We start from the raw sequence: 111872 nt of genomic DNA on the forward strand, positions 1-111872 counted from the left end.
AAAGGAGAGAATACCTCTGGGCAGAGAGGCAGAAAACATTTACCAACTTCCTTGAATACATTACAAGATATTAATATTAACGAAAGTCCAAGTTATAAAAGGGAAATAACTTCCTAAAAATTTGTTTTCAGAATGATCCTCTTTATTTAACAAATGCACAAAGTCATGATAAGCAAGTATTCTAAGTTTCATGGTAATAACGTTTGAAAAGTTTGAATAATCAGCGACATTAAAGTTCAAGACACAACGACGATGAAGACAACTACACCAAAGCCAACATAACAGCTAAACATTTTCTTTGAAATAGAATATAAAATAGATAATGTTTAAATATAACTTTATTATACTATAGAAAATTACAAACTCTTACCTTTAATTCTCTCCCCTTTGTTTCAATGGGTAAAAGAATAGAAGCTATCGCCGCTAAAAGGGCCATAACTCCATAGGTGGTTATTGCCAAATATGCAGATACTTTTAACATTACCTGAAATAGCAGATATACTTAGGTTTATTAACATACTGAGGGTTGACCGCAAAACTGCAGTAACTTATATGAAATAAAGAAGAACTTACAACAGTTTGCTTGTCAACTCTTGATACAACACATATCTCTGTAATTCTCTATAATTCAATATCATTCTAACAAAACTTGTGGATGATTTAATACACAAAGAAAGGTCAAGATCATTTATGTGTCAAGGTCAAGTTTATGCTGGTCTACTTGAAGACATTGTCAAAAGGGTTGTTATGTCCAAGTAAGAAGTCAATTAATTAAGAAATAAACAAATAATGACCAATGTTAAATTTTGTGGACAGCAACAGCAATTATCACCTCAACTCAGCAGTGCACACAAATGCAATATACAACTTATGAGTATATTTCTTTATAATCTTTTTTAAACTTTTCTGTATTAAGTGGTCTAGTTAATCTATGTAGAATATTCAATTCTTATATTTTTATGATTTGTTACTTTAGGTTTTTAGTGGAGTTCCTTTAAATAGAATGGTTTCCTTCCATGAACCAGTCCAAAGTGCCTTGTGGAACTCAATCAAACAGTATCGAGGAGCAAGAGATTTGAAGTTTTTTATATATAACTTAGAGCTGCTAGAACTCCTGGCAGTATATTTGGTATAGAAGTATGATAACATTAATGTGTATTTAATGTATATTTACCTGAGCAACAAATGGAGTTACTATTGCACCTACTCTAGCCATGCCACTACAGGAACCTAGACCTATTGCCCTCATAGATGTTGGATAAACCTGAAAATTGTCATTTTGTTTAGCATTTTAATACAAAATAAATATGATAATATGAAACGGTGGTTGTGTTGGTAGTTTTTCTTCTAGATTATCGAAGTAAAAGCCACAATGAATTAACAAGAGCACAGTTCAGCTCAAAGACACATTAAAACTCACTTTGTGACAATAAAAAAATGACTTACTTCTGGTGTATAGACATAGGCTGCTTGGAAAGCCCCAGATATCAAGGCTCTTGCAACAAACAGGAAAAATGTCAGCACAGGTCTGTAATATAATAATATCAATACAATGACAATACAAGATTATTTTAAGAAATAATATTTATATAATTTATTATTGCAAATATATAATTGGCAAATTTGATAAATCAATATCTCAATATCTTCTGCTATATAACAAGAGGACCATGATTGCCCTAGATCGCTCACCTGACTTATCAAACTCATCCAAACAATTACCTAGACAAGCATTCCGACCAAGTCTCCAATAACAGGTGAGTCCAAAATGTGACCACTACCCAGTGTTAACAAGGATTATCCATATTTGAGCAGTGCCGACCTAGTTTTTTACCCAGGTGACACATATTCAAACTTGACCTAGAAATCATCAAAACAAAACTTTCAGACCAATTTCCAGGACACTTGGATCAAAACAGTAGCAACTAGAGTGTTAACAAGATTTTTCTAATTTTTAGCTCCGGTGACCTAGTTTCACATGCGATTTCGAACTCATCCAAGCAATTACCTAGACAAGGCATCCTGACCAAGTTTGATGATAATTGAGTCGAAAAATGTGACCCACTAGAATGTTAACAAGGTTTTTCCATATTTGGGCGCAGTGTGACCTAGTTTTTCATTCCAAAAGATGACCCATGTTCGATCTTGACAACAAACTTTCAGACCAATTAACAGAATATTTGGATCACACCAGTAGCCACTAGAGTGTTAACAAGATTTTTCTATTTTTAGCTCCTGTGACCTACTTTTTCATCTGAGATGACCCATGTTCGAACTCATCCGAGCTAACACCTAGACAAGCATCTTGATCAAGTTTGATGATGATTGATGCAAAAATGTGACCGCTAGAGTGTTAACAAGGTTTTTCTATTTTTAGCTCCGGTGACCTACTTTTTCATCCGAGATGACCCATATTCAAACTCATCCGAGCTATCACCTAGACAAACATCTTGACAAAGTTTGATGATGACTGATGCAAAAATGTGACAGCTAGAGTGTTAACAAGGTTTTTTCTATTTTTAGCTCCGGTGACCTACTTTTTCATCCGAGATGACCCATGTTCGAACTCATCCGAGCTATCACCTAGACAAGCATCTTGACCAAGTTTGATGATGATTGATGCAAAAATGTGACCGCTAGAGTGTTAACAAGGTTTTTTCTATTTTTAGCTCCGGTGACCTACTTTTTTCATCCGAGATGACCCATGTTAGAACTCATCCAAAGCTATCAACTAGACAAGCATCCTGACCAAGTTTGATAATGATTGATGCAAAAATGTGACCGCTAGAGTGTTAACAAGGTTTTTCTATTTATAGCTCCGGTGACCTAGTTTTTCATCCAAGATGACCCATATTCAAAGTCATCCGAGCTCTTATCTAAACAAGCATCTTGACAAAGTTTGATGATGATTGGGGCAAAAATGTGACCACTAGAGTGTTCACAAGGTTTTTCTATTTTTAGCTCCTGTGACCTAGTTTTTCATCAGAGATGACCTATGTTCGAACTCATCCAAGCAATTGACTACACAAGCAATCTGACCAAGTTTGATGAAGATTGGTTTCAAAAATGTGACCACTAGAGTGTTCACAGGTTTTCTATTTATAGCTCCTGTGACCTACTTTTCATCCGAGATGACCCATGTTCGAAACTCATCCGAGCTATCACCTAGACAAACATCCTGACCAAGTTTGATGATGATTGGGTCAAAAATGTGACCTCTAGAGTGTTCACAAGGTTTTTCTATTTTTAGCTCTTGTGACCTAGTTTTTCATCAGAGATGAGCCATGTTCGAACTCATCCGAGCTTTCAACTAGATAAGCATCCTGACCAAGTTTGATGATTGAGGCAAAAATGCGACCGCTAGAGTGTTCACATGCAATTGTGGACGTACGACGGACGGACGGACGACGGACATTCACCGATCCTAAAAGCTCACCCTGAGCAAACTCAGGTGAGCTAAAAATATATTATGCTTATTTATTTTCACATATATTTAACCATATATTTTCCTTTTTTTTTAATTTATCAGTTTTGGAACAGTAGCACCAGAATTACTATGAAGGTTAAAAAAAATATATTCACATATTTTTTATGGCGGTAAATATGTGTAAAAGTGTTTGTTATAAAACTGACAACTATTACCTATTTGTGCTGATTTCAACAAATATTTGATTTCATTTCAGTGGTCTATCCATACTTTCCTGGATAACTAAACAGTAATCACCAACTTCTCTTTAAGTTACTGAATCAGATTTTGTTTGTTTGTTTGATTGGGTTTTACGACACACCCACACATTATAGGTCATATGGCGATGTTCCAGCTTTACTGGTGGAGAAAGACCTCAGGTGCCCTTTCGTGCATTATTTCAGGCACGAACAGGCACCCGTGTAGAACCAACCCGTTAGCTAGTTGGATAACTTCCTCACTTAGAAAATCCAAAGTCCCTGTCGGGATTCGAACCCACAGCAGTGAGGGGCCAGTGGTCTGAAGTCAAGGATCTTAACCACTCTGCCACATAGGCCCCACTTTTCTGATTTGAGACAAATGACCGTTAGACTCAATGTGTGAGATCATTTGTCACAGAGAAATTTTGCTGCACTTACTCAGGATCAAACTAGCAACCCCTGATAACAAATCAGAATGATGCTTTTCCTACTGAGCTAAGCAAACAGATATCCTTTCCTAGTTGCAACTTTGGAAATACATTTTTTATCACTTTAGGGGAAGTTAAAAAGCAAATACTGGGTGGATTCTCCCTAAAAATTCACTGGTTATATTTTCCTATGGTGGTAAAATAGAAAAGAACTAATTTTATTAAAAATTCCAGGAGAGACAGACAATGATGAACTATCCCTCTTCCATTTAAAAAAAAAAGAGGTAAACCTGGAAAATAAGTGTTGAATATAGTATGCATAAACAAAGGAAAGAAAGCTGAACCAGCCCAGTATTACATTAGAAAGCACACCAGTTACTTCTCACCTGAGAGAAAAATATTCTTACCTTGTTGTACATATATTTGCTAGAAGAACAAAAACAGCGAAGAAGAAAAACTCTACAGCCATGGTAAACTTTCTGCCTATCCTTTCAATGATAAACACAGTTAGAAATAAACCTGAAAATAATAATTGTCAAAATTCTAATCCCAAAAAATGTTCATATTATGTTAAGAGATCGGGAATTGTACATGTAAATGTATACAATCACTACAATAGCTTCAATAATCCTGGCAGGAAAATTGAAATTCTAGCATGCAATTGGGAGCCATATATACATGTATATAACACTGTTAAAGAAGATGTGCAAGTAAAGAGTTGTTTATTTTACCTACCTACCTACATACATACATACCATACATAGATACATACATACATATTCTCATCACCCCTATAAATAAGAGCACCACATGCAAAGGCAACCACTATCAATAACCAATATTGACCAAAATTCTAAGTTAAACAGGGGCTCAACTCCAAAAATAGAGCTTTCAGAATTATGCCTCTTGTCTAACCACTGCATCTTGTGATGACAAGCAAGTATTCTAAGTTTCATGTTGATAACTTATAAAATCTTGGAATAATGGACTACATTAAAAGTTTTTGCTTAATGACAACAACAATTACGCAGCAATCGTAATAGCTAGAATATTCTTCAAAACAGATCACCTAAAAAGTAACGGAATGCAAGATTACCATACCTGGAAATTCTGCTAGTGTTGTCCAGGTAAGATCTATATAATCATCTCTGGTTAATGTTTTACAGTGAACATAACAGCCAGGATCTGAGGGACTCTTATCCTTGGTAACACCTGAAACAAGGAACATCGCAATGCGATGCAACCAGGTTTTCAGCAAAATATTTCACAGAAGCTTTGTCATGAAGGGGCATTTGTTTTTAATTGAACTTTTAGGAGGAATTATGGCTTTTTTAATATTCCTCAAACAAAAATGATTGAGAAATTTTATGTTGTCTATTCGCCTTTTTTCCCCAAATGTTTTAGAAAGGTAAACAGTACTTTATTTTTGCTTAATTTTTACATTTTTGCGTCTCTTGTCATTTTCTTTTGTCAACAATATTGGCGTGTGGTGTTTTGTGCGATATCAAGAAAAGTATGTTCACAATTTTAAAAAAATACTTGAATGATGTCTTGGAAGAAACATGGGAATTTAGTGAGCGCCAGGGCACTTGATGACAAAGCTTCTGTGAAAGTTTGGTCAAAATCCATTGAGAAATGTAGGAGAAGTTGCGCACTGTAGAAATTGTTCACTATATATTCTGTATAAGGAAAAAATATACAAAGGGCCATAATTCTGTCAAATATTATCCAATCACAAAACCCCGACAATATGTGCCAGGCACTTGAAAACAAAGCTTCTAAGAAAGTTTGGTCAAAATCCGTTGAGAAATGTAGGAGGAGTTGAGCACAGAAGAAATTGTTCTCTATATATTCTGTATAAGGAAAAAATATACAAAGGGCCATAATTCGGTCAAATATTATCCAATCACAAAACCCCAACAATATGTGCCAGGCACTTGATAACAAAGCTTCTAAGAAAGTTTGGTCAAAATCCGTTGAGAAATGTAGGAGGAGTTGCGCACAGAAGAAATTGTTCACTATATATTCTATATAAGGAAAAAAAACAAATGGCCATAATTAGGTCAAATATATACCAATCGCAAAACCCTGGCAATATGTGTCAGGGCACTTGATGACAAAGCTTCTGAGAAAGTTTGGTCAAAATCCGATGAGAAATGTAGGAGGAGTTGCGCACAGAAGAAATTGTTCACTATATATTTTATATAAGGAAAAAAAAACAAAGGGCCATAATTAGGTCAAATATTATCTAATCGCAAAACCCCGACAATATGCGCCAGGGCACTTGATGACAAAGCTTCTGTGAAAGTTTGGTCAAAATCCGTTGAGAAATGTAGGAGGAGTTGAGCACAGAAGAAATTGTTCACTATATATTCTATATAAGGAAAAAAAACAAATGGCCATAATTAGGTCAAATATATACCAATCGCAAAACCCTGGCAATATGTGTCAGGGCACTTGATGACAAAGCTTCTGAGAAAGTTTGGTCAAAATCCGTTGAGAAATGTAGGAGGAGTTGCGCACAGAAGAAATTGTTCACTATATATTTTATATAAGGAAAAAAAAACAAAGGGCCATAATTAGGTCAAATATTATCTAATCGCAAAACCCCGACAATATGCGCCAGGGCACTTGATGACAAAGCTTCTGTGAAAGTTTGGTCAAAATCCGTTGAGAAATGTAGGAGGAGTTGAGCACAGAAGAAATTGTTCACTATATATTCTATATAAGGAAAAAAAACAAAGGGCTATAATTAGGTCAAATATATACCAATCGCAAAACCCTGGCAATATGTGTCAGGGCACTTGATGACAAAGCTTCTGAGAAAGTTTGGTCAAAATCCGTTGAGAAATGTAGGAGGAGTTGCGCACAGAAGAAATTGTTCACTATATATTTTATATAAGGAAAAAAAACAAAGGGCCATAATTAGGTCAAATATTATCTAATCGCAAAACCCCGACAATATGCGCCAGGGCACTTGATGACAAAGCTTCTGTGAAAGTTTGGTCAAAATCCGTTGAGAAATGTAGGAGGAGTTGCGCACAGAAGAAATTGTTTACGCCCGCCCGTCCGCCCGCCCGCCCGCCGACATACCTCAATCTAATAACCAGTTTTTTCCTTCGGAAAACCTGGTTAAAAATTAAGTTAACAACAAATAACAACAATCAATATTGGTAACACAGTAGTGAGATGCTCCATGTTGTTACTTTGACATAGCCTTATGAGGAAATGTGCAAAAAAATAATTGTTTTGCCTCCTTGATATTGACCAAGAAACCTGACTGGTTCATTGGGTTATAGGCCACACTGTCACAGTCATATGGCAACATTACAGCAGCTTTATTTGTGGAGGTGCCCTTCCATGCATTATTTCAGGCACAAACGGGCACCTAAGTAGAATCACCAAGCTAGCTGAATAGCTTCAACTCATGAAAGAATCCATAGTCGCGGTCAGGATTCGAACCCACAGCGGTGAAGTTAAGAAACCGGACACCCTACAGAAAAGTAAAATGGCATCGAAGGAATCAACATAACATTACTATCTAGATATCAGTCAATAAATGAAGATGTTAAGAGCAAAAGTACTATTAAGTATGACTGAAAGATTGGAGGAAAAATAGGTAACTACCATAAGACCTCTGCAAAATAACACCTTTTAGGAGACAAAAATGTTTGTTGCTGCCGAGAAGGTGTTGCTCTCAAGAGCTTAAATTCATTGAGAAGTCTTATTTTAGGAATTGCTGACAGGGTGTTGCTTCAGAGAGAATAAATTTGTTAAAATAAGAATTGATACTATTGTAGAGAAGTTATTGCTCTGTAAAGGTTGCAATGTACTTATTCTACCTAAACATTAAGATGAGCATAGGAAAAATACTCCTTTATCTAGGGTGTTAAAAAATCTAAGAATGAGTGGATTTTTAAAAAGAAACAAAAGAAAGTCAAGTCTGGCACTGAAAACCTTTTTTTTCTTTCTCCTAATACAAAACATCCTCTTTTTATTACATTCAACATTGGAATATATTAATCAGTCTAGTTCTAACAATGAAAATTATTTTCACAAATAACAGGCAACAGACACAATACAAAGTTTTCTGCAATAATTATAGTAGGTTAAAAAACACTTCCAAAATGTTGGAGGTAATGCAAATAGAACAGCTAGCAGTCATACCATACAAAATATGTTACATGGACTTGCCCAGGTTTTAATATGGACAAAACCATTCATTAATATTAGGGAAAATTCTTACTATGAATGGGCTGCAAAGGGCACAATGCAGACTATGATTAGATGGCAAGAATTTGCCCGCTGATTTTGGTCTGCACTGGTTGCATGGATATAAAATCAGTTGCTGACAATAGACTGAGGTTTTTTTATGAAAATAGGAGCATAAAAATAGGAGCATAAAAATAGGAGCACAAGGAGCATAAAAATAGGAGCTTAAAAATAGGAGCATAAGGAGCATAAAGATAGGAGCATAAAATAGGTTACCATGACAACCATCTGGTGTTTCAAAGAGCTCAGTTGTCATCAACACTATACCATAGTAAGCAAATGCTGATACCAACCTGAAAAATATGAAAATATATATATATATGTTAAAATCACAAAATTATTGATAGTAATCTAAAAGAAAATCAATACACTTTTACAACGTCATTTAAACTATATGCCTCCAAATGAGACAAATATTTCAAGAAAATCCACTGTGATAAAAATGTAAAGTAGAGAACTTAAGGAATGCATTAAAATTTGCAATTCAATTACTGATTTACATGTTATATGAAATAAATGACTGACTTTGCAGTATTTATCACCATATTTCTACTGCGTTACTAATATAGTAAGGGCCATTTTTGCACATTTCAACCTTTATTTGATAATTTATGTGGACTAAAAGTGGTGTATGCAATGTGTAAATTACTTTCTTTGTTCACTTGACATTTTTTTTACATTTTATTACATTTTCAAAATTTTCTTGAAAATTAGCTGGAATCTGTAGGCATGCTGCTTTAAACTAAGATGATAAGGAAACTATGAAAAGGATAAAAATTTGTAACAGAAATCTTAGTGGTTACACAAAATCACTGTAGCATGTCTTACAAGCCTCTACAATCAAATGTGTTCCTCACTGTACCCTCGTCTTGCAATTAAAAGCACTATGATTTATTTTGGAAGCCTATACTTTTCTTTTTAAAACAGGCGGTAGACTTGTTACTCCCCTTAATTACATTGAAACAAGAGCACTGCCCAATATTTTATTTGATAACGAGAATGAAAAATTTCAAATATGTTACAGTTGAAAATAAAACCTGACCCATTTTTTTCATTTGCATTAGTTCTCTGCTCCATACAGATCATTAAATGTTTTGCGGTATTGACATTAGGTTAACTGTGTTTCAAATAAAAAGGAACAACATATATGCAAAAGAAAGGAATATTATAACCTACCATATTGCCCATAAAATAATGGTGGTGCGAAACAACTCGGGAATAAACAGATCTTTAACACTACCTCTTTTTACTCCCTGAAAAATAAACAGAAGATTTTGATGTTTTATATGCCTTTCTGAATATATTACAACATTCAGTTATGTACATGTACTAAATGTATTATAATATATGTACATTCAATAGAAAAAGGGGCATAACTGGAAGGATTTTTTTTATAATTTCTCAATAAACAACTACAGAAAAAACAAAATCTGTTCCTCAGAATTTCAGCAAATTTTGCTCTGTGACAGGGAATAAATTAATAAATGCAAATATATGCAAATGAGGTGTTGCTTTCTGCAGTTTATCTGCTCATAAAAATAACCTCAAAGAGCAAGACTCACTATCAGGGCAGCTTGCTTTGAAGTTTGGTAAGTCCACTGTAATTTCAACAAATACCTCAAATTATGGCCACCGGACAGGATTAAGTCTGTTCCGGCAGCACAGATGTGCAGGATTATCATTATACCCATAGTATATGCGAGACCCAATCTTCCAAGTTTATTCCTGCTAACATTCAGAGTTCTAAACATCATCAGACATTTAACATGTTTAATAGAAATAATACCAAATAATTGTATAAAAATAACAATTACTACCTTTATTGAAGGTTCTACAAGTGTTCCTAACGGCATGGGTTTTCCGTTTTCCCTGGCTATACGCTCTAACGTAGCTAATGCACGAGTTCTGTTTCCACGTGTCATATCAAATCTGGCACTCTCAGGTAGCCACTGTAACATATACGGCATCATTCACAACTTTAACAAACCAAAAGTCAAAAAATCTTTGTAATATTTAATGGAAATCTTGTCACTGCAATGGTATTGAACAGTTCAAATGGTATAGCAGATATAAACTAAGAAAGACTTGGAACATTGTGATATTTCTAAGATATTGTGATACTAAATTGTGATATTTCTAAGATATTGTGATACTAAATTGTGATATTTCTAAGATATTGTGATACAAAATTGTGATATTTCTAAGATATTGTGATACAAAATTGTGATATTTCTAAGATATTGTGATACTAAATTGTGATATTTCTAAGATATTGTGATACTAAATTGTGACATTTCTAAGAAATTGTGTCAATATCATGATGTTTCTAAGATATTGTGATACTGTATTGTGATATTTCTAAGAAATTGTGATACTAAATTGTGATATTTCTAAGAAATTGTGTCAATATCATGATGTTTCTAAGATATTGTGATACTATATTGTGATATTTCTAAGATATTGTGATACTAAATTGTGATATTTCTAAGATATTGTGATACTAAATTGTGATATTTCTAAGATATTGTGATACTAAATTGTGACATTTCTAAGAAATTGTGTCAATATCATGATGTTTCTAAGATATTGTGATACTAAATTGTGATATTTCTAAGAAATTGTGATACTAAATTGTGATATTTCTAAGAAATTGTGTCAATATCATGTTTCTAAGATATTGTGATACTATATTGTGATATTTCTAAGATATTGTGATACTATATTGTGATATTTCTAAGATATTGTGATACTAAATTGTGATATTTCTAAGATATTGTGATACTATATTGTGATATTTCTAAGATATTGTGATACTATATTGTGATATTTCTAAGATATTGTGATACTAAATTGTGATATTTCTAAGAAATTGTGTCAATATCATGTTTCTAAGATATTGTGATACTATATTGTGATATTTCTAAGATATTGTGATACTGTATTGTGATATTTCTAAGATATGGTGATAGTATCGTGATACTGTACCGTGATACTGTACCGTCATATTTCTATGATATTGTGATAATATTGTGATACATTTTCAGCAGCAATACCCAACTCTTATACTTACAAAACAGCAGCAGGAGAAGAAGAGAAGTGGTATAGCCGAGAGACCCAACAACCAGCGCCATCCTAAAGTTGGCATCACCACTAGCGCCAGTAATACCTCAAAACATGCTCCTATAGCCCAGAATATCTGTAACAAATAAACCGCAAAGAATTTTTAACAAATCTTTATATTTTAACTGATAGAAGACAGGTTCCTTTACGTTTTCACTATTTTGCTACGTACAAGATGGATGTACCTATCCCATACACAGTATCATTTATTTGCCATCCAGACCTTTATAGTCAAACCTGTGTTAAAGATAGAGCTGTCATTGATTCAGTGCTAAGCATATGAATTATATACCACTATCGGATGACAAATATCAACGATATATCGATAATTACCCATAATTACTTATCTGTCATTCACTTTCATACCTTTTTTAAGTTAAAATACATTTTCTGTTCAGTGTCTTGTTTATACATGCCCATTGCATGATTTTCTTTCCTGACCATATTTTTTTCATTGCTATGAAATATTTTTATTATGTAACAACAGCTTAGTGTTAGACATGGAAACCTGCTACTGTATGTTTTGGGTGAAATTATATATGTCTAGAAATGTGTATCGATTATTGATCAATAGAAAAATATCAAAGACACATCAATATTGTTTCTATCGATGACAGCTCTAGTTAAAGATCAACCTGTACAATATCATCAAGTCCATTCTTCAAAAAAACCTTCACAGAATAAAGTCCACTTGTCTATAAAACCCATGTTTGGTCTCTCCATTGGATAACATTTCTCACCGGTTTGACAGTACAGTGCACACCAGTAAGATATTAAAAGATTTATTATGTTTATTGATTTTTATAAAACCTTTGGTATGAGCATGGAAAAATATCATTCTATCTTAATTTCCTTCATTTTTTTCTTTGTGAAAAGGCTAGTTTTTCTTCTTACTTTCCTTCATTATCTTCCGGAAAAGGCTAGCTTTTCTATAAATGTATCTGATAAATAGCAATCAATCTTGATATAACATATTCCTGTAGTTCTAGAAATGTCCTAGGCTAATACACTGTAATTACACAATTACATTTCTGGCATGGAAATTAATAAGCATCTATGGCAATAACTACATTTCCATGCTAAACAATACAATATACATGTACTGTCAATCCTTCTAACATTGGCAAATATAGTTGGCAAATATCATAGCAAATCGGTTATTTCCGAAACGTTATTTTTTCAAGAAGTTGAGCATAAGATTATTTACAATCATTCATCCCTTTATCCCTATGTTCTTAATGCCGGCAATAAGCAGTTATAAAATATTGAATACCAAAGAATGTGAAAAATAACGTCTATGAAATGGCTGATTTCTTACGATATTTGCTGATGTTTTAATTTTTTGGTGGGAAAGCATTACTGCAAGACTACCTTAAATACATTGTACCTGAAAAAATCTTACCTCTACTAATATAACACAGGTTGCTCTGGATGCAGTTGGCAAAAACTCTGAATACAAAGTCACTCTGAAAATATAATATAAAGTGATTTAAATAGTTGCTTAATTCTCTTAACGCAAGCCAGCAATATCTACTTGCTTATGCTACCAATGTAAAGATAGGTCAGTCTGGTTTTTGCTACTGAAACCTCTTATTAGGTAACAATTAATAGTTCCTATCTCAAAAGTGAGCAATCCATTATACTTGTTTGCTTTGTTTCAATTGGGTTATACGTCACACCGACACATTATAGGTCATATGGCAACGTTCCAGCTTTACTGGTGGAGGAAGACCTCAGATGCCCTTCCGTGCATTATTTCAGGCACGAACGGGCACCTGAGTAAAACCAATGACATTCTGTTAGCTAGCAGGATAGCTTCCTCACATGAAAGAATCCAAAGTCCAGTCGGGATTTGAACCCACAGCGGTAAGGGGCAAGTGGTTTGAAGTCAACGACCTTAACCACTCAGCCACGGACTCCCCTAATCCATTATACAAATCAAACATTTAACCCTTACTCTCCTGAATTTTTTAACTGGAGTTGCCCACTTTTCATTTTTGGGACAGTCTACTATCAACTATGGGGTAGTCAAGATAAAAATTCAAGTAAGCCAGTCATCACTGTAAAGGGCCTAGTCTGACTGCATGTAAGTACAGGCTGGCCTGGATCAACACTGGTGGCAAAAGGCTAACCACTTTCAGTTCCAGCAAGTTATTGGTTAAATATTCATGTAGATATTTCAAAGCAAGATCGTTACATAATAGCAGCGGAATTAATGGTTGTGTTAGATAATTTTTGTAACAACTTTATTACATAAATATTATAGTATACCTAAATAGGCAAAAAATGGTACAATCCCAAACTTTAACAGAGAATTATGGGTACGACTATAAAGATATACTTACGATTGTGGAGCTCCACCTATTCCAAAGCCAACTAGACCTCGTAAAATTAGTAACCAGATAAAGTTTGGTGCAAATGCACTGGCGAAACCAAAGTAACAAGTGAACACGGAACACAAAATTAACTCCTGAAATATAAATTTCATTATAACTATTTCATACTATACAGATTTAAAGTTAGGAATATAACTTCAATGCTGTTACGAGGGGAGGGTGGGAGTAAGGGGTGTGTGAAAAGGACTATAGGCAATCAGTTTTAAATCAGAGGGGTAAAATTAAAGATGTGATCATATGTTATGTACGTAGATTTAAAGCTAGGAATAAAAATTCAATGCTGTATAAAGAGGGGAGGGTGGGGGTGAGAGCAGGCCAGGAGGGCAAGGCCATCAATTTTAAATTGGTGGGGGAGGGGTAAAAAATAAACAAGATTTTACCATAGGTATAAAATAAAGAAATTAATAAAAGGCCATTGAATTTTACCAGTAAGGCATACATATGGCACCATGAGACCTAATAAGGGCACTTCATGCAATGCCAGCCTGTTTCATGCATTACAAGGCCTAATTGTAGCACTTTGAGGCTTAACTCTGGCAATACAAGGCTCTACTTTGGCAGTCCCTGTAATGTACCAAATTAAAATGCCAACAATTTTTCTTGATTGTACAGTAAATTCAGCTTTACATGATACTGAGGGAACTGCCGAATTTATACATGTATTATCAAAATTCGGACACTGTTATAATACGGATAATGCTTATTGCTATATCATTTGAAAACAGGAAATGGAAGCGCTTGATAGATATAGGGAAAACGTTGTTTTGAATAGAGTAAGTGTAGAAGGACTGAGTCGGGACAGCGGCAACAGCATGGTCATAAAGCTTATATTGTTATATGCTATATCTTATTAAGTGAAGTTTACTGTAGTAAGAAAAAGCACGTAAAATCTTTTAATATGATTTTGTTAAATTTTCTGAGAAATTATCTCCTTCAAATATGCATACAGTGTGTATATGCAAACTCAATTACTGATCAAAATTTTTGTTTAGAAGAGGAAAAACTTACAGATTTTCTACCATATTTATCACACAGACTCCCCCATATACTAGAGCTGCACATCATTCCACAGAACACAATCTGTAAAATCAGTAAGTTAATGACTCAAATATTTGCCATGAAACACTTCATCTATTGTAATATATACTTGAATAGATTCCATGTAATACCGTTTTTGTTTTGTTATAATGCATCACATGCTCATAGGCAATATTGACTTTCCATTGCACACACCTTATAATGCTGGTAGTTGAAACAAAATCACTATACTGGTTTAAACCAGGACATTTTACATTATTTTGTTCATTAACCGATTCTGCTTCAAAATTTCAAAACTTCATTTTTTTTTTCTTCATTCATATTCAAATCATTCAGCTAATAAAACAAGCTTTTCAAGCTTATAACAACAAAAGAATACCGGTACATTGTGTTCTTGAATAAAAGTTTAGACATGGAAGATTTTAGTTTATCATTTAAATACATGTATTTTAGACATGGTAGACTTAAGTTATTTAAATACATGTATTTTGTAATCAATAACAATGTCACTTTGCATAGCACAATTTCAACTTTCCTGAAAATGTTTCAACCTTCTACCCACACTAATTTTAGAATATCTGCTCAAAGTTAATAGCACATAATTAAAAGTTAATTGACCCTGAAAACATCTATAATCTAATAAACATGTTTCTGAGGAAATACTCTGGAATAAAATTGACTTGAATGTGATGTAACATCCCCAGACTGAACTTCCGTCATATTATGATGTCTCGTGTAACACAGTACTGTTATATGCATGATCAAACAACTTGCACATATTTGCTTTCATAGGAGATAGAAATAGGTTAGAGCGCCAGACTTGTAATCTTGACATTGTGGGTTCCATTCCCTGGATGACCAACTAAAATACTGATAAGTCTTTCAGATGAGACTTGAGGTCCCGTGTATGAATGCTTAAACACTTGATATGTTAAAGAACCAGAAGAAGCTTCTGGAATTGGGTCATCTTTCTGTATCTGTACCTTGCCATATCCTCCAAAATCTAAAATGACTAATACTCTTCTGGAGGACTGGCCCTTATGAGCAACCGGTGGCTAGTATAAATACACCCAAATACACACAATGATATAGAATTCTTGTATTTGACTCTTTCAGTTCTAGTCTCCACTAAACTGGACCAACAAGTATAACACATGAGTAAACTTCAGTTAGGACATTTAAAAAAATGCCAAAACAGAAAATTTACAATACACCTGTTCAGTACTTTTAGAGCAATTACCAATTATTCTTGTTTACTTGTTACTGAGGAATGATCCTATATTAAAACACTCACTGTGAACCTGTCTTTTCTTGAGCTAAAAACAGAAGAGTTGATTATCTTAAAAAACATTATGCAGTACAAATTATACATGGGTAGTTAATACCCAAGTAAGATATATAGTTCATAGTTACCGTGGTAATAAGGGCTTGTTTCCACTCATTTATCTGCCAGTCACAATGCAGTGCTGGTGACAATATTGAAAGTATCATCATCTCCATAGCATCTGCCATCTGTAAATATAAAACAGTGCAACTGCCATTTATGTATATAAATAAAGTAACTGCCATCTGTAAATATAAACATAGCAACAATAATCTAAGAATATGAACTGCATCTACCATTTGAAAATATATCATCTGTGACTACAATCTGTAAATACAAATATATCATCTGTGACTGTCAGCTGTAAATGCAAACATATAGTATGTGCTTGCCATCTGTAAAAACAAACATATAGTTTGTGGCTGTCACATATAATGTGACTGCCATCTGTAACTACAAACATATCATCTGTGACTGCCACCTGTTAACACAAACATATCACCTGTGACTGTCATCTGTAAATACTTACAGACATACTCAAATGGACTAAGGGGCCATTTCTATTGTTATTTTCATTTGTTTAATAGAGGGCCATGGCCCCTTATTCTATTGTTACGGAATGAACTTCATTGTTCTCTTTTGTTCTGTTTACAATTACATGGCCCCTTACTTCTCTAAAATAGCAGGGACAGATAGACAGTGAAGGCAAAAACAATATGTCTTCCAAAAATTTTGGGAGACATAATGATGTTATACAGTAAAAACTCTGAAAACTGGACCCTCTGAAAACCGGAATCCTCTAAAAACCGGACCATTTTAAAAGTCCCGTATTTTCTCCCTATAAAAAAATTATGTTCATTGAAAAAAAATCCTCTGAATACCGGAACCTCTGAATTCCAAAAACCGGACAATTTTCTATGGTTTCTAATGCTAAACATGCATAAAAAATCCTCTGAAAACCGGACAGCAATTTAAAGTGTCAACTTTCTGTGTACTTTAATGTAGATCTTAACACAATCTCAACAGGTGACATGTTCAAATACCAGGTAATGGTCATCTCCTTTTATATATGCAGGTGTGAAAACACTTGTCAGTGTATGTTAATGTCTTATTGTCAATTAAATTATAGCTCTTTCATCATATTTGTGTCTTTCCTCCTATAGATATGATTTTTCAAAAATGTTTTTAATGTGTTATGTTTTCTTTTAAATATAAAATGTCTAAAAGAGTTGGGAATCTTTTTTTAAATGATTCCTGTTTTGCTTTAAATTTTGATCTTGAAGTAATCTTTGTTTTGATATCAATTATATGCAAAAATTGTAATACTTAAAAAATTCCTTTAATTACATATTTCAAAGCTAATGAAAAAGATATTATGATATATTTCAGACAATATGGTGTTTTAATTTCTGATTTTCTGAATTATATTCATTTTGCATAAAAAATCACTTAAAACATTTATTGCAAAAAGAAATTATAATGTAACTTAAACCAAAGGGTTAAAAAGTAAATACAAAATGATTGAACAAAGTCATTGTTCAAACGGAAGACGGACAAAACCCCACCAGTTAAAACCCCACCACTCAAAATTTTATAGAGTGGACAAAACCCCACCACTTAATTTTAAAGAGTGGACAAAACCCCACCACTAAATTTCATTGAGTGGACAAAACCCCACCACTTATTGGGCAAGATTTGATGAATTATAATATATATAATATACACATATTTTTCACATTTTATTTTTTAATTTCAAATAACATTTGTGTAATATAAGAATGAACAATATTATTAACAATGCATGTACATCTTGCATGTGCAATATGCAAAAAAGGTGTTACAAACTGTACACAAAAAAACTTAATCCTAATCCCTGAAGAACAGAACAGATTATTTATTGATGTTTTGATTGCAAAAAAGGTGTTACAAACTGTAACTCCTTATTGATGAGTTGTTCACACATTATTTAGAGTTTCTGCTTATGCACAATTGTTTGTTTTTTAACATGTTTACAAGAAAGTTTAGTCCACTCTATAAAACTGATGTGGTGGGGTTTTGTCCACTCTGTAAAATTTAGTGGTGGGGTTTTGTCCACTCTATGAAATGTAGTGGTGGGGTTTTGTCCACTCTATAAAATTTTGAGTGGTGGGGTTTTAACTGGTGGGGTTTTGTCCTACATTCTGTTCAAACACATCAAAATTATCAATGAATATACAAAACCTCTGAAAACCGGAATCCTCTGAAAACCAGACTTTTGGTCAAGTCCGGACAGGGTCCGGTTTTTAGAGTTTTTACTGTAGTTCTTAAAAATGCATTTCATTACTAGCAAACAAATCTTTGAAAGATGTTCAAAACTTGCAGTCAGATTTTTACCATCTTACTAAATGAATAGATGGCATTTACTTCATTTTACTTTACATAATAGACTTCAATGATAAAGTATGAAAATAGGTTATTTTTTCACAATAAACATAATGCAGTCAGTAATATATAAATCAAACTTTGATGACAAAATTGATTTACATTATAAATGTCCAATTAAACAAGGTCTTACCCATGCAACTCCAGTCAGTACGGACAGTTTGACCTGGAACTTGCCAAATCCTATGTTGTCTATAGCCTGCTGTATAGTAAATGTATCTGAAATTAGAAACAATTCATTACATCAAACATATATCCTTGATATATTAATTCATTCCATTGTTTTTCTCACTTAATTTGGAAAAACCCTCAGCCTCTTGATTTTGGGAAAAGTTATTGTTAAAATTGCTCATTTGGGTGCTGTAAGTTTAAATTTTTGGAAAAACTGCATGATTTTTAAGAACATTTCCATTGGGAAGAGGCCTTTGTTGTTGAAGGTGAAAAATCTCTGTCATTCAAGTAATCATGCATATATATATATAATACATATAAGCTAACACTGAATAAAATATGATTGTTCTTTATATAGAGTGGGCACTTATTTTCATGTTTTTGTCAAACTGTTAAAATTTAACTGCATGTACATTTAACATGTGAGAAATATTATATCTGTTACAAAAAGAGAGCACAAACATAATACAAGCTGACTACCAACAGTTTTCAGTTTTATTAGAAATTTTGGTACAATATGATTTCCTAATCCTCAATGTTGGACTTTTACCATTATCATGTTCTAGTATGATATAAGAAACTGCATACAGTACTTCAGACTTTATGGCTTTATAGTGACCTCAGGTTAGCCCCAATCATTGAAAGAACCTCTGAGCCTTCAGCTTTGGTCTGGTAAATATTTAGGGGCCATCTGATTGGTCACTATAATTCTGTAAGGCCTGTCGTGCTAGATTTAAAGTTATAAAGGTTAAGAGATAAAACAAGAAATATAGTTTTCTGAGTTTGAGTTTACGAATTATAAGAAAACTATTTTCCCTTGTGTGTAATTGAGTCACGGGTAGATGATTTCGCACTGCATGGTAAATATTTCGACAAAATTGAAACAATCATTATCTACAATTCTTCAAAGTTAGGAGTTTAAAGATTAAAATAGCTTTAAAATCAGCTCTATAAAACCACCTGTCACATGCTATTAAACTACCTGTCATCTATATTCACAGTTACCCATTAGTTTCCTTTGAATAGAGAATTTCTAAACAAACTTACAGCATATAGTGAAGTAACTAAAGGACATTTCAACCTTAATTAACAAACCACCTGTCATGAATGCCCACATTGACCATATCTGATTTGTCGTTTCTTTTTTTTTTTCTTAAAAGAGAAGTTTTTTCCCTATTCAAGCTTAGCTGTTCCGTACATACATATATATATTTTACACATACTACATTTATTTGATTTACTTTACAATTAATAAAGCAATAGCGTTTCGCTTGTGATTCATTAGTCAATGAATAGATGTAAATGACAAATAGATTTGGGAGGCTGTCACCAGCCGGAATGTTTTCACACTTGTATAAACATCAATAAAATATCCACTACAATAGTTTATTGATTATACGTTACAGCTATCAGTAAATCTTGTACAAATTAATTCCTTTCGCAGATTACTAGCAGAAATTTTTACTTGTCAGCAAAATATCTGCAATCAACAGCAATATTAGTTAATTCTAGACAACTTTTTTTTTAAATGCACATGTCGGCTTAGTTTTCTTAAATGGACTTGTCCACCTGTCACTTTAGAAACTGTTCATTATCAGTTTTGGGGGTATCAGAATTGCTACTTCAGGAATTGTTCATTATCAATTTTGGGAATATCACAATGAAATGCCACTTTTGGAACTGTCCATTATCAAATGCTACTTTAGGAACTGTCCAATATCAATTTTGGGGAGATCACAATGAAATGCTACTTCAGGAACTGTCCATTATCAATTTTGGGGATATCACAATGAAATGCCACTTTAGGAACTGTCAATTATCAATTTGGGGGATATCACAATGAAATGCCACTTTAGGAACTGTCCATTATCAATTTTGGGGATATCACCATGAAATGCCACTTTAGGAACTGTCCATTATCAATTTTGGGGATATCACAATGAAATGCCACTTGAGGAACTGTCCATTATCAATTTTGGGGATATCACCATGGAATGCCACTTTAGGTATTATCCATTATCAATTTTGGGGATATCACCATGAAATGCCACTTTAGGAACTGTCCATTATCAATTTTGGAGATATCACCATGAAATGCCACTTTAGGAACCTATCCATTATCAATTTTGGGTAGATCACCATGAAATGCCACTTTAGGAATTGTCCATTTTCAATTTGGGGATATAACCATGAAATGCCACTTTAGGAATTGTCCATTATCAATTTTGGGGATATCACCATGAAATGGCACTTTAAGAACTGTCCATTTTCAACTTGGGGATAACACCATGAAATGCCACTTTAGGAACTGTCCATTATCAATTTGGGGATATCATCATGAAAATTCAGACTGCATGTGCTGGTCTTAGCGCTGTTATTGATAGCAAAGACTTCTCACCTGTTGGTTCCTAGCAGGCAAAGATTGTGATTAATTTGTTCTGTGAAGAAAATAAACAAGGTTTTTTTTTAATTTTAACCCAAGATTCAGATAAAAATTATTAAACCGGAAGAGAAAAATACTTACAGTAGTGTTCTATTTGTCAACATAAATTGTTATCACAAACTTTAACAATTTGAAGGGATATATATACCAAGATAAGAAATGTAGGCAATCAGTCACAAGGCTCAGGGGACACTGGATTGTTATCACTTGCCCCTCACTCTTGTGAGTTTGAATCTTCTTGCGAATGAATATCTAATGAGAAATGTAGGCCTCTCAGGTAATCAGTCACACAGGTCTGGTGACACTGGATTGCTATTGCTTGCAATAAACTTGTGAGTTTGAATCTTCCTGGGGTGGGGGGGGGATGAATATCTGATGGGAAATGTAGGCCTCTCTGGCAGTCAGTCACAAGGCTTAAGGGCCACTGGATTGTTATCACTCTTGTGAGTTTGAATCTTCCTGGAGACAAACAATATTCTGCTAGCTTATGTTTGGTACATAGTTCCACTTAGAGGATGCTTTTAATCATGCAAAGATTTATACAATGTGGGTGTGAGGGGTGGGGGAGGGGGGGTGAGGGGTGTTTGGCACACCTGAGATATTCCTCTATCAGTAAGACTGGAAATTGAAGTGCCTTTTATACCCTGATAGTAACATATTAAATTTGGGGCTTGTTATCTATTCCCTGACCATAGTTTCAACCATATTTTCATCTTCTTTTATTTCTGATATTCCGCATTTGTCGGGTTCTGGATTAACAAATATTGGTTTTTGCGAATATATTAACAATTTGACATATTGATTGCCAATAACAGTGCACGCGCTAATGAATTAAAGTCTTCATTAGCATGTTGAAATCATTTACGAACTTTAGTGTTACCATGGGGTTCTCCATTCAAAATCCTATTATAATTTTCTAGACAATATTTGTTCAGATTTACAATAATACTGTTAAAAGGTTAATGAATATTTTTAGGAAAATATACATACATGTACTTATAAAATGCGGCTTTTAAGCATAGAAAGCTACCGTATATACTTTTGTATTTATTGCCTGTATTTTACCAAATTATTGTTTGAATTTTGAAGAAGAATATTTCCGAACTACCTTTATGAAAGAAATATGATTGTATTTATAATTTCCCAAAAGTAAATAGCTCATGCATGAAATCATTGCTAAACAGTAAAAACCCTTAATTAAACTAGCAGAATAATATTTTGTTTTCGGAACAATCATTCTTATTTTATAGATTTGAATCTGCCAAAACAATTTGCAAATAAATGATTATCAAATCATAAACGATTATCTTTTTATATTATCTTTTGCAAAAATTCAATTTTAAGTCTACCATTTCAGGCTTTATAACATCAGAGGAGTTCTTTTAAATTAAAGACAGCATACTAATCCATCCCTTAGTGTCCAACTTTATTTGTCATCCAATGAAAACGCTGTATTTCTTAAAAAAATGTGTGCGTTAATTTTCATAGAAGAACAAAAGTCGATACTATATTGAAATACGTTCATAGTCGACATCTATTTTTCATAGTACCTCATAGAACCGCATAGTGACGTAATAAAGTAAATAAAAATGAGGCCAAATAAAGCTTGACACTAAATATGTAAGTATTCATCCGTAGCTGTTCTACAGAAATTAGAAACAGTCCCCTGTCGCTATTGCTCCCGTCGAAGTTTCTAATTTCTGTAGAACAGCACGGATGAACACAACTTTACCAATGCCGACTATGATAAAAAAAACAAAACAACATATAGAGGATATTTGTTTAGTTTAGTGTAAGATCGGAATATATTTCACCGAGTGAGCACCAAAAGGTATATTTCACGAGTGGCGCAGCCACGAGTGAAATATGAACTTTTAGTGTTCACAAGGTGAAATATATTTCGATCTTACGCTGAAATAAACAAATTTTCTTTTTATTATATGCAAATAAACATTTTAAAAAGACATTAAATCTAATACTGAATGAAAAGCGCGCCAAATAATAATACAACGTGACGTCATTTACGACGTCACGTCATTAAGTTGGTACCCAGTACTGTGCACGCTGGTTTTTCACTGAAACAACGTAAGGGGCTTAAATTCAAAACAGTGAAATTATCAAAGTGGTAATTTCACTGTTTCAAACAGTGAAATTACCAGTTTTATATCACTGATATATTTCTATAAACCACCGAAAAGCATGTAATAAAAGCTGTTATCTCTTATCTTTTCTATATAGAAGAAATCATTTAAGATAATAACGTCTCATAACACATGATGAATACAAATTCACACAAAAATATCATCATTCTATATTTGATGTTGATGAACTATAAGGAGATGGGTGACATTATAGAAATGCCTTTAATACACTTGTTACTATATATAGTAACAAAATTGCCTATGATTTCAACTGATTATGAGTGTCACGTGACCTATTATGAGTTTGCGGCCCGGGGCCGAGAACTAGTTATCAGCCCGCAGAACATGTGCACGTGCACAAACTAAAACAATGACGTCACTTTTAACGTCATCAAACAGTTAACTGTAAAAGTGAAAGTAGGCTGTCAGCACGAATCGCTTTATTTTTATTATGAGACCTTAAGCGTATTTAGTACAAACACATTTTTGTTACTATTGAAATTTGAAGAAATAATACGACAAAATTCATTCCGAAAAAAAAAGAAAATAAAACTTGCTTCTTGGTTCTACTGCTTTGAACACACAAACAGAAAACATCTCTGTACTGTACAGAACAGTAGAAGCTTTTAAGAGTAGACAAGAATTTCAACGAAAGAACTTCAAAGTCTATTTGTTTTGAATATGTTTTTGTTGTTTTTTTAAATGCTACTATTAAATCTACCAAGTGTATTAAAGACTTTAATACACGTCAGCGTAGGGCCGGAAGGTGATAATCGGCCCTGAATGAATAATGGCCCTCGGGCTAAAGCCCTCGGGTCCATTATTCATTTTGCGGGCCGATTATCACCTTCCGGCCCTCTCCTGCCGTGTATTAACCTCTTAATAAAACCAAGAAATAAATGTAGTTTATTGATTCTCGAATCCTGTCAAACATCTTATATCAGAGTATTTCCTTGCGACACTTGATGCGGGGAATAAATCAGCTTCCATCAATTTAGAGGCGAGAGAAATTCTTCTATCTGACAAAACAGGGCCGCGTCTGATGACAAAATAATTCTAGACATTATGGTTATTGCTAACGACGGCTGTTCATATATAATTCAAGTCAATGGTTCTTAAATGACAATAGATTTTTGTAAATGATGTACAAAAGTCATGTTATTAGTTTGAAGTTGACGTAATTATCCCAAAACAGGCAAAATAAAATTAATCAAAAAGTAATCCAAATTCTTTTTAAAACCTTCAAAGTCCAAATATAGGACATCATGATGCCCCAACATTCCACTTGTTGCCAGGCTCAGAGGCTAAGATCCGACAACAATTTTGGCAGATGGACAGCCGGACAAAGGCAAATCTATATGCATTCTCCTATTAGGGGCATAAAGATTTCAATTATTTACCCGAACTTTAACCCCATAAGTTGGCTGTGTATTATAAACAGCAGGGATTTTTTTTTTGCTTATTTTATAGCGGATATTTGGCCATATTCCCAATTGAAAATAGTATATCATTTTCCCAATCAACAGCAAAAAATTCCCAATTGAAAGTTACAAAATAAAAATATTGAATAACAAATTCTAAAATCTTTGAAAATAAGGGGTTCTTCAATGTTATGGTGCTTAAGTGTTTGAAGATGCTATCCTAGACAGTGATTCTTTGCATTTATTTAACCACTGCAAAATTTAAGTCATGAATTTTTTCCCAATTTCAAGCAAAGCATCGCTGAAATTCCCAATTCCATGTGTATGGGTCATGTTCCCAAAATCCTGGAAAAAACCCTGCATAGTCATATCTTATTTTAAATTTCCATGTCGGCTTAGTTTTCTTAAATGGACTTGTCAAGCTGTCACTTTCAGTACAGTCCTTTATCAATTTTGAGGACATCACAATGAAATGCCACTTTAGGAACAGTCCATTATCAATTTTGGGGATATCACAATGAAATGCAACTTTAGGAACTGTCCATTACCAATTTGGGGATATCACAATGAAATGCCACTTTAGGAGCTGTCCATTATCAATTTTGGGGATATCACAATAAAATGCCACTGGAGGAACTGTCCAATATCAATTTTGGGGACATCACAATGAAATGCTACTTTAGGAACTGTCCATTTTCAATTTTGGGGATATCACAATGAAATGCCACTTTAGGAACTGTCCATTATCAATTTTGGGGATATCACCATGAAAATTTAAAGTCAGGAAGCCAACAGTATGGAGCCTGGTCAGTCTGACTGCATGGATGTGCAGGTCTTGTAGCAAAGGCTAATCACCTTTTGGTTCCTAAGCAACATAAAGTAGCAGGCAAAGATTGCGATTTACCTATTCTGCGAAGAATTAATGTTCTATTTGTAAACATAAGTTGTTATCACAAACTTTATCAATTTGAAAAGATATTAACAGAGATGAGAAATGTCAGTCACAAGGGTCTGGTGACACTGGATTGCTGTTCCCTGTGATAAACTCGTGAGTTTGAATCTTTCTGGGGGAGAAAAGATACAAATGTATTCTGGTTCAACTTGGAGGATGCTTTTAACCATCATGCCTTAAGTTTTATACACTATTAGGTGCGCACCCGAGATATTCCTCTATCAGTAAGACCGGAAATTGAAGTGCCTGTTATATTACAGTTATATCGAAAAAGGTTTTCATTTTTATCTGAGGCAAAAGATGTGCTGACTAATACAACTGATTTCGCCAAGGGTCAAAGAGGGTTATTTTAATCTACAAGATGAAAATACAACCGATTTTTGTTCGTTTGTTTTAAACGGTTTTACGTCACACCGACACAGCACAGATCATATGGCGAGGTTCCAACTTTACTGGTGGAGGAAGACCTTAGGTGCCCTTCTGTGCATTATTTAAGGCACGAACGGGCACCTGAGTAAAACCACCGACATTCCTAAGCTAGCTGGATAGCTTCCTCACATGAAGGAATCCAAAGTCCCTGTCAATTTGGAACCCACAGCAGTGTCGGGCAAGTGGTTTCAGATCGTATAGTGAGTGGACATCTTATACTGTCAAAGCTTATTTTTACTTTTGGTTTATGTCTTTCATTTAATTCTTGGTCTCAATACAAAACCTCACAGAATTCCATTAAATAACATTTGTGTGCCTTTTGTCGATCTTTCAGTCTACATTAAAGAGATTTAAATTTCTTAAAGCTTAGAGTTTGTTTTTATAACCTGTAAAGTAAAAATATTTCAGAAAGTTATCTTTAAAGTATTTCAAACAATAAAGTAAAGAATCCAGCCTCAAACAAATTAAGTAAACCAAAATATCCTGGCTAATTAAATATTTCTAAAATACTTATATCTACATATATCTACATGTACATTAATTTAGTAATAGAAAGAGCATTAAAACATGAGGCTATCTGATTTGCATAGCTCCTGAGTTATGCCCCCTAGTATAGATCAGAGTGTATGCAAAAATAAACACACGTTCCCAGTTGTCACCATATGAAACCCCTGGAAAAAGTTACCAATGAACGATAATCTGAATGCGACATCTCTATTGTAATTCCTTATTCTGTTCAGTGTTGTCACAAAAGTAAACCCCAGAAAAAATAAGCCAATCAATGGGCATGCTCTGAAGTGTGGGTAACTAATACCTGCACTCTAGTTAATGAACTGTGCATGTATGTGTATACGATTTAACTCTGACACATTTTCAAAAGTGTCTAAGGTCCTCAAACTATGATACAATACATATCTGTAGTCTATTCTATATATGAGCCGCGTCTTGACAAAACCAACAAAATGGGTTTGCGACCAGCAAGGATCCAGACCAGCCTGCCAATCCGCGCAGTCTGATCAGGATCCATGCTATTCGCTATCAGTTTCTCTACTTGTTATACGGTTTGTAAGCGAACAGCATGGATCCTGATCAGACTGAGCGGATGCGCAGGCTGGTCTAGATCCATGCTGGTTGCAAATGCATTATGTTGGTTTTGTCATGGCGCGGCTCATATATAAGTGATTCTGTCAATACTTGAACAGTTGTCCGTAGTGAATCACCAAGTACACTTGATGAAATGAATAAAAGAAACATATTGCTAGAAGAGACAGCTGTTTTAGGACCTAATCTAATTTGTATATTCTCTAAATACTTGTACACTTTGTATGATTTTTGTGTCGCCTCTAGGGAGTAGTGGCGACATATAGGGATCACTTCTCCGTCGTCTGTCTGTACGTCTGTCTGTCTGTCCGTCCGTCCGTCCGTCACAAAACTTGTCCGGACTACTCCTCATAAACTACTGGTGCAATTTCATCCAAACTTTACAGGAATGATCAGTACCAAGTCTAGTTGTGCATATTGTCAGCATTTTCCGGTTCAATGATTTTTGTCAGAGTTATGGCCCTTTAATAATTTTTAATTTTAAAGTTTGTCCGGACTACTTCTCTTATACCACTAATGCAATTTCAATGAAACTTTACAGGATTGATCTGTAGCTCAAGTCCTTGCGCATATTGCACGGGTTTTCCGGTTGAATGATTTTTGGCCGAGTTATGGCCCTTTGACAAAAAGGTTTCTTTTTCTGTGTGTTGCCAGATACACAAAAGCTTGTCCGGACTACTCCTCATAAACTACTGGTGCAATTTCATCCAAACTTTACAGGAATGATCAGTTTCAAGTCTAGTTGTGCATATTGTCAGCATTTTCCGGTTCAATGATTTTTGTTTGAGTTATGGCCCTTTAATAATTTTTATTTTTAAAGTTTGTCCGGACTACTTCTCTTATACCACTAATGCAATTTCAATGAAACTTTACAGGATTGATCTGTAGCTCAAGTCCTTGCGCATATTGCACGGGTTTTCCGGTTGAATGATTTTTGGCCGAGTTATGGCCCTTTGATAAAAATGTGTTTTTTTCTGTGTGTTGCCAGATACACAAAAGTTTGTCCGGACTACTCCTCATAAACTACTGGTGCAATTTTATCCAAACTTTACAGGAATGATCAGTACCAAGTCTAGTTGTGCACTGTCCGTCTGTCTGTCCGTCTGTCACAAAATTTGTCCAAACATGAAATTGGCCATCATGAGGCGACACATGTGATTACTGATCGCTCTTGTTTATTATAAAAACCATTCAACAGATTATAGAAATTACGTATAACATGTACATTGTATGATTGTACAACATCGTACATGTTTGTGAAATTGAGAGAAATCAAAACATTGATTTTACCAGCTGAAAATACAATGTAATGAAGCGATAAACAACAGTTTAAATTAAACCTTTAATCTCTGTATCACTTAGCCATTAACATGCTAAAATAACTTAAATGTACTCATCTATCTTTCAATATGGGCAAAACCATTCATGTATGATTTTTAAGGAATTTTCTCTGTATCACTAACTGACGTAGCCATTACCATGCAAAATATCTTAAATGTTCTAATCCATCTTTCAATATGGAACAAACGTTATACCATTCTTGATTTTCGGGAAATTTTCAAAAATGTACTGACAGAAAAAGTCACTGAAAAGTGAACAGTGCAGACTACAAATTGACACCACATTACAGATGTGCCTACTCGGGTCCGTCTGCACTGATCACATGGGTAGAATTAGTTGCCATCAGCAAATTTAACATTTCCGAGAATCAAAATACTTAATTAGAACTGAATTTGATATTGGTCACACTGCACTGAAGCACTTTGGTTTGACTGCTTAATAGAAGTATTTTGGTAAGATTGCATGTTTAGACACTTTGGTCAGACTCAGTCAAAGTAGTTTGGTTAGACTGGAAGAAAGTAGTTTTGTGCAGATTTTAATGGTGGAGTAATTTTGTTACATTATATAGAAAGAATTTGTGAATATTGGAAGGAAGAAATTTGGTCACACCAGATGAAAGCAGTTTGATTTTCTTGAATGGACACATTTTGCTCAGGTGTTACTGATTTAAAGTAGTTTGGTCTCATTTTATACAGTATTGGTCATGGCAGCACAGGTCATATGGCGACTTTCACAGATTACTGGTAGTGGAACCACCAGACATTCAGTAAGCTAGACTAAAATTAAGGCAACATCTTTTTTAAAAAGACTACCTATTATATAATGAGGTTAATAAAGGTTATCATATTTTACTGATCTTCTTTTTTTTTTATAGCATGTTTACATATTGTGTATATATAGTCAAACCTGTGATCAAAGGCCACACAAGGGAGAGGCAAGTCACTGCTTTTATAGACAGCAAGGTCTTTATTTGGAGATTACTAATTAAGGGTTATCAAAAAGAAGACTTTATCTGCAGAGTTATATTTATTCAGAGGTGGACTTTAACCCTTTCCCCCATGAGCATATTGTGGAAAATGGCCGTTTTCACTGAAAAGCCTCCTGTTACAAGTTCAAACTGCTATGAAACTATGAAAAATGCTTCAATACTAATCAAACTTGGCACAAATGTTGACTGGACCATTGCCTTTGTAACGACATGCTCAGTCTTAAATTTCCTGTTACCATGGCAACGAGGGGGCATCTCAAAATTGCCCAAAATCACTATTTTGCCTCGATTTTTTCAATCAAAATTGATTTCAAAGTGCTGCAACTTCTCAAGGGATTGAGATAGAGTCAAAGGCTTTTCAGCGTTGGTTACACGTTACATTATGATCGACCTGGGGTCATTTTTAGCCTCTCACAAGTCCAAAATTTTCTTGGCGATGAGGGGGACTCCGCCCCCCCTTCAAACCCCCCTAACAGAAGGGGGCACATCCCCCTTCTGGCAACCCCCTGATGTATCTTTTGGATGGGGGGCGGCGCCGAAAAAGTGCTCAATTTTTTTAGCAACATTTCTCAAACGAAAACATGTGTTTGGGGCCCAAATAGGACATTTTTTCACTCTTTGAGGCCTAAAAAGGGGGGGGGGGTCGAATGTGCGTTGTTTCGCGTATATATGGGGTAAAGGGTTAAATAGTTCATGTTAACTTTTATTAACTTACCATGCCTACAGACTATGAATGTCCCTTATGTATATAACTGGGATCAATAATCATGATTGGTGTAAGAGTAAACAATACTATCAGATATAATTGATATTCATAGGAAAGAAACTGATCGGTTGCAAAAGATAAGGAATTTAGATGGGAAATAACACATAGGTTTCATTTCCTGTGTACATGTACATGTGACAAATATATTAGTCAATATAAACCACTGGAATAATTGTTATAACACAGCACCAACAATTGTGACCCAAGTTACCCAACCCCTGGGGAAGGGTGCCCGGCATTAGGAAGGAAATTACCAGCAGAATTTTTCACCATGGTGCATAACTCTATGATCTGGTAGTTTGAGTCAGTCGTAATCAGTTGATAACTAATCTGATACATATATTCATTTACCAATCACAACCTCACTTGATTTTTAAAAATTTTAAATTACCTTAATTTTACCACTTAAAAATACCATTTAGTTCAACCCAGAGCTACATGTATTCTCAAACAGGTGAGAAAAACTATGGTAGTAGGTACAAATATCATAACATATGCAATGTATTTCATCAATTGTCTCTTGATGTTTGTTTTTCTGGTATTTGTACCAATTTCAACACATTTTATGTCATAATTACCTCTGCAGTTAATTGGTCCACCTATAATCAGCTTTCCTGGATAACTAACCAGTAATCAACAAATTTTCTTCAGGTGAATGTGTCAGAATGACTATTTTACTAATCCATCATGATTTTTGAAATCGGCGGCAAAAAGCAATTAACCATTAGTGTCAATGTCTGAGAAATTTGGCATGCCCTTGCTCCAGCCACCCACCCTTTTTACAAATTCAATGCTCTCCCTATTGAGTTAACTAAGATACCTTATTTATATATTGTTTTTGACAAACTGATAAGTGTATAGATTAAATATATATTATATTATTTCATATTTAGAAAAACATGTTACCATGACTTTCTCTAACTCATGAACACTGTTTGCATGTGGAAAAAAATAAAGATACTATAAAATATTTACCTTCGGCAGGCTCTGCTTGAGGTGCTGACACGGCTGGTTCTGGGTTTGACTCCCCGATACCGGCATACTGTCTCATGGTTGGTTCCGTTATGTCCATCTCAACCCTGTCCAAATCCTCGTAACTCTCAGATTTACGAAACTTTGCAATCCGAGAAAACATCTTCAAATCCTGTCCACTATTTACCCTATTTACCTCAACTTAATATTGACATTAATTCAAGCAAAATGGTACTTTCCGCAGTAAAACAAAATCTCCTCTGAAATCTTCCACCATATGTGCCTTCATTTGTATGTTAAACAAACGATTGCTTTTAAAAAAGCAGTACAATACCCTGATTAGAATCAATTATCAAGCAACTTGTTATGTCTGTTATGTGAAATATGTCCTACTATTAAACCAATATTATCAATCAAACATCTCTAATAACCCATCGAAAAGTTCATTGCTAGCACGAATTGGCCCCATAGTTTTTCCAATACATGTACATGATGACTGCAGTTCTCTGGTCATATATTGAATGCTGAATTACACTTCGCTATGAAAGAAACCTCCGTCTAATACAACGTGTTATAGACATATCTCTGTCACTCATCCAGTAAGATCCGGTATTCCTGTAAAAGAAAAGACAGAAATTCTAAGGTTTTTTACCATTAACAGTAACTCTGCATCAGACATTTCATTTAAATTCTTATTCATTCTGCAATTTTCTCAATCCCTAGGGCTTCCGGTATTTAGCTTTCAAGTTGAATAATTTAAGTGACTTAACCCAGCCGTTTATTCTATATTTTCACAATAGATGTTATCCGGAATTCAGCAAATGTGGGTTTTTTCAAGCTTATTCCCTGGAACAAACAAATTTTTTACAGTTAGAGCTCATGGTGCACTATTGGTCACAATAGATTTGTCAACCTACAGCGCTAATTTTTGGAGCTGTAATCATTGAAGTTTGTTTGTACCCCCAGATTAGCTCCGAAAAACCTTAAATATTTTTAATTTTTAAATATCAAAATCAGCGCTATTTTCTCAAAGTGATCAGCATATAATGCTTTAAATCCATCATTACAACTGTAGTACAGTATGCTATAGGTTACGGATCTGAAGCAACTGCATAGAAAAAGTGTATTTAGAGGTCTGAAAGTTGGGTGTCATATTAGTGCAGTAAATTATTAACTAAGAAGAATTAGGCATTTCCTAGCTTGCATACAAACCAGACCAGATTGTTATAATCTACTGTGTCAGTTATTGGAATCAATAATCAGGGTAACAGAACACTGAGATGAATAAATTGGGACAAGTAATATTTAAAGCTACCTGTGGTAGAACTTTTTTAAAAACGATAATCTAGTCTAACACAACAGTCAGCTATTCTAATACAACAAATAGCTATTCAATTTCTAACATAACAGTAAACTTAATGTTCACTGTTCTAAAACAAAACTTAACACATGCCTTTGTAAAATCCATGACCCGCAAAACACTTTAATCACCAGGTCATTCCTCCCTTGCTATTCTTACAATGATGTTACCTATTCTCTTGTACAATAGTTAGCTATTCTATCACAAACAATCAACCAGAAATGACTATCAAAATCAATACATACAAATAAAAGGTCGCCTCAAGCCACAAACTTTATCATTTTCTCATCATATAAACTTTTTACAGTAAGCTATATCTTTATACATAATATACTTTTTACTGAAACAATTTGTTCACAGCATGAAAGTGGTGTTTTTCTCTTCAATCATAAATGGGAAAAGGCCTTAGCCATTTGATTTTGGAAAAAATTATCACCAGAATTGCTGGCTTTAAGTTATAGTACATGTACAAAACTGACATTAGTTGAATTTTTGGAAAAACTTCATGATTTCAAAGAAAATTCCTACTGGGCAAGAAACCTTTTATTAGTGTCATTTATATACTGGTAAGGTGAAAAAACTCTAACATGTCAACAGAGATTTCTTTTGTTTTTGTTTGACAAAGGCTTTTTTCCCAATCAACAAATTTTTGAATAATCCTACAATGACATTTTAAATTCCCAACAGTTGTCAAGATTACCCAAAACCACAGCAAATAGCTCTATTTTATAGCATATTATGACTATTATGAAAAATACCATTATGGACAAATTAATCTATCATATGAAATCAAAATATTTTTTATAAGTTTTTAAAGGAACTAAGTTGTTTTTTTTAATTTGTGTACCAAATGTCAAAATGTTATAATGTAGGTCTCAACCAATGAGTCGAGTGTAAAATTTCAAGTTATTAAATACTTAGCATGTCAGAATAACACTTTAAATTTTGCTTAACAATCTGAAAATGATTAGATGATTTTATTGCTTTTCACTCAGTCAGTTGCACAAAACAAAATGATTTTAAATCTAAATTTGAGTATATCACTTTAATACTATTTACGTATTTTTATGTACCCTAGTTAATCTATTCTATGCAATAATTTCAAAATTTATGTTTTTAGTACTTGAACGTCAGTGGAGCTTCATTCAAATCTTTTCAATATTTTTAAGGTTGCAATGAAAAAGAAATCCATTTCAAAAGGCATGTGTTAACTAAAAGGTATTAACTAGAACTGGTCCTGGTGCATACAATGTAGGCCTACTGCTTTGTCAACAGGATATACAATAAAGATTCATGTTGATACATTACACAGATTTAAAGATATTCTCAAGACTTCAAATAATACTTTTTCCAGTTATGTTCCTAACAAAAATTAATTTTTTTTTTTTTTTTAACACTGTCTAATAGACATCTGTATCACTGTTGATCCATTTTAATTCATGTACCAGCTTTATTTATAGCATAAATATTTGTTTCTACATGTTATCATAGTTTTGCCACTAAACGCCATAACGTTTTTCGCGCGTTTAACGCGTGTTCCGTTATGACGTCGCTTCAGGTAATTTTATTATGTTTTGCACTGATGAAGGCATATAGCCGAAACGTTTGCAATTAAATCAAATTAATAAATGTTCGTGTTTGTGTGGCTTGTCTGATTATTTTAACAAAAATTAAGTAATTGTATAATTAGACACTGCAAGAACTCTAAAAATCAATTATGCTAAAAGGGAATTAAGTAACAGAAAGAGCATGGAAACAAGAGGCTATCTGATTTGTACGAGAGGGCGTAGCCAAAGAGTATAAATCAGATTGCCGAGTGTTTTAATGTTCTTTTTTTGTTATATCATAGTCAAACAATAAAACACGTTCCCTGTTGTCACAATATGAATCCCCAGAAAAAAAGTAACCAATGAACAAGCATCTGAATATAATATTTCAATCGCTTTCCCTTTTTCTGCCCTCACAATAAGTTAAACCCCAGCAAAAAAAAGCCAATCAATGGGCATGCTCTGGAGTGCTGATAACTAATACCTGCACTCCAGTTAACCTTTTCCCTTATATAAGCGTGTTTCGACGGCTTTTTGCCCCCCCCCCCTTTTTGAGGCCTCAAACAGTGAAAAAATGCCCTATTTAGGCCCCAAACACTGTCTTTTGTTTGAGAAATGTTGTTAAAAAAAGTGACAATTTTTTCGGCGCCGTCCCCCATCCAAATATTACATCAGGGGGTTGCCAGAAGGGGGATGTGCCCCCTTCTGTTTGGGGGGTTTGAAGGGGGGCGGAGTCCCCCTCATCGCCAAGAAAATTTTGGACTAGTGAGAGGCTTAAAATGACCCCAGGTCGATCATAAGGTAACGTGTAACCAACGCTGAAAAGCCTTTGACTCTATCTCAATCCCTTGAGAAGTTGCAGCACTTTGAAATAAATTTTGATGGAACAAATCGAGGCAAAAAAGTGATTTTTGGCAATTTTGAGATGTCCCCTCGTTGCCATGGTAACAGGAAATTTAAGACTGAGCATAACGTTACAAAGGCAATGGTCCAGTCAACATTTGTGCCAAGTTTGATTAGTATTGAAGCATTTTTCATAGTTTCATAGCAGTTTGAACTTGTAACAGGAGGCTTTTCAGTGAAAATGGCCATTTTTCACAATATGCTCATGGGGGAAAGGGTTAACTGAAAAAATATAAATGTTACAAAACAACCATTTTTTACCAAAATTAGGTAAAAGACCATATGTTAACATGGAAAAACAAGATTTTGGGTGATTCCAAGGTTTTTCGTCATTTTTTGTTAACCTTTTCCCTTATATAAGCGTGTTTCGACGGCTTTTTGCCCCCCCCCCCTTTTTGAGGCCTCAAACAGTGAAAAAATGCCCTATTTAGGCCCCAAACACTGTCTTTTGTTTGAGAAATGTTGTTAAAAAAAGTGACAATTTTTTCGGCGCCGTCCCCCATCCAAATATTACATCAGGGGGTTGCCAGAAGGGGATGTGCCCCCTTCTGTTTGGGGGTTTGAAGGGGGCGGAGTCCCCCTCATCGCCAAGAAAAATTTTGGACTAGTGAGAGGCTTAAAATGACCCCAGGTCGATCATAAGGTAACGTGTAACCAACGCTGAAAAGCCTTTGACTCTATCTCAATCCCTTGAGAAGTTGCAGCACTTTGAAATAAATTTTGATGGAACAAATCGAGGCAAAAAAGTGATTTTGGCAATTTTGAGATGTCCCCTCGTTGCCATGGTAACAGGAAATTTAAGACTGAGCATAACGTTACAAAGGCAATGGTCCAGTCAACATTTGTGCCAAGTTTGATTAGTATTGAAGCATTTTTCATAGTTTCATAGCAGTTTGAACTTGTAACAGGAGGCTTTTCAGTGAAAATGGCCATTTTTCACAATATGCTCATGGGGGAAAGGGTTAACTAAAAAAATTATAAATGTTACAAAACAACAATTTTTCACCAAAATTAGGTAAAAGACCACATGTTAACATGGAAAAACTAGATTTTGGGTGATTCCAAGGTTTTTCATCATTTTTTGTTAACCTTTTCCCTTATATAAGCGTGTTTCGACGGCTTTTTGCCCCCCCCCCCTTTTTGAGGCCTCAAACAGTGAAAAAATGCCCTATTTAGGCCCCAAACACTGTCTTTTGTTTGAGAAATGTTGTTAAAAAAAGTGACAATTTTTTCGGCGCCGTCCCCCATCCAAATATTACATCAGGGGGTTGCCAGAAGGGGGATGTGCCCCCTTCTGTTTGGGGGTTTGAAGGGGGCGGAGTCCCCCTCATCGCCAAGAAAATTTTGGACTAGTGAGAGGCTTAAAAATGACCCCAGGTCGATCATAAGGTAACGTGTAACCAACGCTGAAAAGCCTTTGACTCTATCTCAATCCCTTGAGAAGTTGCAGCACTTTGAAATAAATTTTGATGGAACAAATCGAGGCAAAAAAGTGATTTTTGGCAATTTTGAGATGTCCCCTCGTTGCCATGGTAACAGGAAATTTAAGACTGAGCATAACGTTACAAAGGCAATGGTCCAGTCAACATTTGTGCCAAGTTTGATTAGTATTGAAGCATTTTTCATAGTTTCATAGCAGTTTGAACTTGTAACAGGAGGCTTTTCAGTGAAAATGGCCATTTTTCACAATATGCTCATGGGGGAAAGGGTTAATGCACTGGATATAATGTATATCATGAAAAAATCAACAAAGGGCCATAATTCTGTTAAATTTGGTCGCAGCGAAAAATTCCTTCCTTTACTACATCTACACATTAAGGTTGTTCATCCCTGTAAGTTTAAACAAAATCTGCCATCCGGTTTAAGAGGAGTTGCGTTCACAAAATTTCTACATAGTATCTAGTGAAAAAATCAACAAAGGGCCATAATTCTGTTAAATTTGGCCGCAGCAAAAATTTCTTCCTATACTGCCATCTACACATTAAGGTTGTTCATCCCTGTAAGTTTAAGCAAAATCTGCCATCCGGTTTAAGAGGAGTTGCGTTCACAAAATTTCTACATAGTATCTAGTGAAAAAATCAACAAAGGGCCATAATTCTGTTAAATTTGGTCACAGCGAAAATTCCTTCCTTTACTGCCATTTACACATTAAGGTTGTCCATCCCTGTAAGTTTAAGCAAAATCTGCCATCCGGTTTAAGAGGAGTTGCGTTCACAAGATTTCGGGATGTATGGATGGACGGACGGACAATTGCAACGCTATATGCTCCCACATTGTGGGGGCATAAAAATAAGAAAGTATATGAACAAGAATCCATACATGTGACAAATGAAATGGGCCAAATCTGGATTTTCAGCTGGATTTTGAGGCTCAAAACTGGATTTTTTTATCGACTTGAATTTCAATGCGTGTTTGGCACATTTGGTTCAAAGAATCTATATTACCCTCAATATCCTTTAATGATTATACTTTTTATGATTTTTTTTGTTGATCAATATTAATTTATTTCACCAAAAAAATAAATAAATAGATAAATAAATAAGTGTAGTCATACAGGCTCTTTCTAAAACAGTGACACTTTCACATTTCATTATTTTCAGTTTGAAGAATTATATTTCTTTTCAGTCTTTCAATAATTAAACACAAGCTATTTGAAAATGTGCAACAACTATTCATGAACATAAGACTATGACAGTTAAATAACGTAACATAAGTAGAAGACTCAAAATAAATGCAAGAATCATTCCGTTAATTAAATCCACATTTTTGCCTCGATGATTGTGTAATTCCTAAACAAAACAAAAAATTACCCACTCACTAAAAATAGGTTAATTAGACATCTTAAACAGGTTTTGAATGATCCCCTTTAAATAATTCTGCTCACCTTTTATCTTTATCAGTGCGGCACTAATCAAAGAAAATCAAAGGTTGAGCCGAATTCATACACGTAAATTTACAGGGTAGTGTAGTGTTGATGACGTAGCGTGTAATACCTAAAAAGAGGTCAATTGACTGACACACGACACGTGATAAGTTAAGCACGTGAGAATAACTTTGGGTATTGGAACTGTTTATTACGTCACCTTGCTGTCAATTAGGGACTCAACATTTAATCCGCTATAATTTAGGATATGGACAGATAACAATCAATGCCCGGAGGCACGGTTTACATTTTAGATACAGGTGCTGTGTTTGATTTTTTTTATGTTGATTTTTTTTTAAATATCGGGAATTCAAGTTGTAATATCGGGAATCGGGATCAGTGTTGAAATATCGGGATTTTTTTAAATCCCACCGGGATGTCACATGTATGAGAATCAGTTTGGTATAAATTTAAAATATGTCCCCAACATGACTTGTCATACCAATTTACAGTCCTGAAATCAAGAACAAATGTTAATAGTCACAATATTTTGTTTGTTCTTATCTGAAAAAATGTATGCTGGCATGTCATTCATTTATAATACTTGCTGTCTGATGAATATGAAAAACTTAAAAGTAATAGCTTATTTGCCATTAAAGACATTTGAACAGTTTCCTGGGATAGTGTAGTTTTAAATATTATATATTTTCAAAGACAAAGTATGATTACATAAACTATTGCAGAGAATTTTCTTAAACTTTGCATAACTACAGACAATGGTAACTGAAACACACTGATAAAAAAATAGATCTCACCAGCCTGTTTGTAGATCTAGTTATCTGCCCTGAAGGTAAAATATTTGGTTATTTTTTATCCTTTTCATGAGCAGACAACTCAAAATCATATCAAAATAAAAAATATCTTTTTACTTGCCCAACAAAAAACAAAACAAGCATTTGTGTTTAGTATTTTGGCTAACAATTTGGCTTGTAAAAGGTTCCTACAGATAGCCACTGTAACATTTTGAGTTTGTATGGAAGTTCTGTATCTAAAAGGGGAATCAGAATATTCTCCCTGGGCCTTATCATTTCCTCCCCTAATATATCTCCCCCCTTATTGTTCATGCCCTATTTGCGTTATTGCAAATTATAAATCGAATAATTGCACACTATTCCACAACTTCTTTAATATATATTTTCAAAAAATTGACATGTTATTTATTAGGCCTACTAAAGTCAATTAAAATTATAATTCCATGTTTTCATTTTCATGACATGTGACATCAACTTACTTGTCCATTATTCAACGGTTAGATATATTTGTACAATTTTATCCAGATTGGTGTGTCCGGATTCTATGACATATTTGATAAATTTATGCATATCATTAACATAATCGATATCAAAGTATACCTTTCAAAATGAATTTTGCCTTGAAGTGTGATACGTGAAAATAAAATTTCTCTCGAATAAAACAGCAAGTTCCTCAAAAATGTCCTGTAACTTCCTTCCTATTTACCGACAAATCTGTCAAAAATTTGACAGGTACGCGACCACTAAATATTATTGTTCAATAGACCCTATAAACTTTTTTTTAAAATGACAAATGAATGATAACGTTTAAAATTCTTATACAGTAGGCCTAACAGATTTTCACCCGTACAAGATTATATTTTAATGTGCAGTATTTATCAATATTATATAATAAAATATTTATAAATATAATTTTCAAAATAATATTGAAACTAATTAAATATAATAAAATTAATTATTAATTAATAATAAATTAAATAAGAAATTAATTATTAAAAATGAAATGAATTATTTCCTCTAGAAATATTGTAAAAGACTGATGAAACCCAAAGTATTGAATGAGTGTATGAGCCTCTGGCGAGCATATATAATATTATTTTATTCAACGACTTCAATAAATTCAGTAATGAACTTAAACACGAATTTAATATTTTATTTATCACATACCAAAATAAAGACCGTTTAAAGTGAAAAAAAAGTATTTTTTTCATTTACGCGCGCATTTTCATTTTGTTTGTACTGGGACATACGATATCCCAGGTTTGTACATGTTTATTACATATTTTGCAGTAGATTACTGAATTATAACGGTTAATTATATTCTGATAATTTCACAGTAATGATTACCAAATATACTTTCACAGTAGCCGAACTATATTTAGCGTAAAAATAAAATAATTATCATTAATGAATGTTTTTTTTTCCAGCGGAAATGTAGTCAAACATAATAAAAAATGTACGTGATAACTGTAGTTCGTAAATATTTACGAACGTTGTGCTGAAAAACATCTAAAATCAAAAAATAATCATGGAATTATATTTTGCTTCAACATTGTGACGTCATTATTTGATGGCGTCATGAAGATAAGAGCATGAAGTTTCGCGGCAAAAATCAGTAAAATGGTGTAAAAATCGTTAAAAAATCATGAAATAAACAGAAAATTTGTTTGTTTTACATGTAAGATCGAAAAATATTTCACTCGTGAACCCCAGCTATTATATTTTCACTCGTGGCTACGCCACTCGTGGAAAATATTGCATCTGGTGTTCACTCGGTGAAATATTTTTCGATCTTACACTGAAACAAACAAATATCATCTAAATATTTTTAACGCAAATGACGTCACGTCAAAATATATGCACGGCCTTTTACGGAGTCACAAAGTCGGCACGGGTATGTAATAAAACAATGTATCTTGATCCATGGCATGCATTTGAAGAATGAACGAACAGGTGTATAAAATTGAATTGTATATACAAGTCACAAACGGGACCAATGACCAAGTGACTAAACATCTTGATTCAAAAAGATGGTCCCTCCGAAGCAATAATAGCAACACAATAACATGAAATTTGAAGATTCGGTTTGATTGAGTTTGTATATATATAGAGGATAATCATGATAATGAAAAAGTGCAACATACCTCTGCTGCTTGAGTGGTTCGTACAGTGTTGGAATCTATCTATCTTCCGTTAATGTCAAACCCCTCGCGGGGACGTAGATATGTCTGCGCATCAAATATCGCAAGAAAGTTAAAAAGAGTTGTTTAAAAGAGGATAAAAGAATATTAAATCAATGGTCCCGAAGGACAAAAATATATAACAACATAATTTAAGGTGTCTCCACAAGAAGTTTATTTGGGGGCGTAGTTTTTTTTCAAATACCCTAGCTGTCCAAACCCAGCGATATAGATCTATAGTTCTATGCATATCCGAGAAAGGTATCCCTTAATATATGTATATACCGAGAAAATTTTGAAATCTGAGGTTGAAAATGAATCCCCAACTTTCTAATGCTTTTATCGCAGTTATCCGTGTATAAAGTATTGCTTTGTATCTAGGTATTGTGATAGTTTTATGCCAAACAACAGTGAGGATAATGTGTTTTATTGCGTGTAAAGGCGTTTCCTATTTATCTACTTTTCCAATCAAGTGCGCGCACGTGCATTTACAAATGCGTGTCATGCCAACGCGCGCGCCTGATCACATAATTATTTAATGATACACGTGAAATAATTGCACACAGATTAACCGGTCCCACACTGTGTTGTGACTTTATCACATGCATGGTGATGTTTACCTAGGTATTGTATTTTATACTGTACACAATCATATTCTACACTAGGTTCATAAATACGAGCAGTGCAGTACTAATTTTTATTTATAGGATAACAGATTTAAATAAATTGTTTAAATAAACTGTTCACAAAGAGTGCGACCTAATTATTATCGACTGAGCCAAATTGCAATATAGTATACATTTATATGGCATTGCCAACAAGCTTGCCAAAATGAATATAAATAGAAAGGTAATTCCAGGAGCTAGCCCCTTTTAAAGCTCCAAAAATAAATTTTACTATTTCTTCCATTGAATGGCTTTTTTTAAAAACAAAGGTTATAAAGGGAGATAATCATTTACACCATAACAAACTGCACTAAGTATTTCGTTCACAAAAAATCGTTAAACTTAAAAGGTTAATAAGTGGAACGAAAATGATTGACAGTTTGAGTGGCGGATAGAATACCGTTTGAATTTGCGATTAGCAAGGATGACATCTAATAAAGATGATTTAGTATTAAATGGCATTCATAATCCAAACATAAGTCATGTGTTACACCCGCTGACAATTCGTCATTTAGCCAGAGAATGGTTAAAAGAAGACACTCCAAATTTTGACTATGGTGGATTTGTTGTTGGTGAAAAGGAAGAAACGGCTGTTTTATTGATGAAGAGTGCTGGAGTACTAGCTGGCAGACCATTTTTTGACGCTATATTTAAAGAACTTGATTGTACTGTTATGTGGGAAAATGTACTTGAAGGATCTTTCAATGAGCCAATCAAAACTGTAGCAACAGTTTCAGGAAAAGTTCGTCAGATTTTGTTAGGGGAAAGAGTGGCTTTGAATATTATAACTAGAGCCAGTGGTATAGCCTCAGCTGCACACAGGCTACGTAAAATGGTTCAGAAGTTAGGCTGGACTGGTCAAGTTGCAGGAACTCGTAAGACTACTCCAGGATTTAGACTTGTAGAAAAGTATGCACTTTTAGTGGGTGGTGTATCGACACATAGATATGACCTGTCATCAATGATTATGTTAAAAGACAATCATATATGGACAGCAGGAAGTATAACACAGGTAATAGATACATTCTAAGTGTATGAGCCACGCCATGGCAAAACTGACATAGTGCGTTTGCGACCAGCATGGATCCAGACCAGTCAGTGCATCCACGCAGTCTTATCAGGATCCATGCTGTTTGCTTACAAACCATATTACAAGTAAAGAAACTGATAGCAAACATCATGGATCCTGATCAGACTGCCTGTATGCGCAGGCTGGTCTGGATCCATGCTGGTTGCTAATGCATTGTGTTGGTTTTGTCATGGCGCGGCTCATATGTATCATCGGGCATATGAATTAATTCCCACTAGAAATTTAAATTTTCTCATACCCCAGTCTCGTACCCAATAATATTATCTTCAAATTCTTTCTTTCCTAGAGCTATCTGCTACTGGAATAGCCTCCCAGGTCATATCCTATTTAGTCGCATCCTTAATATTTTCTCAGAAAGGTTGCGCTGTACTATGATTTTTTAATATAAATACATGTAACTGCACTAGAATCTGTCCGTCTGTCTGTCTGTCTGTCTGTCCGTCCGTCACAAAACTTGTCCGGACTACCCCTCATAAACTACTGGTGCAATTTCATCCAAACTTTACAGGAATGATCAGTATCAAGTCTAGTTGTGCATATTGTCAGCATTTTCCGGTTCAATGATTTTTGTCAGAGTTATGGCCCTTTAATAATTTTTAATTTTAAAGTTTGTCCGGACTACTTCTCTTATACCACTAATGCAATTTCAATGAAACTTTACAGGATTGATCTGTAGCTCAAGTCCTTGCGCATATTGCACGGGTTTTCCGGTTGAATGATTTTTGGCTGAGTTATGGCCCTTTTATAAAAAGGTGTTTTTTTCTGTGTGTTGCCAGATACGCAAAAGCTTGTCCGGACTACTCCTCATATGCTACTGGTGCAATTTTATCCAAACTTTACATGATTGATCAGTACCAAGTCTAGTTGTGCACTGTCCGTCTGTCTGTCCGTCTGTCACAAAATTTGTCCCAACATGAAATTGGCCATTATGAGGCGACACATGTGATTACTGATCACTCTTGTATCTTTTAACTAATGGACCTATGTTTTATAATATTTTAAAACCAGTCATAATCTACATTGATTGTCCGAGAATATCAAGTAGAGTGTACTAAATTTGACCCTGTCATTAAGTCAACGCCATTTCTTTAAAATTTTATGTCCAAATGTCACAGTAATTGATAGATGTCTTAAGAAAGCTAACACTTGTGTATCTTTTAAGATATCAGTGTAAATTTTTAAGTATCTGCAAAATTTCTTCTTTAAAAAATGATCTCATTGGGTCCAACAGACTATTTTAAATAAACATAATACATGGTAGGTTAAATTTGATTTCTTGAAAAGAAAATGGCCACATTTATCTTTGCATTTACAGAATCCACATATCTTGAGATCTAATATAAACTAGTAAATCTACAAATGTATTATGTGTCATTGAATTTTATCATGCCATTATACCATGTGAGGGTGTTTAAGCAATGGGTTACACCTAAGTTTGCAAAAATTGATATAAATAAATGATCAGATCAGATAAAGAAGTATTTGTTACTATCATCATGATTATAGGTCACTTCAAATTTAGTATGTTGTATTTCATTATTTTGTGATATTCAGATTTTAGATTGATGTTCAAGCAAAATTAACAGTTTTTTACTACCATGTATTGTTACATTTTGTGTACAGTGAAACCTCTAAAGAGTGACCCCTGTATAGCAATAACCTCTAAAAAACTATTAAGAAGTCACAATATATTCAACTTCCATGTAGCAAAACCTCTCAACAAAACCCAAAAGCAATGTCTCCCAAAGAGTGTTGCTTTGTAAAGGTTGGACTGTACCTTTTTTTAATATCATTAAATATGTGCGTTTTAATTTTGAAAAGTTCTAGATCTAAAAATATATGACATTGAACTGAGACAGAAAGAAATCAAAATAGCGAAAAAAGTGTCTTTTTTCAAGAATCAAAAGCATGGTTTCATGCATTATTTAATTTAAGGTAGATTATTATGCAATGAGGTTTCTACATGTACTAGTGCTACAAATGTATCATTTTGTTTTTTTTATGGAGATATTTAAGTTAGCAATTTGTAACTGAGAATTATAGGTGGCAATTTGCCATGAAGAGGTTGGCAATTTGTTGGAGGGGGGGGGGCAGTTTGTTTATAGCAGTTGGCAACTTGTTTTAGGAGAAGTTGACAAGTTGCCATGTAGAAGTTGGAAATTTGTGGAAGGAATTGGCAATTTATTGGGGGAAAGTAGGCAGTTTGCAATGAAGAAGTTGCCAAATTCTTTGGGGAGAAGTTTGCAATTTGTCCCCTTGGTAATTTGTTTTGAGAAGTTGGCAGTTTACGCAGATGAAGTTGGCAATTTGTTGTGTGAAGTTAGCAATTTGTTGACAGAAAACAAAAATTTGTCAGGGGACAAGATGGAAACTTAATGAGGAAGAAGTTGGCAATTTGTTAGGGAAAAGTTTGCAATTTGCCACAGATAAGTTTGCAATTTGCCATGCAGAAGTTGGCAATTTGTGGGAGGAGTTGGCAATTTGTTAGGAGAAGTTGGCAGTTTAGTGGAAAAGTTCAATGTTGGGGAGGAGGGGGGGGGGAGAAGTTGATAATTTGTTGGAAGGAGATGGCAATTTGTTTGGGGAGAAGTTGGCAATTTGTTGGGTGATTATTATTAAGCAATTGGTTGAGTGGGCAAGCTTTTGGGGGAGGAGAAATTGGCAATTTATTAGAGGAGAAGGTGGCAATTTGCCAGGGGACAAGTTGGCAATTTGTTGGGACAGGAAGTTGGCAATTTGTTGAGGGGAAGTTGTTAGGTCTTCAATGTGAAGTTGACAGTTTGTTAGAGAATTGGCAATTGGTTGGGGACAAGTTAGCTATTTTTATAATTTTAATGTCTTGTTATAAAAATCATCTGGAAAAAGGCATACAAAATTTTAAGAAAGAGAAATATTCATTAAGTTAGTAGCAGGTTTAGAAGTGTGTATTAAAATGCAAGTCAGTATGTTATTCAAATGATATAAATACTTTTAATGATAGATATTTTAATATATTCAAAAGTATATAAACATTTTTCTCTAAGTAAAATGATGTATCTTATTCAGCTATTTAACAAAAAGAGCTTATAAATCTTATTTCTAAAGCTCACATTAACTAGATCAGAAAGTTTCTTACATTTTGTTATATATTAAAGGAGCATACCTCAAAATCTGTGTTATTTTTTCTTCTTTTTTTTTAAAACTTAAAGGTATACATATGCTCATCTTTGAGTAAAATACTTTTTATCATAGAAAAATATTGAAAACTAGGAAATTTTCACTAAATACATGACTGTATAATATTATCTAATTTTAATAAAAGGAAATACAAACTTTGTATGGGAAGCTTGTTACATTTCCTATAATGGGTTAAGTAAAGACGGTCCTCTCTTTAAAAAAAAAAAGATTATTAATGACTATATATTTATAGTGTGTCCACCTATAGTGTGTAGAGTTTAAAACATAACCAATTGTCTTTGTGTGAAGTCAAAACATGTTTATTATATATTTAAAAAGAGACTGATTAGCAATCAAGAATATTTTTAAGTTTAAAATATTAGCATAGTATATGTTTAAAAAAAAATCTTATTACACAAAAAAAAAAATTCTAATGAATTAAAATTGTTACGAAATGTACAGATTAGGACTGGTGGTTTAACTAAATAGACTCTGCCAGATGTTTTTTTAATATGAAGGGCCTGGGAATATTTTTTCAAGACTAATGTGTTCCATTAAAATTTTGATGTAGGTCTGGATTGATAAGTTTTTCATGTGCAAAATTTTAGATCATTCTCTCACTCTATTTTCCCAGAATAATTATTTTTATTGCATACAAAATGACCAAAAATGAAGTGTTGCAAAGATTTTTACTCAAATGGGGCTTATAATCTTGCAAAACAAAAAAAAACCCCTGAGTATATTTCTTAATCATCTTTTGCAGATTTTTCCATTTTAAGTGCAATATTTGATCTATGCAAGATTTTCAAAGTTTGTTTTTAGTTGTTTTTTTTTTACCTCAATGGAGCTTCTTTTTTTACCATTTTAGTAACAGGTAAAACTCTTAGTGATGAAACTTGTAAATTATCTCATATTTTGTGTCATACATTTAAAGTTTTACCTTGATAGTGAAACTTAAATTTTAAATTATTTATAAATTATTCTTGATTTTTAAATTTTTTGTTTAACTCATCATGAGACGGTCCCCTTTAAAACATTTTATTGATCTATACAGAAATTTCAGATATTTAGCATTCATTTCATGGAGGTCAAATTTATATTGATCTGTAGTAATAAATTGAAAATCTTTAATCTCTTAAGAAATAATGTCAATTTGCTATCCAGAATATTTTATCATATCTTATTACCAATATTAAAGATAAGTCGTCCTAAGATTAAATGGTTTACAATTTTTTACATTTATCTGTTATTTATGATAGTTTTTTTTGTGTCTAATTTATGCTTAAATATTTTATATCTGATCAAGGGTAATTCATTTATTTATGCTGAAAAAAAAAGTATGACATTAAATTTTGTATTGAGCATGCAATGAAGAATTTTGAGACTTAAAATTGATTTAAGAAAATCATTATAATTTTGAGAAAGCAATTCTAGTTTAAACTTTAAAATTAAGGGAAGACAGTTACTTGAGCCTGAAAAAATTCATAGAGGGACACCCAATTAACTACCTCCACCATTAAACCTGGAAAATGAATCACCTTATGATTTAAATTTAATTAAATCCCTGTACAAAGGGCATGTATATTAAATAATGTGTTTAGCCTATACATAATTTTACTAACAACTATGATTTTCATAAATTCCATAGAGTCAGTTTCAGGCAAATGGTGAAACTTTTAACTGTTACTTACTATTACATGTATTATGGGCCTTACATCTTTAAGTATGCATTGATACTGTTTTGAATACATGTATTGGTATAATTAAATGAAATGTGGTTTTGCTACGGATATAGAACTTGAGTTGCTTTGAACTTGAAAACTTTCTTATTAAAGCTGCTTGCCACCTCTGGTGAGCCAAAATATTTCAAGCAAATAAAACTTGAAAAAAATAAGAAAGGTTTTGGTAAAGATTCAATCAGTAATTTACATGCTTTGTGCAATAAAAACTTGTTTTGCAATATTTATCACCAAATTCTTTTGTGTGACTAACCCAGTAGGGGCTATTTTTGCATATTTTGACTTCTTTTTGGTAATTCACATGTTATTTCACTTCTTCAATATATTTTCAAAATTCTTGTGAAATGATTACCATGAATCTGAAGGCGTGCAGCTTTAATTGTTTACATGTGAAGTGGACAAAGAAAGCAATTTAAACATTGCAATTGGTACTTAAAATGTGTTAATTACTTTCTTTGTTCACTTTGAAATATTTTGCTTTTAAAATATATTTTCAAAATTTTCATGAAAATTAGCATGAATCTGGAGGCATGCTGCTTTAATTGTTTACATGTTGTATACAATCAATGTCATGTGTCCGGTGCAAAAATTTCGATAGTGTAAAAGTTCTACAATAACACTAAATTTATCTTTATCATGACTGTAGTATGTCTAGCATTTTGTTTTCACTGTTTGGCAGTTTGTTTTCACAGTTCTTTCTTAAAAATTTTCAGGCAGTGAAAGATGCCCACGTTGTTGGAGGGTTTTCAACAAAGATAGAGGTTGAATGCCGCAGTATAGAGGATGCGGAGGAGGCTGCCAGTGCTGGTTGCGATGTCATCATGCTCGATAATTTCTCTCCTGAGGTAAATAATGCATGTGGCCTTTTGAAACGTTCAACAGGGCCAGCTTTTATTGAAACAATGAATTATTTTTATCACATACCCGTGCTACTTTTGCAAGAAATGGTATTGCATGTCTGTGCATATGTTTTGACTTGACATTATTTGCGTTATGCAAACACAGTGTATAAACAAATAAATAGTAGCATTATACTATAGGCGTGTCAATGAAAAATGATTCTTTTTCACTTTAAACAGTTTTATTTTGGGTAATTATGATGAATAGAATATTATATTCATGCAAGTTCATTACTAAATTTATTGAACTCCTTGTATTAAATAATATGATGCTCACATAGGCTCGCATAATGTAACTTTATTCAACTCGTTCAATAAATTTAGTATTGAACTTACAATCATTCAATATTTTCTATATCTGCATTGATATTTAAGTTAATTGATATTGTGTATAAAATGTTAGATGATTATTTCTGTGAATTTTACAAGTATCTGGGTAACCTTTATGTAACAATTATTTATGTTTAATGTTATTTCTTTAAGGCTATACCAAAGGCAGCTGCTATGTTAAAAGAGAAGTTTCCTAAGCTTATAGTAGAGGTTAGCGGTGGAATAACCGAGGACAACATTGCGCAATATTGTGATAAGAATGTGGACATAATATCACTGAGTCGGTTAACACAAGGCTACGATACTCTAGACTTCTCACTTAAAGTGAGAAAAGAAGGAATTGACCCAAGAAATCTGCCCGTGAAATTGTGATGAAATATAATGAAGTTGAATTATGATAATGTTAAGAATAACTTAGAAGAACAAAATTTTACAGAAAATTTTTACAGAAAATTTTGTCTATGCTACATGTACATGATTTTAACTCACATGACTACAAAGTGCTTAAAGATGATAGCAAAATCCCCATCTTAAAGATACATTTTTGTCCATGATACCTAATCTTTCAGATTTGTCATCCAGCATATACATGTCTATATTTCTCCACTTCAGCGGAGTTCTTGTTTAAAAATTTTCTTTGAAACCACTATGCCTAGACCTTAGCTTGTTCAGATTTGGAAATAGTGTGTAGACCACTTCAAAAGCTATATGTCATGCCTTAACAGTAACAAACCCCCATCCCCACCCACAAGGTATTTTGACAAAAACATTTTGTCTCAGAAAATTATAATGTTCAGATTTGTAATATTATCTTGTGGTCTTCTACAAGCAAGTGGCAAATTAACTTTATGAAAGTAGCAGTCATTTTGTTATAAATATTACTTCTTGATTTTTTTCTAACAATTCAATTGATATGTACGTATTTAATAGAGCCTCTGAATTGCTATCTCTAGGGATTTTTTTTTTGGTATAAAATAAGTGTTTGAATATTGACGTTCTCATTTTCTCTCTTATAGGAAAGGGATTTGTTAATCCAAAATTGACTTGTGAATAAGAGGAATACTGGATATGGTTGGGTTGATTATTAGAGATGCAATATATTTTAATTCAATATTACAAGATATTATATACATGTAGATTACTTTGTATATTAATTACTGTTTATTTGTTGAAAAGTAGGATAGTGTTATAAAATTGTTTAACCATGAAAAGCAGAAACAAATAATTTGAAGGTTTGTAGTTTAACAAATGAATATTCACACATCAGATGAAACTTTAAATGTATTCTGCTAAATATGGCAGACTTTACCATTCTGATCACCAAACTTATACCTTAACTAATGGAGTTTTAGAGAGATTTTTCTTATTTTAAGAAATTGTAATGGTAATTTATGTCATTCTTTAAATCTCAATGTCTTAAGTGCTATGTACCATATGCATTTATATTTTGTTAGTTTTGATAAAATTTTTAGCTTAACCTTTTCAAAGCAAAAAAAAGAGCTTTGCTACAGTCATGTTGTCATTGACTTTGCCGTTGCTTATGCTGTTGTCGTTCAAAATCTTTAATTTGGGTCAGATTTCCTCCATACTTGATGATCTGTACAAGATTTTCAAGTTGACTAGACTAAACTTGTCCTTCCCTCATAAATGACCTTGACATTCAAGGTCAATTTTTAAAATTTTGTTTGATTTTTTGATACTTAGGAAAATGCAACTAACCTTGACCTTCATGTAGAAATGACCTTTAAGGTCAAGTTATAGAATTTGCTGTTTTTTTTCCCTTTAAGTGGCTATAACTTTGTTATAAATAAATTGATTGTCTCAACAACCTTTAGAAACAATCCTTTACAAAAAACTGAACTTGACCTTAAAGGTCAAATTACTGTAATATCACATTTTTTTTGCTATGGATTGACTTCATAATTGAACACAATGATTGGAAGGACAAGACCTTCAAGATGATTTGATGTAACTTAACCTTGACCTTTATTTTGCCTTGACATTTAAGGTCAAATAATTGAATTTATTTAGGGATTTCATTTGAACTTGGATGAAACAACACTTGTGACTAAACCAACATAATAGAAAAATAACTCAAATATGACACTGACCTTAAAATGACCTTGACCATCAAAGTCAAATAATTACTTCTGCTAAAATTGTTACAATTTTGATATTTGTTGACGAATTTGATTCAGACAAAACAACACTTGAGCCAAACATTATGTTGAATAATTCAAATTTGGGCTGGACATTTTTAAAAAGTGACCTTGACCATTAAGGTCAAGTTATATGAAGTTACTTATGTTTTTTTTTTAAAAAAACTCTTTACTACAATGTTTTTGCCTTTGGAAATAAGAAAAAGTCAAGCATGGCCTTGGCTCTGCGGTGGTACTTGCTATTTTATATTATGAGATCAAAGTACTATAAATACTGAAGTTTTTATTATCAAAAAGATATGTCCTATTAAAATATGTTCTTTTCTGCAATATTCCTTTCTATCCTTACAGTTAATGATTTCTTTTGTACCATATATAGCAATATTGTTAGAAATTTTGTTGTACCGTAGTGTAGATGTTTTTTTTAAATATATCTAAACTTATTTGTTAGAAAGGTCTCAGTCATAGTATGTCAATATGAAGATATGATAGTGAATAAAAAAAGATGCTTTAAATTACTATTATTACTTTGTTTGTCATTAACATTCAAGCTAAATGTTCAAACTGAGATAGAACTACTGAACAAAATAATGTACATGTACTATGTATAAATTCAATTGGGAACCAAGGAAGTTGCCCATTCTAGGCATACATTTGTATAAAATTGAAAAATATCGCAATTTCAATGCAACTGTTAATATGTGTTAGTGGTAAATGCAAGTTACTGCCCCATTTAGGTAGCCTGGGTTCCAGTCTGTCAATTTATTTATGTTCTTCTGTTCTCCAAATTGACACTATCAAAAACACAAACGAAAACGAAATAGCATGTATGTTGTGAATAAGAAAAATGTTTCAACGCCTGAATCTCAGGCTAGTCCCAAGGCCATCACTGGCTCAAACAGAATTCAACATAAAGCATAAAACAAGGTGTAATTGAGAATCACAGATTGTCGGTGGTAAATAGCATAGCATAGTAAAAGCACAGGAGCTGTTTCACATTCAGCTGATATATTGCGACATGACTGAAGTGCCATTATTCCCATCAAATGGTATATAGTGAATGAACAGGTGAACATCAAAATAAGTTTATATTTGCCACAATTCCTTTCAATTCTATAATTAACTTTGTATGAATGATAATAAACATAACGCTTACTACGAGCAAAGGCAACCATGTGATATCCCGGCAGATTAAAAACAAATAAAACAATATTTTGTAATTTTAATCTTTATCTGTATCCCCTTACAATTTTTATGTTTTTGAAATATACAGGCAAGGATGTATCTCTGTATACAACATTTTTTGTTGCATGTAAGGTGCTATTGAAAATGTGAATTCTTTATAGCGACTTTCCTGTTTTACTGGTGGAGGAAGACCTTAAGTACATGTAGATGTCCATACATGCAAAATTCAGGAGATATGAAATAATTAATCTGAAATAATGTGAGTTTTTCATTTATCCAATGCTAGCTCATATAGTTAATATTCATCATTTCTTAAATAAATGGACAAAATATCCAACAACATATTTTAATTTCCAAATCATGTTATTTTATGTCATGTTGCCATGGTAACAGAGTTGTTAAAACTCATGACAGTTGTAAGTTCAAGGTCACTGAATTCCACAGGTAAAGTTCTCAGGCTGAAATATTCCGCTCCCCATGTGTTAACACCCAGAGTTAGTATCAGAACAGATAAAATGTTCATTATACAACCAGCACGGATCTGAAACATACATCAATATAAATTCTAATAAGATAAAAATGAAGAAATACAACACGTCAACACCAGTGCAGGTTCAGTAATTAAATAATCTGCCAGTTTCAGTTGTAACGAACTTTCATCAGGAAGAATATAAATTTTAGTATAACTGCTTTTCCACCTTTAGAAAACATTATAATAAAAGACTCTCACATCTTTATTCTTTGCAATTCAAGAATGTTACATGTATTTCACAAAACAAAAATCTCATTAATAACATTTATTTGTCCTTTTCATTTGACCTTGAGTCAGTAAATTAACAAAACAGTGGAGTAAGGGAGTATTTGTGTCCTTGTAACACATTCCTAATTTTAACTAAATTTTACCATTTCTTATTCATAATTTTCTAGCCAGAGATATGGAAAATAATGGATGCAACGCCTTACTGGAAAAATTTTTAATTTTTAAATCATAAATATATAGTTGTATAAAAATAAAGTAAAAATTGTACCATTTCTGACATAGAAAAGTATCCAAGAACATAAACCATGGCATTGGGTGGTGTTGCTACTGGTAACATGAAAGCATACAAGGTTGCCACTGCCGTAGGTATCATCAAGTATAAAGGGTTTACACCTATGCCAAGAGCCTTGAAAAAACGAAACAGATTTCATTAAACATATTTTATCTGAAATACATTTTTAAATGTATGTTTCCTATGTATGTAACTGCTGATTTATCAATTCTATAAATAAATGTATAGTCATGTTCTCACAAAATCAGACTGAAGTGTCAGTGTTCAATTATTGACTTGTATACTATTGTTTTTAAATGAACAGGTCTCCATGTGGACAGAAATATCAGAAGGGCAAACATGTGTAATTTTTGCAATGTGTAAATTACTTTCTGAATTCATTTGACAATGTTTTACTTTGAAATGCATTTTCAATATTTTCCTGAAAATTAGCATGAATCTGGAGACACTGCTTTGTGTGTCAGTAGTGTGCCACTTTAACTTTTTAAAATGTGTTGAATAAAATTACCAGCTGAGCAATGATTGGTAAGACGAGAGTGCAGGTGGCCGTGTTCGTGACAACCTCAGTGATAAATGATGTCAGCAAAGCTACCAACAGACTGGTTACCCACACTGGTAAATCCTGGAATACAGTCAGGGCCTCTCGTATAGATTCTGATAAACCAGATTCCTGAAATACAGAAACTTCTTTATGTCATTGTATAGAACTGCTTACTACAGTGAAACCTGTTTAAAGATCTGCCTCAAAGTAAAGACCATCATGTAAATAAAGACCACTCTTTGATAAACCAGATTCCTGAAATACAAAACTTTTTTATGTCACTGTATAGAACTTCCTACTACAGTCATACCTGTGAAAAAATCCATCTCTAAATACAGACCATCCTGTGAATAAAGACCACTTTTTGATAAACCTTCATTAGACTGAAAATACAATACAGTAAACTCCAAATAAAGACCACTTGTCTATCAAGGCCATGTTTGGTCACTCATTTAGATGGCCTTTATTCACAGGTTTGATTGTAATTACAGTAATAGGTAAGAAAATATGTCAGAGACCGGGTATATAAATTTAAAAGTAATGTTTAAAATTAATTATTTTCAGTTTTCATGAAATAAAAATTGTGCAGGAATTGTGACTTGATTATGAAGACGTTTGACAGGTTATATGATGAGTTATATGACCATGTATATATGACTGCTTGTTATATGACCTTCATCTACTAGATTGGTAATATAAGCAAACACCAATCATCTATACATGACAATATTACTTGTCAAAAATCTTAATATCTAATTTTATAATAATGCATGTTTGTAACATCGCTTTTCATTGGTTAATCATGATGTTTATATAGATTTATATACACAGCTGCTGTTAATTTATGAAGAAATCTCACTTTTTTCTCTTAAAAAAAGAATTTATTGCTTGCTGTATTGTTAATTCATTATAAATATTTCTGGCAGTATAAAAACAATTGTTTGAAATATAACCCATGCTTAACGCTTTGGGTTATATTTCCAAACAACCATTTATTTATGGCCATATAAGTTAAACCTGTCAAAAATCTTTATAACTAATAATCATTATGATGATGAAAATTATTTTTGAAGCACCTGCAATTTTTCATAATTATGTTTTTCTTCTTACTTTCTTACTTATGATGTAGTTTTGAACAGCCCTGTTTTTGCTAATTAAGACATTTTCTACAGTAAATTATCTTCAAAATGCTTATGTAATATACTTATGTGACCTATGACCAAAGTTCATGTTGTTAGAGATGGTAGTAGCACTTGCCAGATAATGTATAATGGTTCATCCAAAATTGCCTGCATATTTATATGAACAATGTATATATTCAATAATCAATATATATTTACAAATAACTTTCAAATAACAAATATTTAAAAAAAAAAAGTATATAGAAGTAATAGTGTTCTATTAACATTATGTTAACATTTTGGTCTAAATAACTGAACAGAAAATTGCTAACTGTTCCACTAGGCTTAATTACCTTACAGCCCTGAGCCAGAGCAAATCCACCTCCGAAAAGAAGAAACAAGCCCCAGGGGACTTTATCATGTACTACTCTCCAGGTAAGAAGTGGTTTTACTGACAATGGTCGATTTTCTGTAACACAAAAAAAAATAAAAACAAAGAACATGGAAACAAAGAAAAATTTACAAATGCAGATTGGTCCAAATGAATTCATAATATCCCTGACAAGCAAGCAAAAAGAATAATTTGACAAAATTAAAATCCTTTGTGCCTTTTCTCATTATTTGAGCTATATATTCCTTTAGTGCTTTAAAATAATTTTTTGTCCAATAGGATTGCAGTATTTCATATAATTTGTATCATATTCATTTGGTAAATCGGGAAACCATTAATCAGACTAGGACTAGTTAATCCACTAAAAAATCATTTCAAATACTAAACTGGTTAGTGTTCATTAGTAAGCATTTACCAAATTAAAGCCATTCTTGACCAGTTAATTTTGTAAATGCTTACGAATAAACACTAACACATACTAAATTAATTATTCATACTAGTAAATTTAGTAATAAGTTTGATTTCATGTAGAATTTACAGTGTCACTGTGATATTACCACCAACCCCGAAAAGTAAGGTCTTAAGTAAAGTAAAGTCCAAGTAAAGTAAAGTTTAAGTAAAGTGAGTAATATTAATAATAATACCCCAGTCACTTAACCAAACCAAACAAACACATCACTTACTTGATTTGAAAAAAGCAGGTAGATTTGCAGGAATTAGAAACAAAAGTGCTGACACAAGAGTTGGTGCTGCAGAATCTGTCACATATCTGCAAGACAGAAATATTAGTCATTCAATATACCTCCAACACACTCAATATACCTCCAACACACTCAATATACCTCAAACACTATAATACTGGGAGAGTATTCATAAAAATTCCATGGCAGATGCAAATGGTTGGTTAGTCTAGCCACTTAAGTTGTTGGGTTTATTATTGTCCTGCATACCCTGTCCCACTGTTTTTTAGATTTATCAAATGCACAACAATGTATTTTAGAACACATATAAACAAATTCTTCAAAAACTCTAGCTTTAATCAACTATTCTGCGTCATGCAGATATTTTTGTAATGTTGTAAAACTTAAAGAAGTTGAATGAAGCGCTGAATATGAAAATAACAACAAGATCAACAAAAAAATTATAATTATGTCAAAAGTCAAGCCGAGACTGTATTGTATTCTTATTTGTATGGCTTAAGAGTTTAAACCAAAGCATCAATGGTGAGAAAGGCAAGGGATTGAGTAAGATGGTATTCAGACTTGATACATAAAGCCAGTCATTTTTTTTTGGCATGAAAATTTATGTACTTAATCTTTTACGACATCAATCTTTGGTGCAGCTGTTCAGATTTTCCAGGTAGCAATGAGTACTTTTTACATGGTTAAGTAGTATCTGTTGTACTAAAAGAAACCTGCCATGGCCTACAAGAAGTATCTGCTGTACTAAAAGAAACCTGCCAGGGCCTACAAGTAGTATCCCTGGGCCACAATAACTCTAACAGCAACAGTTAACATTTGGGGATAATAATTGACCTTTTATACATGTGCAGTCCGACCACATATAAATATAACATATAATATAATACATGATACAAATATAACTCAACTGGACAGTGAAAAAAAAGAGCATATGTCACGTTAACCTTTGAATGAAGTGTATCAATTCAAAGCTGGGCAAATTCATGTAACAAAATCAGCAAGTTAAGTATTAAACAGACTTGTTTAAGAAGATGACACATACTTCTTTTTAAAGAGATTTCCCCAGCCGCCAGCACCACCTAGGTCACGTGACACCCACAAGGTGACTAATATAACAAACAACACTATCACCATCACCTCTGGAAACCTAGAATACCAAAAAATAAAATAATAATAATGATAATAAGATATAACTATAATGCAGTTTTATGCTATCAAATATTTGCAAGAGATCACATATAACTACATGTATACTGAAGTTTTAAGCTATCAAATATTTGCAAGAGATCACATATAACTACATGTATACTGAAGTCTTAAGCTATCAAATATTTGCAAGAGATCACATATAACTACATGTATACTGAAGTTTTAAGCTATCAAATATTTGCAAGAGATCACATATAACTACATGTATACTGAAGTTTTAAGCTATCAAATATTTGCAAGAGATCACATATAACTACATGTATACTGAAGTTTTAAGCTATCAAATATTTGCATGTACTCTGTAGTTTTAAGCTATCAAATATTTGCAAGAGATCACATATAACTACATGTATACTGAAGTCTTAAGCTATCAAATATTTGCATGTACTCTGTAGTTTTATGCTTTCAAATATTTGCAAGAGATCACATATAACTACATGTATACTGAAGTTTTAAGCTATCAAATATTTGCAAGAGATCACATATAACTACATGTATACTGAAGTCTTCAGCTATCAAATATTTGCATGTACTCTGTAGTTTTAAGCTATCAAATATTTGCAAGAGATCACATATAACTACATGTATACTGAAGTTTTAAGCTATCAAATATTTGCAAGAGATCACATATAACTACATGTATACTGAAGTTTTAAGCTATCAAATATTTGCAAAATATATGCAAGATTTATTCATGTTAGTAGAGTCCTTTTAATTAAATTCTGATGATGGTTACATGTACATCATTACCTTTTTAAAGGCCTTTCAAAAAAGAAACATAAGATTTATAATACAATTTGAAGTTATTGGTAAAATCATTGAAATATTTTTGACTTACGTGACAGGGCCGAGAGCCTTGTATTCTTTTTTGACAAAATCTCTGATTCCCTCAGAATTACCTTTCTTCTTCTTAAAGCAACTGTAATGATTATATATAAGTATATATTTCTTATGATGGAACATAGGTGGAGTCAATTCCCGTCTTTAGACAGGTATGTTATATAGACAAGTTCACAATGGCAAAAAATTAACTGTTTTTTTTTTTTCCATAAAAAATTCCCATGAGCATTTAAATTCCTAATACAATGTAATACGGCCATTTTATTTCCTTATATCACATCTGATTTTATGACTAAAAAAAATCCCAATTTGGCAGACCCTGACCCTTTGCTGACTTTATTGTGCAGGATAAATAATCAAAACTTAAATAAAACTGAATTACACGGAACAGGCATCAATCAAAACTTGAATTATCAAACCCTTTGTTAAAACAGTCTCATCCTGTGGGGCAGCCAGACCCCCAATGCAAGTTGACACCAAAAGAACGCCACTGCATTAATAGTCACAACTAAATACATACCCAGCTATTTTAAAAACAAAACCACTTCATTGACTTCATTGACTTGGAACTTCAGAAACAAATAGAAGAGTAAAACTTTGCTCATTCCCCCACCTCTACAGTGAGTGCCCCCGGGTGGAGGGACTGGGTTGCTATTGAATAGTGCAAAATGATTTAAACTGTGACAATTATGAATATATTACTGCTCATCCAAATTAGTATCTTATAATATCATCACCTTAGTGCAGTAACAGGTTAACTCCTATTTAATTACATAAGGAGTTAACACATTACTGCACTAAGGTGACAATATTATAGTCATGAAAACGTGATCAGATTACAAATACAATGTATATTATCAATTTGGTTATTATACTTTATCCATACAAATTCACATACCTACAACCTCTGAAGTATAATGTAAGCCATAAAAATAGTGCAAAAAAGATAAGTAGAGATACTGGAAAGCCAAGAACCAACCAGGTACCAAATGATATAGGTGATGTCAAACCTCGCTCATGGAAAATTCTGTAAGTAAAATAAAATTATAAATTACAGAATTTGTACAAAAATACAGTGCATTCAATTTATTATGGAATTTTTCTTATTTTATGTGCTCTGTAAAAAAAGTCGATACACATATATGCCCAACTTTCGTATGGTTTTTACATATTTCCAATTTTAATTATAACTTATTTCGATAAAATAAAGCCTATTTTTAATTAGAAAGTACATTGTGTATTTTGAATGAAACAGGAATTAAATTCAATTTCCAGAAAGGTGTAATAAAATAAGCTAATATCTATAAATGTATATCAAATAAAATACATTAATTAAAAATATGATACCCCCCCCTCCTTAACGAACAAAAAAACGCCAAAAAACACCAATCCCCAAACCCCCCAAAAAACAAACAAACCAAACCAAATAACTTCAAATATTGGCTAATACATTCAGGTTCATCAGGAATCTTAAAACCTACCAGTACCGTCCATGAACAGGCTCAATCAAACCAAGCCTGCAACATTTTCAATTTTGCCATGTTGGGCTTTCTTTAGGGATTCTGTATTTATCTATTTTATTAATTGAAATAGCCTTGCTAAGGTATGAAAGTATTTTTTAAACACTCACTCATCAGCCAAACCTTTCAGTATAATGTTAGAAGCACATCCAGTGATTGTTGTAGTTCCACCAATATTGGCAGCATATGCTATACTAATGGTCATGGCCTTGGCAAGTTGTATATGCTCTTTTGATGGTGCACTTTTTGTTTGCAATGAAGTCATATGACCTTCTTCTTGTCTCATGCTGAAAAAGAAATTTTATACCTTGAAAACCCTAAATTTATGTAATGAATTTGCCAAGGTTTGAATTTAGGACAGCCCTGAGTTTAAGGGGTTTATCTATCAGAATACAAAACTTGAGATATCGACAATACCAAGCGCGGTCAGACTGCACACTGACTTATAGTGGCAAGGTGACTCTACTCAGGTGCTTGTTTGTGTCTGAAATAACCCACAGAAGGGCACAAAGGTCTTCCTTCACCAGTAAAGCTGGACAGTCGCCATGTGACCTAAACTGTGTAATTGCGATGTAAAGGAATAATGCGGTGATTGCAGATGATGCTGATTTTGGTCTGTACTGGTTACACTGGTAGAATCAGTTGCCCCTAGCAGGCAAATAATGACAAATATCTAAAATCATGGAACAGGTACATGAAAAGATACTTTTTTAACTATTACATGTAATAACTTAAATACCTATCCACAGCAATTTCTGTATCCAAATCTGTCTCACAAGGGTCTAACTGCTTCAGGTTGACATTTGTTAGCTCTTCTTCTTCACAACCTATGAAATATATAATCAAAGTGCTGAAGGCACTGCAGTTGGGACGTATGAAGGATCAAATAACTATTTTTTCTATTTCGGGGCAGATAATTCAATGAGTGAAGGGTGTTGCCGGTTGATAAATATAAAGTGCACAATTCAGTAAATGAACAGTAGATGATACAATTATTCTATGACACACATGTTAAATATAATATTTAGGTTACATGTATGTGTAGGTCCATCATAAACCGTTATTGGCCTTTTTTGACAAGAGCAACAAGTGAAATTAGAGCTACCAGAGGAAACTGCAAGCTTGACTATTTTAACACATGACATTATAAAGCGAGACAAAGCTATGAAAAAATAATCAATTGTGATATATATCAAATTTTCTGTATCAGTATCAAGTAAACACTCAAATGGTCAATATTTTTTGCATCACATTATATGAATGTGACCATGTCATTAGAACTTATAATGGCCTTTGTTTACTGCAATTCTCATGCTAATCTCTTTCACTGTATAACGTTTATAAAGTTTCAATCAAATTCCTTCAATATTTTAATCCTCTCTCTGAACAGTATCATGAAATATATACGGAGATAATTCAAAAACTAAGTAATGTAGAATTTTGGTTATTTGACACAAGACTTCTGCTCACTAGTCTCTACAACTGTATTTAGTTTGAGTGTGATATCATTGAAAAGATTTACTCCAGACAACCATTATTTTAAAAGTTGTTGAACATGTATTTTAAGAGATGATAATTGTAAAATTAAGCTAGAAACTAGAACTCCGCAAGTCGGATGTGTCGCCTTGTGAACAATCTAGTTTAGGAGAAATGGCCAGGACAAAAATGAAATATGAAAAATAACAAAGGGCAATAACTAAAAAAATAATAAGTGCAGAGCAACAGTTTCTGAACACTGCACTTCTTATCAATAAGATCTATCATTCTATGATGGTTCAAGTCCATAGCTTTCATACTTGAGGAGAAATGACCAGGACAAAAATAAAGAAAGAAAATCAACAAAGGGCAATAACTCAAAAAATAAGAAATGCAGAGTACCAGTTCTTGTGCACTGCACTTCTTCTTAATGAGATCTATCATCCTATGAGGTTTCAAGTCCATAGCTTTTATACTTAAGGAGAAATGGCCCGGACAAAATTAAAGTATGAAAATAAACAAAGGGCAATAACTCAAAAAATAAGAAATGCAGTAAGAAGTACTGGTTCTTGTGCACTGCACTTCTTCTTAATGAGACCTATCATCCTATGAAGTTTCAAGTCCATGGCTTTTATTCATTAGAAGAAATGGCCTGGACAAAAATAAAGTATGAAAATTAACAAAGGGCAATAACTCAAAAATTAGGAAGTACAGAGTACTGGTTCTTGTGCACTGCACTTCTTCTTAATGAGATCTATCATCCTATGAAGTATCAAGTCCATAGCTTTTTTAGTTGAAGAGAAATGGCCCGGACAAAATTAAAGTATGAAAATTAACAAAGGGCAATAACTCAAAAAATAAGAACTGCAGAGTACCGGTCCTTGTGCACTGCACTTCGGGTTATTAAAAGAAGCATGCATACCAAGTTTGAAGTCAATCAGACTTATAGTGACTGAGTTATGCTCCGGGACACCGACAACGACACCGACAAAAGTAACCCCTATATGTCACCTTTTCAAGGCGACACAAAAATTAGGGTTATTTGAAAAAACACTTTCTTTCACTTGATTATTTTCGCTGTGTAAAAGTTTAATCAAATTTCATCAACTCTTTTTCCAGTATTTCTCTGGACAAGCATAATTAAGTACATGTATAATAAAGGTAGATAATTAAATAAGAGGGCCATGATGGCTCTGAGGTTGCTCACCTGTATATACCCCCCCCCACCCTGCAGGGCCAGTTTTAACCCAAGGGCTTTTATTTGAACAAACTTGGAAGACATCCATAAGAAGATGATTCATGCTAAACATCAAAGCTCTAGCTTATTGGGTTTTTTTAAAGAAGATTTTTTAAGTTTTTACTAACACATACTGTTAAAAACAATGACAACCCTGGAGCAGGGCCAGTTTTGACCCCAGGGCTTTTATTTGAACAAACTTTGTAGACACTCACTAGAAGATGTTTCAACTTATAATATAAACTCTAGCTATTTGGGTTCTTTAAAAAAGATTTTTGAAGTTCTTACTATATGCATATAGGGAAAATCAATGATCCCCTTGGGCAGGGCCAATTTTGACCCCGGGGCTTTTATTTGAACAAACTTGGTAGACACTCATTAGAAGATGTTCATGCTAAATATCTTAGCTCTAGCTCTTTGGGTTCTTTAAAAGAAGATTTTTTAAGTTTTTACTATTTGCATTTAAAGAAAATTAATGACCCCCTAGGGCAGGACCAATTTTGACCCCAGGGCTTTTATTTTAACAATCTTTGTAAACACTCACTAGAAGATATTTCATGCTAAAATATCTTAGCTCTAGCTCTTTTAGTTCCTTAAAAGAAGATTTTTTTAAGTTTTTACTATATGCATTTAAAGAAAATTAATGACCCCCTGGGGCAGGACCAATTTTGACCCCGGGCCTTTTATTTGAACAAACTTGGTAAACACTCATTAGATGATGTTTCATGCTTAATATCTTAGCTCTAGCTCTTTGGGTTCTTTAAAAGAAGATTTTATAAAGTTTTTACTATATGCACATAGGTAAAATCAATGACCCCTGGGGTGGGGCCAATTTTGACCCCAGGGCTTTTATTTAAACAAACTTGGTAGACACTCACTAAAGGATGTTTCAAGCCAAATATCTAAGCTCTAGCTCTTAGGTTTTTTTTAAAGATGATATTTAAAGTTTTTTTCTTTCGGTTCCCATGGCAACCGGAGTTCAGCATGGAATTAAATTCTTTGCACAATTTTTAAAGGTGACAGCCAAAGGAACATTCTTGTGAAGTTTGGATGAAATTAGCTTAGTGGTTTATGAGGAGATGTCATTTAAAGTAAAAGTTTACGGCCGGACGAAAAGGGATCACAAAAGCTCGACCTGTCACTTTGTGACAGGTGAGCTAAAAACTAAGGAATGGAGTTATGGTTCTTTGACACATTGGAAAATTCGAGTCGTTCAAGTTGATGTAGATTCAGTGATAGTTTGGAATAAGCATTTTTAACTTAAGGGATATAATTAAAACATGAAGCAAGGTAGAGTTATGTTTCTTGAACATTGCACTTCCTCTTAAAAGTCTCTATCACTTTGTGAAGTTTACATAAAATCCCTTCAATACATATCTAGTTATATTCATATTTCGGACAAGAGTGTGAAGGACAAATGTCTTCCTAAGTTCAGACTATGTTTTTTTTCCTTTATCAACTAAAATCTCAAAAACACCATTAAAAACATATTTTCCTCACATGAGCAACCTTTTTCCCCAAAAGTACAAGTCTGTATGGAATGAACACAGATATTTATCCATAATATTACTTGAGTCCATACCGACAGATGGTTAAGACCGCAACTATATTCTCTCCCTTTCAGGAGCATAAATTATAATAACATGCTAAATCTCTGTATAGTTCTATATCAGATACCAGTATGATGAACCTTACTTTTGTACCATTTAAGTTATAGCAAAATTCAGCTTTCATTGACATACAGAAATGGGTCAGCCTTTAGTCCCCTCTTAATGAAAATATAAGGGGACTTATAACAACAATTTATTCTCATAGTTTCAATTCTCAGGTTTATTACTTATCATTACACCAGGCAAGCTAAGATACATGATAAAACCACAGGCACTATATACCACATTTACCCATATACGCTCATAATACTATATATAAAGAATAAAGGTCCCTAACGAGAGAAAAATATCATGCAAAACAAACAAGAACTGTTCGGTAAAAATACACCAGATCACTATTTTATTTTTGTGGTTGTCTCTAGGAATAATGTATCCTATCATAAACACTTTCTTCATCGAAATCCTACAAAATGCTCCAAAATACGAGCAAGTTTCCAAATTTCACTGAAATGTCATTGCATGTCGTTTTCGACGTCCAAGCGATGCGTGTAAACAAAGGTGAATTCTGGTCAATTTCTACAAAATCAACGAATAACTGTTAAGATTTCGACATACTTTCTTTAAGGCAACTTGTATACAGTCAAACTGCGATGTCTTTACTTCACAACTGTCCGACGATAACACTAACAAGCTAAAAAATTAAAAATAATTGACAGCTCCGTTCCAGAAAGTAACCATTTCCTACATTACCGCACTGAATATAAGGTAAAGTAATGATTGGTTAAGCGGGAAATCCGAGTTTTAACATTTTCCTTTAACACAATGTTCATGACTGGCCTTTACTATTGACAGGGGATTCAATTCAGACTAGCCCTCTAAAATACTCCAACTAGTCCAAAGTGTTAATGGTGCCTATACAGTTATGATCACTACATCTGGAAACTGGAGATTCCCACCGAGTGTGATGCTTATCTTCATTCGCTTGACAGTGACACATGTCCACCTTAAAAAAAAGCAATAAAAATTATATGAAGTGCAATAATTTGCAAAAAAATGCTTATCTTATTTGTCTCTTCTTACATTTATAATGCAGAGCACTAGATTTGTGTGTCTGTCATACAAAATGACTTTCAATAATACTATTTAAATATATTTGAAATACAATTTCTTTAATAAATACTCATAGTAATACTAAATTCCTTTTTTGTGATATTTTTTCTGACACATATGTGCAGACAGTACATTGTGTACACCGGTCTTACTGACCTGTGTGAAACCACTCTAAGCATGATGGAACGCACTACTTTTACATGGCGGCTTTAACACCGAAGTGATAGAACAAAACGGAAATCAGGCCACTTGAAAATTTAAACTTTTTCCATACTCTGTTGGTGTAATAGCCTTTACATCATTTTTACTCAAAACATGCGCAAAACACTCCTTCTGACAATCCTTTATTGGTATTCGTTCAACACTCGTATTTCGTCAATTGTTAGTTTAAATTAAAACCGAAAGTGAAAGTAGTTTTGAATATTTTAATACATAGTAACACAGTGGAACTATCAAATTTGCACTTGCAATATTAACCTCTGAAAAACAATGAGCAATGAACAATATATTGTGTTTTATTAATAAAATTGTCATCCCTACGCAGACTTCTTTATGTCAGAGTTATTTTTACCCTCATTTGGGGTGAGTAATGCGTTGTGAGAGACTGGTGTGTATACAATTCAGACAGTATACAATTAATTTGTTTCGACGGCATACAATTTAAAGGTATAATTACTTATTGGCTACAAATAAAGTAAATAATGGTAAGTTTAATAACCAATCTGAATGTTTCAAAGATTATCCCTTCAAACTTTAAAAACAGTCTGTCAATTAAATAGATCTTAGCAATAAAGGCACACTAAGAAGAAAACTAGAAATGTGTCCATAGGACACGGGGATGCCCCCACAAGCCACTGTTCTGTCAATCTTATGACTCTAGGTCAAATATTTTTTGGACTACATGTGCCACAAGTTGAAAACTAAAAATCAAAGAGCTGTCGGTAGGACAGCAACGCTCGACTATTCTTAGTGCTTGTTAGTACAAAAAAATGCTTGATAGAGTTACCTCCTCCTGTTTACAGGTTGGGGTCATGATGGTGAACAAGTGTGCAAAGTTTCAAAGCCATATGTCAATGGACTTTGAAAATATTTGAACTATTACAAAAACTTTAACGTAAATTCTAAGTCGAAAAAGGGGCATAATTCTGTCAAAATGCTTGATAGAGTTACGTCCTCCTGTCTACAGGTTGGGGTCATGATGGTGAACAAGTGTGCAAAGTTTCAAAGCCATATGTCAATGGACTTTGAAAATATTTGAACTATTACAAAAACTTTAACATAAGTGGTTACGCCGACGCCGACGCTCGGGTGACTGCAATAGCTCTACTTATCCTTATCGAATAGTCGAGCTAAAAAGGGCCATAATTCTCTAAAATTTGGTCGCAGCAAAAATTCCTTCCTTTACTACCATCTACACATTAAGGTTGTTCATCCCTGGAAGTTTAAGCAAAATCTGCCATCTGGTTTAAGAGGAGTTGCGTTCACAAAATTTCTACAGAGTATATAATGAAAAAATCAAAAAAGGGCCATAATTCTGTTAAATTTGGTTGCAGCAAAAATTTCTTTCTTTACTACCATCTACACATTAAGGTTGTTCATCCCTGGAAGTTTAAGCAAAATCTGCCATTCGGTTTAAGAGGAGTTGCATTCACAAAATTTCTACATAGCAATTATCGTGAAAAAATCAACAAAGGGCCATAATTCTGTAAAATTTGGTCGCAGCAAAAATTCTTTCCTTTACTACCATCTACACCTGAAGGTTGTTCATCCCTGTAAGTTTAAGCAAAATCTGCCATCCGGTTTAAGAGGAGTTGCGTTCACAAAATTTCTACATAGTATATAAGTGAAACTAGAAATGTGTCCATAGGACACGGATGCCCCCACACGCCACTGTTCTGTCAATCTTATGACTCTAGGTCAAATATTGTTTTCATTAATTTTTTTTGGAAAACAGTTTGGTTTGTGAAATATACATTAAATATTATATAAGTACCTGTTGTTTGTAATAATCTTCTAGTCTTTGTTTAATCTTATACTGTACTTTTTTCTAGCTACATGTACCAGCCTTTCCAAGTGAATATTAAAGTAAATGATCTTTTATTTCCCTGAAAATATCAATTTAGAGATTTCATTTTCAAATTCATCTAATACTACTCTCTTAGTGTGTGTATATACAATGTATATATGTGTCTATACAATGTATATATATGTTTACACAATAATATGATTGTGTACAGCATGTAATGACATAATTAAAATTTGAAAAATTTATGATAATAAAATATTAATAATATTTCTTCATATTACTCCACAGTATTACCACTAAAATAGAAAATGTTCTATCATTTTATTATGATCTTTATTTTTTACATGTAGATTTGTGAAAAAATGTGAATATCAGTAGTGTCAAAAATTGTTAAATCATATAAAATGTCTAATTTAAACACTGATAAATTACTTCAACCATGTATTGAGAACAGGTATAGATCATTTCCAACAGTCTTGCTGTTGTGTTGACATTTTCGCGACATGGTTGTGTGTCTGCCTTGTAATCAAGAGGTCTGGGGTTCAAATCCCTTTAAGTGCCTGAAGATTTTTCAGGTTAACAATTATCAAGGTGGCAGTGATTTTTTTTTCAACTTTCAAAACAACCTGTGGCTTTATAAATGGGAAACTATAGCTTGATTAATGAGAAAAAGAGGAAAAATTTCAACCACTGAAAATGGAATTTACCCATACATTTAAAAAAAGTGTAATTCAATTTAAAGGGGTTCCATTGAGGTATTTTGTCATGATGGAACTGAAATATTTTTTCCAGATAAATGTACCATTTGATGAATGTTTAGAACACTAATCTTTGTACAAACCTTTAGATCATTTGCGCACTTTGTTTTTCCAGAATAATTATTCAAATTGTAAAAAGATGACCCAAAATGAAATGGCTAGACTTTAAATAGATGTAGATATCGTATAAGTACCTAATCTCACACCCAACCTATTCTCAAACCTTTCATTCATGTGCTGTTATTTTTTTACTACAATTGACTATGATGTCCTGAACTTGTGTGCATAAAAGCTTAGTTTCTGACAGACATGTCTGCTGATGTCAAATGAAAACAGTGCATAGGAACAAATATTTACATAACATATTTTATTACATAGCGTAATTTCATACAAATTGCTATTACCTTTGTAAGTCCCATAGATACACCATTAACTATTTGTGAAAATGAATATAATAGACAAAAATATCTTAAAGCAGGTAACTGCATCGTGTAGGGTACTTATTGTCATGTGATAGTCATATAACAATCACTTCGTTGGCTAAACTAAACAGTAGAATTTTAGAGATACTTGAAGGGGTTTGAGATTAGGTTCTTTATTTTAAGAGGCCATGTAAGTTTTAAAACAGAGGGTTGTGCTTTTCCAAGATGGAAATAGAGCTTTTTTAATAGTTGAATTTCAGCCAAATTTTACAGAAACATTACATAAAGATTAAAGTGTACATATGTAAAGAATTTTTATAAAAATATATTTTTATTTACATTAAAAGACCTCTTAAATGCTTAGAGGTTTGAGAACTGGTTAGTCCACGATATAATAATTTATAATGGTCAAAATAAAATTATTCTGAAATATTCAAGAATGTGCCCCATTTGGTAGAGACGTAACGGCCGTGACAAGACCAAAAAATTGTAGGCATATATTCCGCTTTTCCTGTAAAGGCAGACATCTGTGTAATATCAATTTGTAAAATCTGTCGATTTGCAGTCTAAGTATGATCGAAATGTCTTGGGTACGAAAGACTCGAGATCTCCAAATTACTTCGAAATTATTTACGAAAGTTTTAGTCCTCGGAAACAAATTGGCATCAATAAATAAACTTAATATTATTATTCATCAAATTCATAACATATTTTGCTTTATAACTTACCTTATGAGCTTAACAGGCTGATAATTATGCTCGTGAAGTAGGTCAAAAAATATACCGGAAGTTGTCGGATTCATTTATTCCTAATTATCGGCTAATTCAGAGACGAATAGATTATCTACATCTCTGGCTAATTCTATTTCAATATCCACTTTGCAATTATAAACTACAAAATTTATCCGATAAATAATGTCTTTTTCAAAAATTTCTGGAATATAATACAAAAAAATGTGATGATAAGGCGGATGAGTAAGTTAAATATTGCAAGCCGTCAAGCACTATGACCCAATTAATTTACTATCCCATTCATAGAATTATGTGACCTTTCAAATTGTATCCGCTACGTTTCTAATACCGTAATTCAAGCTCAATTGCACATTATTTTCAAAAAATAAATTTCTTGTCTCCTCTTCTGTTCGCAATAAATCGAAGTTTTCAGAAATTCAGAGCACTATTTTTCACTCGCGGCGGTTATGCGTCGGTCATGGTCGGGTGATCACTATGAATTCAGCTTACGTTGATATGTTAGAATACAATATAGCATATAGAGTGGCGATGAAACGTCACAGCAGTGGGCGTTACCCTGTATGGTTGGAAATTTCGGGTTTGTAAGTGCACTAGTTGGGACTACGTCCCAACTAAAAAGTTCACATGTACATAATTTATCAAAGGGGAGTAACTGTAAGACAGGTAAAAGTTATCAAAGGTTATTAACTCTTTAAAGTATATTTGTTAGAAAATGTGTCATTTTTTTTGCAAAAATTCCATAAAGGATTGAAATGAACTATTAATTAATTATTATCTAGCTGTACTTTGAAACTGAAGTCTCTAATTTTGAGTGAAATGTTCCAATTTTAAAAGCAGGGTACATCCATTACACAAGGAAAATCTATTACCAAAGTTCAGCAAGGTCAATTTCTGTTGTAATAACTAAAACATATTGCTAGTTATTGTTAGTCTCAGTCATATTATTATTGTTGTTATTATTATCATATTACATCATTATTTCAAAGTTAGCAATCAATAAATCAAAGGCTTGATTTAACTAAATCTCATTTCACAGAGCTGTACAACAAATTGTCCATAGAACAAGAAACAAAAAGGAAAAAAAAGAAGAAAAAAAACACCTTTGTTAGTGAAGCAAATTGTGCCGTAGTTAGTAGTGCATTTCACAACATTTACTGTAATATAACACAATAAAGTTAACACTAACTTAAACTCTTCTACAACTAAAATATGAACAAGTAAGAAAAGCAGCATGTATAATCAAAGGCTCTTGGTTTCAACTCAACTACATTTATATTGACGTGATGATATGGGAATAATTGGTAATAAGGCAAATCAATACAACAAAGTGTCCTTCCAAGTCAGCTCACTCAACTTTTCTCTGTGCTGGATTATAAGTAAGATAAAAGCAACATAGAAAAAGGGACTTAACTTTGAAAATTTAATTTAGGATTATCTGCCCTTTTGAAGTGAGGTCCTATTATGACAATAAACATGTATACCAAGTTTTAAGTGAATACCTTTCATAGTTTCTGAGAAAATGGGACCAGTTTTACCAAAAAAGGTTAACCTGTGTAGGCCGACAAGAGGGTCATGAAAACTGGAGCTAATAATGGCAACTGAGTTGAAACCAAGTGCCCTATAATTTTGTATTATGCATATTCTGCATGATTGGTGACATATTCTGATAAAACAAAAGCTTATCTAACCAAAATCCTCTTTACCTATGTAAGCCGCTCATGCAAAGCCAAGTAAATTCTAGTTGTTCAATAAACCAAGGTTTTTTTCCCAACCATAACACATTTTTGGCCATCAAAATTTATATATCTACAATATAAAACTATCTCTCAAAGAGATGTACCATAAATATCACTAACTCTCATAGAGCCTATATATACCATAAAGCCTTATCTCTCAAAGAGCCTGTATGTATTATATAGCATTATCCCTCATAGTGCCTATATGTAAAATAAAGCACTATCTCTCAAAGAGCCTTTATGTATCACATACCACTACTTTCAAAGAGCCTATATGTACCATATAGCACTATCTCTCATTGTGCCTATATGTAAAATTAAGCACTATCTCTCATAGTACCTATGTGTAAAATGAAGCACTATCCCTTATAGTGCCTACATGTGAAATAAAACACTATCTCTCATAGTGCCTACATGTGAAATGAAGCACTATCCCCCATAGTGCCTACATGTAAAATAAAGCACTATCCCTCATACTGCCTACATGAGAAATAAAACACTATCTCTCATAGTGCCTACATGTGAAATGAAGCACTATCCCCCATAGTGCCTACATGTAAAATAAAGCACTATCTCTCATAGTGCCTTTATGTAAAATAAAGCACTATTCCTCATAGTGCCTTTATGTAAAATAAAGCACTATCTCTCATAGTGTCTATGTGTCAAATAAAGCACTATTTCTCAAAGTGCCTATATGTCAAATAAAGCACTATCGCTCATAATGCCTACATGTAAAATAAAGCACTATCTCTCATTGTGCCTATATGTAAAATAAAGCACTAATGCTCATAGTGCCTATATGTGAAACAAAGCAACATCCCTCATAGTGCCTATATGTACCATAAAGCACTATCTCTCATAGTGCCTATATGTAAAATAAAGGACAATCTTTCATAAAGTCTATATAGTGCACACATGAATCATATACAAATGTCAAGACAACAACACCTGAACAATATGCAAGCATGACTGAAGAAAACTTGAAAATGTTATGAAATATAAACAACTGTACAATGATAAATTATCTCATTTTCATACATGATTGATTGGTATTATTACAGTGGACGAAGCTAATGTGTCCATCTTATGAAGCTATTGTTGACATTATATCTTGTTTGATGGACTACATCTTTGCATCTGTGAAATATCGGACTAGGATATATTATACTGCAAACCTCTGCTCAGCTTAAGTACATACTTGGATATTGAAATCTGGAACTTATCCAAATTAAAACCAGGACATGTCAATCGGAAAAATTCAGTCAAAAGTGCATACATATTTGTTTTTTCCAAATAACGTAAAATATGTTAACAAGTTATATTTTTATACCATTTGGCTGCAACAACTTTAAATTCTAAATCAAGCATGCTTATGAATATGAACTCATATAATTATGTACATGTGGACATGCATTAAAGGGACTCAACTGTGTTTTTATGACATGACAAGATGTAAATATTTTTCCGAAATTAATGTACCATTTGATGAAGATCTGAACCAATAACAATGTGTGCAAATTTTCAAATCATTCCTGCATTCTATTTTTCTAAAATAATCATTTTTATTGTACAAAATGACCCAAAAATGAAAAGCATTTCAAAGCTTTTCGGTCAAAGTGGGCTCAGAATTGCACAAACTATCAATTTTATTCAATTTAATTTCTTAGTATATATTTCTATATTACCCTATGCAGATTTTCCCATTTTTAGTGCTTCTATTGATTTATGTAAAATTTCAAATTTTATATTGTTTAGGCTTTTACCATAGTTGAGTCCCTTTAAAATGACAGGCCATGAATTAAACTGGTCATAAAAGTAAACATGTTTCTTTCTTTAGAGAATAATAATACAAACTATACTTAATTACAATAAAAGGTAACTTTTAATATGCCAATTACTAGAAACTATTCTAAGATTCTTTAGGTCAATCAAATATTAAGTAATTAACTTATCTATACATGCGTATCTCACATTGTTTTTACTGTAAATCACACAAATTAAGGTCTAATGGTGAGATTCTAGGTTTACTCAGTCTTTTGGATTATTTCAGATACAGACAGTGCAAATGAGCAGAATCACAAAATTTCTGTAAGTAAAACTTATAACAGAATTACTGAGTAAGTTTAAGACAGTTTCAAGTCATGCTACAGATTTTTTACAACATTCTCTATATTACCATATAAATAATAACATACATAAAATTTACATAAAACTATAAATATTCCATAAATGCACATGCTCTGTATCAGTATTTTACCATCCTCACTGGTTCCCGATTCCCCTTTTTGAAGTTCTTTAAGCAGGGCATCAGCTATAGGGCACATCATGGCTGTCGTTGCTATGTTACTCGTCCACATTGACAGAAACCAAGATGGCAGCATCATTCCAATCATTAATCTTAAAAATTCATACCAATATTATGCCAATTTCAAACCACATTTTTTACCAATTAACATTTCATAAACCAATTAATAATACTTTTATAAAACAATATTAATATTCAATAAAAATTAATATTCAATATTATACCAAATTTATATCATATTCTTTAACAATTAATATTTGATACTATATTTATACCAATTAATTATAATACTATATCAATTTCATAGTACATGTATATCTATACCAAATCCATTCATGAAGTCTAACTGACTCTGTAAGTAATCAATCTATTTTAGTATTTTGATTTGGTACATAAATTCAGCACAATTCAGGCTCATTAAATTTTTTTAAAATGCAATGTTTACCTGGTTGGCTCTGTGCCAATTATCAGGAGAAGTTTGAGCGCAATCCTCTTATGGATGTTCCAGTGTTCCACAGCAGCCGCCATGATTAAACCACCAACAAACAACATAGAGGAGTCCTGTAGAATAAAAGCATTTCACTATGATATCTATGGTGTCAATAGACAAATTCAAATTACTTTTTTTAGCTCAGTTAATCCTAATACAATGTACCACACTAAATATCTCTCAAACTGTCCTTATATCTGGACAAAAGCACAGGACTGGGGAAATATTTTTCCATAGATTTGTGAACCATATGATGTTCAGGTCTGAACCAATAACTTGTATACATCATCCATCACCCTAATATCAGACAAAATCCCTTTCTGAAAAAATCCCCTTCATGTATTTTTTAACTGGACATAATTTCCTGCATGGGTGGACATAATCCCATTCATGTGTGAAATTTTGAAGTGGACAAAATCCCCTCAATAAAATTGCTACCTAGGACAAAATCCCCCTTACTTTTGATGACTTCCATTTTGCGGAGGGGATTTTGTCCGAAGGGGATTATGTCCGTTCACCCCCTCACCCAGTTATTCCAGAATAATCACTTTTTAATGTGCAAAATGACACAGAAATGAAAAGTGTTGCAAGCCTTTCACTCAAATTGGGTAAAATGGAGTTTCTTTAAGTGTTTCACTTGATTTATGTTAAAATTTCAAATTTTATGTTTTTAGGCTTTTTGACCTCAGTCGAGCTCCTTAAAGTATTGGAACTGTATGAATGACATAAAATTAACAAGATACAAAAAATGAATGCATCATTGCTACTTACCGTTATATAAGTCATAGAGACAGCTTTTCCCGTCATAAGACCGGTCATTGGGAACAGCATAACAGGTAGTAAGGCTGTTACAGCAATCGGAAATACCTCTGTAGCCCAGTAGACGGCCATTAGTATCAGACAAAATCCAGCAGCAGACTGCTACAAATAACCAAATAAAACATACATGATCTGTTTAAAATTTTAGGTCATAGAATCTACATTGATTAGCTCTTTGGCAACAAATTATAAAAAGTTTACAAAAACAAAGATTTAGGCTCTAAAATCTAAGGTGGTTAAGATAACTTCTATATAGTAAACTATTAAAGCAGCATGCATCTACCGTATATGTAGTACTGTAACTATGGTATAAAAGCATCGTATGTATCGTTAATGCTCCTAATGTCACAAAGATATTTTATCAAACAAAGAGATTATATATTTTACTAATCTGTCCAGTAATCATGTTAGTGTACCTGTTGTTACAGGAAAACTTTTATCAATAGTTTTTCAACATATTATTTTGTATTTGTGTCTTATGGACAAATAAATCTTAATTCTCTATAAGACAGTAATATTACATTTATAATTCTATTTATCACCATGTCTTCATTTCTGTTTGTTGTTAAGGTGAAATGCTTGACTACAAATTCATATAAAAGGCCAGTGTGTTGTTACACAGTACCATTCTGTTGACAACATTAAATACTGGAAATTTATATTACTTTTCTTCTTCATTTTCAAGGTAAGCATTTCATATGTTTATTATTGTCAATTTTGTCTGTAACTTTGTACAATGATTTTTAATAATTCTTAAGCAATTCCTCAAAAAGTTATTTTTATCAATTAATTTGTTGACAACTTCTCACTGAGCAATTTTCATGTATTTTCATTATATTTTTATGTTTAATTTAAATGTTTATTTTATATTTTGTATCTTATCACTTCTTTCTAATATTTGTCAATTGTATTATTATGTTTCAATTCATAAAGTGTAATGTTCTTTTAGTTCCTTTCATTCTTTTATTCACATACATTTTGTTCTTACAATTATTCATTATTTTTCTCATGTTTGTATTTATCTTTTCATTAGACCATTCTGTTGACAACATTAAATACTGGAAATTTATATTACTTTTCTTCTTCATTTTCAAGCTAAAAATCTACACGGTTGGTGAATAATTCCCCATAGTAACTTGCCGAAAACCTCTCACTCATAAAAGAAAACTTCGCTCAAAATCCCGCAGACTCTTAAAAGACAACCTCGCTGAAAACCGTAGACTCTTAAGAAACCTTGCTGAAAACTGGTGGAGATGCCGAAGTAAACAACAACACTGCTACAGATTCCCGTGATAAATTTAGGGAAAAGGGACTCCGAACCCCGGAATTCAAAAAGGGGCCACATTTTGTTCAGCCCGGCCCCCAAATTTTCAAAGAAAAAAAGGAAGTAAAAACCAAGCAGCTTTGGGAATCAAAAACCTAAACCCATTTACAGTTAAAGGGTGGGCCCAAATGTTTATATATTTGGAAAAATTTTTGACCCGTTAAGAGACGAACCTCATTTTTGGTTAAAGAAATATATTTACTATGGTCACGTTATGAAGTTAAAAGAAATTGATCTAGCCAATATGTTCGGATTATATTTGTTAGGTTCAGCATTCAATTGGTTTTTTCACTTGCCAGATGAGGTCAAAAATGATTTTAAAACTCTAACAGACAAATTTATTCTTCAATTTGGTAAAAGAATAGACCCTATTCAAATTCATGCAGAACTTTTTCAAATGAAGCAAGGTATCAAACAGTCTATTCGAGATTTTATAACTCAGGTTCAGCAAAAAGCTAGGCTAGGAAAAATCTCTGAGGAAATTATTTTAAGTGCAATTATCAATGGGGTACTTCCACACATTAAAGCCGATTTAAGACGAAACCCACCATCATCTTTAGACGCTCTACTCAATACTGCTGAATTGTCAGAAAGTGCAAACTCGGTCATGCCCGCACAGGTCAATTTTTCAGAACAAGCACTAAGTGAACTTCTCAATAAGGCTATGGGTGTACACCTAGCTGAAATAAAAGGTCAAGTGAACCAAATTGCTCAAAACCAAGCTTCAGTCAATGCTGTTCATCATTTGCAACAAACATCACACAAATCTGATACATATAGACAGCATCCCAGGTCAAATTTCAAGGATCACATGTCACGAGGGCTTTTCAATTCTAATAAAGAAAAATCCTTACACATATGTTATCGTTGCGGTCGAAAGAACCCTAAACACGCCGCTAATGAATGCTATGCTTTGAACAAAGATTGTCATAAGTGTGGCAAGAAAGGTCATATCGCCCCGATTTGTCAGGGTAAACAAAAAAGTCAATAGCAATCTTTGCCTGCCAGTGGTCTTAGGGGGAGCCATTTGGAAAGGCCAAAATCACATTTTAGCAAAACACACAACAAATATAAAACAAACATGAAAAAGGTTTCATCGCATTCAAAACAACATACTTTTACTTCAAAAAATAAATCAAATTCAATGAATGACAGAAATGTTAAATCAAATGTTCCCTCAATTGCCAATGTTACTGTGAAAACTGCCATAGAAAATAACTACATAGATATAAAGATAGGGAATAACTCTGTTCGTTGTCTTGTTGATTCCGGATCAAGCTTATGCTGTGTGAAAAAATCACTTCTTGAGAAAATTTTCCCCCATCCACAATCCCTGCAGAAAAGTGAACATTCACATGTAGTAGGTGTTAGTGGAAAACTTATTGAAGTGAAAGGTGCCATTACATTAAACCTAAACATAGGTAACTCTACATTTACACAACTTTTTCATGTCTTTGATGAAATTCATCATGATCTTATCATTGGGATAAACTTCCTAAGAAAGCACAAATGCAGACTTAACTTTGAAACCTCTATGTTTGAGAGTGAGTCTGGTGTTCCGTTTGTAAACTTTGTTTCAAGTTTAAGAACTGGGCTTGCTCGCCTTAAGAAATCAGTAACCTTGCAACCTATGTCTGAAACTGTAGTCCCTATCAAAGTGTCCAAGGTTCCCATGAATACAGTCATGTTACTAGAACCAGTGCAATCACTTATCACACGACAAGTTACATGTGCACGAACCCTTACAAAACCTGAAAACAGAACCTCTGTCTGCCGAATCCTGAATCCTTTACCAATAAAAGTCACCCTGAAAAGCAACTACGTAGTTGGTAAACTGACTCCTGTCAATGAAAATTCTATAAGGGTATTTGATGCAAGTGAAGAGAATGACATTAATCTTAGTCATGATGTAGAAGTTGGTGTTAATTCGGCAATTCCTCAGGCTGTTGATTATGATTCTGTCATAAATGACCTTGGTATCTCCTTGGAAGGCAGTACCTTGAATCCACAGCAATTAATTAAAATCAAAAAGTTTATCTATAACAACAAAGACATGTTCGCAAAAGATACTTCACAGTTAGGTTGCACTAAGTTACACTTTCATAAAATTGAGACTGGTGATGCACTTCCCCAAAGGCAAAATGCCTATAGGTATCCTCCTGCAGTTAAAGTTGAGATTGAAAAACAAGTCGAAGATTATTTAAAAAACGACTTCATAGAACCATCAAATGCAATGTGGGCAGCCCCTGTTGTAATGTGCAAAAAGCGTGACGGAAGTTATCGCTTTGCAATAGATTATAGGAAACTGAACTCTGTTACTAAGCCAATCAACTTTCCTTTACCTAGGTTCGAAGATGTAGTAGACTCTGTTGCAGAAAACAAGTCAAAGATATTTACAGTTTTAGATCTTAGGGCTGGTTTTCATCAAATACCCCTGGATCCTGAAACCAAACAAAAATCAACTTTTATTTGTCATAAGGGTACATACAACTTTAAGAGACTCCCATACGGGTTACGCAATGCTCCTGTTGCTTTCCAATGCCTCATGTCGTCAGTTTTGCAAGGAATTAACTTCAAATTTGCATTAGTTTATGTTGACGATATTCTCATCCACAGTTCCAACTTAGAGGAACACCTTGTACATTTGCAAATGGTGTTTGATAGACTACGTGAAGCAGATTTAAAGTTACAACCTAAGAAATGCAAGTTTGCAGCACAGAAGGTTGAATACCTTGGTCATCTTTTCTCTGCCCATGGTATAGAGGTTAATCCTGCAAAAATTCAGGTTGTTAAATCATTTCCTGTCCCTAAGAATCAAAAGAATGTCAGAGAATATCTTGGTTTATGTAACTACTACAGGAAATTTGTTTTAGGGTACTCTGATATTGTTAGACCTTTAAATAACCTTTTGAAAAAAGAAGAGAAATTTAACTGGACAAATGAATGTCAACAGGCCTTCGATACTATGAAAGAAAGGTTAATCTCACCCCCAATTCTTGTACTTCCTGACATGTCTAAACCATTTATTCTTTCTACTGATGCCTCATTATCCGCAATAGGTTTTATCTTGGGTCAGCTTGATGATGTTGGTCATGAACGCGTTATTGCTTACGGAGGCAGAGCTCTTAGAGGAAATGAAAAGCAATGGGGTATCTATGACAAGGAATGCTTAGCTCTTGTAGAAGCTGTCAAGCAATTTCATCCTTATTTGGCAAACTCAGCTTTCAAAGTATTTACTGACAATATAGGTGTTAAATACATTCAGGGACTTAGAACAATTGAAAATGGAAGGAAGGCTCGTTGGTCTACCCTTCTCCAACCATACAACTTTGAGATAGTACATAAAGCTGGGGTGAAAAATCAAAATGCTGATGCTCTAAGTAGAAGATGTTATGATACCATCTCTTCCCTTTCTCCGGAATTGTGTGAACTTCATCTTGAATCTGAAAATGTTAGCTCAGTAGCCACTGACATCCCCTTTTTAGCATCACTAGACATTGAGGATGAGACTGAACCTTTAATACCATCTAAGGAACCTATAACCCATGAAAATTCAGAAGTATCAAAACTGCAGTGGGAATGTCCAGACTTGAAACCTATCTTAGACTATTTGATTAATAGAAAGATTCCCGACTCAAACATGGAAGCTAAAAGGTTAATGATATTTGCAGAACAATTCATAGTAAAGGACAGTTTACTTTATCATTTCATGGACCCAAATATCAGGAAACATAAAAGGCTTACTGAAGGGTCATACTCTCAATTAGCAGTCCCCAAAGTCTTGAGAAATGATATCATCTTATCTTATCATGATGGCAATGCTCATCTTGGGTTTGACAAAACCTATGCAGCAATTAGAAAAAAATATTATTGGCCCAGAATGTACACTGATATTTCTTCTCATGTAGAAAACTGCACCACTTGTCATAAATCAAAAAGAAGTTATGCTAACAATAAAACTCCATTATGCCCAATACCTGTGGCTCCACATCCATTCTCAAGAATTCATATGGACATCTTAGGACCATTAACAGTCACAAAAGACAAACATAAGTACCTTCTTGTCATTGTGGATTCCTTCTCAGGATGGTGTGAAAGTTTTCCCTTGAAATCTCAAGAAGCATCTGTTATTGCAAAAGTTTTATATGAACAAATCATTTGTCGCTATGGAGCTCCTGATGTTATTGTTAGTGATCGAGGTAGCAACTTCCTTTCAAATTTAGTTGCCTCCTTGTGTGAACTATTTCAAATTACACGTCACCATACATCATCTTACCATCCCCAATCAAATAGCACTGTAGAACGGGTGAATGCTTCTATTGGTCAAGCCTTAAGATCATTTTGTAATAACTGTCAAGATGACTGGGATCAATACATACCCTCTATCATGATGGCTTTTAGAAATGCTGTTTCGTCCACTACAAATTTTACTCCTTTCTATGTCCTGTTTGGTAGAGAAATGCGAACTCCTTTAGATACTGCTTTAACCCCGAAGTCAACATTACCAAATTCAGTCAAAGAATATATAAATGATCTTGTCGCAAAACTGAAATTGACTAACATGCTTGTTTCAGCAAATCGTATAGGAGAACAAGCTCGGCAAAAAGAAAGATATGATACAACAGCCAAAATACCAAATTTTGCTGTTGGAAACAAGGTTTATGTACGAAATGAGACTGTCACCAAAGGCCTCTCTAAAAAGCTTTCTCCAAAATATAACGGCCCATTTGAAATTGTAGACCTTGGTCCTAATTACACCTACCAACTGAAAAGGTTATCAGATGGAAAAGTCCTAAGCAGCCTTTTCAATGCAGCAAGGTTGAAACTATGGCATGAGAGAAATGTGCAAAACTCTCAGCAGCCTAACTTGGGCCCACATCCCATAAGCAATGACTCAGCAGCAGAAGTCTCTAATAATAATACAGGCAGTCCTGTGACTTTTCAAACTCAGCAGTCCCATGTCAGTAACAAAGTTGTCGAGAAAATTGTGTACATGCAATGTAGAGGTCAAACAAGATGGTACAGGGTCAAATGGGTTGACCATCCTATGAATCAATGCTCTTGGGTCACCAGTGATCTCGTACCACAAGATCTACTGAATAAGTATCATGAAAAGTTTAATTTTAGAGGTCGCAAAAGAAAAAGAAATCTTAGACCCTTGATACAAAAATGAATATTTGTATTCAGTACCTACATATTAAGTATTTAACACTTTATTCTATATAACCAACTTTCTCAATCTTAAATACAGTTACTTTCAACAAAATTCTGGTCCTTCTTGTTCCACCCCAAAATGTTGACATAAAATGGTTAAACTACTGTAGAAATGTGGCTTTTCTTGAATAAGCAGGTTACACTTTAGAATTGTAAAATAATTTATAAGTAATGGGCAGGTCTCATGAAACAAGTGCTAACAGGTAATTACCAACTTTACAATTCCTATAACTCTACCCTTCTTATTCACAGAACCCTTCTTTTTCTACTTCCAGGAGTATTCCTGTTTCTACTCTTGGTAGTAGTTATACCTACTTTGTCTGGGGAAAGATTGGAACAAAGACTTAATTATGGAACCATATTTAAGAATGAAGGAAAACTCAAGTTTGCGGATGATAACTGGAAACATACCTTTGCCATGAAGCTTCACTTTCCAGATGAATCATTTCTGAATCACTTTCCTACATGCGATTGTCCAGATCTAAAACAAACTTGGGCTAGTATGTCCCAGTTACATAATGACACTTTGTTGCAAATTAACAAGTCCTTACATCATATCAATGTTCTATTACCAAATGCTGAAACACATTTTAGTTCAAATCGAAAGAAACGTTCATTGCTACCTATAATTGGAACAATTAGCAAGGGCTTATTTGGACTGGCAACTACAAGTGATGTTCAAAATGTTGCAAACCATGTTAATGCTTTAATTCGAAGAAGCAAAGCTCTTTCCTCTAGTTTTATTAATGATAATAAACTTCTTTCATCTTTTATCAAACATACGGATAGCAGAATTTCTAATTTATTTACATCTGTAAGGGAAAACCATGAGTATCTGACAAAACTCACAGTTGAAATAACAACCTCCGCAAAGACTTACCAACGACAACAAATGCTTATAATACAAACCCTCACAAAGACTCTCCGATATGACAATTATTTAAGAAAAGCATATTCTGACATGCTTGAAGGTGTTACTTCACTAGTCCAAGGGACATTTTCAGAAAAAATAATCCCCTACAATGTACTTTTAGCAACTATTCAAAATATAACTTCTGCAGTCAATCCAAAAGGTTACTCATTATTTTCATCTGACCCTTTGTTTTATTATGCGAATGCCAAAGTTCACGTATTTCGGCATGATCAATCTATTTTTATAACAGTTAAATTCCCCTTATCTCATTCTAATTTATTGATGAATTTCTACAAAGTGTTTTCTTATCCAGTACCAATCAATAACTCGTCACCTCATAGTTCTACAGTCCTCAACCTACCTGATCACTTGGTGGTAACAAATGACATGAAATATTACACAGAGTTAAATTCTATCAGTCTAGCAACATGTAAATCTTTTGGAACTATGACATTATGTCCTTTTATGCTACCACTTAAGCATTTAGGGAACCCTTCATGTTCCGTCAGCTTACTCATTGGAAACACATCTAATATAAATAAATTTTGTGATTTTGGGTTTTTCCCAAATAAAATATCACCACAAATTCAACAATTAAACCAAACCCATTTTCTTGTATATAACACCTCTGAATTAACCCTTTCTTGTATGGGTGTAAAGCAAATTATTTCAGGATGCCATTTTTGCTTAATTACTGTTCCCTGCAACTGTACCATAAATACAACAACAACTTTCATACCGCATAGAGCCTTAAATTGCCACCATCATTCAACACCAATCACCCAACTTCACCCAGTTAATTTAGCCCTTCTGCAGCAATACTTTAGTAATGAAATTCTTCAGTCAATCCAAGCACACACTAGCTATCCATCACCTTTAAATATATCAGTGCCTGATTTTAACATTTTTGAACACAATTACTCTCAAATAATTGCAACTGAAAAATATGAACACCTCAGTTTAAAAAAAATGGCAGAGCAAGCAAAACAAAATAAACTTGTTTATACATCATTAGCAGATCCTTTACTGGCTATGAAGGTAGAATCTGACTCCTCCTTTCCTTGGGTTACTGTGTTAGCTATTGTCTCTACAGTACTCACCATCGGCTGTAGTATTGTGGTCATGTTTTTATTTCAAAGGTACAGACATATAAACAGACTTCTATTAGGGTCAACTATCATAGCACAAGCCAAAGCTTTTACACATGACCTACCAAGTTTTAAATTTACTACGACAACTATGCCATCGTCTGTTTCTGACTCTGAGAACTTTACCTTAAATATTGGAACAATTTCAGACTCTCATGTGTTTGCTGTAATATTATTCGCAGTTATCTTCATAGCGTATAAACTGTTTCGTTCTTGCTACCAATCAACACAAGCAAGTACTCTTATACTTGAAGTTACAAATGGTGCATCATCCATTCAAATCCCATGCTTAAAGTTACCTAAATGTGTCCAACATCTAGATTTCAATGCTTCTGATTATGTTAAAAACATTGTAATCTCCAAGAGCACTTTCCCAAAATTATCAATTGACTTTGGTGATTTTAGTATCTATAACCGCATCACAAAACAAAATGTTGAATTACTAACTACACACTCACTCAATCCATTTCAAGCTTACAAACTGAGATCAATCACAGATAAACCATTTCACATGGCATTATGGGTTAAACATAATCACACATGTATGCCAATACATCCTACATGCACAACATTACAAACAACACCATCTTCGAACATTTATCCCTGTTTAGACCCTTCAGCAAAACTTCTACAGAATCCATAATCCTTAATATAACGAAACTTCTAAAGCAAACTCTTTAAAATAATATATAAAACAAGACATCAATAAAGCAATTTGCTTCCTACAATCTTTAAGACTATCAAATGATTAAATAGATCAACATTATTTTAAGCGTTTAATTATTTTTGCAATATAAGAAATAATATTCATTTTATTTTATATAAATATTTTTGCAGTATTGTTTAATAACTAGTATTGTCTATTGTAAGAGGTTCAAAGGGTCAATCCCACTTTTCAACAAAGTGCCTACCACTACCACTTCCACTACCATTATTATTGAGATTCAATATTGTATACAGAAGACAATCAGTGACATTTTAAAGTACTTATCAGTACTTATATTTTCAGTACTACTCAGTACTTGTGACATTTTTCAGTACTACAAAGTACTTATGACGTTTTCCAGTACTACTCAGTACATGTGATATTTTTAAGTATTTGTGATATTCATGATATTTTTCCAGTACTACTCAGTACTTGATTATTTATATTATCCTTTTCAGTACAACTCAGTACTTGTGATTATTATATTCATCATATATTTTTCAGTACTACTCAGTACTTGTAAATGTTTTTCATTATTCTTTGCCTGTACTACTTAGTACATGTGTTTTATTAAAAGTACATTTCTAAACATTATGGTACTACTCAGTACATATGTTAAGTTATATTTTCAAGTACTTTTCAGTGCACTCATTTTAGTTTATTTCATGTTTATTTCTTACGTACTTCTGAGTACCAATTTGTAAGAAAATTATTAAAACATGTTATTTACTATGTGTACATTTAATACAATTTAAATTTGAACACATATATTATTTTTATGCCAATTGTACATACAATTTGTATTATAGAAAGAATTTTTTGTAATTATGTTTTTCAATGTATCTTTTATCAAGTTCCATGACGGAGCATGGCTTTTCCGGAGCCAGGGGAAGTTGTCACAAAGATATTTTATCAAACAAAGAGATTATATATTTTACTAATCTGTCCAGTAATCATGTTAGTGTACCTGTTGTTACAGGAAAACTTTTATCAATAGTTTTTCAACATATTATTTTGTATTTGTGTCTTATGGACAAATAAATCTTAATTCTCTATAAGACAGTAATATTACATTTATAATTCTATTTATCACCATGTCTTCATTTCTGTTTGTTGTTAAGGTGAAATGCTTGACTACAAATTCATATAAAAGGCCAGTGTGTTGTTACACAGTACCATTCTGTTGACAACATTAAATACTGGAAATTTATATTACTTTTCTTCTTCATTTTCAAGGTAAGCATTTCATATGTTTATTATTGTCAATTTTTTCTGTAACTTTGTACAATGATTTTTAATAATTCTTAAGCAATTCCTCAAAAAGTTATTTTTATCAATTAATTTGTTGACAACTTCTCACTGAGCGATTTTCATGTATTTTCATTATATTTTTATGTTTAATTTAAATGTTTATTTTATATTTTGTATCTTATCACTTCTTTCTAATATTTGTCAATTGTATTATTATGTTTCAATTCATAAAGTGTAATGTTCTTTTAGTTCCTTTCATTCTTTTATTCACATACATTTTGTTCTTACAATTATTCATTATTTTTCTCATGTTTGTATTTATCTTTTCATTAGACCATTCTGTTGACAACATTAAATACTGGAAATTTATATTACTTTTCTTCTTCATTTTCAAGATCTATACGACAAAACTGAGATACACAGTTGGTGAATAATTCCCCATAGAAACTTGCCGAAAACCCTCTCACTCATAAAAGAAAACTTCGCTCAAAATCCCGCAGACTCTTAAAAGACAACCTCGCTGAAAACTATAGACTCTAAAGCAAAACTTGCTGAAAACCGTAGACTCTTAAGAAACCTTGCTGAAACTATGTTAAAAAAGAGAAAGAACCTCAAAACAATTGGCAATCTGATTATACTCCAGGCTACAACCGCTCTTACAAATCAGATAGCCGCTTGTTTTGATGCGCTTTCTATCACTAATTAACATACCTTCTACTATCACATCGAGGTGATGAGAGCATAGTGTTACAGCCTCCAACTTGTCGTAATGGCTTCCTCTCTGGTGTTGGTGTCCGTACAATGTCAGCATAACTCTTACCTAAAAGATAATGCGGTATATAGAAATTGTAATAAGATTCAAATGAAATTATAATATAAGGCGAAACATTTTTTCTACATCCGTTGAGTGTTGATGTTCAAAATATGAAATATGGTAAATACTCGGTTATCAAAGCCTTTACTGCCACTGGTATATACGGCAGCATTTCCAGTCATGCAAACTCCTGTATATTTCACACACAAAATACACATTTTCAAATCTGACGAACTGCTTCCATTTTTGAACATCCAGTTATTTCTTGATAATCTCTAATATTTACAAAAGATACTTAGGTCAAAATATAAGGCAATGAACAGTAATTTTTTTTTCTCAATTGAAGATGTGTTAATGAAAATTTCTAACATCTGCATAAAACTGTTATTACAAACCTTTAGTAGGAGTATGGTTATTTTCTATGTTGTCAAATTTTATGCACCGTACAGCCTTGGCCTCCCTGTCACCCTCAGAAACCTCAACATGATTCACTGACTTTGTCACAGTTTCTTGTTGTACAGTATTTGTAACTGTCTTTGTCACTGTACCAGAATTTATTTTCACACATTTCTTCTCCACAGATTCCATATGTTTCATTTCTAAAGAGTCTCTTTTATGCTTTGTACAAATAGTTTGTTCATGTAAATTACTGTCTTCAGAAGAAGAGAGATTCTGGGAGAGATTTTGGCCGTCGACTAGAGTTGACAAAGAAGCTAGACTAGTTACACTATTAGCAGACTGGTCCACTATTGTACTAGTCCCGGAATCATTCTCAGGTCCGTAATCTACCGGTAAATGTTCTACACATGTGGTATATCTCTGAGCAGGTTCTACGTTCAACTCCCCACAATGACTAGTTTTCTGCGACATACTCCGAGTATTACAAATTCCATTATCTAACTTTATATTATTGTTTGAATTTACATTCATTTCTTTAGCACACTTATGACAAGTTTTACAGCTGTCAGAGACAACACTGTTTTTCACACTTTTATTATTTTCACTGTCACAATCAACACAAGGTATAACTGTTGCAGGAATGTCAAGACAATCAGGATCGATCGTGAAAGTTCCATCATGATTAGACTCCTCCTCCACTATCAAACTTCTGCGTGTATGTGACTTCACAAGAGACATAGATGATTTTGAATGAGAAGAGGAAAATTTCTTACACTTTGTCATTGTGTCGTTAATTTTGTTAAACCTGGATTTAGGCATAACGTCTAGTTCTAAACTTTCATCTGTATCAAAGTCCACACTTGAACCAACACTGGCGGACCTTCGATGCAAGTTCCTTTTTCTATCATTTGGTTTTTTTGACACTGATGTATTAGTTTTATTTTCTCCAAGCAGATTTCGCGACACTTTTGAATTATTCTGACCAGTATTTTTGGTTAAGTTTTTCACACTATTATATGAGCTTGAAGATTCAGTAAATGATCGAGATTTTGATGGAGTAAATCTAGATTTAGTTGGTGTTAAGCCTGTCTTGTAACTGCCCCTAGCTGACTGACCACCACCAGGTCTGTATACTCTGCTTGTAGACTGTTGGGGTTGTGAGGCTGGCAACATTACACGCTTTGCTTTGGGTGGTGAACATTCATCAACCACTGTAAATAAATGATAAATAATTCTGTAATATTTGTCTATAATCAATGTCATAAACACCATTCAACAAACTCCATTATAGTGATAAAACTATATATGTAATAATCAGTAAAGTTGACTATCTAGCGTCAACAATAATTAATTACCTAAATTGGTTAAGTCATTGTCTAGATAGAAAAATCATCAAACATACACATTGTGAGACACTTCAGTAGAGAATAATTAGGTAAAATGTCCATTATACAAAGCAGCTTACACATAGCAATAAATACATTATTCTTAATTTGAAAATGGTTCCCTTTCTTTTTTTATTCAGGACACAGATTAAAGATATTAATTTTGAGTATGTTGTGGTAAAATAATGCACAGTTCAAGTTATATAATCACAAAGGCCAGTACCAAGGGCATTTGAAGGATAATTCAAGTATTATTGTAATATAGTGCAAGAAAAATATATATAATATCTATTGACATTCTAATATACATGCGCTTATAAAAAGGTAATTCATAAAAATTACATGTATGTTGAACTACATTAAGCAGAAAAGAAATTTTCAAGACATTGATATCATAAATAATGATGCAAATATGATATACAAAATATTATAACATGAATGTTGACACCTCCTAATATATTAGTGTAAGCCATTAGGTGTGATGCCAATAAAACAAATGAAGTCAGGTAAATTACTTTTAAAACAAATTTCAATATCTAAATCAAATGGGAAACAAGTATATCTTAATCTTGCATCATCAAGCAATATAATTATATTGCATGTTTGTTTAGTTTAAACATATTTATAAACTTAAATTAATCACTTTTGAGTCTGCTTCCTGGAACTAACCAGTACTGGTATGAGGAAACAGTGTTGTAACCCAATTAGGGTTCAAACACATGATCCATGGGTAGAGAGGAAGACACCTTAACCAGTTGGCCACCACTCATCTTTATTTCATCATTCAGATGTACTCAGGCATACAACCTAAGTGATAATCTGACACAAACTTTTTTCTTGGTATTTAACCATATTATAATATAAATGTTTCTTTTTAAATTAAAAAATATTATTACAAAAACATGTAACATAAGATGTTTAACCTTTAAATGGATAATTAGCAGGAATTTGGTTGTCCCTTGGTTCATGTTGGGTTGCAGTGAATTCAAATACAGCTCCTGATTTCGTAGCCTCTGAACATCTTTCCTTCCTTTCTTTGATACATTCTGTAAAATGAAAACTAAATTTATTAGCTTTAAGCTAACATGCCTTAAGGTTATTGTCTTATTTTTTTCTGTTGCATTAAGTGCTAAAGGACTAAATTAAACAAGAATATAAGTAACACTGAAAGATTCTCCTGATGTTGATACATACAGCCAAAAACATATGCTTGAATATCAGACAAATCTATTTTTAGATTCAGTGACCATGACACTAGAGACCATCACACTTTTCAAAGTGCAGATGTCCATGTGTAGTAACAACATATCAAATATCTAAGATCAAATATAGGAAACTCTATTGCTAGCCTTGTTGACTTTAACACACCAAACACAAGATCAAACCCAAATCTCATACAAATGTAAAGGTCAAACAAGATACTCTCATACCAAATATCTTAAATATGCTTTAATAAACTACAGTCATCTAGGAGGTAAGTTAGTATTAGTGTTGTTCAGACCTTTTCTTTTCAACACACATCTTTTATTCTTTTCACATCAGATGTGATGAACAAAACATTTATTAATAATAAACTTCAACTGAATCACACCAATATAATCTAAGCCCAGTAGAACTTATGTAAGTCAAAGTTGAAGGGACTTGCACATCTAGATTTCAATTCATGAATCAATCTTAATTTTATGACAACATTTCAGCCATCCACATTGACAAGTGAATTACAAAAGGCGTACTAAAAGGATAGAGCGAAAACTTTACCAGCTTATAGTAAATATATCCCATGTAATTATCAAGCGACATCAAGTCTTGGAAGTTCTCAAATGAAACTTTTTCGGACTGATTATTATCAAATACATCTACAGGGATTAGAATAATAACAATAAGAACAGATTCTCCCACATCTGAATGTATACCTTGCTGACTAGGATCAGGTTTAAGTTGCAGAGATGGAAGGTCCAGCATATCTGTCAGTGTGTAGCCACAGGTGTATATAGAACCGCTCTCCTCGTCTCCCCAGCACAACTCCTGACCGGCAACTCTCTTCTGTATACTGGCATAGTCCTCTGAGAGGTCAGAGGTCAAAATGTTGTGACCTTTCATTATGTAATGCTGCTTCTTCAACAGTTTTAACATTAAGTGAACCAATCTGTAATCAAACCAAATATATTTACAAAATATATACAATTAATGTATTAAACTTTTATGAACAAAAATAAAAGGAAATGTTTGAATTTCTGCAATTAAGCCAAGCAAAGCCTTAGAAAGAATTATTTTAGTCTTCTGCAAGTACAGTCCAACATCTGCAAAAAAATACTGCTTAACAACAAAAGTATTAATTCTTCTGAAAGTAGGACTACACAATAAATATGACCTCTCTAGAGCTGTCTCTCAGCAACAACCAAAACCATTGTCACCCATAGGATGTTACTGTACAGAGGTTGTACTGTACACTGAATTGGCCTTAAATCTCATATATATTCTTTTTTATCTCCTTCCTTTAACAGTGTATGCCATAATCAAGTCATATAGGTTGTACTGCATCTTCTCATGTATCATACTTGGAAATTGCTGTTTTCATTTTCATAATACATTATTACAGGCATGAATCAGCAACTTTCATGAACTAAACTTCCTGATATTTACACTGTATGAAAGTTGTAGGAAATCAAACCAGCAGTAGTAAAAGTGGTAAAAAGTGTGAACAAATCAGTCTGCAGGAATCTAAAGTGAAAAGCCCTTGCCAGCCTGCACAACCATGCAGTATTACCAGACTCAATACTGTTGGCAGACTAACTTAAAATTTTCATCTTAATTTCAGCAACATCAATAATGGACAGACCGAAAAATGGACAAGTCAATTTAAGAAATTCAGCAGGTAGTATTCAATGGTTAAATGATATAAGTAGATAAATACATGATAAGAGTGGACAAACCTTTCATTGTGTAGTAACTCTTTCTCCTGACATCTAACAACTTGTTTAGTATAACTAAGATACTGTTTGGTATCAAGGAGTTCAGACTTTACACCATGTAACTGTAGACTCAATGACAATACCTGCAACAATTTAATAAATGTACACCATAATTTTTTTTTGATTTGGCCTAGATAATATATCACATTCATTATCTTATTTATCAACTTATTCATATTGTAGTATTTATACCAAGACACCTGGAGCAGCTTTTTTTAAGGGGGTTTACGTTGCACCAACACAGAAGAGGTCATATGGTGACTTTCCAGCTTTACTGGTGAAGGAATACCTCAGGTGCCCCTAAGTGTACAGGTCCATATGGATTATTTATAAACAAAGCATAATTTAATATATCTTAAATAAATGAAGACAACAAGAGAAGCATGATAAAAGGAAAAGAAAACCAAAGTGACCATCATTCTACTCCCCTCAATTTTCTGAAAGCCTAATAAACCATACCTCAGGAAGCTGGTTATCTTGTAACCCACATGAATCTTTGATATCCTGCTCCAGATCACCCAGCTGCTTGTAACCTTCCAGTAACTTGCTCCTGGATGACTCGGATGAGATTTTCATGCAAGATGTCTTCTGCTTCATACCATTTAGCATTGTTTCTACTTTCCTCAATGACTGCAAAAAATAATTTATAAATAAACAATTATTTCGTAAATTGTCAAAAAATTAGCTCAGGTAAAAGCAGACTGTTGGGATATTTGTATAATGCAGACGAAAAATCCATATTTTGAATGCGATTCATAAACGTCCTGCTGTTAGTTTAATGTTTTCAAGTGCTTTATATTTTACAAAGAACAAATTAAATTGAACTGGATACATTGAAAAATTCTGCCCAGATTTTATATCAGCAAATAAGAAGTTGAGTATAGTCAACATGGGATGCTTCTTTTGACTTAACTCTTAATAGGGAGAACTGATAAGACAATGTTTTATTTCAAAATTGCCAGAAAAAATGCAAATGATATATAAATAATAATGCTAGTTATGCAGACTAACCTCAATGTTACACGGCTCATCTACTGTGTTAAGACGTGACAGACATCGTTGTTTCCTGTACATCTTCCACTGTAGGTTTCTTAAGGCTATTTCTTGTTGTAGCTGATCAGCATGTAGTGATTGATGACCAACAAAAAACTTTTCTATCTCATTTTGATAACTGTAATGATACATAGAAAACATTCAATATAACATATCAGACGGAGCATGTTTACATCTTTATTCTAGAGACAGAAAAAATTCATACACAACCTTCTGTTTCAGTTCCACACAAAATTTGGTTTAGGTGCAAAACAGCATTTCAATTTGGTCTAGTAAATCTCAGAGTTCCTACTCTATGATATCTTGAAAACTATATGACTTTTGCAGGACATTAGGACCTTTTCACAGTATCATAATTATTTGATGTTCTTGTATTCATTCCTCTTTGCATATTTATATGTCCATTTTTAGTTAAAAAATATAATGACCTCATTCAACATAACACAGGTAATCGTTAAGTCTTGATGAACATTCTGACCTATTTACATTCTGAACTATGAAATAAGTGCAATTTCAATGACAGCCATTTTGATTTCTAGATTTACCATCCTTATCGGGACTGACTATTTCCCAAACTGTCCTGTTCATCTTACAATATCAAGGCAAATTCCCAGTACTTCAAACCCCACATGCCCTCTTATCAAATTCACAAACTTTTCCTGTTTTCCAAGATAGTAAGGAAGACCTTGATGCAAGAACAAATTTTAAAATTGTACAAGGTTACTCTTGCCCTTAGGCCTTTTAATCAGCCTATTAAAGGTAATTATAAATCAAGTTTAATGCTTCACTTAACCCTTACAACACCAAATAACTTAAATAGATTTGTCCATCTTTCAATTTTGACAAAACCATTCATCTTTTTAGGGAAAAGTTTAAAATATGTGCTAAATGAATAGCAAACAGCACATATCATGATCAGATGGTTCAGATCTTGGTCTGCACTGCTGCCATAGGTGCAATCAATTGCAGACAGCAGGATAAAATAATTCAACAACTAGAAATGTGTCCATAGGACACGGGTGCCCCCACCGTGCCACTGTTCTGTCAATCTTTTTACTAAGTCAAGGGAAATTACTCTACAAATACTGGATAAATCCACAAGCAAAACCCCAGGTGCAAATCTAAAATATGCTGAGCAACCTGCCTATAGGTTAAATGACTATGTCAAATCCTTTTTGAGAAACTTGCGACACAAGTTGAAAATTGCAAAAAATTTCTAAGTGAAGGGCAATAACTCTAAAAATACTAAATAAATCCAGACGAAAATACCTGGTGCACAACTGCACATGCTAATCAATATTCCTGTAAAGTAACATGACTCTAGGTCAAATACTTTTTGAGTTACCTGCGACACATGTTGAAAATTGCAAAATTTTACTAAGTCAAGGGCAATTACTCTGAAAATAATGAAAATTTCCAAACGAAAATACCCAGGTGCACAACTACACATGCTGATCAACATTCCTGTAAAGTTTAATGACTCTAGGTCAAATACTTTTTGAGTTACATGCGACACAAGTTGAAAATTGCAAAATTTTACTAAGTCAAGGGCAATAACTCTGAAAATACTTAAAATATCCAAACGAAAATACCCAGGTGCACAACTACACATGCTGATCAACATTCCTGTAAAGTTTCATGACTCTAAGTCAAAAATTTATTGAGTTACATGCGACACAAGTTGAAAATTGCAAAATTTTACTAAGTCAAGGGCAATAACTCTGAAAATACTAAAAATATCCAGACGAAAATACCCAGGTGCACAACTACATATGCTGATCAACATTCCTGTAAAGTTTCATGACTCTAGGTCAAATACTTTTTGAGTTACATGCGACACAAGTTGAAAATTGCAAAATTTTACTAAGTCAAGGGCAATAACTCTAAAAATACTAAAAATATCCAGACGAAAATACCCAGGTGCACAACTACACATGCTGATCAACATTCCTGTAAAGTTTCATGACTCTAGGTCAAATACTTTTTGAGTTACGTGCGACACAAAAGTGAACGGACGGACGGAAGGACGGACGGAAGGACGGACGGACAAGGGTAAATCTAAATGCCCGCCACTAACGTGGGGGCACAAAAATTGTGTAACTTACCCAATGAATGAAGACATGTCTGCCTGTACAACCACCTCTCCCGGTACCATTCTGTTGTCTTCATAACTTTTTAGCTTTCCCTTTAACTCTTTAATCTGACAGAACAAATAAACAATTCAATTATTTATCATAAATATTTTTTTTAAATGTCTTGCAAATGATTAATAATTATTTAATTCAAGTAATGAATTGAAACTTATATTCTGAATGAAAAACAATACATTTTATTTCCCAATAGTTTTACAAAAGTCCCTATTGAAACAGTTGTGCCAAAAGTGGTTATTGTTGAAAAACGTGTAGGCTATTTTATCTACAAAAGTATGATCTAGGCAACTACCAACACAATTCCCAATTTTGATGTAAGCCTATGGTATTATATTTGACTTTATTAATGCACATCTGAACCAAAATGTATTATTATAGGAGTTGGCAGTCCATTCAAAGTTAACATCCATTGCCTAACTAGACAATAGATTGGTCTCACAATCATTAAATCTTTCACAGTAGACCATATTTACCTCTTTTCGTAGCTCTTCAACAATCTTGCCATATTTGGCCATATGAATATCCACATTTATTACATTCTTTTTCAACTGAAAAATTAAAATAAAGCTTTAAAATACAAAATACCAACATTACAACTGGGAAATATTTTTACTAAATTTATATTGGTATTAAACTTATATATCAAATATATGACAACTTATAAATTACATGAACCCCTGGTGTATCATTTCAGACAAGAGATCAGATACATGGGTAGAACCAATGGCTATTTTAGCTACTTACATGTATGTCAGCCCATATAGCTTAATAGGGAGAGCATCAGACAATTAATCAAGGGGTTGTTAGTTTGATCCTTGGAAGAGACTTTATTTTCTGTTACAAATGATCCTGGACAAAGAGTTTAATGGTCGTTTTTCTCTCACCATTGATTCACAAATCATGTTGGATAAGTATTAAGTCACTTGGGGAAAAATAGACATTACAGGTATGTTATCGCAAGAAGTCAGTTAAGTTGTCTGACCACTGAGATATAACAAATTTACATATGTGAAAACTGGGGTAAAAAAAAACAACAGGAAAACAAACATACATCAGCTAGCTTGAAAGTTGCCTCACATGACAGAATACTCAATCAATGGCTAAAGCATGATTCAAATTCAAAACAACAGGCACCATTCTTATTAATGCAGTATTTCAGGCATAAGCCGAGACACTGATAGACTGCCAAATGGATCATCAAATTATCATATGTTTTATTATATATAATAGATCAAATTATATAGAGGCATAGACCTCCGATCTTAAAGTACCAAAATTTAAACCATTAACAACAAATGATATGATGAACAAAACTTTACGCAAGTATTTTATGAAAATGATATACTTACTGTAGCTTTGATATGCTTGGCCCTGTCAGCATATCTTAATGTGTTATAGGTATCTTCATACGACATGGCAGATGGGCTGTAATACAAATTATGACCTAATTACCTCAAACTATTCATGTAATACATTAAGTCATTCTAATGGAACAATACAAACTTCATAATTCTTATAGTGATTTATCCATTTTTGGAAGGGTCTACTAAATGTTCTGTTTCTCATTGAAGAAAAATGCTATATCATACATTTTATGAGTCATTAAGTTTTTGTTGACCTTGTATATCAATTTAATCTGACTTAAAAGGTCAGTGTTACATTTTTCATTAAGTCAGTTACACAAAATTTAACTGGTTTGAAAGAAATTAATTTTTTTTTTAAATTGTACAATATACATTTAATGATTTCATTTAATTAAGTAAGCTGTATTATCACTTGTTAATGTAATATATATTTCTATATCAGGACATCAACTTATATTTAATTCTTGGCCAGCTGGTTGCCACAGATTCTACCCATTCGATCAGCGCAGACTAAAATCAGCCAGTACAATACATGCTTACTACACATCCATGTTGAATGATCATGGTCTGCACTGTTCTTTATTCATTAAGTACATATGAGCCGCGTCACGACAAAACCAACATAATGGGTTTGCGACCAGCATGGATCCAGACCAGCCTGCGCATCCGCGCAGTCTGATCAGGGTCCATGCTGTTCGCTATCAGTTTCTCTACTTGTTATAGGGTTTGTAAGCGAACAGCATGGATCCTGATCAGACTGCGCGGATGCGCAGGCTGGTCTGGATCCATGCTGGTCGCAAACCCATTATGTTGGTTTTGTCATGACACGGCTCATATTTTGAAATCTATCAAATCAATGGTGAATGATTTTGTTGAAATTTCCTACATATAAAAGTACAGTAAGGGTTTAAAGTCATACAGTCAAGAAAATTACATTCCTATGGCACACAGACCGTATGTTGACAATAACATGATTGTAGAAAATAAACATCTACCTGACAGCAGCTATCATTACTGTCTGACAGTTACCACCAAGAGAATCCTTCAGTAACCTCGTCAGCTTGCTGTCTCTATATGGTACATAACCTTTAGCCTGAATTAACAACACTCATTAAAATAATATAGTCAAATCATCACAATACATCATCACAGTTATAAACATATTTGATCTGTGGATGCGCAGGCTGGTCTGGATGCGCAGGCTAGTCTGGATGCGCAGGCTGGTCTGGATGCGCAGGCTAGTCTGGATGCGCAGGCTGGTCTGGATGCGCAGGCTGGTCTGGATCCATGCTGGTCGCAAACGTATTATGTTGGTTTTGTCATGACGCGGCTCATGTATGATAAAAGAAATTAAATTTTCACATGTTAAAAATCAACATGTGCATTCAACACCTATTGGGAGAGAAGATCTAGGTTAATGATAAGGTGTTGCTCTAGACATGTATTGTGAAGTCTTACTTACGGAAGAATTGATACGGTTGGAGTAGAGGTTTTTGCTGTAAAGGGGGCTCAAATAATATTCAAATATTAAAAGTTTACTTTATTTTTATAAGCTTTACAGCCAACCTTAGTTTTATTGACTAAAAAAATAACTTGATAATGTTTTAATTTTGTCTAATATTTGGGGGAATATATACCTTATTTTCTGCCAATGCATTAATGACATTTCCCAGAGCTAGCAGAGATCTGTTGATATTAGCACCCTCTCTGAACCTCGAACCCCTGTTCTTTGTAACAGTTGCTCTCTCTGACCCAGCCAGATCTACAAGACAGAGTTTCGCAATACGAACCTCTGTGGAGATATTGGCTGTACGATCCTGCTGTCTTACAAACACCTATGAATATCAGTTAATATAGCAAGATTTACTTTTTATCTGTGTACATCAATAACAACCTAGCATTCTATGCTTATGTATATACTTAACATTTGAATTAAGAACGACACGGCATCAAATTTCAGTATTCAGATTTTTTTCAAACGAACTAAATGATCCTGACATTTAAACAATTTTATAAACACTTAAAATAAATTCCTCATAACTCCATTCAGATCACCAGATTCGTTCTAAAGTATAACTTACTAGAGACATACTTCTTTATTTGTTGATGATTGGTTGAATGAAAGTATGGATTGCACACAAGACTTGGGACTCACAAATCAAATCATGTAAAAAAAACTAAATTTAAATTTAGTTTTCCGGATAGGTATGGTTATAATAATGAAACAATTCTCATCATATACTTCAAAGTGGGTGATAAGTTAATCTATAGATGTATAAGAGTATTCAGGGAAACTGATGTTATATTTTACCTGTAATACAGCATGTGACCTAGAAGACTCAGCATTGGCATCTGTGGGGTGTTGTGTCCGGTGCTGGTTCCCAAACTGTAACATGTACAGTAACTCCTCCGCTGTCTTTGGCTAGGTAAAATATAAACAAGCAGTGATAGAGATCATTCCTTGCATATCTTTCAGTACAGTTTTAGGAAAGTGGCCAATATTTTTGAAGTAGGGCTATGAATGTTGCTTTTTTCTGTAACAATACTATCTCCACCACATTTGTTCTTTCAAATGATTCAATTCATGATACATATTTTTAAGTCATATGAATTGCAATATAATATGTATCACAATACTGACTTTCAAACTTGAAACTTACAGGTGTTTATCTAAAACCTTTTTTAACCATTCACAGCGTTATTTTTATGCCAAGAAAAAAGCACAAACACCAGGTATCAAATAAACTATCATAAAAACATTTTGAATTCAAAATTCTGTCATGTTTTCAATAATTTTTCATGTTATAAATGACAAATGATCCAATAATTCCATTATTTTCATCTAAAAAGTTAATTATGTCTTCAAATGCAAACATCATAATTGTTACATCTCTATTTTGAAGATTAGCTTATTTCAAACTGTGCACGCTTCTCCTACAATAAATAATAAGGAAAAATATATGAGAGTTTGAGAAATATTTACTATAAAAAATATATGCACCATTCTGCATGTTTCATTCAGGATATTTGCTGCATTTATTACCCTTTTCTCCCTTTCAATATTGTGTAATGTGGGGTTTAGTAATGCATAATTTGACATATTTGGCAGAATGGTAAAGCCAGGAACTGTTTAACTGATTCAAATGTTCATTGATAAACAAATTACAGTCGAGACTGCCTAAGCGACCCCCTGATTTAAACGACTCCCTGTCTTATCAGACCTTGTTTCAGTACTCCCAACGTATTTTCCTATATAAATGGTCTGAATTAAACGACTCCCTGTCATATGTGACAAGCGACCCTAATTGTCTGGTCCCAATGCAATGTTTTGTCTGATTTAAACGACTTTTCACACCTTTTAATTGTCCGTTAATCAGGTAGATAATACCTATTATAACACCCAGAGGGCCAAAATAATTAAGTCCAATTATAATCTAGTACCTAACAAAGTCTACACACCTCTATCTCAATTACACATTATACATGCAGGTATCAAGTGTCTGTTCATGGGAAGCATGATGCAATCGATGTGTGTGTAATGTATATAAAGTGATCTGGGTTAAGACTTGTGTTAGATTTTTTTTTAATTATAGAGTGCCCATGGAAGATTTTTTAGGCAGCATTTTTTTAATTTACCTTTCTATGGCTGCATAATTAATACGAAAAAATATTGATACGAAACCAGATAAAGCTTTGGATATGGATATTTAACACAATTTTTTCATGGCTTTATTTCATAAATATGATGCTCAAATTAAGACTTGTCAATATTGTAAGTTCAAATAAGCATGATTTATAAAGATATCACCCAGTTTAACATTTCATGTAAATAAAGGCCATTAAAGGGAGGTAATTAGAACTTTATTTTCTATAAATTCTAAGTCAAATTTTCCAATAAGAAATCAATGCATGTAATTTATTGATTAAATTTAATGTGCACAAATATTTTCAGTACACATTTTACATATTCTTTGATGTTGGAAAATTGTTTTATTTGCATAATTATATCCATATATATATTTTTTGCAAGTGTCATATACACACAGAAACAATATCTATCACAAAACATACAGGATCTTTTTTTAAGTCACAATGGAATATAGACAGATAGATGATATTTAAATTTAATTTTCTTTGAGACTGTATTAAGAGACTCCCTGTCATATGTGACCTTTTTCTGATGATCCCTTGGAAAGTCACATATGACAGTCTCGACTGTACATAATTTTTAGTTTACCTTGTGTAGGGACAGACCCGGTACAACAACACCTTTCCCAGGATCCTCTCTGATTGGTAGCACTGACCCTTTCATCAGTAGATCTCGGATTGTCTCATTATAAATCTATAATGGAAATTTTATACAAAACATGTTACACTATGTGTGCTCTGATAACCAAAGTGTTTCAATTTAATCTGCTTTAGTCATTCATTTGTTCTAAATATAGGAATGGCCATCAAAAAACACTACACAGGATACACTAGGTCACTTTTGCAAAACAGGTGATCTTGAAATTCATGTTAATCCTAAAATTTAGAACATGTTATTTATATATAGTGAAACAATTAACCACTTACCAAGTTAACATACATGAACATACATGAAACCAGTCAGAAAATTTAAAAACACATATTTATCATTCATATAAAAACTATTCAGACACTTAATCTGTACCATTGTAAATATTTGAAACCGACCAATCCATCCATATGGACAAAACCACTGATCATTTTTAATGAAAATGTCAAATATGTACTGACAGTCAGACTGAACAGCAAACAGTGTAGACTTTGATCAAATGGCAGGAATGTGCTGGTTGATCTTGGCCTGCACTGGATATATTCAGTTGCAGCCTGCAGACTAAGGGTTAAGTTAATATATTACCTCCAAATATGAGACCGCCACATCACAGGTTTTATTGTCCCTCATGTTTTCAATGCGCGAGTAAAGATCCATCATTGTATGGTACATAACGCCTGGGTGTTCTTTACTTCCCAACATTGTATGTGTTTTACCAGCCCCAGTAGCACCATAAGCAAACACTGAAGAAACAATTCTTATATAAAGTCATTGATATTTTATAAATAAAGCATATTTACTTTGATATTTGTGACCATTAAGTTTCAAATTAAACAAAAATTCTGCAAATTAATTCCATCTTTCTTTGACTTGTTTGCTATTCATAAAAATACATCTTTTATTAACCAAGAACCTGAAGAATCACTTGTAAATAGAATTATAAAATTCAATTTCTTACTAACAAATACTCATTATTACTTAAAGCTGGATTGACTGTAGTCACTTATCAAAACACTGGAGAATGTGGTTGTTATTATGTTGCATAAATGACAATTAAAAATAAGATATTACAAAATTTAAGTTCTGTATCTTATTATCTAAATTAATTAAGACTATCATTTCACTTCTGAAACAGAATGAGATATAAATTCAATAAAGTAAAGTCTTTAAGTCAGTGACTCACTGTACATATAAAAAGCACACCAAATAAGTTTAATAAATATATTTATTACACAAAATCCAGGCCAGACAATACAACTTATCAAAGTAAACACAGCTACAAACCTGAACAATTATATCCATTTAGCAGACCTGTTAACACTGTGTTTGTTGTCTCATTGTACACATCAATGTTTGTTGCACTTGCATCAAATACATGATCAAATGCAAACTTAAGGTCTTTATTTCTCCTTTGTCTTATATCCCTAGGTCTTCTCCTCCCTCCACCATATTCATATGAAGATGGTTCCTTGGGGTCAAAAACTAGCACATTTTCATCTACTGCCTGTACAACCTCTCTGAAGTTTCCCTCAGTCTCTTTAACATTAGGTGGACGAATTCTAACAACAACTTTGACATTGCTGCTAGGACCCGAGTCATCAACAACTAAATCAGCATCAGGCCCATGAGGTCGTTTACGTGTGGGTGGCAACGGCATCACTTAAAATAAAAATGTAAATATGTTATGAATATCATTTGTATTCAGGATATTTAAAATAATACACAGGGTTTTTATTTACATCAGACGGAATACTGTCCCAGCCTCGGTGGCATGAAATACCCAAATACTGCCCAAAAATAGCAATATTCATTTTTGTACGAATAAAATATAGATTATAATGAGAAAATGAATAAATATTAATAAAATAACATGACTAAGCTGGCTATAACTTTCATTCCGATGAAATGGGCAGTTGAGATTTTGTAAGAAAATAAACTTGTGAAATAACTTTGCTGATCTAGGTTCATCAATGAATATCTACTTGCAAGTTTTAGATAAACATATGATAATATTAATAGCCGACAATCTGAGATAAGCATCATATACGTCACTGATAAGAGACCTGTTCTAAAAATAGGCACATATCGTAAGTTTCGGACAAAGAATCTGGATTAATCTACATGTAGATTATAGAAGATAATGGTTACGAATACTTTTATTCACATTTCTCTCAATGAAAATGATGTTCCTGGAGTTAAACTTGCGTAAAGCATGATTGAGAAGCATTCTTATGTACAACTACAATGATGATTTAAAAGCATCTGGAAAATAAAGATGGTGTTTGGGGCATTATACTTTCCCTGCATGTCAATTTGAGAAAAATGCTGGCGCTTGGCAATTTGTTTTTGCAACATTAGAAATGGTGTCCGTGAGAAGATATTGTATGATTTTAAGAATTTGGGGCTAAAAATGAAATTGTATCTTTCTGTACCAGATATACCTTACGAATTTTGTTTCTATGTAAAATATGTAGATTGGAGATGTCATGAATCTATCCACCAAAGTGCTGCGATCATTAGATTAATGATAAATATCTTAATTCTTTGATAATTTTAGAATAAGCAAAACTCTGCATTTTTTCTATTTTTACCTAATAAAAAATGCCGATTCTAGTTTCGATTTGTTTTATCAGAAATAATGTATACGTACATGCATGCTTGCATGTATATTTAAATTGCATGTATATTTAAACTTAATTGACAACTGAGGTCCATGATTTAACATACGTGTGTACACTGTTTACGTACAAACAATAAAATATAAGTAATTTGTATTTTTATTTCCCTTGAATATCATATGTCTCACACAAAATATTTGTTGTTAAAATCATCGACAATACTGGTGCATTTTTTAAACTTTTTTTTTCATTAACAAGGTATAAAGATGTATATAGAGGCAGGATAGAGGCCAGAGCAGATCGTAACCTATGTTTAAATGTAACTTTAAAGTACGGTGTTCAGTTGTCCCTTTTCTTTTCACACTAAATTCCATTTCCAACTTGTTTGCTTTCTACAATTGTATAAAATTTCTTAAAATAGTGCATGTATATACAAAGTAAATATCCACTGATTAACATCATGTATAATGTGTACTCCCTAATCGCTTGTCCAAAAGTCAGTACAGGTGATGGAGTGGTGGTTAGGTAAAATCTATTTTTAAAACAGCGTTACCTTCAGATCGAAGCCTATAATTTGTTGTCTTCATTAAAATTTTAAGGGTTTATTTTTGTTGTAATTTCATAAAAGTGTCCAATGTTTCTTATTTTTTTGTTTGTAATTTAATAGCTTTAATGGTCCTTATAGAATCTATTTGGGTATATTTCTGTTTAAAACACAATGATAGGAGAACGTACAGGGTTTTTTTTTGGCCGATTTTATAGCCGTTATTCGGTCATATTCCCAATTGAAAATAGTATGTTTTTTCCCAATTTTGATACAAAAATTCCCAATCGAAAACTTAAAAAAAATTAATTTAAAAATCGTTCTTTGGGGGAACGTAAAATTAAGCAAATAGCCGGCGTCTAAACAACCCACGTGTTAAGTAGACGCTTGATTTCTTAGTATAAGTTTATCGAGCGTCTTACGATACCGACGACCTTCGAAAGTGAAAGAAAATCAAAATCTTTCACACGTTAAAAAAGCACTGATAAAAACAGAAAAAATGATTTAATGTTTACGCAAGCGACTCTCTCGGAAAAGAGTTGTACATCTGAAACGGTAACGGCGAATGAAACTGCAAGTACTAATGGGAAATCCTTCAACGGTGACTGTGAGTTACCACAATCATATTCCTTCTCGGGGTTTTAAAAGTTCTAGCAACGAGTTTAAATCAAATACAGTTGTCCCTGTCAATGATCAAATGTTATTAAGTTCCAACAAATACGAGTTGAATTATGCATTGTTGTTTTATAGTGGTGCAAAAGTTTGGTATTGTTGCAAATTGTGCGAGTTTTTTTCAGCTACAGATGACAGATAACTCATTATCATATAAATTTGCATGATAGACATTGAGAGAATATTTGTTTTTTGAAATTTATAATTAAGAAATTTTATTTAAAAATGACATTTTTGTTCAAATAAAATTTACCAAATATGTATCAATGTATGAAAAACAGATAAAAAACAAAATGATAAGATTTACTAAATTTTATTCAGAGTCAATTACTATATCTACCATGTATGCACAATACAATAACATAACATTTAAAATAAACACTGTTATTTTCATCATATAATTTTTATTTCCTATTTTATAAAAACTTATAAAGAACTATTAGTTACACACTTCTAATTTAGTAATTAATAAACCTGTGTTTATAATGCTTTATTCAAAATTGTTTCACACTTCTAATTGTTCTTATCTGTTATATAAAATCATATTTTATTTAATCAATATTTTTATGGTATTTAATTTTTGGATAACAAAAAAAAAATGAAATAATATATACATGTAGACTTATAGCTGATAATTCTTTCAGAACTCATATTTATAATTATTTTCCCAGGGAAATTTCACTATATTTATGTCAAAAAAATTTTCTTCATGAATGTAATTGTTTTGCAAGTATGTTGTTATATTATATATAATATTAACCCATAATGGTATTTATTTCATATATTTATCAAATTGAAAAAAAGTGTTGATGAAAACACCAGGTTTTGAGGGTGAAACATCCAGGAGGTGTAAAGTCAAAACACCATACAATAACACAGTTCAAAAATTTTGAAAAATCAGAGACCTACTTTTGTGAACTAAATCCTATAATATTAGAAAAGGAATATATTGCCTCAGGAAACTTGAAAATGTTGTGTTTTTTCCCAATTTTTGGGCAAAATGCCGCTAAAATTCCCAATCTCAAGGGTATGGGTCATGTTCCCAAAAATACTGAAAAAAACCCTGACGTACATTTGGTATGTTTATTTAGTGAAAGCATAAATATATGTATCCATAAATAAAACAGCATTTTTAATATAAAATATTTATTTTTGTAAAGCATGTGATAATTTAGTGCCTCCCCGTTCTCAAAGGTTGAGGGCCACTTATTTTTTAAAATTTACAGCTTATATAAAGCAATTTTGAAAAAAAACATTGTTTTCAGTGAAAGCATTTGATACCAGTAACATTTATTGAAGTTGAACTGTTCTCTTTGACAAATACAGTATAGCAGGAGCTTACAAGCAATCTCGACTCAAACAGTGTTAAATCACAGGAAATTGACATTCTAATCAGCAAATAATTAAAATATAACAGCAAATGTACCCCTCTACACTATAAAAAAACACAAGGAATGCAACGCCTTTTGCACACTCGATACACATTTTAAAAGAAAAAGGAATGTATTTGTGTATCGAAATTACTAAACTAGTTTGTTGAAATTGATTTTCCACGTGTGTAAATAGATAAAAATGTGTATCCAGTGTGTGCAAAAGGCGTTGCCATTCCTTGTGTTCATTTATAGTATAGAGGGGTACATTTGCCGTTATATTTTAATTATTTGCTTATAAAATGTTCAACAGGTCAATTTCCTGTGGTTAAATGCTCAGAAGAAAAAAAGTAAACAGTTAACTTAAAACAAAATAGTAATCAGAAATGAATCAACCGGTATTATTCGCCTGAACAGGTCGAATACACAGTTTTGTTATTATTCTTTTCAAATGTTTGACAGAAAATATCAATGTCATCTTCATGAAATTGTTGAAGTGTAATGAGTTTTCGCGATATATATTCAAAAACGAATTTTAAGTGAAAGAAATTAAATACTTCTTCCATATACAGATTGAATAACATGGTACAATATATTAACTCAGATGCTAAGTAGTCTACATAGGTAAAATATATAGCATACCGGCTGAATAATATTGTTATTTTTTTTCTCATAGATCTATCTTGTTGTTTTCAAAATACCCACGCGAAATGAAACAGCGCTTTTCATTGGCTAGAATTCTGAATAAGTTATGTGTACTGAGCGACACTATCAAATGTTCTGCGTACACAAAACTTTTGATACCCTGTACCAATCAGGACAATACATTACTTTCTTTCTGATTTCTATTTTGAAAATTTAAAATTGATGTTCAATTCCTTCAGTAAAGAAATAAAGATGCTCTCATTGAAGGCAAAATAATTCAGTCGGTACACACTACAAATAATGAACAAAGGATATAAGTATAAGGTGTGTTTATTTTATAAAAATCAGTTCTGACTTTTCTTTAGTGTGTATAAGCAAAATATTGGACATAACATTAGGTAAATATCAAAGGGCCTTTGAGGTTTTATTACATGTAACTTGTGTGCAAACTTTCAGATCTTTTCCTAACTCCGTTAAATCTCAGAATATGTTTTATTGTGAAAAGTCACGGACTTTAATTTAAAAGTCCGTGGCAAAATGAACAAGGCTAAAAAACGTGAAAATCGATTTTTCAATAAAAATTTAAGTCTTTTTTTCTTTATTTCCTTTTGCTGTTTTTTCCAACTTAAGTGCATCACTTTAATCATCTATGCAAGAATTTCATTTTTGTATTTTCTGATCGCAGATCAGGATATACAATGCTGATCGACATTCAGTCTCTGGACAGACCTAACAACAAGTAGTTCTGAAAATAGCTTAAAACTAGCGATATAAAAAAGAAATATTTTTATTTTGATACAAGTATCCAACAAATTACAAGGCATTCAAACTTTAAAAGTAGCGTTGGCTTATAGAATTGTCAATTAATGCACAATCACAAATTACGCGGGTGAATATTATTTTAATTAATGAAAATGCTATTTTTAGCGATGTCGATAGAACCTGGAACATACGATACGTTATAGTACATCCCAGATAGAACGTAGTGCACAAATAAATCTGAAATGTATACAGGTCGGACTGTTTTGACGAGAAGATTTTCGCTAAATTATTAACAATAGTGTTAAACAACAGAATCATCGTGAACAAAATACATCGAAATTAATAAGGATTACAAACCCGAAATGGAAATTCTAAATTTAGAATTATTTGATTTAATACAGGCTATTCTTATAACTTCCCGGGGTGCAGGGGTAACGCGCTCATTTAGGGTGTGAGAGGTCTAGAGTTCAAATCCCGGTAGCGGCAACTTTTTTATTTTATTTTTAAGTGTCTTTTTTAAAGAAGTAGACACGAAATGCAAGGATAAAGTGTAGCTGTCATAAAAAAATTGAACATAAATGATTTTTGATGCAACTCTAGTCATGCAAAATACCGTGTGTATCAAACTGAAACTGTTATAGTAAAACAATCTAAACGCAGTCGCTTCATCTGTGTGCCCTATAAGATGAATTATAGTATATAAAAATAAACTTATACAGGAAAATACATACATATATACAGTACGAATTAGATTGCAAAGATCAGAAAATACCACAGAGCTTGCAGCCCTTAAATTTTGTTTTAAGTTGTTGTTGTTTTGTTTTTTTACCTCAGTACGAGTAGTTCCTTTGACGATACTTTATTAAACCCTTGGTTTATAATTTTGAAATTAATCCCTTGTAAAGCAAGAACACAAACAGACGATTGTCAACATTTTTATTAAAATATGAGCCGCGTCACGACAAACAAACATAGTGCGTTTGCGATCAGCAAGGATCCAGATCAGCCTGCGCATCCGCGCAGTCTGATCAGAATCCATGCTGTTCGCTTACTAACTCTATTACAAGTTGAGAAACTGACAGCGAACAGCATGGATCCTGCGCTGGTCTGGATCCATGCTGGTCGCAAACGCACTATGTTGGTTTTGTCGTGACGCGGCTCATATATATTTTGGATAATATTTGACATTGATTAAACCTGTTATACGTGATTGGGACGAAAGATATGCATCGCCTACGAAAACAGCTAGATCATTTTAAGTCTCAATCTTTTTATGTCCCAGTACGTAATAACTGACATACTTTCAAATTGTTTTTGCCTTATAGACCCTTTCATTTAAGCGATAACAGTCAGGGAAGAGTTACTTCCCTTACCGGATGTGACGTAAATGGGGGATAAAACTATGCAGGCCGCATAGAATATTAGCTTATTGAGAAGTTAAATGCGTAAATACTGATCGTTCAGTTATGATTATAACATGTAAAAATTTACGCATGCATACTAGTGATGGAAATCGGATGAAATTTGTCCCAATCGATTATCGGTTCAGTCGGATGGGACATAATCGATAACTTTCGAATAAAGTCGCGTTAAAAAGAAATAGGGAGGTAACATTTCTTACCAAGGCACTTGATTATATTAAGCAACATGAACTTCATTTAGCACTTTTCAACACAGTTTTAACCTTAAATAGTCATAATTTTACGAAATAGATTTTATATTTCAATGGATGTTAAATAATAACATTAACATAACATTACATCACTATTGTTTACATCACTTATTGATCCTGTTCAACTCCAAATTGTCTCTAAGTGTTTTTTGCGATCGGCAAGGTGTTCCTAAAAGAAAATTACCGTCAGAATTAATTCCCTTTAATACTTTAAACGTTTTCGACGACGTCGCGGAATTTTTGTTTGTGAATCGATTATTGTCGTTTTATATAACAGTAACTGATTATCGGCGACTTGCGACAATCGGAACATCACTAATGCATACATAAATTCAATATCAAGACAATAGGAAAAAAAAACACAAAAAAAACTGAGATTAATTCTCGCTACGGAGTGTAAAAGCGAAATTTTAAAGTGATTTTAAAGGGAAAATATTTATTAGATCTAGATTTTCTCTAATGCCAGGATAAAAAGCTAGTAACTTAGTCAAATTTTAATATTTTATAACCACCCATACATACTGAAATTGCCTGTTATAAATTTAAATGGTCATTTTCTAGTTTTCTGTGTTTTTTTTCTGGCATTTAGAAAATTCCGGCGTATTTGTGACAAACATGAAAAGAAGATTGCCTATGTCTTTTAATGATTGTTTTTCAAGCTTTAATATAACAATAGCAGGATGCATTCTGCCAATACTTACTGATTCTTTTTCAGTATAAAAAAATATTTCAAAGAACCAGTGAAGGATATAGTTTTATAAATATTCCGGAAAGAACGAATTCGAAAACCATGTGACAATGACTTTTATCATTTTAGATTCGCACCAGACGATAATAATATCATTTTGATATTAAAAATCTATTCTTATGATTATAAAAATAAAGACCTTTTCCCAGTTACTTATTTCATAGATAAATAGATGTGTAGAGGGATAAGCGCCACTCGGCCGTAACATATTAATTAACAGGGTGCATATGTTGTATATACAAGTGGCACTTGGCTGTGATATCATAAATCACCAGGGTGCATTTTTTAGAGTTATAACATTACATCAGATTATGTCACTTTTGTTAGTTGTCAAAATATTTATGGTCCGAATTTTGTTATGGATCATCCTAGGGACTTTATTGGTCATGCCTTACTGATTTGATACTCGATCCAGAGTCCTACCAATTTGCACAGTCAAAAATACGTAAACTTATAATTCAGTTAATAACGAATTTCTGTGAACGTGTTTCACAACTGTTTTTATAAAAAAAATATTTTGTGATTTTTTTTAAATATTTGATAAGCAGAGTATGAATTAAAAAGTATCATGTTGAAAATATATCTTTACCAGCTTAAATATATTGGTGTAGGCCTAATGTACGATTTTTTTAGAGTGCATCTTTTGCCGACACAAATAGTCTACAGTCATGTACATTCAAAAGAATTTTATTTTTTTTATACCTTTACGTTTTTTTTTGAAATTACATAGATTATATTATTGTTTTTTTTTTGTCTTAGTGATGCTTAAATCAAAATTATTTTAATAAACCAGTATCTTGCAATTAATTATTACGCAGCCGTTTTTCGAAAATACAGAATCCTTATATTTTTGAAACTCAAAATATCTTTTGGGTATTATATATTAGCACAGACATAGATACAATATCTATATCTCTGATATTAGCAAGTTAGTATAATTTCACTGCCTGGTAAAATTTTCATTATTAAAAATCTTACGAAAATGGTAATCATGATCAGTTACCCAGCAATATGGTCTACTATTAAAACAAACAGTTAACCTTATTATAGTAAACATTTTTATTCATTTCACCATCCTTTTTATGTAATATCTTATTCAATTACACAAAATTTTGGCAATTTCAATCTGCCAATTTTACAAGAGAAACGATTAGGATCTGTATATCCCTCTATTATTGTACTTAATCGTATCGGCATTATCCACCGTATCCCCCAATGACGTCATCCAAGGGCGACAACTTGAATACGGTCTTAAATGAAAGGGTCTTATTAAACCCATATATACATGCAGTAATGAGTAACGAGTCTCGACTCTGCTGGATGAGATCATTTTAAGTATAAAGACGAATATAAATAACATACATGTATCTCTCAATACCTACGAAAATTTTTTTCCTGTGATAAAAAAAAAATGATAATCATTTTGTATTTTAGCATCATTGAACCATACATCTGCGACGTTTTTCTCACAATCACAGCCTCCAGAAAGATTAGTCATCCCCATGAGGCATTCCAAGAAAGCCTTCAATGGAATGAGATGCTTTACTATTAAACTGCAGCATCAACAGCCTATATTCAAATAAAAAATAGGTCAATAGAACAAAATCCAAACAGTGCAGAACCTAAACACACACACACACACACGCACACACGCACACACACCAACACACACACGCACGCACGCGCACATACATTCACGCACCGCGCGCGCACACACACATATATTTTTCTTCTGCGTATGTTTTATGTAAATATTATGCACGAGTATCTCGTATGTCGAAAATGTAGTTGTTTCTTACAATACCTTTTAATGCTGGTATTTATTACTATCTCCAGGGCACGAAACAACAATAATAATAAAGAAAATAATGAAATGTCCCTAACTTGTGGCCACGAGCCAAAAAATATCCCGCATATCGCAAGTAAAAAACTTCATGTGGTCTTCATGGCGGTGGTACTCTGTTGCTATCAACGTACTCGTCTTTCGGAGTTTGTGTATAAATGACGAGCGTAAATGTACACAATTTTGGTCTTTTTTCGGAGAATTGAATTTTAAAAAAATATGTGCGTTTTTTAGTGTCTCGTATATTTATAAAACGCACAAAGATTGTCTTACACAATGGATAGAATAAAACCAAACTATTGCGAAAATATTGCGAAATGTGTTTGTTTAAAATGCGGTTTGTGGTTTTATACCATGCGTTTTTTCATATCCATACCTTAACATAGCCCGAGGCTCTCATTAACATAAACACCAACTTGTGTCAGGATATCAACTGGCTCACATATTTCCTTGTTAAAGAAACTGTCATGTAGACACGCTTTAAAATTATGTTTCATGAAATCTTCTGTGATTTTTCGATGATATAATGAATTTTTATACGTATTCTGAAAACGATACTATTTCTAACGTAAAATTTCAAAGTCATCGCCCGACAAGGTCAGTAAAGCAATAAAATCCTTTCTAAATGCAACACTGTAATGCAATGTCGCTTTAATAGATAGGCAGTTGAAAGGCCAAGTTGTGCAATGAATAACTATGCTGTTTAAACAAGATTTATGCTTGTATTAATTCATTTGTCATAATGATAACTTGCTACAACTTTATCTTATTGTACATGTAGAAAGTATATGCCTGGACCGACTTAAAAGTTAAGAATCATTTTTTTAGCTTATGATGGATCTTGGCCCTTTAAGGATCAAACAGAGGATTAAAAAACTCAAATATTCTCCATTGTATATCCTCATGGACTAAATATTTAATATCAACTTGATAATATTTGACTCCAATAACATTTCTATTAAAGAACAGAATAACATAATTGTAATTTTACAAGATATGGGCAACTAAAACGAAGGTATAAGCTACACGAAAATAAGAAAAAAAATTGTATTGTTAACCTTCATTGTAAATTATCTGCCCTTGAATTTAAAAAAAAAGGTCCAAAAAACGGGAACGGTGACCCCAATTTTTTTTTCGCTTAAAATGTTTCTGTTATCATATTCTAACAACATGTCAAGTTTAAAGAAATTCTATTGAACAGTTTTAATTTTGCCTATATGTCTATATGAAAACTCCCGAAAACGTCTTTAAAGCTTGTAAAAATATTTTGCCGTCGGCCTAAAAACCAAACATTCTACAGTTTCATTAACCTGTATTGTTGTAAATCTCATCAAATATTGTTCATAAATTAGGATTTTTTAAACGGAAGACCCCACCGTCACAGTTTTATAGTTGCTATCCGGAACACAGCAAATATGATATTTTCTTGTGCAAACACACTTTAACCGTTTTTGCTTCATGGTGCACTAAGCCTGGGGTTCAGTGAAAGTAATCATCTCGTAAAAAGATTAAATTTGTTTTGAAAAGATCCGTTACAATGCAGAAATATACCGTTAAATTATGACTTCTACTTATAGTCATGTTTGTTGATTTAATATTGATGTACGGATGATC

General features: G+C 33.0%; 4 protein-coding genes and 2 long non-coding RNA genes across 7 annotated transcripts; 2 read left to right on the forward strand and 4 right to left on the reverse strand.

Moving 5' to 3' along the window:
• Positions 1–370: 370 nt before the first annotated feature.
• On the reverse strand, positions 371–39636 carry LOC132719161 (synaptic vesicle 2-related protein-like; the record flags this gene model as incomplete). Its single annotated transcript, XM_060702906.1, is given in 16 exon segments — positions 371–484; positions 1175–1264; positions 1447–1528; positions 4502–4613; positions 5196–5306; positions 8583–8659; positions 9543–9619; positions 10184–10315; positions 11437–11562; positions 12889–12952; positions 13832–13956; positions 14891–14962; positions 16334–16432; positions 18799–18884; positions 31394–32005; positions 39476–39636. Coding segments are annotated over 15 exon segments (1527 nt in total), but the record flags the coding sequence as incomplete, so codon positions are not given.
• Positions 6004–6772, forward strand: LOC132719163 (uncharacterized). Its single transcript, XR_009624179.1, has 2 exons — positions 6004–6156; positions 6331–6772. It is a non-coding gene; the product is annotated as an uncharacterized LOC132719163 (long non-coding RNA).
• A 2415-nt stretch (positions 39637–42051) lies between the features above and the next one.
• Positions 42052–49700, forward strand: LOC132719160 (nicotinate-nucleotide pyrophosphorylase [carboxylating]-like). The gene is made up of 3 exons (XM_060702905.1): positions 42052–42732; positions 48419–48550; positions 49088–49700. The coding sequence occupies exons 1-3, from the start codon at positions 42145–42147 to the stop codon at positions 49304–49306; spliced, it is 939 nt and encodes a 312-aa protein (XP_060558888.1). The 5' UTR covers positions 42052–42144; the 3' UTR covers positions 49307–49700.
• Positions 49701–52366: 2666 nt separating this feature from the next.
• Positions 52367–74511, reverse strand: LOC132719164 (solute carrier family 13 member 2-like). Of its 2 annotated transcripts, XM_060702907.1 has the most exons (14): positions 74347–74511; positions 73531–73646; positions 73038–73177; positions 70145–70198; positions 60393–60480; positions 59764–59940; positions 59032–59160; positions 58132–58212; positions 57127–57231; positions 56067–56152; positions 55346–55461; positions 53839–54000; positions 53307–53444; positions 52367–52819 (listed from the first exon to the last, which is right to left on the reverse strand). In XM_060702907.1, the coding sequence occupies exons 1-14, from the start codon at positions 74464–74466 to the stop codon at positions 52652–52654; spliced, it is 1680 nt and encodes a 559-aa protein (XP_060558890.1). In that variant the 5' UTR covers positions 74467–74511; the 3' UTR covers positions 52367–52651. The 2 variants fall into 2 exon arrangements, with proteins under 2 accessions (XP_060558890.1, XP_060558891.1); XM_060702908.1 differs by lacking the exon at positions 70145–70198 and having other exon boundaries at positions 52368–52819.
• Positions 64179–69097, reverse strand: LOC132719165 (uncharacterized). Its single transcript, XR_009624180.1, has 3 exons — positions 69021–69097; positions 67080–67191; positions 64179–64979 (listed from the first exon to the last, which is right to left on the reverse strand). It is a non-coding gene; the product is annotated as an uncharacterized LOC132719165 (long non-coding RNA).
• Positions 74512–84726: 10215 nt separating the features above from the next.
• LOC132719159 (kinesin-like protein KIF18A) lies at positions 84727–105312 on the reverse strand. Its single transcript, XM_060702904.1, has 18 exons — positions 105231–105312; positions 100669–101043; positions 99970–100127; positions 99325–99429; positions 97399–97509; positions 96725–96922; positions 96083–96180; positions 95073–95148; positions 94197–94271; positions 93679–93773; positions 91532–91691; positions 90980–91150; positions 90482–90603; positions 89462–89694; positions 88472–88594; positions 86160–87374; positions 85662–85770; positions 84727–84751 (listed from the first exon to the last, which is right to left on the reverse strand). The coding sequence occupies exons 2-18, from the start codon at positions 101039–101041 to the stop codon at positions 84727–84729; spliced, it is 3447 nt and encodes a 1148-aa protein (XP_060558887.1). The 5' UTR covers positions 101042–101043; positions 105231–105312.
• Positions 105313–111872: the final 6560 nt, after the last annotated feature.

This window comes from Ruditapes philippinarum, unplaced genomic scaffold, assembly GCF_026571515.1.
Source record: "Ruditapes philippinarum isolate M1 unplaced genomic scaffold, ASM2657151v2 ctg3909_1_1_1_1, whole genome shotgun sequence".
In the NCBI taxonomy this organism is placed as follows: Eukaryota; Metazoa; Mollusca; class Bivalvia; order Venerida; family Veneridae; genus Ruditapes; species Ruditapes philippinarum.

Coding starts and splice junctions, on each gene's coding strand:
- LOC132719160 (XM_060702905.1), top strand. CDS start 42,145: ATGACATCTAATAAAGATGATTTAGTATTAAATGGCATTCATAATCCA. Junction 42,733..48,418: donor CAGCAGGAAGTATAACACAG/GTAATAGATACA, acceptor AAAAATTTTCAG/GCAGTGAAAGATGCCCACGT. Junction 48,551..49,087: donor TCGATAATTTCTCTCCTGAG/GTAAATAATGCA, acceptor TATTTCTTTAAG/GCTATACCAAAGGCAGCTGC.
- LOC132719164 (XM_060702907.1), bottom strand. CDS start 74,466: ATGGCCGTCTACTGGGCTACAGAGGTATTTCCGATTGCTGTAACAGCC. Junction 73,647..74,346: donor TCTCTATGACTTATATAACG/GTAAGTAGCAAT, acceptor TTTATTCTACAG/GACTCCTCTATGTTGTTTGT. Junction 60,481..70,144: donor AATTTGCTTCACTAACAAAG/GTGTTTTTTTTC, acceptor TATATTTCATAG/GTTGTGAAGAAGAAGAGCTA.
- LOC132719159 (XM_060702904.1), bottom strand. CDS start 101,041: ATGCCGTTGCCACCCACACGTAAACGACCTCATGGGCCTGATGCTGAT. Junction 99,430..99,969: donor TGGCGGTCTCATATTTGGAG/GTAATATATTAA, acceptor TTTCCATTATAG/ATTTATAATGAGACAATCCG. Junction 94,272..95,072: donor CCAAGCATATCAAAGCTACA/GTAAGTATATCA, acceptor TTAATTTTTCAG/TTGAAAAAGAATGTAATAAA.